Source organism: Elgaria multicarinata, chromosome 6, assembly GCF_023053635.1.
Source record: "Elgaria multicarinata webbii isolate HBS135686 ecotype San Diego chromosome 6, rElgMul1.1.pri, whole genome shotgun sequence".
NCBI lineage: Eukaryota > Metazoa > Chordata > Lepidosauria > Squamata > Anguidae > Elgaria > Elgaria multicarinata.
Genome location: NC_086176.1, coordinates 89549843 through 89694021, shown reverse-complemented (window position 1 = coordinate 89694021; position 144179 = coordinate 89549843). Strand labels below are relative to the sequence as shown.

At 41.1% G+C, this 144179-nt stretch overlaps 2 protein-coding genes across 5 annotated transcripts; one reads left to right on the top strand and one right to left on the bottom strand.

The window, feature by feature from the left end:
- The first annotated feature begins 74342 nt into the window (after positions 1–74342).
- Positions 74343–131168, top strand: KIF2A (kinesin family member 2A). Of its 4 annotated transcripts, none has more exons than XM_063128028.1 (21): positions 74343–74489; positions 90222–90316; positions 91491–91607; positions 93155–93209; positions 97590–97655; positions 99273–99373; positions 102092–102187; positions 103213–103267; positions 108363–108525; positions 110997–111087; positions 111553–111616; positions 112709–112800; positions 112991–113133; positions 113888–114092; positions 120422–120532; positions 122542–122609; positions 124279–124392; positions 124952–125102; positions 127401–127502; positions 128027–128162; positions 129381–131168. In XM_063128028.1, exons 1-21 carry the CDS (start codon positions 74426–74428, stop codon positions 129464–129466), a joined length of 2175 nt encoding a protein of 724 aa, XP_062984098.1. In that variant the 5' UTR covers positions 74343–74425; the 3' UTR covers positions 129467–131168. The 4 variants fall into 4 exon arrangements, with proteins under 4 accessions (XP_062984098.1, XP_062984097.1, XP_062984099.1 ...); XM_063128027.1 differs by having other exon boundaries at positions 97590–97712; XM_063128029.1 differs by lacking the exon at positions 124279–124392 and having other exon boundaries at positions 74344–74489; positions 97590–97712; positions 129381–131167.
- Positions 131169–131902: 734 nt separating this feature from the next.
- DIMT1 (DIM1 rRNA methyltransferase and ribosome maturation factor) lies at positions 131903–143491 on the bottom strand. The gene is made up of 12 exons (XM_063128026.1): positions 143365–143491; positions 141625–141698; positions 141045–141131; positions 139506–139567; positions 139319–139412; positions 139167–139216; positions 137504–137627; positions 137286–137378; positions 136757–136821; positions 135909–135972; positions 135661–135767; positions 131903–134326 (listed from the first exon to the last, which is right to left on the bottom strand). Exons 1-12 carry the CDS (start codon positions 143429–143431, stop codon positions 134284–134286), a joined length of 930 nt encoding a protein of 309 aa, XP_062984096.1. The 5' UTR covers positions 143432–143491; the 3' UTR covers positions 131903–134283.
- Between the last annotated feature and the right edge of the window lie 688 nt (positions 143492–144179).

The window sequence follows — 144179 nt, the reverse complement described above, 5'->3', positions numbered from 1 at the left end:
TATATTTGAAGTTGAGAGAGAGAGAGAGAGAGAGAGAGAGAGAGAGAGAGAAACTTGTGGTCTATACAATTTTTACATTACTATATTTTATAGCCTGGTGTATTCCTTTGTAATTGGGATTTTCTTCTCATTAAATATAGAATAAGACATAGTCTCCTATTGAACCCAAGGATGCATTCCAAGCAAATAGTTTTCGCAGTGCTATAACCTCAAAAAACCCACACAGTGTGAAAAGTTTATGAACGGCAGCAGAGAGCTGAGGTAAAACTACTGTCTTGGGATTTCATAAGACCGTGTAATGTTATTGGGACAATTGTGCCCAGGAATAATTGTTTCAATCATATTCAGCAAGAGTATGGCTTTTGAAATTAAATAATTTATAATGTATATTAAGTTAAATAATCTAGACAGTCAACCCAATGCATTCCAATTGGAGGAACGCATATATTAACCTCAGGGGAACAACTGCATTTCCTACTTAACTATCGAGGGTTGCTATGAATGCATTTAATGTACATTATTGCTGCCGTAAATTGAAAAACAAGATAAGAATTCCTAACGTTACTGCTGACCATGATGGACTTGGGATGGGACTCGATGTAACGGCACAGAATAGGCAGTGCCTAGTTTCTTAAAAAGAGGATCTGGAGCAGCCTTCCCCAACCTGGTGCCTTCCGGGCATCTTGGACTGCAACTACCATCAGCCTCAGGCACCCTGAGTTGGATATGATGGGGGTTGTAGTCCAAGACATCTGGATTCTAGGGCAAGGGGTATTGAACCACTTTCAGCCCAAGGGTTGAATTAAATTTCGAAGTTCTCAGGGGCTGCGTTCTAGTGAGGGGGGACAAGTCAAAGCAAAGGGCAGAGGCCCCAATACCCAAAATACCAGCATACTCTTACTTACTAATTATTATTATTATTATTATTTATTTATATAGCACCATCAATGTACATGGTGCTGTACAGAGTAAAACAGTAAATAGCAAGACTCTGCCGCATAGGCTTACAATCTAATAAAATCATAGTAAAACAATAAGGAGGGGAAGAGAATGCCAACAGGTACAGGGAAGGGTAAGCAGGCACAGGGTAGGGAAAAACTAACAGTAGAAAGTAACAGTACTAAGCCTTAGGGGAGGCATTTCAACCTTTTGGCATGGGAAAAAAACGTGCAAAAACAGGAAACAATTGGCAGTCAGGGGAAAGGGGTGTGGTGAGAGGAAGAGGCGTGGCCATCTGGAGAACCCTTTAGGACTGGATCAGGATGTGAGGCAGGCTGGATTTGTCCCACAGGCCTGAGGTTCTCCACCCCTATGCTAGAGCTCGAGGCTGTATGGAAGTCTGAAAACACTTTCCCCATGCAAGACATCTCTACATTGCCTTACCAGGGTTTGTGCTTCCTGCTTCTTTTTCACAATTGTAATGGGCTGCATCACACTGGCAGAGAAGGGCGACCGCATGGTTTATAATTGAAAACTTCTCCTCTTCTTGGTGCTCATATACTGTGCTGCCAGAGGTGGACTTCTCTGCCCCCCACCTTTTTCCAACACCAGCCTCTCCAGCCCTCTAAAAATACTACACGGAGTCCCTCTTACCTCTAGATGGCACCTATTAATCCAATCAAAGATCCAATGAAGCATCAGGGAAATGGAGACTCATCTAGTGTTTTTATTGTAATGACTAAACCCAGAACAAGAAACAAAAACAGAACTAGACACCTCTGAAATTTTAGGCATCTTTTCCCCCCAAGGAATCCTCTTCTTCTTTTTTGGATTTTAACAATTTTATTGTTTTCTACAAAGAAATAGAAAAAAAGACAAGCAACAAAAGAAAATATAACAAAACATCACACACTTAACTAACAATACAATACAATACATCTAATAAAAACACATATGCAAAACATATAAGGCCATATTCCATTTGAGGCAATCTTCATGTCAGACATCTAGGCTATCAGTAACTTCACTTTAGCCAGCCCAGTGTTACGTATTAAGACCACAGACTATATGTAAAAACCACAGACAAATACATCATTCTTTTGCAACTCTTGTGTATATACTCTATCAGAGGTTTCCAGTCCAATATGAATGAGGTTGTTGATTTTTCTCTTACTAGTGCTGTAAGTTTTCCCCAAGGAATTCTCATTGAGATGCTACCATCTTGTGAGTGTCTTGTGATTCAATTTGTGATTCAGCTCATAGTTGCCCCCTAGCTGGCTAAGAACCCCACAGATCTTGGGATTCTCCCATGCCCAAATTCTAAGGTCGATGAGTGATGACAACTAAGAGAAAGGATGCTGGAGAGGAACACTGAAGATTGTGCACAGGGCAGTCCTGTCCCTCTGCAACCAAATCCGGTGCTGAAAACTTGATCGTCCTGTATTTTAGCACCATCACTCCTCCCCCTTTGCTCCTCCCTCTGTTTTGAGGAAGGCCCCCTCAATGTATTGGCAGCAAACACACACTGCAGTTGCCCTTGATTGTGAAGGACCAATAACTAAGGCTAATTTTTAGTATAGTGACATTTTGCTGTCTGCTTTTTGGTTTGGAGAGTGACAAGAAAGGATTGCAAGGGGATATTAATGATCCTCCTCCTTGCATGGCGGAAAGCAATCTATGGGTTACTCACATGTTTCAGCTCTGGTTTTATTCCACGGGGTTTGAAAGCATGGAGGTAACAAACAGTGTGGGGGGGGGAGGGGGCAGGATACCACTGCTAGGCTATAAGAACCACAGCAGTAAGTCCTCTCAGACTGCTGCTTTCTCAGCAGGTTTATGTGAAAGAACAGAACTCGTTTTGCCCTAGTATGGAAGCTAATATCTTCATTTTTCTTTCGAGAGAGAGAGAGGGGGGAACCAACAACTCTAAACCTCAGGAAGATAATTACATCACAAATCTTAGTGCCGAGTCCTATCTGTTTCTAGTCGCACAGTAACAAATACGGAAGGTTTACAAGGGAATTTAGTATGTATTCAGAATGGATGCAAAGAGAAAATCATTGCAAACACAAATGTTGCATTCCACCCCTCTCTGTTTCGCCTTGTATGCAAATCATTGCCTTGGTTATACATAGCTTTATGATAATGGCTCTTTTCTTTCTTTTCTTATTGCACCACAGTTTGTTTTAAAGTGGATGGCATTTTTCCAGGGATGTGCATCTGAAGAGTGGAAAACAGTATTTCACTTTCCCATCATGCAAGGGAAACATATTCACCTTCTCCCTCTATTGCTTGTGGGTATGGAGTCTCCAGTGTGATGGCATGTGTCATACATGGGGCTTCCTGCCTGCAAAGTCTACACAAATACATTAATTTCATTATGGAGGAAACAGCTCCGTCAGCATTTCTTTGCAAAAATGTGCCTGTATCCCCCTTCCTGTAAGATGAATTGGGCACCCTCCACATGAAGAAAGTCTGTGGGCACATCTGAGTTTAACATGGAGGTTTGTATCCAGGTATGAGTTCATTGCATTTCCAAAGATTTAGCTACTCACATTCTGAAAATATTATATAATGATGGGCAAAATAAGACGAGACAGCCAAAGATCTGTAATTGGTTATTGGATCTCCCATATTTTTATTTTTATTTTAGCAAAGGGAAATGGGGACTTGAACCAGTATGAAACCATCCCAGTCCAACATTCTAACTACTGCACCACACTAGATCTCAGAGTATTTTTTTAAAAATCCTGTAAATTGGGGGTAGATTTAGTGTCTCTTGGTAGTACAGAAAACTGTAAGCCTTCTGGAAACACCTGGCTTCAATCTAAGCAGTAGTATATATTTAGGCAACTTGAATCCCACTGACTCTGCAGGATTGCCGCTTTTTTCAGCTGATAAAGGTTTCAGTGCTTTCCAAGGATATAAAACTGTTGTATCATGCAGATGCAGAAATGGCATTTTTCAAGCTGAAGCTATAATTGTGCAATCCTCCCACACAATGAGGCCTGTTTGACCGAGTATTCAGGACTGTACTGATACAAGACTGAGCGTATTCTATAAATGTAAACATAGTGATTACTCCATAAAAATTATATGTGCACTCTAAAATAATACATGGTTCTTTATTGTATGCTAGGTTGTTCAGCATTTATAGAGGTCATCATGATGATATATGAATGGCAGCACAGCCAAGACTTAAAGGCAATTAAGAGGGTTTTATTATATAAAATATTACATCCCGCTCAGAAAATGCTTCTATTTAATTATTTTGCACAATCTCTCTTTTTCTTCTTTCCTCCTCCTCCTGGCTACATTACACACTGGAGGAGGTTATTCTGCTTCCATGGGTTTTAGCTTAATTAATTGGATAATCTCTAAAAAAAACACTTTTTGTATATATAATTTTTATGCACAATATCTTAATTAACAGCAAAAATGGAAACCAAGCCATTTGCCATCTCTTGCAATTACATTTGACCCATGACATTGCCATTAGCATTTTTGAACTAAAGTACATTTTGCATTTGATTTCAGGGTCATGTAGAATACTCTTCATAGAGTTACATAATCTGCATAATAATGCTGCGTAGATTCATGCACTAAATGTCCAAGAACTCCTTCTGCCTGAATTAAGTGAGCACTGTGTTCTCCATGTTAACCTCCTTCATGTGCAAGCTGTAGTGATTTCTAGAGCTGAACCAAATATTCATTTAATGTTTTAAAGAACGTTTAAAGCATGGAAGTAGTGCTTAAGGAGGGCAAAACTTCTCCCTCCATCTTTTCACCCCTACTCTGTTGTTTTTGTTTTTGTTTGCATGAGTTTACTGTCTAACTGGCAGCTGTTTCCGTATCTTTAAATTACAAATTTCAATTCCATTTGACAGTGCAGCTGAGTGTTTGTCCTATTTACTACTGAGTAGACATGCAGATGCATGGTATTTGGGATGCTATTTGAAAGTGCTGTTGAGTATTTCGGTCCTTCTTACTTTTGAGTAGATATGCAGAGACTTGTCCTGCTTGCTTCTGAGTAGACTTAAAATCAGTAAGAATCACATTTTGGTACAGCCCACTCTGCCAGATTGGAATTTGGGCCTTAGGTTGAAAAAAGTTCCCCATCCCTGTTTTTAAAAAACACTTATAACACCATGAGTTCTTTCCTCTGGAAAGTGGCTCCAACCAGTCAGGGACCACATAGCTAGTTCCTCAGCAGATGCATGGGGTGGGTGGGTCAGCAAGCAAATTGCTCCATTCTGTGTTTATGTGTTTGTGTAAAAAAATATCTGAACTCTTCGTTAGGCTAATGGTACAGACAGATTTCTCAGACTATCTTTTTTTCCTGAGAAAACCACTTTAGAAAAAGGAGGCTACTTTGCAGAATTGCTTCTGAATATTCTCCGTCAACAGCAGGTCCAGGCCATTGTGGAGGATGCAAAAAATAGTTGTTGCTGATATGGCTCACTTGCAGAAACAGCAAAAAAGGAAAACCTACGGGTGGGGGAGAAGTTATACTACTGGTATTAGTGGGAGAACCCCACTTGCAAACACAGTTGGAGAATTTCGCTTTTCCCTTGGAGAGTTTGGATGAAATGGTCTCCTCAGTTTCTCTGCCCACAAATATGGTAGGGAAATTCAAGTGTCCATTTGTGCACAGCTCTACTACTCTCCCACTCTTCTCTTACTCACCTCCCTGTCTGCTTTTCTGAAATCTCTGGTTGGATGTCATCTCATTTATTTAAATTTAATCCTGTTATACTTTAACTTAATCCTTTTAAATTCTTGAATTGCCCAGAACTCTTCTTTGGGCTTAGGGGAGATACAGTTATCTATAACTGATCCTGCCTCTCTCACTTTGATCACTGTTGGATTTAAACAACGTTGCACCTGGAGCAAAAAGAAGTCAAAATAGCATCACTCTCTCCTACCCGTTTTTTGAAGAAATGACACAGGGGGATAAATGCTGGAAACAAAAAACAAAAAAATGGCATCCAGATTAGCTTCACCTTGCTCCAAGATAAGGCCTGCTTTGAAATGGATAGAGCAGAGAATTAAGAACATAAGACAAGCCATGCTGGATCAGACCATGCCTGCCTGTCTAGTATCCTCTTCACACAGTTGCCAACCAGCCGTCTATGGGAAACTCAGGAGGAGGACATGAATGCAATAGCATCGTCCTGCCCATCTCCCCCAGCAATTGGTGTACAGAGGCATACTGCCTCTGATACTGGAGGAAGTATATATAGGATGACCTTATGAAAAGGAGGACAGGGCTCCTGTATCTTTAACAGTTGTATAGAAAAGTGAATTTCAGCTGGTGTCATTTGTATGCACGCAGCACCTGGTGAAATTCCCTCTTCATGACAACAGTGAAAGCTGCAGGAGCCCTGCCCTCTTTTGTATCTGCTCACAAGTGTGAAATTTGCCCATGCCCAAGTATGAAAGCTGTTCTTGCGCAAAGCTTTGAAAGCCTTGCAAATTTTATCCAATTCTGAAAAGAAACAATGCTTTTTTAAAATCAGTTTCCTTAAAAAAGAGCAAAATGTGAAGGTGTGAAACCCTCAAAAAACCTATTTGTCTGATATTTGGCAGGCATAATCCCCTCATAAGAACCCACTATGCCAGTAAATGTTAGACGTGTGCAAAGTGGGTCTTCTCTGCCTCGAAATTCAATCTGGAACTCTGTAGAAGTGTTTCTCTGCCTCGATTTCTGGGGTGGGTCCCTCTCTGTCCCTCTTCGAATTCCCGTCAAAGAACCATTTAGTTTTCCGGTAGCTGGTATTAACAGAAACGCTTACAGCTCCCTCATTTTTAAAGATAAAGTGATAAAATTTGGCACAGTGATAGTTCTTAAGGAGGGCTTTAGCCCTGCCAAGTTTGAATCAGATCAGTTCATGCTTTGATTTTTAAGAATGTTTAAAATGGAAATTAACAAAAATGCTTACATCTGCATACTTTTTATAGATAAAGAGATGAAACATGGCAAGGTGATAGCTTAAGGAAGACTTTAGCCATGCCAAGCGTGAATCAGATCCATTCATGCCTTGATTTTTTAGGAATTTGTTTTTTAAAATCCCCCACTCCAGCCTTCTCCAACCTGGTGCCCTCCAGATCTATTGGATGGACACCCCGCCTCCTGCACTGGTAGCCCAGCCACTGAAATAAAGAGCCTGCTGACTCAGGTGTAGAAGCTTTCTCACTCTCCATGCCAGCCAGCCAGCCCAGCAGCAATCTCACACTGGAAATGTGGATGGTTGTCTTCTATGAGTCCAAGCAGAAACACACTCCCTCTCTCCCTCCCCGCCCCCACAGCCAGAATCAGCAGCCAATTAGTGTTTCCCACACCCCTGAACACTGCAATTGGAGAACATGGTCACAGACAGTGCTGTGGCAATTCCTAATTGGTTAGCAACAGAAGTCAGTATCAAAGCTACTCTTCACCCCACTCAGCATCTTCCAAATATGGAGATAATCAATTTACACACACACACACACACACACACACACACAGAGCAGCATAATTTTGGAGACTTTAGAAGCTCCGATTGGGCATACCTCCACTCTGACATTAATCAGTGGGTTTGGAAGCAGCCAATCTCTCCTCTCGAAGATTGAATGCTCCACGGATGTTTGCAGTTATCAGATAATTCTGGGGCAGAGAGCACACCCCTAGTAAACATCATCCAATCGTGACAAATAGGAAAGAAGTTATAGCCATTTGTTTATTTCCACAATGTTAAATAGGAGGCTTGAAAATTTGATTGACCAAACCAAGATCTGAAGTAAGGTCTGAGCCCCAATACACTAAACAACTCCTTTGAATGCACTTTTTTTCCAGCACCAACAGAACCCTATTTCACAGAAACTCCAGCTGCTGATAAGAAAATGTGATAATAAAATAAAAGTGGGAGGGGGTAGGGCATCTTGATGGGTGCCAAGAAAGATGCATGGGAGCACATGGGTGCCCATAGACACCACGTTGTCTACCCATGGTATAGATGATACATTTTCAGCCCTTTCAAAAATAAAACATTTATTTCCATTTATCTCCCACCTTTCTTCCATTGTGAAACTCAAGAAGACTACATGTGGTTCCCAGGTGGTCTCTCCTCCAAGCACTGACCAGGCTCAGACCTGCTTAGTTTCAGCAAGGTGGCTGCCTCATGTACCTTCAGACCATGCCCTGGGTACCCTATCTTGGTACAGGTTCATATAGTTCTGTTTGCGCACGGCTGTCCATGCTCAGATAGAGGAGGCAGGCTAGTGTCAACAGTTATATTAGACCGGCCGGGGCTTTATTGGCTAACGAGGTCACTCGATCCTTGCTGTACTGAAATGAGTTAGCAGATCCCTGTGCTTGCAAGCTTGCATAGGCAGTAATGCAGAGAATAAGCTGTGCGGCCGATCCTGCCAGAATCCTCCATTTGAGGCCCCTGATGAAATCCAACTTTTACATGGGATTCAGAAAGTGGGAGAAGATTTTCCTTCCGCTGATTGAAAGGGTTTCCCTCACCTAGCTTCAGTTGATATTAGTGCACTGTTTCAGCACACAGTAGACCGATATTAATTTCCATGTATCTCTAAAAGTGGTGCCTTTATTTATTTATTTATTTATTTATTTATTTTTGAACTAATCTCTCACTAAGGCCATTTGCCCACGTGCAGGTCAGGGCAGTGCTAATCTACTATGTATTAATATAATACGAGTCCAGTCAGTGCTTCTGTGCTGCAGCATTTCTATTGCCAACTCCTAGGAAATGTAATAGGTTTCCCGCACTTTTCAAGTTGCACTTTTGACCTTGGTCTCTGGGGGAGATTCTCAGAGGCCAGTCATCCGTGTACGGAAAGAAATTAGTATTTCTGCTCTGGGATGAGCTGCTGTAGCTGGGATGTGTCTGGGGATTGTATGGGGAGGGCGGGGATGCAACGTATTCTGAGAGCTAATATAGCAAGGGAAGATTGATTTGCATGGCGTTGTTTGAAGGACTCAGAAAGGAAAGAATAATTGCAGTTTGCTGTCCGAAAGACGTGAAGCATGGAGGGATGTAGGATACATTTTTCATCAGCGGCAGCTCCAGGGCTGATTAATAAAAAGATCCACTCTTCCAATTTATTATTTTTGGGGGTGGGGGTACCATTTTTTCAGCCACACCCCGGTTTGGAAGAGGTCACACACTGAGCCCCACGAGCGGCAGTGTTCATATTGCAGATGTTTCGGCAACCCCTTTTTCACCAGCATTCTTGTATTATTCATATGGGTGCCAAAGCTTGAGTGGCTTGTAAAGAGGGCCGTCCCAAGACGTTTTGCTGCCTGAGGTAGAGCAGCAAATGACACCTTCCACCCACTCATAGTTTGGTAGAAAAGCACCTGCTTTGCATGCAGAAAGTCACAGGTTTGATCCCTGCCATCTCCAGGTACAGCTAGGAAAGAATCCTGCCTGAAACCTGAGACAGCCACTACCAGTCAGTGTTGACCATAATGGGCTAGATGGACCAAGGGTTTGACTCTTTATAAGGTAGGTTCCTATGTTCCGTCCAAGTCATGGTGCATAGTATCCAGAGCCAGCCAAGGGATGTTGGCACAGGGGCCAGCAAAGCCAGCCCTATCATTAAGCAGAGTGAGGCAGCTGCCTTAGGCAGCAAGTGCTGGGAGGTGACTAATCCTTTAAATTAGTCTGCTCTGTGCCCCATAATCTACCCAGCTCCACTCAGGTACAGCAGAGATTGTTGTTGCATCATCAGTTTTGAAGTAAGATTCAAGCAGATTCTGTACATGGAACAGGGAGGGGAGCGTCTTGTCCTTTGCCTCAGGCAGCAAAATGTCTTGGACTAGGCCTGTGAGGCAGACAATCCCTCAAGTATCTTTCCCCATCCCTGCCAGTCAAAAATACAATAATAACAAATGAAATAACTAACAATTTGCTCCACCTTTCATGACACCCAAAAATGCTTATGCTCAACAGTAGGGCTGGCCCTGACTGTAGAGTTACCTTCTAGATCCAACACTGTCCATTTTTAACTGGTTTTTTGATATCCTCAAAAAATATATCAAAGCAGAAACAAGAGAAGCAGTAATGGTGGAGACATTGGTGGGTGGGAGTCAGGGCATCCATGAAGGTCTACATCTAAAACCTTGGGTAGGTACATTCATAGCACTACCTGCACAAAAGAGGGGAACAGAACAGGCCAACCGAAATCCCAAAGTTTGCAGTAGTACTGTAATAAAAAAAGAATGAAAGAAAACAATAAATATCATTTTGTAAAATCTGTCATGTATGCATTTCACAGATTGTCAGCTGCCTTTCATGCCATTGTTTGCTCATTGGCAAAATCAGATTTCTTTTCAATTTCCCAAATTTGTGCAAATTCACACAAATGTCTATTGGACAACACAACTTCTCTTTAATAAGGGATTATCTAATTCAGCTAACTGCTAGCAGTGCAATACAGCTAATGCCTCTTTTAAACATATGTTTTGGCAATGTCCAGTAGTTGATTTTTTTGGGGGTGGAGTTTATTATACAGATAAATTTTGTACTAGAACAGTTTTCAATGTTCACTGATGTACATGCTGTTTTAAATTACTTACCTGCTTCATAGAAATTAACAAAAGGTCAGTGTAAATGAACTCTTGGCACCCTTTTGACAGCTAAAAGACTAATAACTTAACTCTGGAAGGATAAACACTCACCTCCTATAATGCAACAGATTGAAGACCTTATAATTCTTTCAATATTTGAACTAATGGTATATAGATGCCACCTTCAAATGGATACTTATTTGGATATTTGCCCCACTTTTGTTGAAGCCTATGTATAATTATTAGGAAGTTGTATGCATTTTATACAAATCCATATATGTGTATTTAAATGAAAAAAATAAAATCTTAAAAAATTCGGGGAACGCTTCTTGGATGCTATTGGAGGTGCCTGTGGGTGTTATCATGCCCTTTTATATTATGATTTTATACTGTTGTTTTATACTTTGAATGTTTTTAATTTTTGTGAACCGCCCAGAGAGCTCCGGCTATTGGGCGGTATAGAAATGTAATAAATAAATAAATAAATAAATAAATAAAATGGGCACCTCATTGGACACCCCAGGCATGATGCCTTTTGACTGGTTGTGCTAGGAGCTGCCCATCTGGAAGCACCTAAAGTTTCTTGTCTGGGAGCCACAGAAACTTAATATTCACTTGGCTTCCATACCCCAGGAATTTGGCCACCCATTGTACTTAAGATGATAAATCCCCGATGACAGCTGCCTGTGTTTTAGAAATAACTGCCAAATGGGCTCTATTTTAACTCAGGATGGCATTCATTTTAAACCATTTCCCTTTATTCCAGGACATCACAACCCTCTTCAGCATAAATGGATATCCCATGCTGGCTGTGAACAGTGGGACTTCCAGTCCAGCTTTGGAAAGGCTGATTTATGCATACTGTTCTAAATGACATCCTGCCTTCACATATTATTGTTGTAAAAAAATATATAATGAAATGCATAATAAAATATGCAAATTTGTACCTGTGTATATTGATATAACATTAATCTTTTGCCCTATTACTCGCTGGCTCCTATTTGTTCGACTAAAATTGATATAGAAATAATATTTCAGCTAATTTAGTATCTCTCAATTTTACATTTCATAATATAATCTATTAAGCCAAAGACATTTACAGGGAATTGGCTTAAATCCTTATGTGGCTGTAAGTGGCATCTGTGGGATTAATGGCTTAAAGTTAATTGTTTTTGCTAATATTTTATGTGAAATGTCCTGCTCAGCAGAGGTAATGTGACATTTTGCTCACTAGGGATGTCGAGCCAAATTCACTGAAAGCACAGGCCACTGAATTCATTAGATCTTCATGTGCTGATGTCAGCAGTGAATTTTGTATATTGCTGGTTTCAGGAAAAGGGGGAAATGTAAAGTTTGGAGCTATGGAATTTCACCAGAAAGGTGAAAAGCTAGGGGAAAAGTAAGTACCAGGAACCTAGATAATCTCAAGGGTGTTTTCCTTTAAATGGTTTTAAATGCAGACAAGACAGCTGTCAATGGTAGATGCCTCTATCAATGTCTATTAGCTATTATGGCAAATGAGACCTATCACAAATCCTACTGCTGTTCACGATTCCAGCCAGACAACTTCCCTTTTAGGATACTCCATTCCATCTGCTCCTCCACCCCACCCCACCTGCTGGCAATGGTCAGTTAGCATTCCATGTGCACTGATGATGTTTAGATCTCATTGAGCTGTTTTAGGGGGGTATTTCCCCCCTGGGGATATTGGCGAAATCCACAATGGAATCAAATGAGTTTGAATTTCTATGAATCTGACTCACTGGTTCTGCAACAGACTGGCTTTTCCCAAGTCTCACGGATTCTGTGGACTTGCAGACCAGTTATTATTATTTTTTACTTCCCAGAATTTTACACAAATTTAGTTGTAGAAAAATAAGTTAAAATAAACAGTGACTGAAAATGTGCATTTCCCCTATAAGCTAAGGCATGAAAATGCCCATTGGGGGTGGGATTTGGGGGAAGAAATCTTTGCATTTGTCTCTGACCCAGACAACTGAAGTTTTGAGAAGAAGGAGATGCCACTGCCTGTTTTCTCACTGGCTCTCTCTGCCTATCAAGCCAGCAAGTGGCAGCAAGGAGGAGGAGGAAGAGGAGGAGGAGGAGTGGTGACAAGGTTGGTAAGAAGGTTGACTAAGGGGGGGAAGGGGCCCGCTGAGGGGGTGTCTTAACCAAGCAGCCCTCAAAAACCTGGAGCCAGCACTGTTTGCAAATGCTTCTCACAGTTGCACATCACATTTTAGGTGTACGCACAAGAATAGCAAAAATAATGAGGTGCCAAATGGCCCTGACCCATTGCTGGCCTAGAACACTGGGAAGTAAGGCAAATCCTTCAGACAACTTGGGTGTCGTTCACTCTGTCTCGGTTGTACCACTTTTCAAAACCAAACTATTCTTATCTCCAAGGATCTCAGTAAAAGGCTTATTATGAGTTCTAAATTCATATATATGAAATTATCCCTCCCAAACTAATTTCCCTGCTGTGGATGAAACCATCTTTCTTAATATAGCGAGCAATTAAAAAGCTTTGTAATAGCATCAAAGTAAAAGCACTTTACACAGAGAGAATGCAAATGCTACAAGTCATAGCTCCCCCCCTTTCCTTTTGCCAGCTCCCAGCGAGTGGCCATTTAGCTTTAATCGTTCCTAACAGTGTAGGCCAATTAAGAATGACACCAGCAGAGTAAGGATTATTTGTTAATGTGTAAAAGGTATATCAGACAGCTCCTCTTTTGCCTGTATATTTATTTATTTATTTAGCAAGGTGGGAGAAGGAAAGGGAATGCGGCAGGGTCTTGCTATTTACTGTTTTACTCTGTACAGCACCATGTACACTGATGGTGCTATATAAATAAATAATAATAATAATAATAATAACCATCTGGAATGCTAAAATAAATAAATAAAACTATGAATATTAGCAAGCTAAGTGATAAGCAAGATAAATGGACAAAGGTAATGTAACAGAGCCACACTTACAAAGCATGTATTTGTTTCAGGGAAGACCTAAATAATGTTATACAAAATGATAATCACAAGACAACCCAAATGCATCCAAGCATGAATTTGGATGCGTTTGTTAGGATAAGACACGGGCTCCCTGGTTTGGTCTCATATTCTGAATCAGGATCAAAGCCTGAACTAGAAGAAGCCCAGCCATGACAGGGAGTGGGAAAGAAAATTTCCCAAGTCTCTCCAGGCGTCATGGAGGAATCTTCTCAGGAGTTTATTGAACAGGAAGCCCAGTTTCAGAGATTATTTCCCCCTTCCCCAAGAACTCAGTCTTTGTTGGAGGGGGAGGGAACACTGGAATTGAGAGATCTCAGAGTCCGCTGTATGGTCAAGCGGGAATAGCTGAGAAGAGGTGAGAGGCAGTTCACCAGACTAACAACACATTAGTAGATGCAGCATAAGAACCCGCCATGATGGAGGAGTCCAGTAAAAGCCTGTCGGGCACAGCAGGAAACTGTCCATTTAGTTGATAGCCAACTTCCTTGCTTTGTTTAGCTAATTAAGCTTAGGGGATAGCTTCTAGTATTCATACTCCCTTCAGGTGTGAAGATGTGTGTTTTCCTGGATGAAAATTTTGTGGATTGCACCATGAACCTCTTTGTTATCTCACAGCTCAGTGGGAGGGCTTGGAATCATGACAGCATTATACACAGTGCCAGTGCCAGGTTATTGAAGGATCTTGGGTAAGACACCCTCAATGGCCCCCCTTCCTCAGTGAGTCTATGTTCTTACTGCCACTGTCACTGGTTACTATTGCTCCTCATCTTCTTTCTCATCATTGCTACCACTTCCTTACCTGACAGGCAAAGAGCCAATGAGCAAGTAAGTAGCAGCATCTACTGCTCTTCCTTCTCACCACTACCGTTATCTGGGCCACAGCAAGAGGCACATGAACAAGCAGGTTGCAATGATGAAGAGGAGGAGCAAGTACAAGGAGCTCTTGTCAGTGGTCCTCTACTAGGGCAGTGGGCCCTTTGCAGATGTCTGGCCATGCCTACCCTTAACACTGGCCCTGATAACAGGTATTAGGAGTGGGGAGCATGTGGTCTTCTAGATGTTGATGGACTGCTACTTTCATCAATCCTAGTGAACATAACAAGCAATGAGGAATGATGGGAGTCCAACAACATCTAGAGGATCACATGTTCTCTATTCTTGATGTATATGAAGAGACCTTTACGATAAGGAAGCTGCCTTGAACAATGGCCAGATCTACACCTGATGTCCCATGGATATGATCCCATCATGGTGACGCTCTATCCCTCTTGCCCAATTATACTTGTACCACACAAAGTGACATCTATTGTGGTATGTTGGATAATAGAGAATAAAAAAGCAAGAACAGTGGAGGCTGGTAGCTCTGATTTCAGTGAGGCTGAAAATCCACTCTGAGTTTCAGTCAGAACCAGCCAGAATGCTAAAAGGGCTATCCAAGGTGCTGGAGCCATTTTGGAGATAGGGTTCAGCACATTGGATATCTCCTTTAGAGTTGTGGGTGGTTCTGATTAATGCTGAGAATGGAGGTTCAGTATAGATAAAAGGCAGTACTTCTTCACAGAGTGCACAGTTAAACTATGAACTTCGCCACCCAAGATGTAGTGATGGCCATTGGCCACCAATTTGGATGGCTTTAAAAAGGGGTTGGATAAATTCCTGGAGGAGAAGGCTATCTGTGGCTATTAGTCCTGATGGCTTTGTGCTGCCTCCATTAACAGAGACAGTAACCCCAAATCCACCAGTTGCAGGGGAACATGGGCAGGAGGGTGGTGTTGCACCCAAGTCCTGCTTGTGGGTTCCTGGTTGACAGAGCTGGTTGGCCACTGTGTGAACAGTGTGCTAGACTAGATGGATCCTTGGTCTTATCCAGCATAGTTCTCATGTTCTTAATCACAGTGCTACTGAAATTGGAGCCACCTGCCTCCAGTGAGCAGGAAATAATGCTAGAAAAGTGGTATATGGAATGCCTAATGTTATCAATACACTTCAATACTGATTAAAAAAAATCAAAGTAAATGAGGGGTGCTATAAAAACATTCTACTGTTCATGTAACTCAAATAAGAATGGGAACAATTTCTTTTTCTTAATTTATTTTGTTTGAATACTTGACCATTATTGTATTTGTTGACTTTAAGCTCATTGCACCATGCAAAATAATTGAATAAAAACAAGTTTAAAAAAGGGTAGATCTAGTTCAGGTCATACTTTTTGTTCACCGAACCAAATATTGTCTAGCCATACTTGCAACAGCTCTCAAGGTTTGCTGGCTCACTTTTCCCCCACATCAACTGCTTCCTGACCTTTAAAAAACAAAAAACAACCCCGGAGATGCTAGGGATTAAATCTGGCATTTTTGCATGCAAGGCATGTGCCCTGGTATTGAGCTATATTCCCTCTGTGCAAGCTGCCCCATTTAAGAACTGTGCTGGGATTCCCAAATGACTCTTAACAGCAGCAGGAATTCCATCGCTTTGGGTATCCCTTTCACAGTGGACTCCTTGGGCATCCTGTTTTCTTTCCTCTGTCGCTTTTCCACACCGATACAAAGAGCGATATTTCTGCTGGTGGTGACGAAAAGCTACTTTGCGGCCTGTCTCCCCTCAAGTGGAGGCCTGCCAGAGCTGATCATTGTTACAAAGACCAACTCATCTCAGCTGTCCATGAAATCTGAAATCTTCCTTGGGGTTTTATGCTGTGCTACAGACAATCAATCTGAAGATGTTGAGCTCTAGAAGTTGAAAGCCGTCCCGGCTCCTGTTCTTGACCCGACAAGTGGCGCTGGGATTTAACCGGAGTCTTCAAGTCCTGCGTGTGGAGCAGGCTAGCCCAGCTGTGAGAATCACAGTGCCAGTAATAATAGATCACATGGCTTCGATGAGGAACGAATTAAGGTTAGGCTGTGACCAAAGGATGGGAAGCAATGTCTAAAAAGCCTCTGAGAGACATCATGTCAGAATGATTGTAAATCATTGCAGTGCTGAAAACCTATCATTGACATGCGTTTTATTTATACTTTCTATATATCTGATTGCAGATGGTCCCAGTTCGTTTTTCTGAGAGCATGGATATAGTGAACATCCCAGTATTCTTAGCTCAAAGATTTAATGCTGATCTGAAAGTGCAAGAAACACCTTTTTTTAAAAAAAAAAAAAAAAATACCTTTCATGGATTTTTCATGCCAAGCATCTTGCAAACTGCATAGCCGGTGTACTGCTCATCATATGCTGATTCCAGAGATGCTCTGGGATCACCAAAGAAAAGGAAATGTAATGTTGAAAATGAGGATGAAAAAAGGGCAGAGATCTGCATAAAAATATGCTCATTCCAGTTTCTGGGTTGTAGTGGTGCTGCTTCACCAGAACAAGGGAACCACTAATCGAACAGATTTCCCCACCCCCTGCACCCTCCAGAGACCCTCCAGAGCAAATTTGGGACATGCTCAAGGAGCATGGGGGAGGAGAGGATGGGTAAGTCCCATTGGTCGTGCAGAAGTCCTGCTAAACACGCAGAAGTCCCATTGCATGAGGAGTGTTCTGCTCATGCAAGGGTCAGATCCTACCAGGACTGGCCCATGGTATTTTGCTGTCTCAGGCAAAGGACAAGATGGCACCTCCTTCCATTCCAGGTACAGAAACCAACTGGACTGGCACTTGAAACTTACTTCAACACTTCTATCAGACCTGAGGGAAGTAAGCTAGTTTAGGAGATGTAGGCTTTGAGGCACACAAAGCTTTGTCCTCCTAAGAGAGTAGAATGGCTGTGGGACTACCACTACTGCCTCAGGTGGTTGACTCACTCTGCCTCACCCAGAATGTATACAGGCACATTTCTATAATTTAAATAGAAATGCAATACATCTCACCATAATGGGGAACACTGTGACCAGGTGACTGGATGTGGGCTGGACTGCCCTTCAAATGGAGGGCACCTTCAAATGGAAGATTGTCATCTGTAAAGCCAGATATATGGCAACCTTCTTCTGCTCTGTGGGTCATGTGGGCAAACAGGGAACCAATGAAATATGAGTACTTTGGAATAGGCCTACCTCCAGGCCTGCTGCATCATAATGACTAAAAAAACAGCTGATGCAGCAATATTCAAGACCTTGGAGTGAGAGACTGGCCCCATGGTAGCATGGGTACCTTACAGAAGTATAACTTGCCAAGGCCAAGTGTAATTTATCCAGGTCTCTCTTGCTTTCCACTGCTCCATAGCCCCTGGAACTGTTGTCAGTTGTGTGCATTGCAATTCAGTCAACAGTGAAATTACTTCCTGTTGGGAAGGCGGCTATTTTTGTTTGCAGTTGTCAATGCTGAGCTGGCTGCTTTCAGTGATGGAGTCATGGAGAAACTTGTTTCTTCCGCCTGTAATATCCTTGTAATCTAAATAGAGAGTAAAATTTCTACAATTTGTCAAAATGTAAAAGTGTATATTAAGCGGACAAAGGTCAAACCTTCCCCATCCCCAGCAGTATTATTGTATTCTTCATCCACAACTAGAAACATTGGGGGGGTGTGAATGGTGCAAATTAAAGGCTATTCATAAACCCTTGTTTGCATTATGCCTTCTCTTTCCATTTGAAATCTTTTAGCCCTTTCTTTCCTTTCATTTAAAAATGAAAGACAGCTCCAGCTAGGGAATATGCACTAGGAATGTGCACTGCCTTGGGCCAAGGCCCCGAATCTGAGGCAGTTCTGGTTCAGCCCAAGGTGCCCCAAAGCCAATCAGCTCTGAAGCTTCAGGGCACCTCGGGCTGGTTCGGAGCAGCACTGGGCGGTCCTTGCCTGCTGCCATCATCACCGCAGCCGCCACCTCCTCGCTCCTGCAGGCTTCCGGCACGTGAAAATAACCAGGCTGAGTGCAATTTTAAGATATCGCAGGGGCTCTGAGTGATTAGTACCTCCATGACCACCATAGTTTGTGGCCATAGAGGTATTAATCACTTGGATCCCCCACAATATCTTAAAATCACATGCAGCCTGGTTATTTTCACATGTGCTGGAAGCCTGCAGGAGGAAGGAGGCAGCAATGGCGATGATGACAGCAGGTAATGGGGAGAGCAGGGATAGGAAGACCTTTCTGGGTGCCAGCTGCACATCCAGCACCTAGAAAAGTCCGAGTTGCCTCGGAGAGTCCGAATCTTGCCTCGGCTTCAGCACCAAGGCGAGTCAGGCAACCCCCGAAGCACCCCCAAGGCAAATCAGGTCTGCTTCGGAGGCTCCAAACCAGCCCCCAAGGTGGATTGGGGAGGTCCCTGTACAGTCCTAATGTGCACACAGAAGGAGGTTGTCAGGCAGTTATTGGATTGGAAACTCAGAGCAATGGATGCTACACATGTGGTTCCATACTACATCCAGCACTTGGGTTCTGAACATAGTTACTGTGATTGGACTGGGAACTGAAAGCACGGACCTGATTTTGATGGGTGGAGCTATCAATTCTGATCACTTGTTCAGGGGCAGAGAGGAGCCAAATCTTGTTCCAGTGCTGAGCAGATTATCAGCATTGGAATTGCTGAAAGCAGTGACGTCTCGATCAGGATGTAGGCGTGCACTGCTAAAACAAGCATAGCTAGGTCTGTGTGTAACTGGATTCTGGGCTGGAAACTGTGCAGGACTTCAGGGCTAAGATACAGTGCTAAACCATATCAGTTGGGGGAATGGAATTAATAGGAAACCCAGGAGATGAGTTACTTTCATCAGGACCACAGTTTTCAGGACAAGTTTAATCCTTTCTTCCCCCACTGCAATCCCAATGAAAATCTCTCCCTCCACCGTCCCTCCACCCCACACATGGACACATCCTCTATTAGCCCAGGGAGGGGGGTTCCCATTAGCACCAATGGAAGTTTTCCTCCCAGGGCTAATTGCAGATGTGTGGGCTGATTTCTTAGGGACCCTAGTAAGTAAAGAAATGGTTAAGCTTCATCTCCTCACATTCCATAGTCCTGATGAAAGTCACCCCCCCCCCCACATGTCTGCTATTAAGTTTTCTTTTTCAGGGGATGTGGTTGCTAGTGATGTATTTAGCATCGTGTCTGGTTTGACCTTAGGACCACAGTTGCTTGTGATAACTTTAAATTGTTAGAGTTAGAGTTTGGTGCAACTGATAGAAGCTGAAAAAATCTGAAATGTTTTCAGTTGATGATAGTTCCACTGAAATCAGCAGGATTTAGTTCCAAGTGAAGTAAGCCTGTAGTAGTCTTGTTGTGCATTTTCTTTGCTTAAAGGCAAAAGAGAGGATCACAATTTGTATAATTTGATGAGCTACAAAACAGTTTTCTTTGTGCTGAGCAGCTTCACCATTAAGCTTGGCACAACCCTACTAGGTATCTAGATGTTTCACATCAAGCCTGAAGAACTGATATATGGACTGGATCCTACGCTACAAAACAGACAGACCTCATTGCACTAAAGAGTAGTCTAAAAAATAGTCTGATAGTATGTTGTTGCACACTTAATAAATGAACACTACATATACAAAGAGAAATACGGTACATCTGGACTCATTGCTCAGACATTTTCACTGTGAGATCCATAAGCTGGGGGTGGACAGAATGTAGATCTCCAGAAGTTTAGGACATCAACTCCCAGAAGTCCCTGGGAGATCTGCCGTCTGCTCACCAGTTGCACTAAGACATGTAATAATTCCCCCTGGCCTGCACTGGCATTCTATATGTTATTGGGTTAAACACAATGTTGTGCAAGTGGACTTCCACCCACACAAGTGGTCCATCCCGTGTTCTCTTCCCCACTGCAGCCTCCCATGCACACACACCCAAAACAAATCTGGTTTGCAGGGTTCCCCAACCCTCAGGAGCAAATCTGGGAGGCATACAGGAGGCTGTTCCACCAGTGGATACTTTTCCACTGGCAGGTGGCCAGGGTTGGAGACAACTCACCATTTACTTTGACTGTATGTGCGCAAATGTCATGTGTTTGAGCTCACAGTTGGGCAGAATAGGGGGCCCACTACAGCCCACAAGCCCAGGACCCTTCATGGCCTTGATATGTCGCTGGTACGCCATACAAGGCATGGATTGTGTTTTGTATGTAGCAAATGCCACTTTCAGCAAGATAATCTTAGCATTTTTTGTGTGTGCTTTGATTATTGTAATGTGCTTGGTGGCTTGTAAGAATATGAAAGACTCCCTACACACACACACACACACACACACACACACACTTAAATAAATAAGCATATGTTGTGTATGATACATGCATTTGAAAGTTCTTTTTGTGACTGTGGTGTTTAGAGACGACTGCATAATGTTTCTTTGCCATATCTTACTCCCTACAAGGATTAGTTTTAAAAGCCATGGTGTAACTACTCAAAAAAGTCAGCCTTACACTAGCATATCTCCTAACCTTTGAAGAGATCAGCATGACCTTAAAGGATGGAAATTACGTCTGACTGCCATTAAACAGACTTCCATAAAAAGGCTTGTTTGATAAGGGCAAGCTACAAGGAAATGTTTGATTCCATAAGCACAAAAGCAACATAAAACATGAAAGAAAATGTTAAAAAGTCAAATCGTTGAATACCATAATACTGTCAGAAGACAGGGGGAGAAGCAGTATCAGCTTAGCCACTCACCAGTAATCAATATTTATTTAGAAGAGTGTGGGTGGGAGAGACAAAATTAAAGGAACTCAAATTTAGGCAGTACCGTGTTTCCATTTGTTGGAAAGACATGTAAAAGGTGAATATTTTCCCCCAAGAATTATAAGGGAAAACATTATTCATATTGTTCAAAGGTTTACCAAAACAATTTCCAGTGGTAGTGGAACTCAAAATTGATCCACCCACTTATCAAAAGAATTGGGAAAGGGATTGTGGGAGAATAATTCCCAAGGAAGATTGGATAAAATCCTGGTTAGGTGATTCATGATGCCAATTTTAAACAGAATGTACGCAGATAAAGGAATCCTTTTTGGAGATGTGGAGATCCTGGAGCAGATATCTAGCATATTTGGGCTGGTGGCAAGGATTCTCTGACATTATAAACATTTAGAGATTAATATTGGACCTAGGATGATCATATGGAAAGGAGGTCAGGGCTTCTGTATCTTTAACAGTTGTATAGAAAAGAGATTTTCAGCCGTAGTCATTTGTATGCCTGCACCTCTTCATCACCACAGTTAAAACTGCAGGAGCCTTGCCCACGTGGCCAGATACAAAAGAGGGCAGGGCTCCTGCAGCTTTAACTGTGGTGATGAAGAGGGAATTTCACCAGGTTCTGCATGTATACAAATGACCCCTGCTGAATTTCCCTTTGCTATACAACTGTTAAAGATACAGGAGCCCTGTCCTCCTTTCCATATGCTCACTCTAATTTTGGAGCATAAGATCCACTGATAAATCTTTTTATTATTATTATTATTTAATATCCATAAAGTTTTCTCTGATGGCTGCTCATTTGAAAACACCAACAAGAATAGCAGTAAGTTATAAATGGAGGAGCTGGCGGGAAATCCTCTATTAAGCCTATGCGGCAGGGTTTTGCTTTTTATTGTTTTACTCTGTACAGCACCATGTACACTGATGGTGCTAAATCAATCAATCAATCAATCAATCAATAATGGAAAATGATTGATTACTAAGGGCCAAACTAGATACAGTGGGCCTGTTCAGACAACACGCTAAGCCATGGTTAGGTGACTAACTCTTTTGCAGCAAATGGTTAGTGAGTGTGTTTAATCCATGGTTACGTAGCCACCATGGTTAGGAATGGTTCACATGACATGTTAAGCCATAATATTTAGATCAAAAAGCTTAACTACCATGGCTTAGTGGGTCACACAATTACCAGTTGCATAAATAGCTTTTTAAAAGTATACACTGCAGCCATGTGGGAGCCTGATATGGATTGGCACCTTGCCATTAGGGGTGTGCACGGACCCCCCACTCCGCTTCACTTTAAGATCCGCCATTTTCGGATAGGCCCGCTCCGCCCCGCCCCCACTCTGCCTGTGCCCACTCCGCTCCGCTCGGAGCTCCGGATCTGGATCGGAGCTCCGGTCCCCCCCCATGGGGGGGTTACCGGGCCCTGCCGCCATCGCCGCCCATGCGGCCACGGCGGCAGAGCCCGGTAAGGAGGAGGGGGGCCTTACCTGCCTCCGTCCGTGGTCCGTCGCCGTCTTCAATTGAGCCCATGGTTCCACCAGGAAGTCTGGGCCGCAAGTGCGGCCCAGACTTCCTGCTGGGACCACGGGCTCAATTGGAGACGCTGACGGACCGCGGACGGAGGCAGGTAAGGGAGAGGAGGGCGGGGGGCGTTACCGGGCCCTGCTGCTGTCGCCACATGGGTGACAGCGACAGCGGCAGGGCCCGCTAAACCCCACTTACCTTTCCGGCGGAGCTCCGGATCGAGGCGAAGGATCCGCCTTCACCTCGATCCTCTCCGCCACGCTCCGCCGGCCCCCCAATCCTCTTCGCCTCCGCCTTAAGGGCAGGCGAAGCCCCCCGCTCTGTTACTGCTTCTCCGGTCCGATTAGAAGCGGAGCACATCCCTACTTGCCATTAACCCTTTCTCCCCTGTGATCCAGATCAGGAACCTTATTTGTATTGTGTGAGGGGAGCTCCCATTCACTCCAATATGAGTTTCCCCAAAAAAACTGGATTAGGACTGCAGCAGGGAATGGCAAAGAATTAAAGACACCTCTAGCTCACCATTCTAGGGCCCAATCCAGATCAGGCACCCCATGCCTGGAATTTACTATTGAAAAGCCTTTTTTTCTATGGATAATTGTGTGAATGGCACCTTGTCTACTTTGGCCCTAAAGATTTGCAAACCATTTAGATGCTCAAATTAACCACTATCATTGGAGTCAGAGAAGGCAAAGAGGTGGGTGATATTTTTATTGAAAAGTGAAGAATCTTTATTACATATTGGAATGACAAGGTCAAACATAACATACAATCTTGTACATTAGGAGCTATATAACGTACCACTAATGCCTTGATAGTCACAATATTTCTATGATTATGTTGCAATATTAATATCCATTTGACATTGCTCTATTCTATTGTGTTGTTATTAATGTATTGCCAATTTGTTTTTGTTTTTCTTGCTGGGATGGAGTATTTTATTTTATTTGTAACGTTTGTGTAGTCCTCCATGGACTGCACAATAGCCCTGTGAGGTAGGGTAGACTGAGTCATGCAACTTGCCCAAGGCAATCGAATAAACTTCATAACTAAGTAGAGATTTGCACCTGTGTTTCCCACGTACAGCATGAGAATTAAACCTAAACATCTTTGGAAATCAAGTTTGGAGGCTCTTCATTTGGTTAGCATTTCATTCCTAGTCCAAATTGGCTTTGTTGTAGCATTTTACAGCTGTGGGTAGCAAAATAAATGGCAGGAGTCGATGTACTAAAAATTCAACGCGTTCCCTGAGCAACAAAGGGACACAAGGCAAATGTTACAGTATTACTGACAACACCAGTAATGCCTATGTAAGCATTTGCTTCAATAAATCAGAAAATGTAACATTAAAACAAAGTTTGGGGGGGGGGAATCTCTGAAGCAGGTTTCCTTATTCTTTGAATTGCATTTTTCACTCTCTTGTTTTCCCCAACCATATTTAAATACATAGGCTCACATATTTTGTAGCTTTCCATTTGTGATGCACACTAATATTATTTTTCTTTAAAGGTTTCTTCTCTGTGATGTGTTTCCTTTGTTTCTTAATTATCTTCCCCCCACTAATAGCAAACTCTGTGCTCACATGCTGACAGAACTGGAGCCAAAAATGGAGCCACTAAGCAAGCACTACAAACTCAGGTGAAAATCAAGGTAGGCAGGTGTACAAACAGTGGAGGCTGATATCAGAGGGGTGGTGAGTGCATTCTGGGTTTCAGTCAGAACCAACCAGAACTTTAAAGGAGCTCTCCGAGGTCCTGAACCCAACCTCCAAAATATGTTCAGCATCTTGGATAGCTCCTGTACAGTTCTGACTGCTTCTGGCTGAAACCCAGCACGGATTCACTGCCCCACTGACTTTGGAGCCACCAGCCTCCACTGCCAAACAAGAGCCACTAAGGAAGCACTGAAAGTTCAAGGTAGACAGAAGTACAAACCCTTTTTAAAAAGAAAAGAAAAGAAAGAAAGACTCCCCTGCAAGAAATAAACTTAAAATAATAACAATCCTCAGCCCAATGAGGACTAAACCTACTGAAGGGCCATGAAATGTTGAGTGTTAGATGGAAAAGAAAACTGGAGCAGGGAAGAGTGGAATGGGCTATTTGAGACCCTCACAAGTTATACTATCCTGGAGGAAAGTATGGTTGACTGTCTGGAACCCTAAACAGGGACACTGCAGTTAAGGGGTGAGGATATACTACAACATTTTGTTGCAGGTCCCTCTGGATATTTACAATTCCTTGCACGCTACTCTCAGCCCTGTTATTTGTAGTGTACTTGCCAGTGACTGATATATCCTCCAAAACTATTTGTATATAGTTCAGTTTTATTGTTTATAAACTTAGATCATCACAATGGAAACAGGAAACTTAGTCAATAAATGTTGCAAATTAAATAGAAGGTAAACAAAGTTAAACATAAATCAGTGAAAATGATTAATACATCCAAGACTGCCAGATTCAATGTAAATATGAAATTCTGTGATACTGGTTTCCAATCTCAGTATTTTTAAAAAATATATAAATGAAATATTAATGGCTGTTAACCAAACCAATGATTAAACATATGAAGAAAAAACTCAATTGTATTAACTGCCACAGTTCTCCAGTATCATCTTTTATATTTGCCTCATTAAAATCTGGCATGCTACTTGGCGAGTGCTATTACGGAAGTAGCACCTTGTCTCAAAATCTTGTTAAAAAGCAAAAAATAAAATAAAAATACAAACAAAAACCACTATCTTCTGGCAAACTGTTCAGTTAGTTGTATTTTTAAGCATATCAACAAGGTATCTTAGTTTGTATCCAAACATTTTGGAGTTGAGGAGCATTATTCTATCACCAGATTGGCTATTAATTGAGTTGACACTACGGTACCCTGGAAAACTGGAAGCAAGGCCGACTGGGAGTCCATTGGACTCCGACTACCCGCCTCACTTTCCCCGCAACACCCCCTCTCCCCCCCCCAGCCCAGAGCTGCTGCTACCTAGATTTACCTGCAAACGTGTGTTCCTTCTGAGAGCAGCCACAATTTGAAGTAAGCACGAGGGCTCTCTGCTTTTAGTGTATCTATGGCAGAGACTATGTCAGCCATAAAGGGCCATTTCTCCTTTACAGCTGTGTAAATAACACTGGGTGAGTTCGCACGCCACACTAAGCCACCCTAAGAATTAAGTACCATGGGATGGTTGTTCACTTGTTAACCCAACAGACAATCAGGTGTTCTGTGACTTTCCATGGCTTATTTCCCCCCTCAGTCCTCCTGCCACTCCTGGCATGTATCCCAGGTGCTTTTGCAACAGAATTCCTTGTTTCCTCAGTACTTATGTCAATACCCTTTCTGCAATTGGTCTACTGAAGTTGCTGGCTACCATGAGAAACCCCTTCCTCACATCAGATCATCCAATGAAATTAATTTTGTGAGTGGTTACACATTTGCATACTTTATTTTTCAGGGTTTTCAGGGTCTTGTACAGGAGCGCATGACCACCAGACTGCCTGTCTGCTATTTAGCCCAGCTTATCAATATCCCCCTCTTGTCAATGTTCTTGTCAATTTCATCCTACACTTCAGTGTTTGCCTTGCTAGTGAACACCTTTTATTTTTAAAGGCTGCTTCATGTACTACCAAAGTAATTATACCCGGCAGCTGGCAGCTGCTTCTGGCTCCTCCCATCCTTTCTGTTTCTTGAGGGAATCCACACGTCGTACCGAGACCGCTTCTAAGCGACCCCAGTGCGACCCCAAACTGATCGTCTAGCTTACCTTTGGAAGAGACGAAGAAGAGGCGTCCTTGCCGCCGCCGCCACCCACCGACGGTGAGGAGGTCGGTGGGTGACGGCGACGGCGACGGCGGAGGCAAGGACGCCTCTTCTTCGTCTCTTCCAAAGGTAAGCTAGACGATCGGTTTGGGGTCGCACAGGGGTCGCTTAGAAGCGGTCTCGGTACGACGTGTGGAAAGGCCCTTGCTTCCTTACACTGGTCTCCATTGTTAGCTGTCAGATATACATCTGGGTTGGAAAGCAGTGACAGGGCTTGGTGAAGATACACAAATTTCAATGCAGAGCAGGGAGTAAGGAGGATTGGTAAAGTAATGCATCATTAAGGTAAAGAGAAGATATGCACATTTCAAGGCAGAGCAGGGAGTGGGATCAGAAAATATTCACAAATTATGTGGCAGCACTGCAAAGCAGAGAGAGAGATTACAGGAATTTCATAGACATGGACTTCTGAATGTGTGCACTTGCATCAGAACTAGGGCTGTGTACAGCCTCCCAGACTCACCTCAGAGGCCATTTTAGAGCCTCTAAAACAGCCCTGATTTGACTCTGGGTGCTTTGGGGCTTGGCTTCCTCACTTCAGGATCGAAGCTGAAGCTAGATTCGACACCCCCGCCCCCGAAGCAGTACGGCCTTCTGGGTTTCTGGTTGCTGGCTGTGTGACTGGTGCCCAGGAAAGCTGGGTGCAAGGCCGACTGGGAGTCCACTGGACTCCCTGCTCAAACTCTCCCTCCCTACCAAACCCGGAACCGCCACTGCTGGCAGGATTTACCTTCCCGTGCTTCCTCCTCCCTGAGAGCCGAGGGAGACTCTTTTTTTAATAGCTCTATGTCTCAAATTAGGGGAAATGGCCCTTTATGGCTACTGTAGTTTGCGGCAATAGTTCTATTAAAAAAAGAGAGCACTCATGATCTTACCTTTAAATCGTGGCTCCGCTCTCAAGGAAGAGGATGCGTGGGAACATAAGTCCTAGTAGTGAGAGTGGAGGGAGGTGACTGGGGAGGGAGAGGTACATGAGTCCAACCAGTCCAATAGACTTACATGGACTCACAGCCAGCCTTGCGCCAGCATTCCCACACCACCCTGAATTCCCTCAAAGCACCCTGAGGGCTTCATTACTGATCTGCTAAGGCCTCAGGGTGCCTTGGCTGACCTGGTACTGCCTCATATTCAGGCCGAAGCATGATGAACTCGCCTGCTTCAACTTGGAATTGGGGCTTCGGCCCGCGATGGTGCACAGCCCTAATAAGAACCCTCCATGAAAAAAAAAAACCCACCAAGGTTGCAAACATATTTGAGACACTCTCCAATGTCCATTCTTCTCAATTTTTAAGAGCGCAGGGTGGGTGGCACTGAGATGGGATGAAGGAAGATGGTGGCAGCACTAGCAAGATTGCTGTCACCAAGCAGCTCTCCAGCTGTTCCCAACAAGCCACACTGAAAACAAGCCACCCTGAATAACCCAACAACAAACCATGGGTTCTCAAGGTAGCCATCCTGCAGAAATTGTGCCAGGTTCAGATGTCACAACAATTCACCATGGGTGATTACCCATGGTGGGTTGCATCATGCAAACTAGGTTACTGAATTAAATGAACCAATGGTTTGACTCCGGGGCTGTTCATTCAACAAGCTAAGGAACACTCAGTGTGGGTGTTGTTGTTGTTTTTGAACCACGGATTGTGTTTTGAACCATGGATTATCATGTTGCCTGAATGCAGCCAGTGTGAGTTTTTAACTAGACCACGTGGCTTCTTTTCTTGAATAAGCCACCTTGAGAACCCATTGTTTATTGCTGTGTTGTTCGGGGAGGTTAACAGGCCGCATTGAATGGTTAACAAGCCACCCTGGCTGCATCCGTACAACACGATAACCCACCCTGAAGAAAAGTTTGCTGCATTCAGACAACACACTAACCCACATTTCAACAAACAACCCATGGTTCAAAACAACCCACACTCAATCACTGAGTGGAGGGTTAGTGTGTTGTGTGAACAGCCTCTCTGTATCAAGCTGACTTGCTGGGAGCTGCTATTGCATGCCACAGACCAAACTCACCCTTTGTGGTGAGTGCGGAAGAATTATGGGAGTCAGTTGCCTCACAAGTCTTCTGCCAAGTGGGGAATGCAGCCCTGCATCTTTTTTATGTTAAGATACTTGTGAGATATTCTCCCCAATTTCCTTGTATTTTCTTCTGTATTGTTTTTTAACCTTGTAAGCCACCTTGAACACTCCTTGTTGCAATGGAAAGCTGGGTTGACGGTTTTGCAAATGCATAAAAAGTTTTATAGCAATGTGGGGAAATGTCTTCATATCGAACACTAATCTAGAACATTTTGCTAGAGCAGCCCCCCCCCCCCCGCTGATTTGATGCCCTCCAGATATGTTGAACTACAACTCTCCAAACACAGTCAACGGCCATGCTGGCTGGGGATGATAGAAGATGTAGTCCAATACATCTGAGGTTGGGGGAGGCTATGCTAGAGGAAGTTGGGAACGTGCTCCGCTGCCCCCGATCCAGAAGTTATTATCACCTGCCTTTTATTTTAAAAGATTTCAAAAGGAAATCCTACTATTTTCAGTGTGTCCATGAAACATACTGGATGTGTAGAGGATGCACCTCTGAAAGAATTCTTATTTGGGTATGTTGTTTCGGTGTGTTGTCTTGGATTCTTCCTGCTCAGAATTCCCAGCAGAATCTGGCAACAGGCATGAAATCCTAAAATACTGACTCATTTAAACCCTCCTCCCAAAAGAGAAAGAGAGAACAGGTTTCTGACTTCATTGTAGCAAAGATAAATGGTTGTGAATGGCTTCAGTGTTCAGGAGGCAAGGATGTGTCTTGCATAACTAGATTGCCCTTTCTTGTGATTTCTAGTCATTTTTCTTCTAATCATATACAGCCTGGTAACACCAACACCCTTGTTCCTGAAATTGGTGTGAAACTGACACTCTTAGGTAACACACTGGATTTCAGACTCAGAACTCATGTTTTAAGGTTGCTGTACCAATAAGCATAACACAAAGCTGTAGAAGGCTTACATTGTTAAGAGATCCTTGAATAAACCAAGGCAAAAGAAATAAACCTTAAACAAAAATAAAGAGCTTATTCTGTTTATTGCAGAGCAGAAAAGAACTTCATGCCAGGGTGCTAGGAAGATAAACACAAAGCATCATACCAGCTAATTACATTATCCCAGTATGCAGTGCAATCCAATGTGTGTCTACTCAGAAGTACATCCCACTGAGTTTGAGGGGACCTACTCTCAGGTAAGTCTGTATAGGACTGTAGCCTCAGATATCATCTACAACTCATCGTGCAGGGCTCCAAGCCCAGCAGTGGGCCTAATAGTGCCACCATGTCCATTTTGGCCAGAGTATCATAGAATCATAGAATAGTAGAATTGGAAAGGCCATCGAGTCCAACCCCCTGCTCAATGCCAAGAAGATAGTCTCATCATCTTCTTGGCTACTGAACAAAATGGACATGGCAAACCAAGAGAATTCCCAGTCTGCATGCACCAACTCTTCCAGGCGAGGGGTGGGCACTCAAGGTGTCATGACCAAGGGCCCTCAAAACCCTGAAGGCAACCCAGCAACTTAGCTATTGTGGCTAATTCCTGGTCAGACTCAAGAAAGCAAACAATGCCACAACACAAACACAATCGTGCACATACAGTCGTTTAGGTAGAAGGCAATTCTATATTGACCTCAAGTTAGGGTGATAGATCATGCAAAGGAATTTAAAAAATATCCACTCTGGCAATCTCTGATATCTCATGGGGGGGAAATGGAAAGGAAACTCCAACTCAAAATCTAAGGTGGAGGAAAAAAATCCTTGCTTGCTACTGGAAGTCTCTGCTGAGGCAGCTGATTAGACTTTCTCCCTCTGAGCTGCTTACAGGAGCCTGTGAGTGAAAGTCAGTTCCTTTTTTTCCTAGCCGTCTAAGCCCACTTAACGCCAGTGAATTTACCCAAAGGTAAGTCAAGAGCAGCACTGTGAACGATTTGAAATGACAACTGAAAGAATTGGTAGTTACAAAGTAGCTGTGGTGCTAATCCCCAAACTGTCAACACTTTTTTATTTTATTTTATTTTATTTTATTTTTTAAAAAAAGCAAGACTAATTTTTTCCCATGTGAGCCATTAAATTTCATAATCAAGAGAAAGCTGCGGTGGCAGCTAGACATCCATCGGTGGTGACTGAGTACCTGCCTCCTGCCACCACTGGGAATAATTAGAGTGAAATGAAACTGCAAACATCAATAGCTAAGAGGGGAGGGGGGGAAATGTGAAGAATTCCAGTTAGAAATCCTGAGATTTGTTCTAGCTTGTTACTGTGAAATATAGATTTTAATGCCCTAAAGACTTTAAAACCACAATGCCCATTTCAAAAGGTCTGAAACAGACAAGAAACGAAAGCTTCGGCTTTCAAACCTAAGAAAATGAGATAAAGTATATATATATATATATATATCCTCTAGCATAAACAGATGCATTAATGAGCCTGTGTGTGCATTGCTGAGGCTTATGGGAAGAAAGGGTGTGGAAAGAGAATGGATCCCTCATATTTCCCCCCATCGGTCTGAGCTAGCGTACACAGCTGAGGGCAATGGGCAGTGGAATGAGAGCTTAGAGCATGAGAGGGAGGGGAGAGGGGGAGGTGATATTCTAGTTTTCCCAGAAGCCCAAGCAGAAAGTGATGGGAGGGGGATTAAAAGAAAAGTGATGGAAAAGCTGATAATGTGGTAATAGGCAGAAAGAGTGGGGAAAGCAAACCCTCGTGTTTTGAAATAGGACTTCTGTGCATCTTTATTACTGAAGAAGTAAGTAAGTGCTATTTCAGTGGGCTTATTTATTTATTTATTTATTTATTTATTTATTTATTTTTAATGTTAGGAAACACTAAATCAGTGATTTGCTTGGACTTGACTAAAGATGTCTTCTTCCTTCAAAATAAGCACAAAGAAATGTGGATTTGATTCTTAATATAGTACAGCCTCATTTACACAGATAGCCAGGGGAACATCCAGAACGTTTAGATAATCAGGGATTTGATAGATGGGAGTGCTGGAAGCACAAGATTAGATCAGCAAAGAGCTAAATGGGGGATGCGCAGTGAATTAAGCTAATGAGGAATTTCGAATGACTAAGTTTCAGTCCTAAGCACACTTCCTAGGAAGCAGGTAAAGTGGGGCGCTGTGGGAATGACTTCCAAATGAACACACATAGGATTGCGCTATTAGATCCTTTGAGCTCAATGGGACATAATGTTTGTAAGATTGCTTGAGTTGTACTGTATCCAAATAAGTCTGCACTGTTTTCTATGGTGTGACCAACAGCAAAATGCATATGATTACTTCTTCTACCCAAATTGCAATGCTCACTTAAATTGGCGGTCATAAGTACAAGCAATTTTGACACATCACAGCAAAACTCCCAGACATGAGTTGAGATGTGGTGGGGAAATTGCCAGTTTCTTCTCATGATGAACAAGCCATTTGTTATTAATATGTTGTAGGGCTGAGCTGAAACAGGGGACACTTTTCATGAAATGTTTATTGCGTGAAAAGCATCCCTCTCCTCTGTGATTGCTACCTTTTCAAGACAATTTGGGAGGAGGAGGCTGAAGGGTGAAGGTACCCCCAGCACACATTCAAGCTGCATAACTTGGAATTCAGGTGACAGCATCTTTTTGAACTACTTTGCAGCTCCACTCAACTGCACCTTCAGTGCCATTTTTTTTGCTTCAGAACACCCTTCTTCACAATATTGGCAATGTCATCAGGTAGCCAATCATATATGGCTGTGGCTATGTGCCAATATCACTGGAGGCAAACAAAGCTAATTCAGAGTGAGGGCAATATCTGAATTAGCTTTGTTTGCCCTCAGTGGTGTTGGTACATAGCCACAACTGACTGCATATGTGATGGTGTCCGAGTTACTCAGAAAAAAGAGTGAAGCAAACAGTCAATAGCAATATCTGATACCTTCTTTGCTTTGTTTGCTGCAAACAGTGAAAGTTCTTGAGATCAAGGATAGTTTCCCCACCCCCCAAAGAGAATTGAAGGTGGTTTGAAGTAGGAATCATTGTTTATAATATGAACATTCATCCTATTTTTGCTCCTGATAAATAGCTTTTGGGTGTCCTGTATTATCTGAAAAGCCTGCAAACAAAAAGCAACAGTGCAATGTAAGAAATGTGTGTGTCTGCTAGGGATGTGCTCCGCTTCTAATCGGACCAGCAAATTAGAAGCGGAGCGGGGGGCTTCGCCTGCCCTTAAGGTGGAGGCGAAGAGGATTGGGGGGCCGGCGGAGCGTGGCGAAGAGGATCGAGGTGAAGGCGGATCCTTCGCCTCGATCCGGAGCTCCTCCGGAAAGGTAAGTGGGGTTACGTCGGCATCTTCAATTGAGCCCGCGGTTCAACCAGGAAGTCTGGTTGAACCGCGGTTGAACCGCGGGCTCAATTGAAGACGCCGACGGACCGTGGATGGAGGCAGGTAAGGCCCCCCTCTCCCTTGGTCCCTTACCGGGCTCTGCCGCCGTCGCCGCACGGGCAGCGATGGCGGCAGGGCCCGGTAAACCTCCCGCCCTCCTCTCCCGGCCTTACCTTGCGCCACTCCCCTTCACTGCGGAGCTCAGATTCGGAGCCGGAGCTCTGCGGCGAAGAGGAGCGGAGTATGGGTGGAGCGGCGCGGAGTGGGCCGATCCGAATTTTCGGATCGGCCCGCGGGGCGGAGCAGGGGGTCCGTGCACACCCCTAGTGTCTGCCCTTGGAAGTGATGGTTTTTTCAAGCCACTTTGTTTCCTTAAAAACTATTGATCTCCAGCCTTTGTAACAGGTTTAAACCAGTTCTCTCTCTGGAACTCTGTTTGTGCTCAGAAACAAACACACATCACGCAGGTCTTACACAGCAGAGCTGGTTTATTTCCTTCAGGCTTCTGTGCAGTTCAATTCAGATCAGTTCAGATCAGCACACTGAGGCATACACAGAGAGCAGTGATCATAGAGCAGTGATCAGTAAGCAGTGATCAGTTCCATTTTACACAAGTGAGAAACTATATACAGATCTACACAATTCTTATCTACATTACATACAGCTGTGATGAGGCTAACTTAGAATCTTGGCAAGGTTCCCAGAACAGCCTCTATCTCAAGGTAATTGCCCACAGATAGACTTTCTCTGTTTAACCCTGAGATAGCCATACACACACAATTTTAATGACTAAGCAAGTATTTCTTTCATATACTTAACAGTCCTCCTCTTGCGCATGTTGTTTAAATTGTGTTACAATCTGAGACCCAGCTTTAAAAGCATCTCTTTGTGTTTTTCCATTGATACTGGTTTTGTGAATAAATCAGCCAACATCATTTCAGATGGACAATATTCAAGCTTAATCCAGCCCTTCTGAATTATATCTTTCACATGAGAATAATGAACATCCACATGTTTAGTTCTTGGTTTACACTTTTCAGATGTAGCCATACTAATACATGCCTGATTATCCTCAAATGAAGTAGGTTCATAGGCTATTAGTAAAGCTCTATGAGAAACCTGTTTGCTTTGGTATTCATCTGAATAACGAATTGGAGCTTTGCGTTCCCTTTCTGATCGTCTTGGCATAGTTACAGGCATAGTTTCCTCCTCTACAGTTTCTTCCCCCTCCCTCTCTTGCTGAGATTTTTCAGGAATTTCTTCTGTTTCTACAGCTTTCTGTTCTACAGGCAAACTTACATACTGTTTTGTTTCCTGCATTTGTTCATGAAAAACTACATCTCTGCTCACAATTACACTTTTGTGATATGGAGACCACAAACGATAGCCTTTTGTTTGTGTATCATATCCCAACAGTTTACATTCCAAACCTCTTTGAGCTAGCTTTCCTGGTCTGTTTTCTTTCTGAATATGAGCAAAACATTTACTTCCAAAAACCCTTATATGTGACACTCTAGGTTTTCTTTTGTAAAACATTTCATATGGGGTTTTTTCATGTACAGAGTGGTAAAGCCTGTTTAACAAATAATTTGAGGTGGACAAAGCTTCTGCCCAGAACAGATTAGACAATCCTGACTCTTTCAATAGAGCTCTTAACATGTTCTGCAAGGTTCTGTTTTTCCTTTCTGCGACTCCATTTTGAAATGGTGAATATGGAGCAGTAAGGTCATGTTGTATACCCTCATCACTGAGGAATTTTTTAAATTGGTTGCTGAGAAATTCACCTCCCCGGTCCGTTCTTAGATTAGCTATAGGTTCTTTAAATCTATTTTTACTCCACTTAACAAACGCTTTGAACTTTCCAAAAGTTTCACTCTTCTGTTTTAACACATACACAAATCCAAATCTACTGTAATCATCAACAATAGACAAGAAAAATCTGTTTCCTCCTTGACTTGTCTCAAAAGGACCTGCAAGATCTGCATGAATTAATTCAAAAATTCTTTTTGTTGTTCTCTCACTATGTTTTGGAATGTTTGACTTATGACACTTGGTTTCACTGCATACATTACATTCTACATAGTTAGAACATGGTTTGATTTTCACCCCTTCACACAATTCTGGAATCTTAGAAATTGTTCTATAGTTAGCATGACCAAACCTTTTATGAGTTAAATGGATACACTCTTGGTGTGGTTTGCAATTGGCTATTGTTTTTGTTGTGACTTTGCTGGCTACAACTTCATTTTCTGTACAAGTATTAATCACATACAAAGATTCTTTCATTATTCCCTGCACACACACCTTGTTTCCATGTTTTATAGTACAATTTTCTTCAGTAAAACAAACCTCATACCCCATTTCTGTTAACTGAAACACACTTAGAAGGTTTGTTTCCAATTCTGGTACATATAAAACACTTTGTAGTTCAACTCCCAGACAATCAAAATATACATTACCCACACCACAAATTTGGATTTTTGTTCCATTTGCAAGGGTAACACACTTTTGCTCTGAAGTAGAAGTTTCCAAGGTTACAAATGAAAGTTTGTCTTTTGCCATACTTATTGAAGCCCCAGAGTCCAAAAACCAAGGATTCATTGTCTCTTTGACTCTTGCTAGAAGACACTTCTTTGTTGATTCAGCTTCATTAATTTTGTTTTCTTCTCTCCACTTTGCTGTCGGCTGCTTTTTCTTCTTGTTGTTGTTGCAATCCCGCCGTAAATGTTCTGTGGAACCACAATTAAAGCATTTCCTTGCCTTTAATGCAGCCACCACATCAGAAGATTTATGGCTTTGTTGAAATTCAGCCACAGGATGTTTAAAGCTCTGTTGTTTTGAAGCTTGTCTTCTTTCATAGGTTTCCAGTAGTTTTCCAGCTACATACTCGAGGGTTAAATTTTTCTCCTCTTGACTTTCCATCATGGTGACAACCGCGTCGTACGATGAATCAAGACTTGACAAAATCACATAGACTTGGTGTATAGTTGTAAACTCCATCCCTCGTGCCCTGAGTTGATTGAAGATTTCTCTCATGCTTTTCAAATGGTTTGACATAGACTCCCCTGGTTTCAGCTTCATTCCATACAGCTTCCGGGTTAGAATTACTTTACTGCCCGCTGTTTCTCTTTGATATACAGCTTGTAGCGCATTCCAGCACTCTTTTGATGTATTCAAAAACTGAATGAAGGAAATTTGAGAGTCTTCCACAGCTAATGCAATAACTGCCATTGCTTTTGCATCGTCCTTAAACCATTTAGCATTCTGTGGATCTGCTCTATCTGGTGGATCCTCTGTGACTACATACCACAGTTCAGCCTGAATCAGATACATTTGCATTTTGTAAGACCATAATGCATAGTTAGAGTCATTCAGCTTTTCTAACAATTGATGCAAACCAGACATATTAGCTCCTGCCATTTCCTCTGCTTTAGGAATTGGTATCTCACCGTCCTCCTGCTCAGAGTCCTCCTCAGAGTCAGCCGACTGAGATTTTTCCTCACTTTGCAGCACTGGCTTTAGCTTGATGTCTTCCTCCATCAACAGTTTTCTGTTTTTAGCAGACTCCTGGTTCTGATTCTGCACCGTTCCCACCAAGTTCTGGTTCTTCTGCCTGGGTTAGGCTGGCGTAGGCTTCCTGGACTGGACTGGGCTAGACTGGGCTGCCTGGACTGGGCCCATAACCTTTGTTGGGTTATTGTGCCAGAACTTTTCTCTCTCTGGAACTCTGTTTGTGCTCAGAAACAAACACACATCACGCAGGTCTTACACAGCAGAGCTGGTTTATTTCCTTCAGGCTTCTGTGCAGTTCAATTCAGATCAGTTCAGATCAGCACACTGAGGCATACACAGAGAGCAGTGATCATAGAGCAGTGATCAGTAAGCAGTGATCAGTTCCATTTTACACAAGTGAGAAACTATATACAGATCTACACAATTCTTATCTACATTACATACAGCTGTGATGAGGCTAACTTAGAATCTTGGCAAGGTTCCCAGAACAGCCTCTATCTCAAGGTAATTGCCCACAGATAGACTTTCTCTGTTTAACCCTGAGATAGCCATACACACACAATTTTAATGACTAAGCAAGTATTTCTTTCATATACTTAACACGATATGCATTTCAACATCCTTCACCCATCTTATGCCCAGCTAGGCATTATCTTAAAGTAAACATCTGGATCATTTGTGTAAGGGCTTTTGCCTTGTTTTTTCATAGTAAAATCACCCCTGGAGATATTCATTCAATAATAATGAAGAGAGTGGTTCTGGATACATTTTGTTTGATAGACTGGGATGTCTCACTTCCAATCCATTAACATGTATAGTTCAGTCCAAAGTAGTAGCCCAGGGAGATCTAAATCCAGTTCTGGCAATAGCAGAAATTACTGTGCCATCATTGCCAGGGGGTTCATTGGTAACTTGTGTTATGAGCACAGAAGCTTCTGGTACGGAGTTCTCAGGATTAGAGGAGAGGAAAACGCATGAGGGTTAGGCTAGGAGAGTGCAAGTATTGTTCTCAAACACTTCGGCCATGAATAGAAACACACACACACACACACACACACACAAGTTTGCCCTGGGACTCACCTCATCGGCTTGGATAGGGTCTGCCTCAGCTGAAATCCTCAGAATAACATTGTGCTTTGACATGGAGCCGACATGGAGCCTCACCTTATTTCCCAAAGCACCCCCCATTCTGTGTGTGTGCATGTGCGGGTTTTAGAAATATCTTCAGCCTCCGAAATATTTCACATTGCAAGATTCTGGGGGAACAGAAGCTTCACAGCATAATATTGTTAGGATCAATATGCTTTCCTGCTTAATGGTTTTGCCACTCACAAAGGATGCTAGTTAATGGGCAGTCAAGGTCAGGTAGGACTGCAGGTCGTATCTACCTGTAAGTGTGTGTGGGGGGTGGTAGCTGAGTGTTCTGTCTAAAAGGAGAGGGGAGCTGTCAGGAGAGAGGAAAAACGAAGCTGTTTCGAAGGCAGCCAGTAAAAGAAATAGCCGTATCCATTCATTTATTTTTAGAAAAAGCTGCCAAGCAGAACCTGGGGGAAGTCTGTTGTGCAGACTTTATACTGTTAGTTTTACCCTACCCTGTGCCTGCTTACCCTACCCTGTACCTGTTTGCATTCTCTTCCCCTCCTTATTGTTTTACTAGGATTTTATTCGATTGTAAGCCTATGCGGCAGAGTCTTGCTATTTACTGTCTTACTCTGTACAGCACCATGTACATTGATGGTGCTATATAAATAAATAAATAAATAAATAAATAATAATAATAATAATAATAATAATAATAAGGGGTGCAAGGGATGCTGGTGTTTTGGGGAAACTTGATACTGCTTTAAAAACTATTCTCTAGTGATGGATGAATCTGTCAATGTTGGTCTTGCTCCGTTTCTAATTTATTTCAACCTAAGATTCGTTTCATCCCATTTCCACATCAGTTTGCAATGTTTTGGAAAAGTCATCATGAACACCTGTATACACTTTTTGTGTGGATGTCTCCTAATATACCGTTGTTTTGTTCACATGTTTTCTTAACATCAGCGTTTCTGTGTGCCCTTTTTCCTAGTACACATTTTTGCAAGCCGTTATTGCATTCTTTTGCGTTATTTTCACCAACATACACAATTTTCCCATTGGAGAATTGCAATGCAAAATTGAGAGACGTGCAAGTATCGAAGTATAACTCCATTTCGATTTGCATATTGGTTCCAGACGTGTAAATTAGGTAAGTTCGCATTAAAATGCAAACCGAACTCATTTCTCCCCCCATCCCTAGTATTATCTGTGTAGGTGCCTTTATACTCCCTACTGTTCAAGTTGTATATTTATAAATAAAACATGGTATTTCTCTAGCACTCACTCCTCACAAGGAAACCAACTCAGTGTAGTGGCTGCCCACCCCCCCAGAATGTCCCATCTCCAGGGAAGTAGGGAATACAAACCAATATTATTCAGTTCCCGGTAGACTAGGGTTAGCTTGCTGGATTCCGAGTCAAAGTAAGCAGTCGTATTCCTAGATGAACTATTCTTTTTAATAGTTATACTGCCTGAAGTATTATATTTCTACTTAATTATAAATATGGTAAAGCTGTTATTTCCGGCAACATTTTTTTTTTTAAAAAAAAAGAGCAATTGGGGAGGGGTGGTGGTGAATGCCTATGGTAATCGTTGTGACAATATTTTTCTTAATAAACTAAATCAACATCAAATGAGATGGTCTTAGTTTAACTAGATCATTACTTACTGTTAAACCCATTCATTTACGCTAATGATTGGAAACCTATTGGGACTTACTGACTTATTTTTTAAAATTCACAAGTAGGTGGATCAGCAGTAAGAAATGGAGAACCTTACAGAGGGAGGCATTTTTTCCCATAGATAGATAGATAGAAAGATAGATAGATAGATAGTTTGGTTATTCTAAATTTGGGGTGGGCAACACATGGTCCCTGCTGTAGTCCCTGCAGCCTTCCCCCCACCCCAACATTTGTGCTGGCAAAAGAATCACCAATTTGCTGCTGAAAATCGGTAGCCAACGCTATAGAGCACAAGAATGGCCATATTTAGCTTATTTTCAAGTTAATGTCATTGTAGTGTTCCATAGCAGTTTGCCACTGAATATCGGCAGCAGATTGGCTGCTTCGAACTCTAGTATTCTATGATTCTATGATTTTTTTTCACCACAAGCGCAAGCAGCAGGAGTGTGACCCATGGGGTGGGCGTGGTCCATGGAACAAAAACCGTCCCTGGACCTCCTGAAGTTGTTCACCCTGTTCTAAAGGCTAAGAATGTTTCCTAAAGTTTCAATAATTTGTTTGTTTACTTTGGTTTAGAGTCCATCTCATTTTGAAGAATTAGTGCAATTCTACGTCCACTTACTTCAGAGTATTATTTATTAATTTTATTGCATTTCTATACTGCCCAATAGCCAAAGCTCTCTGGGCGGTTCACAAAGTTGAACTCAATGTGACTCTGTTCCTGAGTAAACATATATGGGATTGCACAGTTAGGGTAAGTAATAGTCAAAGCCTTCCCACACAATCATGGTGTTTTTGTTTTGTTTCTGGCACCATGAGGGCTTACTCATTAGTCATTGGTAGCACACAGTCCTCACGTTTTTTCTTGGGGCAATACTTCCACTGTGGGGGTATTCAGTAACTGCCAAGAATGCCAAAGCCCCCATGGGAATTGAGATATTTCCTCCAAAGATCCCAAAAAGAGAGGCCTGTGGTCTATAGCCCATTTGATAAGGTACATGATTATTCTTGGGCAGAAATTTTTGCTCACTCATGCATAGAGGTAAACAAATGTAAGGAGTGGGACCCGAATATCATGAAATGCAAGAGGGGCAGCCTAAGATGTTTCCATGCAAAGCTCAAATACATACAAGATGAGCATGGCGACCATTCATGATAGCAGTAATTGATGGTAAAACAACTGTGCCAAGAAAAAGCATAGGCAGCTAGATTGGTCCATCAGGGTGGTGGTGGCAGTAGTGGAAGAATCCAAAATCCACAGGAGGGCCATAATGGTCCAATCAGGGCCAACATTGCTGGGCAGGTCCACACTTCATCAGTGGTCTGCTATCAGCAGACCATCAATGCCCCTGGCCCTGTTCTTGCTTCTCTTGCTGTTCCCACGTGCTCAGTGGCTCTATCTCTCTGGGAATGCCAGCAAGCAATGGGTGTGAGCTGAAAAAACGCCAGCTGCCACTAGCTACTTCTATGTCTGCCTTTCTCTCTGTGCGGTGGTGAAGGTTGTGGCTAGAGGGAGAACAAGTGGGCAATTGGAGGGGAAAGCAGAGGGGCTTATTGTGAGCATCTCGCCAAAGCCCCCCCCCTCCAACCCTGAAAGTATGGATGTACAGATTTTATTAAATCCACTTTGTCTGTGTTTCATGGATTGTCTTTCGTCCCATCATCTGCGCAATGACACAACCTGGTTGCTTTGTTTTAAAGAGATGTATGAGAATTTCGTTCCTGTTTGTAAATGTGCATGTGCAAACGCATTAAACATATGTGTGTTTGCACAAATCCCCCCCCCAAGTCAAACAAAACTACCAGTCTGCAAGTCCACGGAAACTGTGCAACTTGGGGAAAGCCGAACTGCTGAGGAATATGCAGGTTGTATTCATAAGATATCCAAACTCATTTGAATACATAGCGAATTTCTCCAACATCCCTACCTGGAACCATACAGCTTGTTCATTGTGTTATGACATATGGTTCAAGAGAGCCCAGGCTATGGGAGCGGTATATAAGTGCAATAAATAAATAAATAAAATAAAATGAAGGAAGGTACCATCTACCTAGCTTTGCTATATTCTTTTCAAGTGCCACAAGACTCCTTTTTTGTTATTTGCTGAGATGGAGTCACAGGCCTACCCTCTGGAATTTCGTCCCGATAGCACATCCATTGCTCTTGTGTTTGCTGTGTGGACTGTGATTGTGGAAGAGTCATGAGCTCCTGTTGGCTCTACCCTGTGTTTCAATTAGTGATGAACACTTACCTGCAGCCAATCTCCACCAGTTCCCATCATGCCTAGCCAGCATGGCCATTGGCCACTGGGAGTTGGGTCTAATACAGATGGAGGGACACAGGTTGGAGAAGGCTACTCTACTTCCTGGCAAGTGTCCTTTTTATGATAGTTCCTGTTAGCTACGTGTGATTAGGCGTATTGGAGAAATCCACAACAAAATCAAGTGAGTTTCAATTTCTATGAATCCAACCAACAGATTTTGCAGCACAGCTGCTTTTCCCGAGTCCCATGGATGCCGCGGAGTTGCAGAGTGATTTTAAAAAAAACTTTCCCGAATTTTATGAAAATTTAGTCATAGAAAAACACATACATACATAAATAAATAAAAACACAGTCCGAAAATGCACATTCCCCCCTCCCCATAGGCTAAAGCATGAAAACATGAATTTTAGGGATGCTTGCACTTCTTGGGGGATGAGATTTGAACATTTTCACAAGTATGAATTTGCACAAATTTAGGAAATTGGGGGGGGGGATGAAAGCACCCTGGATAGTTCCTCCAGAGTTTTAACTGGTTCTGACTGAAACCCGGAGCAGATTCACTGCTCCACTGACATTGGAGCCACCACCTTCCACTGGTCAGACTAGTAATAGCTTTCCAAGGTCTTCAGTAGAGGCCTTCCTCAGCCCTACAGGTTAGAGCCTTTGGCTAGGAAAGGTGAGGGAGAAAACCTGGGACCTGATGCACACAAAGTGCAACCTATACTGCTCAACTATGGTCCACCTCCAGCAACAGTGTTCACTTCAGATGTGAGACACTGCAGGACAGAGGCTTACACATGTATCTGTCACACTTACGCTTTACATTCAGATGTATACAATTTTACAGCTGTATCTAAAATCACAATGGGCCAAGTATTCTTTGCTCACCTACTTGCAGTTGCCTTAAGAGTCAGATTCAACATGAGCTACTAAAAATGTTCCCCATTCTGGAAAGCCCAAAGCAGAAGTTGCCAGCACCTGGGTCTCTCTCTCCCCACACTCTCATCCACCCACCCACCGACATGTCTACAGCATCACTCCTTCTAATGCTGGTTGTGGGCTCTCCCACACTAGAGGCATTCAAGAGGCAGCTGGACAACCATCTGTCAGGTATGCTTTAAGGTGGAGTCCTGCATTGAGCAGGGGGTTGGACTTGATGGCCTTATAGGCCCTTTCCAACTCTACTATTCTATGCTTCTATGAATTTAGGTGGACCATATCAACAGTTTTGTTGGCCAAACAGCCCCATTGAGACAGCAAGGGAGAGGTATCTTTCTATTTGGTTACATAGGAAGCTGTTTTATACTAAGTCAGACCATTGGTCCATCCTGCCCAGTACTCTTGATTCTGACTGGCAGCAGCTCTCCAGGGTTTAAGGCAAGATTCTTTCCTAGCCGTAGCTGGAGCTACTGGGGATTCAGCCCAGAGCCTTCTGCATACAAAACAGGTGTTCTGCTACTGAGCTATGACCCCTCCCCTAAAGGTTTGCATCAGTTTAAAAAAGAAAAAACCACACCTTAATAACTACAGAACACCCACCCACTCAAACAACCCCTGGCCTGGGAACCTCTGTGGGGAAAGGGGGGGGGGAGAATCGGGGAGCAAGTACAGAAATAAGGGGGGCAGTCAGCCAAACCATCTGTTCAGAACACAAGCTGCATTTAGACCTTTGTAGGCAAATTACAGTGCTGGCTCATGGTTAGCTGTGCAGGGAGGAGGAGGAGGAAAAATGTAGGTGGAATAATAATAATAATAATAATAATAATAATAATAATAATAATTTTATTTGTTACCCGCCTCTCCCTCCAGATCGAGGCGGGGCACAGCATAAATGCAACATCATACAACTAATTAAAACATATAAAATCAATACATCACTAAAAGCAGCACATCATTAAAAGGCAAATTTAAAATTCAAATGGGTAGGCCTGCCGGAAGAGATCAGTCTTTATGGCTTTCTTAAATTCCCAAAGACTATTAAGTTGACGAAGAAAACAGGAAGAAGAGTGTGATATAGGGGGGAAGCAATTGAGGACAGATTTTTACAGCTCATCCAATCAAACTGAACAAAATGGACTGATTAAGTTGGCCTTTTATGTCAGGAGGCATTGTGCTGTATTACCAGTAGGATGCCTTTGAATAATGTAATCTCATTCTTTCACATAATTAAAACTAAGTTCTGAAGTTAACACCTTCTTTCCATGGAGACAGTCATAAAAATGTCAAGTGTGGCTGCTAGAGGAACCAAACGCCATCCCAAAGTGCAAGCAAATGCATCATCCAATGTTCTTGCAAGCAGTAAAATTTTGCCTCCCTTTTTGTCACTTGCTTTTCACATTGAGCAAACAGTGCATGAAATTGTAGCATATGAAATAATAAAGAATTTCTGTTCAAAGAAAGACCTGGTGCAATGAAAACAGCTTGATGAAGTAAGCAGCATCAGAAATAAGAACTATTTGTCCTTTTCTTTTCCTAATGATTCCTTTTTAGTGCTAAGCCAAACCTTTAAATATTTACTTATTGATGGCCAAAAATGAAATTCACAAAAACGTTTTCTTTCCCAAGGTGGTAATAATCTGTTTTCCTGCAAAGAAAAGGATTACAGTGCCACCATCTGGATAGATGGAAAACTAAAGTCAGCAGATTTATCTTCTTGTTTTGGAAAACATACGTTTACTTTGCATCTCAGTAAACATTTGGTTAAAAGTTGTCAAAATTGTACGTATCTTTAAGCTAGTTGGTAGCAGAGCAACAGGTGGCATTTAGGTAGGAGAGATGTGCAAGTTGCAGCTTTGCACATGAAAAGAAAGAAACGAAATAATTCTGACCGATAGTTATGTGTTCTACATTACGGAGGGCAGTCCTCTATTTGAAAGTCTGTCAGAGGACTGTCCTATATTTAAAGGTGACCTATATTTGAAGGGCTGTCCAGTACAAATCCAGTTTAAAGAGAAAGAACCATATGAAAGGAGAGCAGAGGGATGCATTTCCTCTGTTTTGGGGGGAGATGCATAAGGGACCACCCTACCCTATACATAACCTTTGATGCAGGTAGCTGCCATCAACTACATTTGGCTAAGGTAAGAAAAGCCAGGAGCAAAAGGAAAGGCAAAGGTACACCAAGGTAAGGGATAAACAACCTCTTTTGCAGATGCTGGAAAGGGAGACCTGTCTCCCCTTTGCTTTAGAAGTTGCTGTCAGAGGGTATGGTGTGTACATGTGCTTGCTATGAAAAGTTGCAGCTACAGCAGATTTGGATGTCAGAGGGTAAAGTAAAGAGAAGGATCACTGCCTTGGCCCAAGGGAGTTAAAGCACATGCTTAACTCTTTCCCACTGAAATCAATGGGGTTTGAAAGGGCTTGCCTTTTGTTGGGTGATGGCCCCTGTAAGTAAATTCAGAGAAATTTGAGGGTAGCCATAGTGCAATGACTATGCTGCACACATTTGCATGGGATTAAGAGGAAGGGCAGCAAAGCACACGCTGCATGCAGAAGGTCCCAAGTTCCATCAGTGGCTTGTTGAGATAGGGCTGAGCAAGAATCCTCCCTGAAACCTTGGGGAGCTGCTGCCTGTCAGTGCAGACAATATTGATCTAGATACACTAATGGTGTGATTTGGTCTAAGGCAGCTATCTATGTTCCTGGTGAACACTATTGGACTCAGTGGGACTGAGTAAGCTTGCATAGCATTGCTACTAAATTCATGGAATACAATCATGCACCAGCAAAGGAAATTTGCTCTGGTATTGTAATGCCTATTGGCTCCTGTACTTCCTCCATCCCATTCCCAAGCAACTCGAAACGTGCAGGTCACTCAACAACCATGGATACAGACTGTCTTCTCTCTACTGGGATGTAGGGAACCTGTGTGATACCCAACAACTATCCTTTGCCTAGTATGATGGTGTTACAAAGTAGCTCTCTTGTGAGAGAACGGCACTGACTCCATTTTGAGGCAACCAAAAAGCCAAAGCATCTTCATTCCTCACCTTCAGCGAAGATAAGCGAAAGGCACAGGAACAGAGTTGAGAGCAATCATGTAAGACTAGATGAAGCAATTCAGTTTCTCATAGAAATGGTAAGAAAGGTCCAGTAGAACGTTTGTTTCCAGCAAGTAGAGCCATCATTTATTCATTTTATATTTATTTATTACATTTTTATATCGCCCAATAGACGAAGCTCTCTGGGTGGTTCACAAAAATTAAAACCATAATAAAACAACCAACAGTCTAAAAACACAAATACAAAATACAGTATAAAAAGCTTCAAATCTTCTTGGTAGATGAGCAGCCTGATTCATTGCCAAACAAACTTCAGAGCCCAGTCTTGCACACAGCATTTTATTCTCCCTGCGGCTTGAGCTTCTCCTTATCTTTCATTTCTCATACAATATGCTTGGAAAAAGCAGTGGTCATCCCCAAGCACTTTCTTTTGTTATATGGGATGAAAAGCCAGCTCAGTCTTTATCCCATAGCAAGTAGCATCCTTTCCAGTGCTTATGAGCAACGATGTCACTGCTTTTCTCTAAACTGTATAAGTATCCCTCAGTTTAGGAGAGTCCAGAGTCCCTCTCTACCCAGAGGCATGGGGCCATGCTGCTGAAATCACTAGGTGCCTTACCCCCCAGGGGTAAGGTCCCACCCTGCTGCTGAAATCATTGAGTCTCTCCTCCCAGAGGGAAAGCTCCTACTGAAATTACTACGCTTCTTGCTTGCCAGAGCAAGGGGCCACTGGTGGGTGCCTTGTCTCTTCTAGTCAAGGCTCCATTTTTCTTCATCTTCACAGAGACCAGGGCAAGATCTACAGCAAGCAGGATATAACACTTTGAAAGTGGTTTGTGTCATGGGCCCCAACAGTTGTCAATACTATTATAAACCATCATAAAGTAGTAGTGCAGGAGCTGCAACACTAGGCTGCCCAGACCCTCTGGAGAATTCCGGAAACCTCTGGGGAGATCTGGGGGTCCAGAGGAACCGGAGTTAGGGCCCAAAATACCGGGGTTGTGGTTACTGGGCCCGCGGCAACCGCAACCCCAACTTACCAGGCCTAAATTTCCCCGGCGGGTGGCAGAGGCCATCTTGAATCTTGCCAGAACTCACGCGAGATCTCGGCAGCTGGCTCGGAACTCTCGCAAGACCCAGCCAACAGCCGAGATCTCGCGTGAGTTTGGGTGAGATTCAAGATGGCTGCCGCGAGGGGTGGGTGGCGAGAGATCGGTGGTGGCAGCCTGGGCGGCACCAGCACGGGCCCCCGGCAGCCAACCTCTGGGAGTGGGGGGTGCAGGCCGGGTGCAGCCATGCTGGGCACTGGGAGGAAGCCTGGGCCCTCGGCTGCCTCCAGGCCCGCCCATTGCCTCGCGTCGCACAAGCCTTGGAGAGATGTGAGGCTAGTGGATGGGGTTTGTGTGCAGGAACTTCCAGCAACACAGCTTCCAGCACCCCACCCCCCAGCGCTGAAGAAGAAGGACGAAGAAGAAGCAAGAAGAAGCAGCAAGAAGCAAAAAGAAGCAAGCAGCAGGAGGAGGAGGAGAAGAAAGAGAAGCAGCAAGTAGGAGGTAAGACTGAGGTGTGTGTGTGTGTGTGAGTGAGAGAGTGAGAGAGAGAGAGAGAGAAAATGTATGGGTGAATGGGGTGCATGGGGTCTTTGAATGAATGCATGTGTGCATGCATGTTTTTGGAGTGAGTGATGCTGTGTGTGTGTGTGTGTGTGTGTGTGTGTGTGTGTGTGCGTGCGCGCACATATGCCGGCAGTGTATGAGTGTGTTGATGTCTGAATGGGATGCCTGGTTGTTTTACTATGAATGGATGCATGTGCATGTTTGCAGTGTGTGCGGGGCAGGGGAGGGCTGTAGTTTTCTGTGTGTGAGTTGTGGGGGATGATTTGGAGGTGATATTCTTATTAAATACTGCATTTTAGACCCATAGACCTTCCTTTCCAATTTGTTTGCTATAATTGGCATGACGTATATTTTGTAACAATGGGTGATAATTGTACATCCTTCTTAAAAACCTTTTAAAAAATTAACAGGGATGCTATCATCATCATCATCATCATCATCATCATCTATCTCTTTTTTCTTGCTTGTGGTGGTTTTTCTAGATGAACATGATGGGCTTTGCCAAGTCGTGCTGTCTTTTACTGATTCAGAAATGTCCTGACTATTGAACATGTTTTAAGTATGACTGCTTTCTGGATGTTGGCATGCATGTATTTTGGTAGGCCTAATTTCTGAAGGTTTTCTGTAAAATAGAACCAACAATGTCATGCTGGTGACTGATGTGACTAACAAATAATTATAAGTTTTTCCTGTTGCCATAGTTCTTTAACTTCCATAGCCAGTGGTGTATATTTCTCTCTTTTCCTCTTCCTTTTCTGTAACATTTTTATCATTAGGCATTGCAATTTCAATGAAGTAGGTGTGTATTTCTCAGTTGTTTTTGACTGTTATGTCTGGTTGAAGTTGAAACAAGCTAAGAAGTGGTATAGCCTTTAGTCCATTTTGTTCCATGGCTAACGTTTGCAGGCTAATAGTAGTTTATACTCTTTCTGAATACTTGGTTGTTTGGTTGTTGTATACTTGTCAACTGCTTCATTTGTTCAGTGGTAGCAGTATGGGGAAACAGTGTTAAATGTTAGGAAAGGTTAGACTATGGTCATCCAGTGAAGGATTTGCAGTCAGAAAAGATATTTGAGGGAAGGGAAGACTGTATCACACACAGGGCTCATCTACACCAAGCAGGATATTCCACTTTGAAAGTGGTATAGAAAAGCCAGGAGCCACACTACTGCTTTATAGCAATATTGAAGTGTACTGACAACTGTTGGGGCCCATACCATATACCACTTTCATACCACTTTCATAGTGTTATATCCTGCTTGGTGTAGATGTGTCATGGGCCCCAACAGTTGTCAGTGCACTTCAGTACCACTATAAAGCAGTAGTGTAGATCCTGCAGTGCAGTTCAATATCTCTATAAAGTAATAGTGTGGTTCCTGCCTTTTATATACCGCTTTCATAGTGGAATACCCTGCTTGGTGTAGCTGAGTACACAGTATAGCAAAAGCTTCAATGTAGAGCAAAAGCTACAGAAGCAGAAATGAGTGAAGTTAATTTCAGATACATTGAATGCCTCACTTATACTTTATTCCAGTGATTTTAACATTAAGATGTTATGTAGAACAGGTTTGTCTTAATTGTGTGCTGTGAAATTAGACCTATGACCAAGGCCATGTTTTGGTGGGCACGCCCCTTTGGGGGCTGGACATGCTGGTGAGCATACCCCCTTGGGGGCTGGATGTGTTGGTGGGCACACACCCATGGGGCGGCCATGTTGTCCTCCTTTTTGGTTTCCAAAATATGGTCACCCTATGCAACACACACTATTTGCTGTCTACAGGAAAGGGCTTCAGCCCAGGGAAAGATACATTGTTTTTAGGGGTTGCATCTCATCTTTCTCCTCTGCGTGTGAATGTGAGTGTGTGTGCGCACACTCGCTTTAAGTCTCAGGAAGACTCCTTCTCACAGTCTTGAGACTACTTTTAGGCCTTCATTTGCTCAGCTAATTCCCCCATTTGAATCCATATAAACATCAATAAATGTGCCATTGTGGTGCTCCTCTTCAATGGTGTGGATTTCTTTGGGTGAGAACTGCCTACTGAGCCATAGACGTTCTTTTGCCAATGTCTAAAGATTCGGGACGGTGTAAAAGCCGGAACGGAACGGAACAGGCCGGAACAGCCCCATTATATTAAAAAACCATACCAAAAACAGTGGCATGTGTTAGCAACACTTGAGAACAATATTTTAGGACTAAAACCATACCAATATTATATCACTATTAACCCCCAAACTCCCAAAACGACGTCCGGAACAGAATGGGATGGCCGGAACAGCCACTAGGGAACGAGCGATACCAACCAAACTCACCAGTCATGCATAACTAAATGGCAGGGATGCAATAAGCCACAAAAGTTGCCCCGAAACCACGTTCAGATACCCGTTCCGGGCAAAAACACATATTGCGCAAAATGGGCCGTAACGGCAGCTTCCCAATGAGGAAAGTCAACCAAAATTACCAGATGCACATAACTAGGTGGGACAAATATAGAAAGCGCCAAAAGTTGCCCCAAAACCACGTTCAGATACCCGTTCCGGGCAAAAACGTATATTGTGCAAAACGGGCCGTAACGGCAGCTTCCCAATGAGGTAAGTGAACCAAACTCACCAGATGCACATGACAAGGTGGGACAAATATAGAAAGCTCCAAAAGTTGCCCCGAAACCACGTTCAGATACCCGTTCCGGGCAAAAAAGCGTATTACGCAAAATGGGCCGTAACGGCAGCTTCCCAATGAAGTAAGTGAACCAAACTCACCAGATTCACATAACTAGGTGGGGCAAATATAGAAAGCTCCAAAAGTTGCCTCAAAACCACGTTCAGATACCCGTTCCGGGCAAAAAAGTGTATTGCGCAAAAAGGGCCGTAACGGCAGCTTCCCAATGAGGTAAGTCAACCAAACTCACCAGATGCACATGACAAGGTGGGACAAATATAGAAAGCTCCAAAAGTTGCCCCAAAACCACGTTCAGATACCCGTTCCAGGCAAAAACCCATATTGCTCAAAACGGGCCGTAACGGCAGCTTTCCAATGAGGTAAGTCAACCAAACTCACCAGATGCGCATTACTAGGTGGGACAGATATAATAACCTCTGAAATTTCCATGAAAGTCAGGTTCTGTTACCCATTCCGGGCCATTGTTCATATTCCCAAAATTAGCTGGAAAAGAAAATTATGGGTGAGGAAAATGAGGCACTATCTATTGTCGGGAAATTGCCTCGAAAGGCAACTTCTATGTGTGTGAATGCAATCAAATAAACTACTTTCATTGTACTAACTGGAACATTTAATAAACTTTCTCAGAATCCAGAGTGAAGTTCTGCAAAGATGGTTTCCTACAGAAGCCCATAGTTGTCATGTGGTTTGATAGTGTGCTTAAAATATCAGTCTATGATGGCATTGTTGGAGTTGGCCTGTCTCATTCCATCATGAAGCTTACAATGACCTGTGGCTATTCACATCTTTCAACCTAACTTATCCCACAGGGTTATTACAAAATTGGGAAAGGCCATTGTAGTTCACCATGCGTTTCTGGGTGGCGGGTGGGATATAAATGTTCTGTCAAAAAAGCCCAGGTCTTTTGAGGATTGCCATGGGAGTACTGGAGGCTGCATTCCAGGAAGTCCAAAAACGTGGCCCCCAACCCCTTCCAGGGCTGATGGAGGCCTTCCCCCTCAGCCCTTTCCCCCAGGAAATTGGGTGCCAGTCCCGGTTGCCCTGGAGATCTCCATTTTTCCAGAGGTCCCCTGGGTTTTTATTTATTTTATTTATTTATCATACTTATACCCCGCTCCTCAGCCAAAAAAGGCTCTCAGAGCGGCTTACACTTAGGAAAAAAGACAGTTTTCCGGGTCATCTGGTCACCCTTATCACACCAGGAGACAAAGCGTTAATGCCCACATTCCACAATCTTGACAGGTACCCCTCCCCTCCCCAAACATGGAATTTATTTTTAAAAGCCAATCACACAATTTTTAATTGTATGTTAGGCGTTTTGAATAGGTTAGCCCCATGTGAATAAGGAGATAGGTTGACCATTTGTTTGATTCAGTATAACCCATTGTCATTGGCTGTGATGTTCTGAAGCTTTATTAACATATACGCTTCTTTAGTCATATTCTTTATGAAAACATGAATACAAGAAAAATAACCACAAACAGTAAGAACAAAAACAATGTACATAATATCTATCTATATATACTCTTTCTCACTCTCTCTCTCTCTCTCTCTCTCTCTGTTTGTGTGTGTGTGTATGTGTGTGTAAATGTAAATGCTAACATATAGCACCTGTTAACATAAATTTTTGCCTACAGTGTAGATTATTCATTTCTCACAACACTTTGGACATTTGAATATACCACGAGAAGCTTGATTTATCTCAAGGCAAGAGAGATGGTACCAGTCCTGACATGCTCCCTCGCACAGAACCATGGTGTCCTTCTTGGGTTTCTTGCACTGATCACCCATTAAGCACAAAGACCAAGATGAAGTGTAATACTGTTGTATTGCTGAAGACAAGAACTGGATTGTAGAGAATGCTCCTTTCGGTGATTTTCTAGAAACAGGACTATTGAATTGCTGTCCCACCTATTAATGTGCGTATGGTGAGTTTGGTTGACTTACCTCATTGGGAAGCTGCCATTACGGCCGTTTTTGCGCAATACGCGTTTTTGCCCGGAACGGGTATCTGAACGTGGTTTCGGGGCAACTTTTGGAGCTTTCTATATTTGTCCCACCTAGTCATGTGCATCTGGTGAATTTGGTTGACTTACCTCATTGGGAAGCTGCCGTTACGGCCCGTTTTGCGCAATACGCGTTTTTGCCCGGAACGGGTATCTGAACGTGGTTTCGGGGCAACTTTTGGAGCTTTCTATATTTGTCCCACCTAGTCATGTGCATCTGGTGAATTTGGTTGACTTACCTCATTGGGAAGCTGCCGTTACGGCCCGTTTTGCGCAATATGCGTTTTTGCCCGGAACGGGTATCTGAACGTGGTTTCGGGGCAACTTTTGGAGCTTTCTATATTTGCCCCACCTTGTCATGTGAATCTGGTGAGTTTGGTTGACTTATCTCATTGGGAAGCTGCCGTTACGGCCCTTTTTGCGCAATATGCGTTTTTGCCCGGAACGGGTATCTGAACGTGGTTTCGGGGCAACTTTTGGAGCTTTCTATATTTGCCCCACCTTGTCATGTGAATCTGGTGAGTTTGGTTGACTTATCTCATTGGGAAGCTGCCGTTACGGCCCTTTTTGCGCAATACACTTTTTTGCCCGGAACGGGTATCTGAACGTGGTTTCGGGGCAACTTTTGGAGCTTTCTATATTTGCCCCACCTTGTCATGTGCATCTGGTGAGTTTGGTTCACTTACCTCATTGGGAAGCTGCCGTTACGGCCGTTTTTGTGCAATACACGTTTTTGCCCGGAACGGGTATCTGAACGTGGTTTCGGGGCAACTTTTGGAGCTTTCTATATTTGTCCCACCTTGTCATGTGCATCTGGTGAGTTTGGTTCACTTATCTCATTGGGAAGCTGCCGTTACGGCCCATTTTGCGCAATATGTGTTTTTGCCCGGAACGGGTATCTGAACGTGGTTTTGGGGCAACTTTTGGAGCTTTCTATATTTGTCCCACCTAGTTATGTGCATCTGGTGAGTTTGGTTGACTTTCCTCATTGGGAAGCTGCTGTTACGGCCCATTTTGCGCAATATGTGTTTTTGCCCGGAACGGGTATCTGAACGTGGTTTCGGGGCAACTTTTGTGGCTTATTGCATCCCTGCCATTTAGTTATGCATGACTGGTGAGTTTGGTTGGTATCGCTCGTTCCCTAGTGGCCGTTCCGGCCATCCCATTCTGTTCCGGACGTCGTTTTGGGAGTTTGGGGGTTATATTGGTATGGTTTTAGTCCTAAAATATTGTTCTCAAGTGTTGCTAACACATGCCACTGTTTTTGGTATGGTTTTTTTAATATAATGGGGCTGTTCCGGCCTGTTCCGTTCCGTTCCGGCTTTTACACCGTCCCTAAAGATTCCTTATAAGTGGGTGTGTTTCCCAAAAAGAGGATACAGGCTATGCATGTAGTTTGCTGAAAGGGAGTCCCTGGCCTTAGCTATTTTTATTTATTTATTTTATTTTTATTTATTTATCATACTTATACCCCGCTCCTCAGCCAAAAAAGGCTCTCAGAGCGGCTTACACTTAGCAAAAAAGACAGTCCCTGCCCTCAGGCTTACAGTCTAATAAAGACATGACACACAAGGAACAGGAGTTCAGGAGGGAGGGAGGGAGGGGGGAGGAGAGAGAGAGAGTCCAACAGGAGCAGGCCATGATGTTTCTTCTGCCTGCTCCTGTCCCCTTGCTCTTTCTTCTTCCCCACAGGGCCAAGATGACAGTTTGCCCTGTGGGGGTGGGGGAAGAGTCCAACAGGAGCAGGCCATGATGTTTCTTCTGCCTGCTCCTGTCCCCTTGCTCTTTCTTCTTCCCCACATAGTATAGATAGCTATACCTAAGGACTGTCCCAGACAAATGGAGGGGTCGTCCCTGCCTGCTCCCAGAATCCTCTGTGTGTCATTTGGATGCACAGGGATGATCCCGGGACAATCCCGAGATATAGGCCTGGTCTAGCCATGGCCTCTGTTAAATACAGGTAAGCTTCCACTATGCCTTGAGGAAGGCAATGGAGAGCAGAGCCATCTTTGTGCCATTCCACTGCAGTTACTGGTACTTGTAATCAAACCCTTTTGACTCATCCTTATGGGATTAGATCCCAGCACATGGGAGCTGAACAAACATTAACTGGAGACAATGTTCTAGTGCAGCACTATACACTAGCCTGGTGAGTATAGTCTTTATTTATATCATCATCTCCTCCAGCAGGTAAAAACCCAATCATAGATTTCAGAGGGACTAGTAGGTGAGTGCACACCCAGCGAGAGTAGGGTCCTGGGTTGGAGCATGTGGAATTGCAAAGCATCCAGGTAGAGTATCCTTTCTCAATTATGTGTTCAATGAACACTGAGTCGAAGGTACATAAGAAGAGCCATGCTGCATCAGAGCAAGGGTCCATCTAGTCCAACACTCTGTTCACACAGTGGCCAACCAGGAACCCACAAGCAAGATGTGAGTACAACCACCACGTCCCACCCATGTTCCCCAGCAATTGATGTACATAGGTTTACTGCCTCTGATAGTAGAAGGTAGCATATAGCCATCAGGAGTAGTAGCCATTGATGGCCTTCTCCTCCAGGAAGTTATCTACCCCCTTCCTTTAAAGACATCCAATTTGTTGGCCATCACTACATCTATGCACTGTCTATTGCAGCTGCTTCTGTCCACGATGCCTCACTATTCTTATATTTCTTCAGAGGTAACCAGCCAGCCATCTGATACAGTCCAGAGGCAAGAATGACATTCCCCATTCTATGCTACAATGGAACCACAAGTGAGACCTGCAGCAGCCATGGTTACCAGTGGGAAAACACAACTGTTCCTGTGTGTGGTCGTGTCTGTTCCCCTCTCCAAACTCCCATCCTTTCAAAAGCGTGAGACAGAGGGAAATGTGACAGATGCAACTAAATTGAATATAAAAGTGCTGTGTGTGTGTGTGTGTGTCCAGTTGCAGCTAACAGCCCAAAGCAGGTTGAAGGAAGAAAAGATGGTAACCTTAATAGAGACAAACAGACGCTCTTAATCCCACCCCCCAGTTAGTAGAAAGACACAAAGTAAAGAGGATAAACATTTTTCAAGGGATCTAACATAACAGATTTCTTTGCATCATCTACTATTTCTCTGATCTTTTCATGCTAAATTTTGGGTCCTTGCATAGTATCAAAACAGACAGCTGGAAACAAGTAGCAGTAATTTAATAAGCCTTTCGCTTTTCCAAGTAAGTGGCATTGCAATGTTTAAACCAGCATCTCTGTTATCTGATAATACCATCGTTTATAACTACCATTATTATCTTTCAAGATCAAGCTAAAAAGCCTCTTGGAGTTGACTTTGCATAAGTGTTCAGTTAAAAGGGCTTCAATGTTTTCATTATGATTTATTTTAGGGTGATCATACAGAAGCTTGTAGATAGAGAAAACGCTTCAAAAACACATTACTATTCCATAAAATAAAATCTGATCGGGAGGGTTAGATAAACAATAAGGCAATTTATTCCAGAGTACTAGAGTCTTTCGTGCAATTATAGCATTTATACAGCCTTCTACATATCCTGCTAATTATAACTATAATTACTTAATACAATTTCCAAGGCACCATTTGTCAATGCAGAATGCTATTGACAACATATCTGAGAGATAGGTGAACTGACCCCTTTTTAATTTGTCATTTGTTTGCTGAGTTACATATCCAACATTATAAACTCAGATTAAAGTTCTGTTATTATGAGATTTTGTAGTATCTGAATTTCTGCACATGTGCATCACCGGGGTGCATCTTTTGAATGTGGTGTGTGTAACACAGCATTGTTTCTCAACCATGGCCATAGGTAGATGAGAGCTTATCCCAGGGATTGCCCCGGGATTATCCCTGTGTGTCCAGATGACGCACAGGGGATCCCAGGAACAGGGAGGGATGATCCCTCCATTTCCCCGGGGATTTTGCCCTACCCTTGATCCCGAGACTACGGAACGTGTGGCTGGGTGTCACAGTTTGTCCCGCGAGCTGAGCATGGGGCACAGAGCTCCTCATGAGCTCTGTACCCATCAGGGGTGGGGTGGGGGGAGTGGGAGAAGTTTAAAAAAACAAACACCACTTACCTTCTGCACATGAGCACTCGGTGTTCTTTAAAAGAAAAAAACGGTGGCCTCGATGTCACACGCCGTGTGTAGACGAGGACAACGATCTCGCGATCATAAAATCGTGAGATCGCCTCCCTCCAACCCCCTTGTCTAGCTGAGGCCCATGTGTTTTGTTTACAATAGTAGAACCACAGGCTGAGGCAGCCCCCTGCCCACCTACGCGCAGCACCATTCAGTCCTGTGACTCGCTCGTGATCATGAGTTAAATATGCAAGCTAAATATGGATATTCAGTAAGTGGTTGAACACTTCACCTTTCCATTATCCTTGTCATTGCTATCCAAAATAATAATTAAAAAATCTATTTACCGAAAAGGAAAAGGAAAAAAGAATCACAAATGGAAAGATAAAAAATTAAAATTAAACAAATCTATATGGTGGTTCCTTCAAAAATGATTGGCTTCAGATCCAAACTTTTAACTCCGGTGGTCAGGTGGCATATAAATATAAATAAATAAATAAATAAATAAATGGGCTACGGGTAACTAGAAGGTTAAATTCAAATCATTCTGCACACACGTGGATTGCAAATGGGAATTTTAAAAAACTTCCTTTGGAAAGTAAAGCATTACAGCAACCAACATCTGAGTATGCGTACAGAGCGCTTGGCTTCTTAATCATGCAGACTAGACAAATGTAGAAAATATAAATGAACTCATAATCAATTTTGGTTTGAATTATACAAGTATAAAAGTACTTAGTTGAATTTAATGTTAAAATATTAAAATAATTTTAAAATGGATTGAAAGAACTTGTTATACATTTGAGAATTAATGCATTAGATTCAAGTTATAAACAAACTAACCAGGTTTTGGTGGCATTACAACATATCTTCAGTTGTCTTTTTGGTATAACAGATATTATATGCCACTGAACTCAGAACAGACCTAAAAGGGAGACTGCATATGCCCTTTTGCTATTGAAACCATTTGATTTTTTTAAAACAATAGTTCATTTGATCAGCCATAAGAGATGGGCAGTGTTTTGTAAAGTATGTTTTTTCAGATCTTTTGATATTCTCTAGCTTTATCCAATTTATATCTGGCTAATAGATCATCCACAAAGAAGGATAAAATAAGCCAAGAGAATCAGTATTTGGAAGAAATGCCTTCAAACAATGGAAGATATCACCACGAGAGTCTGCATGGGGGCACTGAGAGTGCAAAATAGGGTTTCTGCAGAGTTGTTGAGGTTTTCTACTGTGGGCAAATGTCCCACAACCCTTGTAGATAAAGTAACAAGGGATTAGAACCCCTCTCCCGGTGTCCCCCCAAAACAGCCATGGCTGTACAGACTAACATGTACACTGCCCTCATGATGCTTGCCATTTATTTCCCACCATCCCAGTGCAAGCCATTGTGGTAGCCAAGTCTGAAGTGGAGGCTCTCACATCCCACCCTTCAGCAACAGAGTCATATTGGTAGAGTCGGGGCATAGGCAGCTGTCTGGAGAGTTAGGAGCTGGGAAATGGAAGCTAAGCCTGATGGCAACACAGAAGGCAGGCCTAGAGAACAATTTATTTATTACATTTTTATACCACCCAATAGCCAAAGCTGTCTGGGCGGTTCACAGAAATTAAAACCATAATAAAACAACCAGTAGTCTAAAAACACAAATACAAAATACAGTCTAAAAAGCACAACCAGGATAAAACCACACAGCAGAAACTGATATAAGATTAAAATCCAGAATTAGAACAGTAAAATTTAAATTTAAGTTAAAATTAAGTGTTAAAATACTGAGAGAATAAAAAGGTCTTCAGCTGGCGACGAAAGGAGTACAGTGTAGGCACCAGGCGGACCTCTCTGGGGAGCTCATTCCACAGCTGGGGTGCCACAGCGGAGAAATCCCTCCTCCTAGTAGCCACCTGCCTCACTTCCTTTGGCAGGGGCCCATGGAGAAAGGCCCCTGTGGATGATCTTAAGGTCTGGGCAGGTACATATGGGAGGAGGCGTTCCTTCAAATAACCTGGCACCAAGCCGTTTAGGGCTTTGTATGTTAGTACCAACACTTTGAATCGGGCCCGGACCTGGACTGGCAGCCAATGAAGTTGTAAAAGGACAAGCCAGGATCAAAACCAGTAATACAAGACACACTAGAACTCGGTTTTGTTTGAACAGGTGTCAGCTGGGAAAGGAATCCCTTCATTTACCTTCCTACTCAAGATAAGTCAATGCCAGCCTGCGTGGGTGGAACTAGGTAAGATCTGATAAGTTCTTCCCTAAAGGGCTGAAGTTAGATGGTTCTCCACATGGGGCAGTGGTCACACAATCCTGACATGTATGGATGGCCAGGCCAGACTAGTTTGAGAATGTGAGCACGCCCTGGTTGCAACTCTGAATGCAATCGGAGCACAACTCTGCTGAAAATGTTCGTAAATTGCCGAACGTGTGCTTGCATTCGATTTGCAAAACTTTGTTTGATTTGCGCAAATTTTCTAATTTGCATAATTTCCCCCAGAAGACTGAATCAGCCCTGGTTTAGTCTGTCTATGGAGAAGATCTGCATAAATTTCACAATTGACCACTGCTCAATTTGAGAAAAGATTAAATGCCTACTCCGTCCCCCAACTTGAAGAAGGCATTTCCCTTTAAAAAGGATGCATGCAACCCTTCATGATTAAGAGCCCTGAAATTATGGAAGAAAGCTGCCAAACCAGGGACCCTGGCAAAAGCAGGTAGCTCAGTCAACTGTGGAATCATAGTGGTGGTGAAGGAAGCCTCATCCAGGCTCAATAAATGCAGGCCCACAAATTCTCCAACATTGAGCGGTGGCTTGCATGTCTTTTTTGCACTTGTTTGAAAGCAGACACAAAATTAAACAAAAAATCTGTATCGGATTTGCATTAGCTACCTGGCTATTGTACAATAATTTATATTCTATGTGAGGTGCTGGATGAGGGAGATAAACACTCATGAGTTTGTGGGTGGAAGCAGAGAAGAAATTAGAGATAAAAGGAGGAAAGAGGAATAGAGATGACCAATACTGCCATCTAGTGCCAAGATTGTCATTGTGTGCAATTATTAAATAAAACTAGAATTTGCAATATTATCAACCTTTTCTTTTCTGCCTTATATATAGTTACCTTAAAACATGTGATTAGACTTCTTTTACTATTTTTATATGGTGGTTTTCTTATAACATAGGGATATTTATTTATTTCCTATTTATTCAAGGCATTTCTATCCTGTTCCTTAGTCAAAATACTCCCAGAGCGGCTTAAAAAAAATCAGCCATTATTAATATTATTATTATTTATTAATTATTATTATTATTATTATTATTATTATCTGACAGCCCCTGCCCTCAGGCTCACAAACTAAAAAGGTAAGAGACACAAGGAAAGGGATTGGGAGAAAGGAGGACCCACTATGGCCAGCCAGGCTTCTTCAGGGAAGCCATTAACAGGTACGAAAGCAATAGCTTTCTGCGAAGAAACCTTATTACCTGAGGTAAAAGTTACATATGTTCCTGTGTCATGTTTGGGACAGAGACAGATGTGTGAAGGGTTAACTGTAAAGAGAGGTAAAACTGTGTCTTTTACTTTGGTTAAGGCCAGAGAATTGAAATAGATAGCTGGAAACTGCTATTTGGTTGCTCGCTGTTACCAAGATGGTGGCTGGCTATGTTAGGTGGGGTCCCATCTAGAAGGAAGATAAAGGCAGGTTCAGCACTGGTAGTCACACTGGAGCTAGTCAACCAGCTGGAAGCAGCCACAATTAGGAGTTGAAAGAAGACTGAAGAACCACTCTGCGGCTGAAATCACTTGAGGCAAGAGCTGGAGGAGATATCTGAGAGAGGAGTGGGAGACTCTTTGGGTAGCGTTCAGAAAGGAAATGGAGCTAAAGCGACCGTGGCATGGGGTGCAGTGAACAGGAGATAACAATGGTTGCTGGACCAAATGGAAGACTGCAGGTAAGATCTTGAGAAAGGCTTGAAAGTATCTGAGTGCAGAGAACCCATGCCAGAGGGGGAAACTGCAAACTAAGCCCTAGGTGAAGCCTGAGTTACTTGGGGTGGACCTTAGTAGGATAATTGGCTTAAGGTTGGATAGGAAGTGAAACTAGTTTAGAGCTAACGCTAAGCCATCTTCTCCAATAGTAACACCATCTTTTGAAATTTACAATTATTTTAAAGTTGCCTTTAAGGGTGAAATCCTCTCAAGTCGGTGTACAAGATAACAACCACAAAGTGAGTATGATAAAAATCAAAGTCCATATTCATTAAAAAAAAATCCATTGTTTTTGAGTGAGCTGATAAAAAACATACACACTCTAACATATGGTAACAAGCAGTAATGTTAAGCTTTATAACACACCTTATATTTAAGTAATCTTATTCTGCTATAGTTGTTTATATCAAACTACTTGCAAATTATGTAACCTAAAAATGAGTAACTAGAATTTCGTCCTGCAAACCTGGGGCGTGAGGAGGCATAGCCTCTAACATCTTCAAAAGTATCTCCAAATTGGCAGTGACATGCAATAAACCTTGCTACAGATAAGCAGAGACTCATTAGTGACTCTGGGTTTCAGCCTAGGATTTTAGAGGGATTTTGTATAACATGCACATGACTAAAATGCGAAAATGAAGCAGCTATAAAATGGAAAGACCCCAGCTTCCAATAAGCAGAAGCTCGTGCTTTTACTGCTGTTGTAAATTGTTTTTAAAATCATCAAATTATTGTTTTAGTGTACTGTTGTTAGTTGTCTTGAGCTGATTAATGAAAGACAAAGGGCCTTGCTAGACGAGGCCTTAGCGTGCTGTGAGGCCCGGTTTCCCTGCTGTGCATCCAGATGACGCACAGGGGAATCTGGGGTCAGGCCGCGCTGAAACCTCCCCTAACGCGCCATAAGCGAAGTCGCTTATGACGCGCCTTTCCTGCAGCCCCGGCCTGAGGCCGGGGCTGCGGAACGTCTAGCAAGGTCCGTGGCTTTTTGTGGCTACTCGCTTATTCGCGAGGAGCCAGGAAAAGCCACGGACTGGGCACAGCGCTCATACGAGCGCTGTGCCCATCGGGCTGGGGGGATCCGGGGGGGGAGATGGGGGGGAAGGCTGGACCGGCAGGAGAGGGGGATGGCGGAGGGCGACACAGGAGACGGGGAGGGAGGGTGGAGGGCGGCACAGATTGGGGACGGGGAGGGAGGGCGGAGAAAGAGTGGGCAGGAGGCATGGGAGGGGATCAAGAGCAGATGGGGGGCTTAAGTAAAAAAAACCACTTACCTTCTCCGGAGTCTTCGGGGTGCACGTGGCCCCTTTAACAACAACAACAAAAATATGGCCGACGCTGCAGGGCTTTCAGAGTCCCTGTGCGTCGTGCGTGTAGGAGGTGGGGCGGCACGCGCTAAAGTTAGCGCGCTGTCGCCCCGCCTCCCTGCTGTCTTATCCGGCATCGTCTAGCAAGGCCCAAAGTATACATGTTTAAACAAAATTAATAACTGAGTTGTGTTGTTGTGTTTTACACAGTCTAACTTCCAGTCTTGGAAGAATTATTAATATTATTTTACTATTTTGGCTGTGTTTACAGTGGAGTAAGTTAACTCTGAAGGACCCTGAAAAGATCCTTCCCCTATCCTCCTATTAAGGGGATGGCGAAGAATGTCTCTTCGTCTATGTCTTGTACCACTGTGCCTGCCTTGCAGGACCAGTTTGTGTTTTTTCTGCTTTGACGCTGTGCATGAGCTGAGTATTGAACCGTCATGGAATGTTAGTTGCAGCTGCCATAATGAGAGAACGTTCTGCTAGAACCTTTTCAGAGTCAGGCAGGCTTTTTATTTTGTTTTTATTATTATTATGTCATGATGATGATATTGTGGAGGTGTTTTTTCCTGTAACCACACCAGTCATATATTAGGCACAGCCAAGCCAGCTTGCATTTGTTATGACTGCAACGCAACAGACTAGCTATTATATTATTATTATTATTATTGTGAGTTGTTGTGGGTAATGAGGACCTCCCTCACCACATTTAGTAGTCACAGCCAAGCCAGCTTGCATTTGCATCCCACTACATCTATGTTTCACTCAAACGTGCCTGCCTTGCAGGGCCGGTTTGTGCGCTTCTTGCTTTGACTCAGGGCATGAGTCATTCACTGTCATTGAACTCAGCTGCATTTTGGAAGTGCTGCTGCAATCATGAGTGACTGCACTTCTACAACTTTTCAATCTGTCTTTACAGTTAGGCTCTTTTTAAAAATTATTATTACTGGCTGAGCTGTGCTTACACAGTGCAGTCAGTGAACTGTGTGAGGGACCCTCAACGAATCCTCCTCCTAGCCTCTTATTACAGGGATGGCGAAGCATCTCTCACTGTCTATGTCTCACTCTTCTGTGCCTGCCTAACAGGGCCGGTTTGTTTGCTTTCTGCTGGCCTCTCTGTGCCTACCCACATAGCTGCCTGCCTGTCTCTGCCCACGTGGTGACGTTGTGGTGTCAACCCCCATGGGTCTATTGCTTACTTGCTCAACTCACGCCCACCCAGCACTTCTTAGCTAAAAACTGGAGATTCCCTTGATGTCAAGGGCTGAAACAGCTCAAGGTGCAAAAACCCAAAGAGGAGGTTTGACAACTTCAGTTTGAAGGGTATGGCTCCAACGGTTGTTTAAAAAAAAAAAAGTTAAAACCTCAAACTTAAAGGCCCTCCCCCACGGTAAAAATCAGTGAATGATGTTTCAAATTTGGCATGGCTAAAGCCCTACTTAAGAGCTATGATGGTGCCAAGTTTAATCTCTTTTATCTTAAAAAATGAGTTTTTCTAAAAATAATAATTTTAAAGCCTCAATTTTTAAAAAAAAATCAATGGATGAACGGCATGGCTAAAGCCCTACTTAAGAGCTATCACGGTGCCAAGCATTTTTAATATATAAAAACATTATTTGTAATATCTAAACTACAGTCTGAAGTTGTACAATCTGTGAACATTTACCATTAGATCAAATGTGTAATATGGTAGGCCTTACTTAAAAATATTTATTGTATTTGTATCCCACCATTCTGCCAAAAAACGACACTTAAAATTCGGTTTAGGATTGCAGCCCTGTTAAAGTGGTGGTAACAGTGGGATATTCGGCCCAGGTTTAGTTTATACTGCCCTACTCATGCTTTGAGAACCACAACAGCCAACATCTGGATCTCCCATCACTGTCTAGGATAAGAGGTGGAGGTTCTGGTTGAAAATGTTCTCACCCGTTTTCTCCTGCTGACACCAAGACTCCTTGCCTGGTCATTCCTTACCTATCTATATAGCACTACACACTTTGTATTTTCCCCATTCCATGCTGTTCTATTTTAACTCTTGTAAAATTATATTTATGTTTTAATTGTACATGTTTTAATCTTGTAAACCACCTTGAGTCCCAGTACTGGGAAAAAGGTGAAAATAATAATAATAATAATAATAATAATAATAATAATAATAATAATAATAATATTTATTTCCTGAAAAGCAGAAACATGGGCATCAAGTTGGAGTGGGAAAAGGTACCTTTGTCTGATGCTGAACCAAAGTGCAAATGTTAAAAAGATCCTAAGGCAGGGATGGCTCCCATTCCCCTCCCAATTTTTAAAAAAGTTATATCAAAAAATAGCATCTGTAGAAGCTACAGTGTGCCAAAAAGGGCTAAATTTAGCTCTTGTGGTATTCCGTAATGGTTATGGAGCACCAAAAGATTTAAATTTAGCTTGGAAACAAGCTATATTTAACCTCTGTAGTGCTCTGTAGTATTACAGAATGGTTTGCTGCAGAATTTTGGTGGCAAGCTGGAATTCTTTCTTAAAGAAAATGCCCCCCCCCCCAAACTACGGTCCCTCAGGGAGGGCAAAATGCCTGCAACCTCTTGTGTTTCCCCACCCCTACCCTAAAAAAAAACTTGTAGCAAAGTTGCTGTCACTCACTTCTGCTACGTAAACCAACACCAATGTCCAATGCTGCCAATCAAGCCTGCTTTTGTGACATTTTAACCTCGGGTTTAGGCATCCTCTTTAATTGAGCTTGATCCAGAAGCATTACTAGGGTGCTTGGGAGAGTGTGCCCTAACAAGATTAAATCTCAGCCCTGGGGACATGGATGCTGACTTTCATAAAGCCTAAAAGTGCATTTGGGTGAGAGATAGAATAATGAAGGGTAGATAGGTTGCCTAGAGCTGACCACACCCTCCCACCAACAGATTGGAGAAGCCTACAAACCATCTGCTATGCACAGCTCGTAATACAGTCTGTTGGGATTCTAAACTGTGTTAGTGCATCCTGGCCAGCCAAAAGATTCTGGTAATTGCTGCATTTTCAGAAGATGTTCGAGAAATCTCATTGCATCGAAACTCAGACTGGGTGAAGGATGAACTCATATAATAAGGGCCTATGACTACTGAAATGGTGAGAATTTGTGGACCTCAAAAATGCACAGAAGCTAACCAACAATAAAAGGTCATCAAGAGTTGAGGATGATTTATTTATTTATTGCATTTATATACCACCCCATAGCTGAAGCTCTCTGATTGGCTCCCCTATCTGCAGGGATTTTTCATCAACAGTGTTAGTAATCTGTCCCATATCTACTTGTCCTGTGCAGGGATAAACATTCATCTTCGGAGAGTCTGTAGCAAAAAGGATAACTAGGTGGTATCCCTTCAACTGTCTCGCTGGACACTGACTCTTGCTCATAGCTGATCCAGGATCTGTCTTCTGTAGATGGTAGGGATCTGTCCATAAAAGGTGCCTCTGTCCATTTTCAGGAGTCCAACTGCACCACAGCTTGCCCCACTCAGCAGGGTCCCCTGGGCCTCTCTCTGGCATTTTCAGCAGCCCAGTTGCTTGTGCTTAAACCCTTTGAATCCTTAAGTTAAAATGTACTCATTATGTCCCAGCAGAAGTTACAAAAATCACATTCTATAAAGTTTTTGTAATTGACTACAAAGGTCTGGCCCTTAGAACTAATCAACTTGCCTTCTATATTTTGCTTACAAATGAGAACTATAGGCTTCAGCAAAATCACCTGCTTCAAATATGTTATTTTTCAAAAGTTACTTCATTTCTGTCTTTAGGCAGATGTATTTGCAGAGGATAAACCTACCTAATGCAAAAATCACCCAAACAGCAACCCGCAGAACACTTGCTTTCCCCCTCTATTAATATTTCAGTGGCAGCTACATCATAGGATTGGCACTAGTGAAGGGACTTGCAGGATCAGAATTTTAGGGTACATTCTGGAAATCAAATCATACTCTTAAAACATAGATTTAAGCACCTTTATTTGTGAAAAATATTAAGGGGGTTGATTTGACTTTATAAAAATTGGTGATCCACCTTCTGTGTTTACCATGGGCTAGATGATAACCTTAGTAAATATCTTAAAACTAAAAATTAGTAGTAGGAGTGCCAACTTAGTGCCTCCGCTCCTGTGTCTCTAAAAGCCACTTGATCTGCAAATATTTGAACGAGATAATGCTTATATCCATGCTGCAAGAAACTTCACACTGATAAAGCTACTGATAGTAACAAGAACAGGCCTGGTCAGTTGGCAACCGTACTGATCATTCCTCCTTTTATATTCGACCCTTTTAATATAGGCCAAATCTCTACAAAGGGGCTTTCTCTTTAAAACACATATAATTATTCTGATAACATAATATCCGCAAATTTCCTAATAATGAACAGGCTAAATAACATTTTAAGGAAAGCAAAATGTTGTGACCTACAAAAAAATTCATTCTTGCCTTTCAAGGTTTGTCTCCTAAAATATTAAAAATAAATGAGCTTTATTTCAACAGAAATAGATTCCAGGAATAAAACAAGCTTATTGAGCTGTATACTGAAGATATGTCACATCTGTCTAATCATCAGCTATGATCTTGCTTTACACTCAAACATCAAAGCAGCCTTTTGTGGCTTGTCTTCCAAATGTGCCAGAATCCAGATTCTTATTCTATTCTACAAAAGTGCTTCTGATTGCAGAATGATAAGAGAAGCCCTAAATTCTTTGTTGGTATAATGGACATTTTGTTGTAATAAAGTCAATACTCTCTGTCCAGCTTATATTACTACAACAGTCTTCCTTATTCTTCTTTGTAGGGAAATTTCTTCCAGAAAAGCTGTAACAGCTTGAAACAGTGTAATGCCACACTTCAAAGATTTAAGAGCATTAAGCTTGGTACCATCAGTGTCCATCCTTATTAGCTTTTCAGTTAAGGAAGAGCTAGATTCTTGGCCACCTTTGCTCAATTAACAGTCTGCCAACACGGCACTGCAAAATCAGATTACACATACAACATTGTAATTCCTCTAAATCTAGTTTTGCGTTGGTAAGACATAAAACACGGAATTGTCAACATTTCTTCCTGTGTATATTTAAGAGAACAACTTCTAGATTAGGGTTGCCACATTATTTTTTAATGGTCCAGTTGCTGTTTTAAAGGCAGAGTGACATACAGAAATTTAGGAAGTGAATCTTACATCATCACCTACCTCTATTCAGAGAAAGCTTCTATATGGTAGGCTGCTGTTAAAGAGACAGAGGCACAGTTAAAAAAGAGAGAGGCAACAATCTTATCGTATCTAACAAGGAACGTTATCCTTATTTTGCGTCAGATGTATGGACTGCAAAATATGACAGCTGGGGTCATGATAAAATATAATGGCTAAGTTCATAACTGTAAAGGAAAGCATTTACCGCACAATACCAGTACCCTATCAATAACTGCATGCAAGGCTGGTAGCATTTTTCACCAAATTCCTCCTCCCACATACCTACATATTAAGACAAATTTTGTAAATCTATTGTTTTCTTAGGGCACTGTTTTACTTCTTTAAAACTGTTGAAGCTAGAACAGTAAGTAAGCCAAGGAATTGTTGCCATATTGCACTAATATTGCAATTATGACTTATTGTGATATAACACGGGGGTGGGCAACTTGCAGCCCTCCGGATGGCCTCTCAGCCTTAGCCAGCAATGTCAATGGTGAGGGATAGTGGGAGTCACAGGCCAAAACACCTAGAGGGCCACAAGTTGCCCACCCTTGATATAAAGACTGTTAAAAATGGTGATTCCATAGTGGATAATATGTTTATTCAAGAAGAAAAAGTATTCTGAGATTTTAATAACGTAAGAACTCAAATGATGCACTCAGAAGAACAAAGAATTCAGCATAATGTGCTAATTTTGACTATTTTTAATGTACATTATTTTTGTGCTTTGTTCTGAACTTAATTTTGCAAAAATGTGAAACCATTCTCACTATTTCTGAAGTTCAGGCATGGGTGCTGATGCCTATGTAGTCAAAACAATGCCACCCTTTTACAAGAGGGAGGAATCAACAGGCCTTTAGGGAACCCCAAGGTTAACAGAATTACCTTTTTTTTAGGAAACACCCCATAAGGGGGAAACCCAAAACAGCAGGCAAAGTGGGGTAAGGGAGAAGGAGGAGGGAATGCAATATTCTGTGAGAAGATAAGGCCAGCTGGCTTGAAAACTGAACAGGATCATTCCACATTGCAACATTTTATGGAAGACCCACTTGTAGTACTATACTGTTTCTTTTGTGCAAAGGGCAGAAGACAGCTGTGGAAGTAAGAACAAATGAATGGTGAACAAGAGACAGAAAGTCTAAAAGGCAGCATATAGTCCACAGAGCACAGTTCCTAGATAGTGGAGCCTTAAGCACATGTACTGTAGGTCTTGAATCTATAGATATGCTGTCATTTTTAATTTTATTTTAAAGATGTTCTTGCCACCATTAAAGTAAAAACCCTCTAATGGTGGTTTTCATAGTAAAATACAAAAAAACATTTTGTATATCTGTATATCTATCTATCTATCCATCCACACAGACCCTTTAAAGAACTGGGTCATACATTGGCAGGAGAAATAACTCAGTGGTAGAGCATATGCTTCACATGCAGAAGGTGCAAGGGTCAAACCGTGTCATCTCCAGTTAAACAGATATTAGGGCGGGGAAGGCTTTTTACTAGAGGTATGTACTGACCATAGGATTCAACTCAGACCCTGACTTGGCATTTTGGAAAATAGCCTGGTCCTGTTCAGACTTATTTGGAGGTCATCTGCTTCAACTTGGGTACTGAAGTCTAGATTTAGAAATTCAATATATTGTGCCTCCCACTGATTATGATGGGAACTTTTAAAAGTATTTTTTCCTATTTGTCAGAAGTGGATGGAAGTATAGTATCACCTGAAGGCAGGATTACACCTGCCAAATTTCAGAAAAATAGGTGCAGCATTTTTGTGCCACACACCTTGATAATGATTTAAGGAACTGCTGATAACTTTTTTTTTAATTTATTGGCAGAATTAATGAAAAGTGCAGGGATAGTTTCCCCTTCTGAGGAGATCAAGCCTGCCATGTTTCAAATGAATAGATGCAGGGATATTTGTGTAAAATCAGCCTTCACATTTTAAGAGTCTCCAAAAAAAGGATGTACTTATCCCATGTTTCTTGTGGAGCATTCTTCTGAGAATAGAGGTGGCCTAAGTAACAAAACTACAACTTTTCAGAAACATACATTGAACCAGTTTATATGGAAGGGAAGTCCTCTTTTCTTTTTCTTTTTTGTGAAAAAGTGATACCCTTCTCTTCCCCCTCCCTCTGACAGATATATATATATATATATATATATATATATATATATATGAATGAAATATGTATGCAAATAGCACATACCATAAAGGTGTCTCCAGGGAAGAAACCTGCAAAGTTTCAGAAGGACAGGAGCAGAGGCTAAGGAGTTATAACTGAAAACTAGAGCTTCTTCACACGAGCGTTTTATAGCATGGTCGTGACTAGCCACTCATGGATGTTCACAGGTAATTTGATGAAGCCGTCAGCCTCCTGCACATCTCCTATTCCATTCCCTGGTTTTAGTGGTAAAAAAATAAACCTCATAAAACCTGACACTTCTAAGATATATTGTTATTTGCTGGGTTTTCGGACTGTGTACAGATGAAGTGGCGTTGTCCCATTGAATTGTATGGGCTGTGTGGTCTCATGGTGAAATATCCTCTTCATCACAACAGTTAAAGCTGTAGGAGCCCTGTCTTATACAAAAACATGTGCTCAAATAATTTTTTTAAAAAATCCATTCCTTTAGCTCTAAGTATGTACAGCCATATGGAAAAGAAATTTTGTGCTATCACAAAGATGGAAAAAGAAGTCACTAAATACTTATGACAAAATTCTGAGTCTTTTTTGTATTTTTTTCATGCCATGAAAGGCAATTTTTATTCCAGAGCTACAAGAATAAATATTTAAAGCCACACATCTCTGTAGATGTAGCAGCTCTTGTATTTGCATTACTTTGTGGCCTTGTTCCCTAATGCTATTATTCATGAAGTGTTATACTCAGCTGGGGGTGGCTTTAAAAAGCCACACCATAAGGTGAAAGAGATTCTTAAGTGGGGGTTGAGTAGGAGGGAGGAGACTGCAAGCGAGCTCAGCTGCTATTGCTACTTCAATGCAGCCACAATACTGGGCAAACAAATTGTCCATTTTTAGCTGACAGTTGGGGTATCCAACTGTTATGAAATCATGAGTTTTCGATTACGTATTTGTCACTTTCCAAATGCATGTTTATATCTAATGTTAATTAATTTTTTAGGTAGTGCACACAATAACAGTGACTGGAATGGAATTGGTACTCACCTGTGATTGTTTAGTGCATGATTGTACAATAAAAGATTATTTTGATATTCCCATGTGAATATGCTGCATGTATCCTTATTGTCATATGTGAACAAGGTCTGAACTGGAACAATTAGGAGATAAAAATGAGCTGGTGAATATACACTGTTACAGTATTTTAGTCAATTAGCAAAAATGGCTGTTCTTAAATAAGGTTAAATTGTTCAGGCAGGAATGGACATTAATACAAGCTGTTAGTTTTATTGAGATGATTTTATTACAGTTTCCAGAAAGGGAGGGAGCTTAAGTACAGTTTTGAGCAGGCTAGCCTTACGTAGACAAAGAGATTAAAAAAGAGAGGAGGACAAATATAGCCCATGGTAAAATGCTCACATTTTTGTTCAACTAACATTTATTAAGTTTGGGTAAAAAAACAAGTGAATTCCTTAAAATATTGTAGATATTGCCAATATCCTAATAGGCTTTCTAAATTAAAAATAATAATTAAAAAACCTGCACTTCTCAGGTGAAGCACAAGGCAGGGGTGGGCAGACTTCAGAGTGTTTTTTTTTTTTTTTTACTAAATCATTGTGATCCACCACATGAAGCAAAGTGCTTGCATAGAGCAGGGGTGGGGAACCTCTTTTGGTTTGAGGGCCAAATTTCAATCAGGGAAAGGCACAGCTGGATTAACCACAGAGTTAAAGGGGTTGCAGCCTCCAGCCCAACATCTCAGGGGATGGGGGCACTATTTAGCCCAGATTCTCAGCTTTTCAATAAAAAAAAAAGAGCAGGAAAATGCTTCTAGGCTGCCACTCTCACTGCTGCATTATAGGGCTGATTTTCACCAGGACTAGATCTATTAGTTTTTGCAACTCTCCAGAATATTCCCATAAGAGATTTTTTTTGGAGCAGACTTTAAGGGCCTGTATTCCTTCATGTACTGCCCCTACTTTTCCTATTATGGTTCACTAGTACAGTTTGATTGTCCTTGTTGTTTGGGACATTCAGATAAAAAATAAATAAAAGCACTGAAGAATCAGATAAGAGAGGGGTTCCATTGTTTAGGTGAAGTAGGGTGAACATATGAAAAGGAGGACAGGGCTCCTGTATCTTTAACAGTTGTATTGAAAAGGAAATTTCTGCAGGTGTCATTTGTATATATGGATAACCTGGTGAAATTTCCTCTTCATCACAACAGTTGAAGCTGCAGGTGCCCTGCCCTCTTTTAAAATGGTCACTCTAGTATAGCTCCTGCAGCTTTAACTGTTGTGATGAAGAGGGAATTTCACCAGGTTCCCCATTTATACAAATGACACCTGCTGAAATTCCCCTTTCTATGCAACTGTTAAAGATACAGGAGCCCTGTCCTCCTTTTCATATGGTCACCCTAGGTGAAGGGATGTTTACAGCCCTTGATATCAACTAGTTTTGATAAGGGAGTGTGGCAGGCCATAGCCCTGCAATGGCCTGATGCCATTTCATTACCACAGATGCTACCCCTCCACCCCATTCTCTTGCTTCTGGGGATGACAAGTGGGGAGCCAGATGGCACGACTACACAGGCTTGATTTGGCACAGGGAGGAAACAGCATTTTTGACCCATGCTCTACAGTTACAAAAGAATTAAGGCAAACAAAATGGATTGTATCCAAGAACATTTAACTGGGATTAGTTACCACTTACCTAGCATATCATACTCATGAGTAGGGAGAAGTAAACCATGCATTTACCCCATGCTTTCAATGAGTACTTATGAATAATGTGGGTATGTAGGGATTCCAACCCATGTTAGTTGTTATCATGAGTATTTATCAAGAAAAATAGTTAATTTTAATTAATGCCTCTCTACGAGAGGGAGTGGTCCCAGACTGAAAGAGGCGGTAGTGAGACCACTCCTGAAGAAAACTTCCTTGGACCCGGAAAATCTTAGTAACTACAGGCCGGTAGCAAATGTTCCATTCCTGGGCAAGGTCCTTGAGCGGGTGGTGGCGGGCCAGCTCCAGACACTCTTGGATGAGACTGATTATCTGGATCCATTTCAGTCGGGTTTCAGGCCCGGCTTTGGCACGGAAACAGCCTTGGTCGCCCTGTATGATGACCTATGTCGGGAGAAGGACAGGGGGAGTGTGACTCTGTTGATTCTCCTTGATCTCTCAGCGGCTTTCGATACCATCGACCATGGTATCCTTCTGGAACGTCTGGCTGAGTTGGGAGTGGGGGGCACTGCATTGCAGTGGTTCCGCTCCTACTTAACAGGACGGCTCCAGAAGGTGGTGCTTGGGGGACATTGCTCGGCCCCGTGGACTCTTCAGTATGGAGTTCCGCAGGGATCGGTCTTGTCCCCCATGCTGTTTAACATGTACATGAAACCGTTGGGTGCGGTCATCCGGAGTTTTGGAGTGCGCTGTCATCAGTACGCTGACGACACACAGCTCTACTGCTCCTTTTCATCCTCATCAGGTGTGGCTGTGGATGTGCTGAACCGGTGCTTGGCTGCGACAATGGACTGGATGAGGGCTAATAAACTGAGGCTCAATCCAGACAAGACTGAGATGCTGCTGGTGGGTGGTTCCTCTGATCGGATGGGGGGTGTTCAACCGGTTCTGGATGGGGTTGCACTCCCCCTGAAGGAGCAGGTTCGTAGCTTGGGGGTTCTCCTAGAACCATCTTTGTCACTTGAGGCTCAGGTGGCCTCGGTGGCGCGGAGTGCTTTCTACCAACTTCGGTTGGTGGCCCAGCTACGCCCCTATCTGGACAGGGATAACCTAGCTTCAGTTGTCCATACTCTGGTAACTTCCAAATTAGATTGCTGCAATGCCCTCTACATGGGGCTGCCTTTGAAGACGGTCTGGAAGCTGCAGCTTGTGCAAAATGTGGCGGCCAGATTGATAGCTGGAACAGGGAGGTTTGAGCATGTAACACCGATTCTGGCCCGCTTGCATTGGCTGCCTATATGTTTCCGAGCCCAATTCAAGGTGCTGGTCTTAACCTATAAAGCCCTACATGGCTTGGGACCACAATACCTGATGGAACGCCTCTCCCGACATGAACCTACCCGTACACTGCGCTCAACATCTAAGGTCCTCCTCCGAGTGCCTACTCCAAGGGAAGCTCGGAGGATGGCAACAAGGGAGAGGGCCTTTTCAGTGGTGGCCCCCCGACTGTGGAATGATCTCCCCGATGAGGCTCGCCTGGCGCCAACATTGTTATCTTTTCGGCGCCAGGTCAAGACTTTTCTCTTCTCCCAGGCATTTTTAACAGCTTTTTAACAGCATTTAACAACGTTAAGTTTGTTTTTAATGGACCCCACAATTGTTGTTTTTAAATGGATACTGTTGTTTTTATACTGTTTTTATGTGTGTGTGTGTGTTTTTAAATTGTATACTTTTAATGTTTACTATTTTTAAATGTTGTAAACCGCCCAGAGAGCTTCGGCTGTGGGGCGGTATATAAATGTAATTAAATAAATAAATAAATAATTTAAACAAAACTAGTTATGGTAAAGCACTATGTGATCTTGCATATGGGATACAGGAGTAAGGATTTAATGGGACTGTTTTGAGTGATTGCAGAGCTACAGGCCACTTGACTAGGTTTTTTGAACTTAAAGTCTGATTTTATACTCCAGAGAAGCAATAAAGCAGCCTTCCTCAACCTCCTGCCCTTCAGATGTTTTGGGCTTCAACTCCCATTAACCAGCATGGCCAATGTTCAGGAATGCTGGGAACTGTAGTCCAGAACATTTGTTGGGTATGGCTGAAATAAATAATGTCAATTATGAATGCACAAGGTAGTTAAAGGATGTTGAGATCCATTGTCATATAACTGCTAGTAGATTTGGACTGAGAAAACCTTGATTTGGGTTCCAGCTAGGGCCACAAAGCCCTTGAGTCGGTCACCTTCTTCCAGTCTAATATACCTCACAGGGCTTGTTATGAAGATAAATGGAGCAGCCGCTTTGACCTTTATGGCAAAAGGTAGGATATAGGTATTTTAAATAAATAATAATCAGCCTCAGCTATCGACCACCTTGACCTTCATAGAGAAAAGAACAATAGTAACAATAAATTGAGAAGTAACCAATTCACATTAGGTAATATTTAGTGAGCGAGTGCAGTGGACAGAGAGCTAGAGGCAAACCTCCGTACAAATCACAGTTCTATCACAGAGAAGCCTCCATTGCCTTTTCTGTAAAATGGGAATAGCAGTAATATAACCAATCTGCCAGCCATTCGGCGGAGGGGAGGACGAAGACAGCCTGTGGCTGAGTTTGGACGATACGCTAATCAACTGCGGGTGGGGGGCGTGTTAATAGGAACAGAATGGGAAAGAACCGTTGATTAGCGTGTCGTCCGAACTCTGCCAATGTGTACATTATAATGCAGCACGCATAACCTTGAGCATGCAGCCTGTGAGGAAAGACGGAAGCGGGTGGTGGAGCCCCGGAGAGCGCGTCGCCCACCTTTCGGCCCAAGCGCGGCAGAGGAGACGGAGCAGAGAGGGAAGCGTTAACGGACCCTGGAAGCTGAGGCGCAAAGTGGCAAACCCCGCCTGTGGGGACGAGGAGCAGGAGGTGGTGGTGGCGGCGGCGGCCGCCTCGACGTCGCCTCACGCCAAACTCTGGAGACACGCCGCCTGCTCCTGCGGCCGCTCCTTTTGCTGCTGCTGCTGCTGCTCCTCCCACCCCTTCAGCCGGTCCTGCCGTGACGCCTCCATTGTGTGCGCAGCCGCAGCGGCTCCCGGCGACTGTTGTATCCGGCCGGCGCCTTTTTCTCCTCCTCCCTTTCCCCCTCCCCCTTCCCCGTAGAAACTGCCGTTGCTGCCGCCGCCGCCGCCACCGCTCTTGGCTCCCCCCCTCCTCTCCTTCTCCTCCTTCAGCCGGCTGCGCCCGGAACAGAGTCTCTTCTTCTCCCCCCCTCCCCTCCACGCCTTTTCACTCTATGACGCGATGGCAACGGCCAACTTCGGCAAGATCCAGATAGGGATCTATGTGGAGATCAAGCGCAGCGATGGTGAGCCGGGGGGGGGGGAGGGGTGGCGAGGTGGAGGGGAAGAGATGGACAGAAGGATGGGAAGGGCTGCCGGCGGGAGGGATGGCAGCCGCCTCCCACCCTCACCATTCCCGCTCTCTTCCTTCCTCTTCCTCCTGCTCTGAGAGGGGGGAGGGGCCGCGCTGCTGGGGCCCATTGTGCGCGCGGGGCCCGTGGAGGATACAAGTGGAGCTGGCGCGGCGGGGGCAGGGGCAGGGGGAGCGCTGGAGGTGGGCCTGTGGCGTCGGCTGCTGTCGTTAAGGAGCTTTTTTTGTGTCGCCTCCTGTGGTGGTGCTTGAAGGCGGTGAGGGACACGGGGAGGCAGACATGCACCGTCGCCGCTGGAGACGGCAGTAGGGTGGGAGGTTGCTGCAGTGCTATGGGGAAGGGAGGGCGAGGAGGGATGGAAAGGGTGTGTGTGTCGGTCTGTGAGGAGAGTGGTGGGGAAGGCAGAAGGAGTCGTGGGGCGAGGGGTGGCTGCCTCTAGGGTTGAGGGAGTGACAGGGGAAGGGCGTGACCCGCGGGCTTCGGAGGCCGGAGGCGGGGTGGGGGGATTCCTTGGGGCTGATGGAAACGTGTGTGTGTGTGTTGTGGTCATGGCAGAAGTAGTAGCTGTGGGAATGCGGGACGGGTTTGTGTGGGGTGGGTGAGACGTCCATAGTTCGAGCAAAGGATGGGGATGGTGAGATAACAGCGCTGTTTGGGAGCTGAGGCAAAGAAAGGTGAACGGAGGAAGCTCTGATGTGGAGAGGAGAGTGGTTGGCTACATCGCTTGTAAAAGGAAGAGGAGAGTAGGCTTCCCCTCCCCTTTCTTCCCTCAACAAATGCATGAAGAAAATTTCGCGCTCCCTCTCCAACATAAGTATGTTTTCTGGAACACAAATTGTTGTTATCCCCATTTACAATAAATGGCCGAATGCAGTGACACCCAAGTAAACCTTAGCTCTGGCCCATCCCTAGTTACTTAACAAAATCTTGATATGGTGAGTGTCAAACTAAATAGAATCCCCCCCTCCCGCCTTTGGCGCCCGGATGTTTGTGTCGCCCTCCCCCCACCCACCACCTTTATTCCAGCAAGGATGAAGTTCCTGTGTTGATTCAGTGTTTCTACCCTGTGTTTCCTGGCAGCAGCATGTGCGATGCTTTCTATAGATGCAGATGAAGTTCGTAGGCGTGTGAGGCTTTGGAGTGATTACCCTTGGATAGCGGGAATACAGTGTATTGGAGGTTGCAAACGGAGTGAATCAATGGGCCCATCTCTGTTGCTGGGTAATAATGAAGGAGATGTCATTGGCTATTTGTAGCTGGCTTTGGTGATGGGGGGTGGGGGTGAGGTTGGGATTCTTTCTGAAAACCCACCCATCCTTCCAGTAGCGCTGAATACTCCGTGAAATGCAGGGGGATATCAGATGTTCAGGTGTGGCCAAAGGATTTAATGCTGATATACTAAAAGGAAGAAGAAGCACATAGTATTGTTAACTGTGCTTTCCGTTTCAGCTCTTGTAATTGTGGTTTAAGGACTTATTTTTATTGTGGCATTACAGCTGCAAGTACATGTATTATAGTGAAATTGAATATTGAGATGAGGCTCAGTTGAACTGCACAACTGACTCAGTGGTCAGTTGCGTAGTTTAACCAGGGGTAGACATTTTGGCTCTTGTTCCAGCTTCAAACTGATCCAAGGGGTGGGTGTGTATTCCTCCCTGCCACATAGGATAGAGGTGGAAGAATCAAACAGGCAGGAGAATGGTGTCTTCTGACCAAGTAGAAATAGTTACTGCCTTGGAACTGTTGCATTGTGTTCTTCTGACTCCCAGCTCCAGTGGTGGAGGAAGGCGAGTCCTTGAATACCAAATTCCTACTTGGAGAGGCTCCTTGCTATTCCTAAGTAGTTTAAGGTCTAGATCATAAAATTATGTAGATTAAATATAAAATAGTTTAAGATCTTCGTTCTAAGATTTAAATGTAGTATTTTTTTAATTTGTATTTTGAGGGGGTGACTTGTGGGTAGTCACCTGCTACTACTTTTGAAGTTCTCTGTTTCAAAAGTAGTTTGATAGGATGGCTGCTGTTGGAAGAAAACAAGTCTGAAACCTGCTTTGGCTCACAGAAATAACTAAATGGTTCCTTAGATTCTGGCCAAATAGGTTTCTTTCCCTCCCTCCAATTCTATAACAAAATATAAATTGGAATAATAATAAAAATCTTCAAAATCAAGCAAAATCTATAATCCCAATGGGGTAATATTTTTACCAGTTGTATAAACAGTGTAGGGATACTATGTGTGTGAAAACTGGTTCTTTTTCCTAGCTGATACTTAAAATTGCTATAATCACTGGGCTGATTCATGCATAATGACAACCCAGAATATGGGTTGAGTAGCGTCACTATAGGTTGTTGTTACATGACAACCCTGCACTATGGTTTAACTCAGGGTTGTTAACCACAAACAACCAGGAAGAGAACTGTGGTTTGTTGCCTTGTGAACTCTGAGTTATTCATGGTTAACATCTCAGAATTAAACCATAGTGGAGGGTTTGTATATAACAACAACCCCTGATTTAGTGACAAGCCATATTCAACCCATACTCTGGGTTGTCATTACATGTGAATCAGGTCAAAGAGACTTCCTGGACAGACTTCTATTCAGACTCTGCTCTGATCCATTTCTTTTTTTTTATCTAGTGTTTCCTGGTGGAATGATTTGCTGTGGATTGTCATTGATGTCAGTGGGTTTAGTATAAAACTGTACTTTTGTGATATAGGAGAGTTGATTAGCTTAACTGTTAGAGAGGAAATTATAGTTGCATTGCTGTTGGAACTGTGACTTGCAACTTTTCAGCCCTTTGGCATTTTTATTAGATGTTTGTGTAATACAGCTATATAGTGCATATACTTACAACATTCACAGTCTTGTTATAACTTCCAAATAAAACACAGAACATAAAATATCTTAAAATAAAAACCAACTTGTAAGAGTGCAGAACGTATAGGGTACAGGTGTTGTGAGAGCTAGTTGCTGTAATAATGGTATATAGATAGAGGGTACGTACAGGAGGTACATTGGGTAAAATCTGAAAAGCGCTGAAATTAACCTTTACATAAGAAAATATGCTTTTCCTTGTAACTGTATGATATAGCACTGTGGGCAAGAATGAAGACTGGCCAGCATTTATATATTAAACTATTTATATGCTACTTTTCAGTTTACAGAATGAATACAACACATCAAAAGAATAAATCAGAATGCTACAGTCAGTTAAATCTTTAAAACCCATCCATTAGCCCATCTTAAGTGACATGCTTGAAGCTCTATGTAAATTAAAAGGTATTTACCTAGTATGACCCTGTTCAGATAACATGCTAACCAAAAAAGGAAGAGATAGTCTCTAGTGTTAAAAAGTAGAAAAGTTTTAATCTCTTTGTACAGATGTCTCAAACGTTTAAAAATGTATTGTTACAAGACTTTTTGAATAAAAGCTCGACGTTTCGGATCTGCCGATCCTTCTTCAGGAGCTGATATAACGGAATAACATGAACTACCAAAAAGTCCAAATGAAGCAGTCAAAAGACTTCCTTGCGTTCTTTTTGCCTGTTGTATCTGCAGCAAACGTTTTTGCCTGTTGTATCTGCAGAGAAACGTTTGCTGCAGATACAACTGGCAAAAAAAATGCAAGGAAGTCTTTTGACTGTTTCATTTGGACTTTTTGGTAGTTCTTGTTATTCTGTTATATCAGCTCCTGAAGACGGATCGGCAGATCCAAAACGTCGAGCTTTTATTCAAAAAGTCTTGTAACGACAATACATTTTAAAATGTTTGAGACATCTGTACAAAGAGATTAAAACTTTTCTACTTTTTAACACCAGAGACTATCTCTTCCTTTTTTTGATTTCACGTAGTGTTTTGCCCCTCATCATTTTGACAGATGACATGCTAAGCCACAGTGGTTAAGCATTTTGAGCTAAAAATTATGACTTCATGTGTTTTGTGAACCATGACTTAGCATGTCATGTATTCCTAACCATCGTGGCTACATAACCACAGTTTAAACATGCTCACTAACCATTTGCTGCAAAAGGGTTAGCGTCCTAACCATGGCTTAGAATGTTGTCTGAACAGGCCCTATCAAAAACATGTTTAGTGCCAGATGAGCCTTCTACCTGCAGGACACCACTCACCTAATATCAGAAGGTGAAGAGACTCTGTGAGGGCCTCTGAAGAATATTCAAGAATTACAGGAATATAAGTTGCCGTTCTTTTTTTTTTCCCCACGTGGGTGGATAGCAGGTGTCACCCCCTTAGCTCCTGAGAGCCTCCAAAAGAGCATATTGCACCTCAGGGAAACACAGCAGTCACTTTCTGTGCTTTCCAGTGTTCTGGTCTTAAGACAATGGAGACACAGGTCAAAATATACATTACATGCAGATGTGTGTAATCTTGACCCAGAGGGTTGCTTGAGATCATGGGAGTGGGGCATGACCTACTGTTTCCTTGCTTCAGATTGCCCACAAGTGGCTTTCCCTCCTTCTCCAGTACATGTACTTTTGCCCACATTTGGAACTCAGGGAGAAGTCACTTGGAAAGATTTTGTAGTGGAGAACTGTTGGGCAGGGAAAGGGTTAAAGTCTAATTTTCTCTCTTCCCGCCCCCCCCTTCTTCAGTCCTGATAACAATCTGGAAGTGCTTTTCCTGTTGAAAAGGGGGCCATAGAAATATGGCACACATCTGTTTGCAATGTCTAGTTGGCTCTGATAGATGGAGTGTGCAATGGGCATAAATGACATATGGATTGTTTTCTGTATTTCTCTTACTCCAGCCTTGGGATTTCTTCAGCTTTTCAATAATCATGACAAGTTCTGTTTGATACCTGGGTACTTAAGTATTGGGGGCAATGAGCTGGCTCACTGAGCTGCCAAGATGGGAACCCACCTTCCTTTTAAACATCCAAAAGTACCCTCAAATGACTTTACCCCATCTTTAAGTCCAAACTGAATGACCAGCAATGATAAACCAGCAATGAGTTTCTTGAATAGGAACCAGTACATTGATTGTGGTCAAATAAGTCACTTAAGAACTGGTGGAAGTAAGGCCTTAGCTAGACTTAAGCTTATCCCAGGATCGTCCAGAGGTCGTCCCCGCCTGCTCCCGGGATCCCCTGTGTGTCATTTAGATGCACAGGGATGACCCTGGGACGATCCCGGGATAAACCTTAGGTCTAGCTAAGGCCCAAGTTGCTCAGTTAAGGATCAGGGATGGAGTCCCTGTCCATCAGTACCTATTGAGAAGGGAGGCCTCATCCATGTGTATACCTTATAGTGTTCCCCTCACTTGTAAAACGTGTCTTGCTAGAGATCCATGATTCCCAAGTATGTGGCAGGCCTTTTTGCATACTCAGTTAGCCTCAGTTCTGGGTTTCTTTGTTAATCTACAGGTTTTATTCAGGTTCCTGAGCTCTCTTGAGTGGCTCTCATCTTTTGAAGACTTTGGATTATTGGTAATAAATTACTGCTGAAAGAATTCTCTTGTATTTCCAACAAGACTAATATATGACACAATATGGCCTAGATGCCACTGTGCCATAAACGTCAGGATATTTATTTATCTCCTGGCAAGGTTACCTCAGTCACCCAGAGCTATAGGAACTGCTAGTGCCTGATTTGCATCACAACATTGTTTTCTATTGCTGTGCTGCTCCAGGTAGCTAGTGAAATGAGAAAAAGTATCTGCCCATGTGCTAGGGACTGCATTTGTAGAAAAACAAAAATCTAATATGTTCACTTATTTATTTCCTTTTTAGAATAATCCTATTTTGTAGTTCGGTGCACTGAGTAGGAAGACATTGAAAAAGAATGTGTACGGTGATTATTATTTTCTCGCTCTGTGTGTTTGTGTGTGTGTATGTATGTGTGTGTGCCACATTGCACTAGCAAATGGATCCAGCTTTGCACGGGGTGGAATAACCCTTAGATTGATACAGCAAAGCTTTCACACAAAACTATGCAACTGTCAGAGTTGGATAAATTGTGGCTGTCTTGTCTAACTAAAGCTCCCTTCATATCTGAATTGTATGGAGGGAGAAGCATCACATGATGGCAGGGGTCATGCTGCTGCCAGTGCAGTTTGCTACTTACAACTAGCCTTTCCTATGTAGACAGTATATACCAATGCATGGATGTCTGAGGGTGGAGCCAGCAGTGTGGCACCACTCCCAATAATTGTGTGATGCCCCCTTCATACAATTTATGCATGAAGGGGCTGTTGAAATCAATGGGACAAGTTAAGTTGCATTCATTTCATTGAAATGCGGGGGTGCATAGATAAAACATTACTGTGCTGAAAACATTTTGTTCAAATGTGTCAATTTTTTTCTCTGCAAGTTAATGTGCAATAAAAAGATAGGGATGGTAGGAACTGACAAATCTTTGTATATCTGGTCCGTGTAGTTTGTGCATATTCAATCATAAGTCCAATCTGTCCAGTTTTGCATCTGTTTGAAAATTTCAGCAAATGTACAAAAATCATATTTTTGTACAAAACACAACTTTCCATAATGTATGCATTTTTGTACATAATTTTGAGCTGACACTTGCATTGGAAATTTCAGCCGAATGTTCAGTCTGAAGGATAAGTGTGTAGTCCACAAAGTATGAAATAGATGGGTTTGCTTAAAAGTGAGATCTAAATGAAATTCTTCTCAATCCCTAATGAGCATTGTACTTGATATTTGTAAGCAGAATCTATTTTGTTTGTTGAATTTATACCCTCTTCATTTCCATGTCTCTCGTTTTCTTGTCTGCTTCCTTTGAGTTGAAAGCTAAGCTTTATTTATTATTTTATACTTTGTAAAATTGCCCAGTTCTGTGAACTTGCCAGAACTGTCTTGATTGTATCTTTGAAATCAATGAAACATGACTGTGTCAATGGCAAAAATGTTTATTAAAACAGTCATAGACTGCAATCCTATACCTTCTTAGGAATAAGTCTCATTGAACTAAGTGTGGCAGGGACCTCTTGAGAAGATGACGTAGAGCAAATCTAATCCTTGGGGCAGGCAGTGATACAGGTTTCCTAAACATTTTAATCTCCTTAAATAACAGAGTCCTGATCTAGCATGTTTATTTGACTTACATTTAGCAAACAAAACTTTAAAAGCATGTATTGTTTATTTTACATCCTGTATGAATATCTGGATTTCCCCCCAATAGCCTAAAGTATTGAAAACTGAAATATTTGATCAGAGGGAAAATCAGTGTATTGTACTTAGTGTGGTTTAAATGCCATATTCAAACAAATTCCAAGCTTGAAGCTGGTCAATAGAAAGAATGGAAAAGAACTGTTCACATAGGTGTGACAAGAATAATAAGGTGTGCAGGTGTGAAATTGCAGGAAGGAATAATTGAATAAACTGTAAGGAAACATTCTGTAGATAAAAACATCTGAGTGTATGAAAGCAGTCATTTGAAACCTCATTATTGGAGTACAGGTAAAAATAGGCTTGCTAAATATTCAGGATTCACACTCAGGCATTTCTGAATATAATGGATAGCATGTCTACCTTTTACCAATGTAACTTATACAAAGCTGTGTGATAGTGTATGTGTGTGATTATATATTCTCCTGTAACTTCGGTGAAATGTAAGGACAATATTCATAGATAGAAATAGTTTGAAATCTGCATTTTGATTTCACTTGAGCTGAAATACCTTGTTGTATAAAATAAACAATTAAGAAAAGCTGTGGTGGATCAGACCAAATGTCCATCTCGTTCTGCATCCATTTCCAACAGTGTCCAACCTGATGCCTCTAAAGAGCTCAGAGTGGCATGCATTCATCCCTCTCCTCTAAAAAACCCAACATTGTGAGGCAGGTTAGGTTGAGAAATAACCGCTGACTCATGAAGACCCATTGAGGTTCATGGCTCAATGGGGATTTAAACTCTAGTATCTCCAGCCATAATGTGACACTCTAACCATTATAGAACATTGGCTTTCTTGGCAACATCTCCTTTCCATTCAGTAGTATATGCCACTTGCAAGGTGGGGAGGATGACTTTTTTCAACAGATGTCATGTTCGTTGAGCTATAAAAGATGTATTGTTACTGGCTGTACAGTTCTTTTTATTACTGCATGTGATAATGCTGAGTTAAGGCTACCATGCTGATGAGTGAGAGCAAGAATTGCTCAGTAATGTACTTTTTTCTTTAGGGCATTTGAATTGTCCTAAATTTTAACAATTTGACAAGTAGAGGTCATTTGCCGTTGAATGTTCTTTATCAATGAATTCACAATTGTATCCATATTATGATGGTTGGGAGGGATAGTTGGTTAGGAGGCTGAGGCATAATCAAGTTTACTAATGGAATAAACTTAATTGTATATCTGCTTGCATCTATATTCCATACATGTTAAAACTAGTATACGTCACAGATATCTGAAAAACAGTAAAGCCCCAATAAAGAGCTGCCTTTGTAACAAACTTAGTGGCCAGTAGAAAGGTTGACGGGGAATATTTTCCTATGAATTCTTCTTTGCCTCTTGGCGGCTTTTGATATAGTAGATCATGATAGTTTATCAATAGAAGTTGCAAGACTGAGGGATTTGCCTTCCTGGATAACTCCTGCAGTAATTGAATAGTCAGATTGGAGGATGACTGTTCAGATTCGAAGGAATTAACCTTTGTGTGTTATTATGTATTTTAATTCTGTTGAAACTGCAGAGGGAGATCATCTGAAGGATGAGTGAATGGCCATCAATATCAATGGCCAGGTTTCTTTTGCTGTTACATCAGTCCAGGAAAAATACTTTTGGTTCTTTGCTAGTCTGTAGTAGATACTATTGTTATTAGGTTGTAGTAGGGGGAAAATACACAACACAGCTAAGTCAACAGAAGATGAGCATTTATTCATTGGGAACCTGAACTTTATGGAGATGTTTCAATCCTTTATTTCATCTGACATCTGAGATCTGTCTTGTTCTTATAGAGACAGGGCTCTTCCTGTCCTGGAATTGTTGGTAGACATCCTTCTGTTTGTTTATTTATTTCAATATGTATGATACTACCAAGTAAAAGAGAAAGGCTCCCTGGTTCAAAGAGTTTACAATCTAAAATTTCACATAAGGTTGCACCAAGAAAGAGGAAGGAAATTGTAGTAGAGGTAAACAGGAAGAGTATTCATTTCTTTCAGTTACATGTATTTAGACTTAGTTATAGGTATGGGGACTAAGGTTGTACCAAAGACTTCACAGAAAATGTGGCCTTTGAGGGATTTGAAGTAAGAGAGGTTGCATTACACAGGTGTTCTGGGAAGCAGTTCCAGACATAAAGGGCAAGCGAGAAGAAAGGATAGTCAATGATGATCAGTTCTGTTGTTGTTGTGTTTAATTGTAGTATAATATTTAAAGTTTTGTATATTACGTTTTAATACCAGAATGAAGTTCCAAATGAATGAAGAATGAATGGAAGTAATTATGTGTCTGAAACACTGTCACATCAGTAAAAGTGGATTAATGTTTTTCTCCTGAAGAATTTGTGAGAGAATTTTCTGTCTTTTATATCAAGTAGATTTGTCATCCAACTAATTACTTGCAATTAAATAAACAGTATTTTAAATACAAACATCCAGGCATGTAGTCCAAAATAGGTGGCATTTTTCAACTGGTCTCAGGAGAGTCATTTGACATTTATATATTTGAAATTGAATGTTTTATGCTTGACAAGGTTTGTGTGACCTTATCTCACTTCTCATATAAAAAGCATAATGGAATATATTTTGCAGAGCATGAGTTATAAAGATGTCAAACTGTATTTTAGGGGCAGTATCCAATATTGCTGCTGTGCCTCTGCCCATTCTGTTGCTCCAGCAGGACCCATCACTAGCACAACAGGAAGCTAAAGCAACCCCAGAAACAAGCTGAAACATTAGTTTCTGGAATGGGACAGGTCTGGAGCCCTGCTGCAAGCTCTGCTACCTCATTCTGGAAATAGGGTTTTGTTTTGTTTTTGAGTACTTCAGGAACTGCTAGTTCCCTGCTGTGCTGGTTATGGGTCCAGGTATTGTGTGGGTAGCATTGGATACTGCCTCAGGAAAAGTGAGCAGAGTATTTGAATATATAGTTTTCTCTAATTACAGTGAGATCTTTGGGGGCAGGACAGCAAATACTTTTATTTTGGTGATGGTGTTTTTAATTCCTAGAAGACCAATTCTGAAATGTTCTGATTCCTGTGGGGAATGTGTATCTCCATCTAGTGTGCAACAAGACCATGATTAGGACCATAGTTCTGTTATATTCCTCTAGTCAAGAAGTATTTATAGCCAGGGTGATAGACAGCACCTCTTTTAGTTTGATTTTACTGCCTTGATCTGTTCCGTTCTCCAGAATTCCCATAGAAACCCAAAACTATCTTTAAAAACTATATTGAACTCAAAAAGCAATTCTGATATTGGGAGGGGAACTGCCACATGTATAACATTTTTCTCTGGATTTCTTTAATCTGGGGGTTATCTACACCTAAGGGTATAGAGGGAAGGAGGGGGGAGGATTGTGGACTTACCTGCTTCCGTGATCCTCCCCCAGCGACTTGATGGACGTGCAACGTCCCGGAAAGAAAGATGGACGTCACGGCTGCCATTTCCCCCCCTCTTCAGTGAAGACGGAGTGCAGTTGTGCTCCACCGCAACAGTAAGTTGCGCACAAACTTCCCCCACCCCCCGTGGGCATGGAGCTTCCCTGTACAGCTATGTGCCCATTTTCAGAGGCCCCATTACTTGTGGGGAGGAAGAGGGATGCTCCCGGGACTGTGGAAAACATCGGGTTTTCCGCGGTTCTTGATATCCCACAGAAAGCCCATGGCCTTGCCCCAGGGACCAGCCTGGATTTAATGGCTGGTGTAGACATGCCCCTACTCTTACTACCAAATTATTTTTTGAGCTCTCTCTAAATTATGTAAATGTACCATGCACATGCTCTTTTGGTTTGCGTCTCCCTTCACCTCTCCTTCCCCCCAGGATATCAGGTCTGGCCCTAGAAGCAAAACTGGTATTCTTTTAGATCCATTTGCTTTGGCCCTTAGAACATATTTTTACCCTTGGATCCAGGTATGCGAAGACAGCATTATGGCTCTCATGGTATGGGACTCAATGCATCGTTTTGGATTGGCTGTCTTGCTTCTCTCATGGCAGAAATAATTTATTTTATTTAAGAGATTTCTTGGCTGTCTTTCAGGGCAAAACCCCTCCCAAGGCAGCTTATAATAATAAAATACATAAAAACTGCTATAATATTTAAAGCAATAAGAACATAATATTTAATAGTTAGAATAAAATTGCCAGTTGTTGTGTCTGAAAGCATTTATCTTGCAACCTCCTTGACGCCCGTCTTTTGCTGTCCTCTCCAGTGTCTTTTTTTATTTATTTATCCCAAAGTAGGTCACTATCTGGAAAGAGTAGCTTCCCACCATTTCAGCATGGTGTGCTAAATTCTGTTATTGTATTATTGGCAGGAGATAACTTTGTCTCTGATCAGACTCTATCTGAGCAGTTGAAGAAGCTGCATTAATTAGTTCCACATTCGTGCAGAGGAGCACAAGCTGCATAAAAACACACTTTGTTCAAATATTCATCCAAATGGAGACTATTGACAGAGGCACAGCAAAGCAGAGAAAGGAACAGAGACAAGGAAAGTAACCTGGCTTCCTCAGCTCTTTTTCTAGATAAATTTACAACCCCCCAGAGTGGGGAAACACCCAACAAGAGAGGGAATTGCTTACATTGTAAATAGGAGATTAATGCTGATTGCCTGCTTTGGGTGTTGCCTTGATGTATTGTACCATCTAAAGAAAGTTGGGTGTGATCAGTCAGTACCTGAAATAAAGGGGGGGGGGGGAGGACAGAGATTAATAACACTTTTTGTACCTAAAGTACAACTCATATTGTTAGTAGTTCTGTAACAGAAATTTCTCACGGTATCTTCTTTGACAAGGGTAGATCCTACAAAAAGGTAGACACTCTTTGCAAACTGTTAGCCAGTTTGCATTGTAAATGAGCAAAATAATTTTATTATATCAATGTTCATTAGGTGCTGAGACACTTAAAAGTGCTACACCTGGTCAAGTCAACTGATAACTGGTTGTACTGGATAATTAGATGTTCAGAATTCATATATGTATCACACAAGGTGAGAAGATTAGTTTTTCTGATAATTCCTCCCCCCCCCCTTCCAAAACCATTCCTTCAGTAACATTCCTCTTTTGGTTTTCTCCTGTCATCTCTTTCTCCCACCATCTTTTGAAAAAAGATTTCAAACTTAAAACATTGAACCTGAGCCAAGAACCCCAATGCATTTGGATAGGTTAGCAAATTGCCACCTGCATAGCTGCTAGTGGCGAGCAAGCACTGCCTTCAAACAAGCAGTCAAGGAAGCTTTTGTAAATTGGAAAAGAGTTGTGTGTCGTCCACCCTCATTCTTTTAGGTCATTGATATTATCATAAATGATTAGCATACTTCTGTGAGGGAGGTGGCAAATAAGTTTCATGGGCTTGTTTGCACGGCTGTCCTTATTGGCTATAATCCAAAGGGTGGATTTGTGAGAGGGCAAAAGCCAGAGCTTTCTTTGTAGTTTCACAGCTGCATCTCCCAAAAGGCAAGCTGTTTTTCAGACTCAGTAGCAGTTCATCTCATCTCTGGGAGTTGCAGTTGTGGAAATGACAAAGAAAACTCCAGATGTGGTTCCTCGACATACAGATCAAACAATTACCATGGATCACCAGAATGTCTGTGGTATTATCCGTTGACACAAAAAGCAAAGATAGCTGTGTTGGCCATATGGAAAAAATAATCCAAAATACTTATTCAGGTAATACCTTTATTAGGCCAATTCAGAGGTCACCAAAGAATGTATCAGCTTTTGAGTTCTCCAGAAATTTTTGTCAGGTTAGGTTGTAAACAAAATAAAAAGTAGGGCCAGGGAGCAGGCAGAAAGTGACTGATGTTTAAGCCAGGGAATCTGCATTTAGTCAGTCTTCAAACAGAATGTGGGAGGAGGTTGCAGACATTCAAATTAGACTCTGCAGGTGATGTGATGATTTCAGATAGCATTAAGGACTCTTGGGATGAAGAAACAATGGCTAGTCTTCAAATTTTAAAAATATAAAATCCAGATATTACTTGGAACTATCGTCCTTAGTTGAAACACACATGATCCTTGGAAAAAAGAAATAGAGAGAAACTAGACAGTTCCTATGTTAACAAAGCTAGAGATCATGTTAGATGATCTAGGTGTTTAGGGAGTCTTGCATCTGCATTGTTTGCATACAGGTGCCCCTAGCATTGATGTCGCTATGGAATATGATTAATTCCAGGTCTCAGCGTGTATATAGGAGTACGTTTTCTTGAGAGAGTGTCACTTGAGTTACTAAAATTGATAGCGTTCTCCTTACATTTAGGAAACAAATGATGGTAGTGGTGAGGAATTATGAGTCCTATCAAAAAGTATTTTGGAATATTAGAAATGCAATTCAAGCTACAGTTTTATATGCACTTACTTGGGAGTACACCTCACTAAAATAATGGGGTCTGCTTCTGAGTAGATGTGCAGAGGATTGCACTGTCAGTGGTGTAAGAATAGTAGTGTTCGTAATTATTATTATTTGCAAACAAACTAATGCAGATACAAAAAGCAGTTTTGGGAAATTCTACAAATTTTTGAAGGAATGCTTATGTCAGTTCCCTTAGAACTGCAGGGTGAAGGGAAGCACACTCTGGTCTCCGCCAGGGGATCTAGGGCCACTGGGAGGTTGAAGCCCCTGCCTTTCAAGAAGATCATAATGGCAAAGGGGAGACCCTTCCCCCGCCCTGGCCCCATCCATAGACTAAGGAAGGAGCAGCTGTAGGGTGCTTGCTCCCTCACCCCACCACAACAGAAAGAACACTCAGCTTCAACTAGCTATTGCTCTAGAATCAGAGGGGGCAAAAGAAACATGTTCTGTCCCTGTCTACCTGCCAGGGGATGAAGGGCTGCTGGATTGTGTGGTTTTGTAGATGTGGTGTACGTGTGTATGTTAAATCCATAACATTGGCCACATTCGGACATCACAATAGCCCATGATGGGTTAATAAACTACGAATAGTAGCTTATTTTTGTAATAGTCCGTGATCTCCTGCCACCCAAACGGGCTAATAAGCTACTGTGAATAGCTTATTAAGCCATTTGTGTAATTTGACTTGCCCCCTGTCTTGCTGTAGTCCACCCACTTGAGCAGTGGCACTATTTCACCTGTAAAGCACTGGATGTTTGCAGTTGGGAGGCACCCGATCCAACAACAAAACCCTGTGTGACTACTCATGAAGGAGCAAAAATTCCAATCACTCGAAAGGGGATGATGGCTATAAAATCTTGGGGCTTTGCACAAATTCACATTTCTGAAAATTTGTACCTGTGCAATTGTGTACTTTAGGCTATGGTGAAATGCACATTTTTGGCTGTTTTCTTTATTTTTGCTTATTTTCCGAAAAGTTTATTCATGTCACACCCGGTGCACTTGGGACTTTCCTTCCCATGGGTGAAATTGCATAGGATTTTGAATATGGATCAGGTGCATCCTGACTAGGGCAGGCTGCCTATGAATTGTGGTCCCAATCCTGTAAAGGATTTATAGAGCAGCAGCATCTATATGATCCTATCTTGCCTCATGACTCTATAGGTGAGCAAATTAACCCACACTGCCTAACAGACAACATGATAACCCACGATGGGTTAAATAACCCTTACTGCAGAACGTGGGTTATCAGAGTGGGTTATTTTGGGCAAAATATATTATTGTGAGTTAAAAAATTCCCGACAGATAATATGATAACGCATGATGGGTTATTTAACCATCGTGGGTTATTGTGTCGTCCAAACCCAGTCATGGTGGTGGTAAAATCTTGTGTAAGTTTCCTTTTTTAAAAAAGAACAACCAAAAACCAAACCAGCTTTAGTTTGAAAGCCTTTATAGTGTTAAAATGTGCAACTTGGAGAAAACTAAACATGTTTTCAATGTATCACCAAAATTCTAATTCTTGTGAAGTACAAGAAATAACGGTTTCAAATGCTACAAGCATGAACTGCTTCTTCATTTTTAAGATAAGTAAACCATGAGGGAAAAAGTAAGCAAGGAGGCCTACTGAAGTCAGATTTGATTTTTTTTTTAATAAAAAAACACCCTCAAATTTTGGTCGTTGAAGTCTGCATGTTGTACCTTGATATTTTCTTTTGTTTGTTTTAAATATAAGCACTTCTTTCCCATTCCACTGCTCTATACCAAGGCTGTCTTAAAAATCCTAGACCCTTAAGTCACCCTCAGTATATTTACAGCAATCATAGCAGTATGAAATTAATGGTAGTTTGCTTTTGCTTTTAATATTATCCTATAACTGAATAAATAAATACACAAGCCCAAGTCCATCAATCAGCTGAACTTATGATGATTCAGGAGCAGCTAAATGTGTAACCAAGGATGCTGTTTTTTTCATTGAATGGGGTTGATCCATCTCTCCTGTTTTCAGATGCCTTGGCAGCAGGAGCACTGGGAGTAGTAGTAGTAATGGAAGGAGGAACAATAGTATCCAGGTTGAATGCAGAGGCTTGTTCCACACTTACAGTAGCGCAAGGATTAGTAAGTCTCTTCTAAGTCTCCTTGAGTATCATTTGATCTTAATAAATGTTTCCTTTCTAGGCCGAATACATGAAGCTATGGTAACATCTCTAAATGAGGATAATGAAAGTGTTACTGTTGAATGGATTGAAAATGGTGACACTAAAGGAAAAGAGGTACAACTTTTTCATTTTTATTTTCTAAAAAATGTTATGTTTTAAAAAAAAATTTTAAGTTCTAATAGGTAATATACTTAATATTTTAATATTTTATATTGTATTTTATGGTTTATGCTTGTATGCCACTGAGATAACACTGTTATTGGGTAGTCATATAAATGTCATAAATAAATGAATAAAATATAGGCATTTAAAATGTAATATGAAGCTCTGGGGCTGAAGATTTTGAAAACCCACGGTGAAGCAAAGGCCAGTAAATTGGGATACCACACCATGTGGGACAGGATCTCAAATACTCATTTCAAGTCTAGAGATTGTTCTGTGTACTTGTTTCCGATCTCTTCAAGTCATAGCTTTTAAGAATCATGAATTCTCTTTAGGGAATGGTACAGCAGTACTTCACAGAAATGTTACAAATTAGTACATAGAAATTACATAATGTGAAGGAACTTCCTCAAATCAAGTCAAAATCAGTGATCTCCACCATTTTTCAAGTGGGAACCACTGTAGTAAAATAAAACAAACAAAACAAAAAATTCAGTATGAGAGCCACATTAACTTATTACTAAAATTTACACAGTTGAAGGCTGTCCCAGAGCAAAGGGTTAGAGAGAAATGAGAAGTGACACTGCAGCAAGCCAGAGGAAAGGTGTGTTGCGATGCATTGGTGTTTAGGGGAAAATGAGGGCTTTAAGAGGTGGAAGTTGGAAAGCTGGCAAAAGAGAAACGGGAAGAAAATGACACCTTTCCTTCCTTACGTTCTTTCCAAAAACACAGGGAGGGGAAGTGAGGATACTTAGGGCCAGGGTGAACCTGAAAATGCAGCAGAAAGAGCAGGCTTTCTTCAGCCATGGCAAGGCTTTACCAGGGAGAAAGATTAGGCTTTACTGAGTCCAAAGGATCCCAGGCCAGAGGAACACTCCATTTTCCATTTCAATAGAAGGTGTCTGTGGGAATTGCAGATACATGTTGTCCTAAGTTGTTAGACCTTACCAGTTAATTTTTTCAGACAAAATGGAGACTTTTGACCCAAGGTCATAATGTGGGGACCCAAAATGGAGATGAGTTCGTGCTCTCTGGCAACAAAACCATGTGGGGCTGTTTGTTTAAAATAAAAATGCAGGAAATATTTACTTGTTTGCTATGAACAATCTGTTTTTCTTGTATGCAGATTGACTTGGAGAGTATATTTTCACTTAACCCAGACCTTGCTCCTGAAGATGATGATCCCAGTCCAGAGACACCACCCCCTCCAACACCTTCTGCTAAAGTAAACAAAATTGTGAAGGTTGGTGATACATATACAGTGCCATTTGATTGAAGTTGCCATTCATTTTGCCAGTTGGTATGAGATCTTCTTTATTTTATAATTGTAGGTTTAGCAGGTTTAACGTTTTTCTGACTTTTTTTTTAAGTGGTAAATATCATGGGCAATGCACAGAGGATGAGTTCTTTATTGACTGTTACTGACAAGGCCTTTGATAGAGTGAAATGGGATAATTGCAACCCTTGATAAATTTTAATTATGGAGAGTCATTCATTTTTTATCATAAATCTATAAGTGTGCAATCTTTTGCATGTTTAGACAGGAAAAAGCCTACAACTCCCAGCACGCTGCATCCAAAGTGCACATGATTGCATCCTAAGTCAGAAACAGCAGCTAAACTTTCATCAAATGGTTAAGTATCAGAAGGGATACTCTTGATGGGGGTAACCTGACGAAGTTGTCTCTCCTTCCCCTTGCTGAATTACTGCTTTAGTGAGACCGTAGGAACCTCATTTTTTAGAGAGTGACAATATTGTTGGTGTCAAAGATGGACAATAGCAAGTAAACTTTTCTCTCTACGCAACCAATGCTACAATGTCAGGAGATTCAGTTGTTTTGTAGTAAATGTAAAGATTAAACTATATGTAAAACTAAATGCCACCTAATGTTACCTGAAACTTTTAGAAATGCTAACCATGGCCATTGGGGCCTGATCAAGCTCGGGAACAAGGAGAGGGAGAGTTCAGCCCTCCTCCTAGTAGTCCTCACAACGACTGGCACTTCCCTTATGAAGCTGGTTGTCAGGACTGCAAGAGGGGGGCAGGATTAAACTATTCCACAATCCTGACCTGATTTATTTAAAACATTTATATCCCGCCCTATATCATTAAGATCTCAGGGAAGCGTACAGATAAAAGCATATGTAAAACAGTAAATATACACAGCTAAAAACAGATTAAACCCCTGCAACTGCTATTTGCGTTTCTAAAAAGAATCACGCATCTTTAAAAGATGGTTTTATTGCTCCTAATGCAGGCCAAAGTTAACTTCTTCATTAAATCTAGCATAACTTCTGTTTTGCATCTGTCAGTATTCCAAATGCAGCCGCACCATAGATTCGTAAGGCTGTGATATTATACTGGCTGTTTTAGCTTCAGTCTCTCTTCTAATAACCCTTGGCATGGAATTTGCCCTTTTCTCTTCTGCTGCACACCATATTGCTGTTAGATTGACAACTTGATTCTCATAAACTGATGGGGTTACGATTTTTTGTGCCATTGTGTTTCAATTTTACATTTACTTACATTGAACTTCATTTGTCATTTTGTTACCCATTTGTTCAGTTTGAAGGGATTCTCTTGCAGGCAAGCTATATATATTTAGAAAATATAATATAGACTTGCTGTTTTTCATGGGGAAGGGTATAGAGGCCTTCTAAAATGTTGAATTTTGCTTACTTCCTGTTCCTCCTTAACTGTTGAAGGGCCACTGATCTCCAGACTAGTTTGTCTTTCTGAAAAAGGACAGCAGAGGGGATAACAAATTATAGTATGTCTCTCTTTCTCTAGAATCGGAGGACTGTGGCTCCTTCTAAAGTCGAAGCTCCTGCTAGAGACAACAGAGGTAAGTTAGTCAGTTAACTTTCCATTTGGAAGTGCAAAAGTAAGATGTTCTTGACTTCATGCTAGAGTGTTATCGGAAGAAGGACCATTCTTTGTCTCCTGTGCAATCTCACAATTGGATGCTGTGCTTGTGTAGTGAGCCCTTCAAACATTAGAGTTCTTGACTAGAGATGGAAGCACGTCTACCCCTTCCAACAACCAGAGGAGCAACCTATCTATACTGTTTCTGTGAGCGGAGCAAACGTTTTCTTTCTCAGTTATCTTCTGACTACTACAATAACAGCATTGTTGAGAAGTCTTGAGATCTTCTTTTGAGTGACTTTTTTTCTTATAGCCTAAGAATCTTATGTTACTCTGTCTTATCTTCATGTCGAGATAGTTTTTCACTGATTGTTGACATGTCTGCAGTGAAGTGTTGCACCTGTGACGGAAAGGTCCTTACTTATGGTAGACATGGCTGTTATTTATTTCATCATGGAGAGGAGCATAATGTAGATAATTGCTCATGCCATACATTTACCACACCTAGTGCATAGGAATCATCTGTCTAGGTTGACTGCTTTGCTCTCAGAGAAGGCCTTACAAGCACCTTTCCCCTCAATTAAATAACGGGAGGCTTCTTCATGCTTAATAAGCCAAGTTTGGTTCCATTATCTACTTTATCTGCTCCGAACCAGAGAAGTGGGGGTGGAAATTTTTCCAGTTCTCAATTTTTACACAGAAGAAGTTTTCATTAGTTACAATTAATGGATGCCAATTGCAAATATAGTATTGGGTAAGCTTGGCAGTTTCGAAGTTGTAATTAATGTTTTTCAGGTGATATTCTGAAAAAATGCATATATGTCAGTGAAATACATATATGTCTCAATGTGAAATGGTACTAGTAAATAGTGACAGTGAAATTCAGGGTTCTCCAATAACCTAATGGGACAGAGATGAACTCTGTTGAAACTGATGAGTGGTTATCAGCATACCATGTACAGTTCTTTGGGTTGACAAAATTAATAAATTGTTTTCAGTACTTTTGTTTTCCCCCCTTAAATTTAAACAATGTCATGGATACACATGCTAGTTTCTTTATATTTTGACAAGTATTGTAATAAACTTTTCTACAGAATATAACATTTAAATTACATTAAGTGCAGTTTAATTTCCCCCTTAAGTATTTGAGATCAAATACTTGTGGCGTATTGGGACTAAAAATTAACGTGGGGTACATTTATGTAACTTTGTTTACTAAATACAAGTAAAATAAGCATGCTAAATTTAATCACTCTCCCAAAATGTTGCATCTGAAAATTTTCCAATTCAAATGATCCTATGCAAATCAAACTAATTTGCAAAGGAAGTTTTCCCCCTTCTCTTTTGGAAGTTTTCCAACGCTTCTCCCAGCATTGGTGCCATGACTTTTGATGCTTTTACCCTGCCTGTGAAAGCCAACCATGTCATCAAGTTGAGTCCGAAGTGGCCTCAAAAACAAGCTCAAGGATTGGACCACTTTTCTTCACCCCCTGCTTTCAGATGAGTTGGAAAGAAGAAAAGAAAAAGCATGTTGAAGGGTGATCATGGCTGCGTTATTTGTTACTCTAACGTGGGCAATGGTGTTGGATTATATGGAGGTGTATCCTGCTGGCCACCACAGCAGTTGCCCAAATGTCAAGTGAAAAAGTGGTGCTCCACACCTAAACCATACTTAAGTGGTTACACAGCATTTTACACTGACCCTGTATTGTGTCACCAGCCTTCAGCTTTGCTTAGGGTATACAAGTTCTTAGATTTATCTTGGAAGGGGAGATGCTGTCAAAGGGTATTCTCATTCTACCCACATTGGTATCCTGATATTCCTCCGCCATACAATCTGCACTTGCAACACAGAGACTATTTTTCTCACATGGCTTGGGCAGGTACTACAAACTGGATATTTCTGTGTTTATGGAAAGATAGCTAATCGCTTATTCCACCAAGACCATGCTACTATGACAGAGGGATTTGGTGGGGGCAAACACATCTTATGATAGAGAATGGGACAATTTTTGGGCAACAATTGCCTTTAGATTTCCTTGCAGGGTCAATAAACAATCTCTAAGCCTCCTCTGCCCCATCCTATGTAGTAACTTAGTATACATCTCACTGTATTCCAATTGTAATGCAGTTTTGGATACTTGTGCAAGTGATTCCTTGTGTTTCTTCTGTACTTCCGGCTTGGCTATCCTCAAAACCAACTTTGATACTCATTTCAACTCTGATGTTGCCTTTCTCAGCTTCCCCAGATAGTAGTTTTGGTGATAGAAGTAGGAACAAGTTCTACCAACTTATAAGTCAGCCCCCACCTGGTAGAGTTTACTGCAACTCTCTCCCCCGCTCCTCCGATGCTTCATTTGCTATTATTGTTACAACACAACCTATTATTAGTGCATTTAGTATCAGATGCATCTCCATTTGATACCTGCTCTTCTGCAGACTTCAGAGGATGACTTTCCTTAACAGGCAATGATAGAGTTTTAGAGTCTTTACCACATTATGCTGTAGGTGTTGGAGATGCATAGTGAAAGCAAATGTTATATAAAACATAATCACTTAGGCAAGAAACTCAACAATCAACACTTCCAATTAAGACCCTCTGCAAGCATCCCAACATTTTTCTTTTAGTATCAGTGTTCCTTTTGCCTTCCTGATGTTCCCAACATTGATACATGTGGTCAAGGATTCCTAGTACAAACCCTTGACTGTCCCTTCCCCAGCCTGTAGACTGGATAACATGTACGTGAGGGAGAACTTCTCATTTTTCTGGAAGCACCCCAATCCATTTTTCTTGGCGGTGGACACTTGCAGGTCAAGAAACATCCCCATTTACTGTTTACTGATAAAGAAGTAGGTAGCTTGATGTAATGTCTGGGAAATTCTATTGTTCAGCTGCCCTTGCCTTGCACACTTCAAGCTACCAAATTTGAATAGTGATATACTAGTATTTCCTATGGGAGAAGATTCACTATTTGAGTACAAGTCCTATTTTGTATCTATGCAATGTCAATACCTTCACTCACCCCCTTTGGGAAGATGTTTCTTATTGACATTTTCCTGCTCTTCGATGACTTCCCATTACTTGCTTCAGCTTTTGGTTCAGTGGATCAATAAAGAGGCCAATTTTCATATAAAGTTTGTCCATTGTGTCCTAGCTTCCTCTGTTTTGCTTTCAGGGATCACTGTCCTCAATACCAAGTTCTCCACTATGTATTTTGTGTCACTAAGAGTTTTGACAAAGTGTGAACACTGGAATGATCATCTGTACAGTCAAACATATTGTCCTCTTTCCCCAGTGCCAAGTTCAATTCTCTACTTAGTATTTTAATCTTTAACCTTTGCAGTTGGGCAGATGGAACTGAGCAGGAATGTGTTCATCCTACCCAGAGGAGCAGGTGCTGAGAGGCTGTTTTCCTGCTTAATGAGAGGGATGAAAATGTCCCTTTCTAACTGAGCTCTCTAAAAGGTTCAGAGGATGCTCTGTTGAGGTGCAGAACCTCATTGTGTGACTGCACAGAAGACCATTCGAAGAACAACAGTTACAGATAAGCATCCTCTGATTTCATCTCTTCTGAATTAGTTTTGCTTCTCATTTGCAGACGTGCAGTCCAGTTGTTTGGACTGGCTGTCACAGGGAATGGCCCAAGACAGCTAAACATGTTATCATCTTTGATCAGTTTGAGCAGCACAAGGGGCTTTGAGGGAGAGATCTGCTATAGACTTTGGACAGAAATTTCTATGCAGTGCATCTTTGCTCCTGACTCCTTCACTGCTTTCTCACACCAATCAGAGGATTTGGTAAAATGTTCCTTTTCTCCACTTCTTTGGCTTGATCAGCCCCTGTATCAGTATAAATATTTATATTGGAATAGGGTGTGGAACTCCTTCTGTAATCTACATGAATGTGTAATACCTGTGCTGATGTGCAGGTAATGGGGCTCAACTAGTTTATCAGAGAAGCTAATGGAATATGTGAGTAACCTCCCACCAACCCTTCCCAGTGACAATCAGCCATTGTTCTCTGGTGCAACCTGTTTTGGTGGTTTGGACTTTCACAAAGGAAGACTCATTTGAATAGTTCAGCTGCTCTTGAAACTAAGTTTATTTGTATTGTTTTGCCAGCCATATTGAGGCAAGAATTCTAATAACACTTTATCTAGCTGCAATTCTCATACCAGTTTGACTCATAGCGTATATTTGTCTCCAAAAATTGCTTTTCTAGTTTTTCTTAACTGTGAATTGTCTCCATTTCAGACAATATTGTGGAAATTAACAAAGCATTATGTTGAGAAACAATAATAGTTCCTTCTTTTCTGTTTAAGCAAGGTTTCTTAGTAATTTTTTGTTTTGTTTTTTGCAGTGGTTGGTTCTGCGCGTGCACGGCCTACTCAGCTTCCTGAACAGTCTTCCTCTACACAACAGAATGGTAGTGTTTCAGATATATCTCCAGTTCAAGCTGCAAAAAAGGAATTTGGACCCCCTTGTATGTAAATCATGTATCAAGGATTCATTCATTTTAGGCATTACATGTACACTCTCTTGGACAATTATATAATTCATAAGTAGTGCTTTGTCTGTACCAATGTTATGTCTCCTTCAAGAAATCACAGTGTGATTGTTCTTCCATAGTCTTGTTGGTAAGAGAATATTAACAATTTAGTTCTTCTAAATTAATAGACCTAGATTGAAAATTGGCCAGAACTTTTATTAGGTCAAACCAAGAGAATAACATGTAGAAGTCAGTGCCTGTTCTACGTTGTCACTTTTCATTGTCCATATCCTTGAAGTTGTGCCTGCAGTATGAAGCAGTATGGCTTAGGAGAGCAAGAGTCACACTGAGACACTAGCTGGGTTAAAGCTAGCTACTACCGTTTTGGCTGCAGCTTACAAAAAGTTCAGAATGGCATACAACAAGGATCCAGCTTTTCAGAGCCCAGCTGCTGTCAGACCCAATATCCAGCCCTGGAAAATATTAAGGGGTTGGAGGCACGCTCATGCCAGCTGTGATATGGACTGATACCATGGCTATTCCTGCTAACTTGCCTGCCCTGAACTGGACCTTGGAAGTGCTGCCCCAAAACACTTTTAGGGGGTCCTGCAGTGGGAGGTGGGGAGTCCTCTGCCAAAGTTAGCCAGAGCAGTTGTGATGAAAACTGAGAACATCACCATAGTTAAGCAACTAAAAATATTGCTATGGGCAGGCAAAACCTCTGCTTTCCTAAGCCAGTTGTGATTGCATTTAACAATCCTTCCCAGTTCTGTTGTCTCACAGCTAATGTGTCCATGGTAAGGTAACTGATGAGCACTGTAAGAGGAAGGAGGGCAAAGAAGCCACTAGATAGGGTCCGATTTGATCTCTTGACTTATAGCCTAAGATCTGACAAGAAGGAAGAGATTCTCCCTCCTGCCTGGGCCAAAGTCCTGCTGGGAGACAGTCGAGCATAGCTAATTGGTCACCAGGTAGATCATGGACCATGATGCGGCTGAACAGCAGCCAGATTGCATTCCGCCTGGCCATGCCAGCAACACATCACTAAGCTCTCCAGTAGCACAAAATGAGCCCCCCAGTAACTGGGGACCCAGGCTCTGGCTGGTTTGTACAATCACAGGTGATTAATAAGCTACAGTGGCTTGTTAACTACCCTATGTCTGTCAGTCATGTGCTGGCTGATTTGCATGATTACCCTCACTGGGCATAGCTTCTCATATTGTCCAAACTTTGCTAGAGTGGCTTGTTGGGATGACTAACAAACTAACCGGAATCCATGGCCTGTTGTAAGGTTGTAGGATGGTTTGTTAACTAACCCAACAAGTCACCCTCGCCATGTTCCATTGATGTGAGAAGCCACGACAATGACTTGAAGTAGCAACCTGGTGGCTGTGGTGATCACGCAAACTAGGTCACGCTGTGAGTTTACAGTCCAATTGTAGCAATTTAAGTCCTGTTTATGTTCAACTACTTGGGGAGTTAATGTAGATAACTATCAGTTTTACTGATAAAATGTTTTAAAATTTGAAATATGCATATTACTTCTTTTCTTAGCACGTAGAAAATCAAATTGTGTAAAAGAAGTTGAAAAATTGCAAGAAAAACGTGAGAAACGAAGATTACAACAGCAGGAACTGAGAGAAAAGCGAGCTCAGGTTTGTTTGTTTTTAATTGACATTTGTATTTTTATTTATATATATATTTTCTTTCCTGGTAGTTTACTTCAATGAATGTTGAATGTCCCAACTTGGAGAAACTGATTGGTTCTTAGGATGGCAGAGATAAAAACACCACCTTATTTATGTAATAAGGATGTCATGTTTGAGAATGTGGGTTTTACAGTGCAATCCTATACATATCTACTTGGAAGTAAATATCATGGAGCTCAATGGGACTCACTCCCAGGGAAGTCAATTTAGAATTGTAGTCTTAAGAAGTCCTATTTAAATAACTTTGCAAGCATCTTGGTGAAGTTGGGAGAAGTGATCATGTTGCTAGTCTTTATTGGGGGGGGGGAATAAGTTGCTAATCTTTTAAGTAAATCCATTAATATTAATGAATCTTGTCGCAAAGCAGAAGCCTTAGAAAAACCAGTAATATAATCCTGTTGGCATACTTGCATGTTATATTCTCAAATATTGCTGTGAGACTTTTAGTCTTTTACTGATGTAAGAAGCAATATTGGTACTCGAGCAACTTGATGTTGTGCTGATGATCCTAAGCTGTTAAAGTCTGCGAAGATTTTTATTTCCGTACTTGTCAGGAATTAGCAAGGGACAAATGTTATTTTTTTCTTGTAAAGAGCTTAATACATAGGCTGTACGTCAAAAGGCTGTGTGTGCTCTGATGCATAGTGGGCTTTCCCATGAGTTGTGGTGTCAGAGGCAGCTAAATGTATGGAAAATGTGTTACACCCGACAATATTATTGGTGTTGCACTAGAGGCTGCTTATGCTAGTGCAGTGTAATTTACCTTGGTGCTAATTTTGATGGGTATTGCCCATAACAATTGGATGTAATGTGTCTGAGCCAGTGTGGTGTAGTGGCTAAAGTGTTGGACTGTGAGTCAGGAGATCCGGGTTCTAGTTCCCACTCAGCCATGGAAACCCACTGGGTGACTTTGGGCCAGTCACAGACTCAGCCCAGCCTACCTCACAGGGTTGTTGTTGTGAGGATAAAGTGGAGAGGAAGAGGATTATGTACGCCGCCTTGGGTTCTTTGGAGGAAAAAAGGCAGGGTATAAATGCAATAAATAAAATAAATAATCAAATATGTGTATGAAAGATCTTCTAATGAAACCATATTTTAGATTTGATATACAGCAGAGGACATTTTGGATATTAAATTAACTAACCAGTCCACAATCCATATTACTCAGGAGAGGTTTTCAGTTTGTATGTCCAGGTGATGCAGAAAGTAAACAGGATGAAAATTATTTTGTCTAGGAAGGTCTGCAAAAGAGGATAGGAAATGAATTATGCATGTCAATATTAGCACGTTTTTTGGGGTATGTGTGTGTTAAATGTCAACCTTTACAAATTTCTCAGTGCAGTCCTGTGCATGTCTACTCAGACGTTAGTCCCTCTGAGTTCAGTATATGTGTAAATGTATGTAGGATTGCTTATATATTGTTGAAATGCAGGAATTGTGGGAAGCCTTTGTTCAAATCTTGTTCACTGGGTAGATTTAGGCAAGTTACTGGCACATTTCAGATGCTTATCTGAAGTCCCAGCTGTGTGATGGAGGGCAGTCATGCTGCCATCCCATCCCACCACCTGATGCTTGTACGTGTCCAGAGAGCTGAATTATGATTTTACACCCCCCCACACACACACCTACACACACACATTTTGTGAAGGGGAAGAACCTTGCATCTGTGTGGTGTGTTCACAATACGTGTGTTTTATTTGTGAACTTTGGCTATTGGGCGGTATAAAAATGCAATAAATAATAATAATTTTAATCAGCATCACAACTACAAAGACCCTATAAAATATAAATAGTACCTGTATTATACTACGGTATGCAGTCATAAACATGTGACTGTCTAGACACATACAATTCTTAAATTACAGTTTTTACAATGGATACTGTCAACCACAAAGAATTGATACTATCAACCACAAAACATTGATAAAAGCTTGTTTCAGGATACAATCTTTTTCAATTTGATGTAAAAATAATTCCTTGCATTGGGTAAACTATCAAATTCTAACTTGTATTGGTGGTTTTAATTATTGTAAGGAGACTCTCAGTGTGTGTTTTTTATTTTATTTTAGACATTTATTTATTGTCTTGAAATAAAAAAAACAAGGGGACTTACAATAATGTTAAAATAACAATACAACTATAGCATTATAATTAATAAACAAAGGCTGAACAAAGTGGCAAACACATTAAAAAAAGAATTAAAACAGGAGCAATGAAACAATATTATAGTACATTGAAAAGCCTGGAAAATTAAAAAAACAAGAAGTTTTAACCTGGCGTCTGTAAACAAAGTGGATGCAAAGTGAGCATCCTTATAGGTTGGGTAGAGGCGGTGTGCTTCACAGGAACAGATGCTTCAACAAAGATGTTGTGAGCCTAAAATATGCTTGTTGAAGGAAGCCTGGGATATAAAATGTGAATGGAATCTAAATGCAACAAGTAACAAAGCACTGGCTAGAGGTAGGTTTCCCTTACGTGGGTGTAAATGACTCATTTGAAGTGATCTTTCTATAGTTTGTCATAAATGTGCTCGCTAAAATTGGACACTTTGCAAATATAAATTAATATCCTTAATTCAGGCTTCTTTCATGGTGTCTGACAATAATGTTTGAATGTTCAGGGCAACTATATGTTGTAATATTAGCGGGTTTTTTTTTCTTTTAGGAAGTTGATGCTACAAATCCAAATTATGAAATTATGTGTATGATCAGAGATTTCAGGGGAAGTCTGGATTATAGACCACTGACAACAGCAGATCCTGTAAGCTTTGTTGTAATATTATCACAATGTAAGAATTTGAGGAAGTTTAAAATAAATTGTGGGTAACAATGGTGTGGCCCAATAGTAAATATGTGGTGAGGTTTATGAAATATCTTGAACCAGCTGCACTTGCACAAGCCTACCAATTTTAGTGAGCTCTCTGCTGACAAAGCTGTCTGAGAACTGAATCCTAAGTGAGGAACATAACACCCACCCACACTCCACCCATGTGGTTTTTCTATCTGGCAGTCTACCTTGTCTGAGGAAAACATAATCAGAATTCACTATTTGCCTGTAATCTTGATACTAACTTGACAATGTTGTATTCTGATAAATATATATTAATTATTTTACTTCGGGGAGTTTATTCTAGTCATCGCATTTTAAATAGCAGTGCAATCCTATGCATGTTTACTCAGAAGTAAGTCCAATCATGTTCAGTGGAGCTTTTCCTCTAGAAAGTGTGCATAGGATTGCAGCCTATGAGTCAGTTGAGAAGTTATTTGGGCTGCTCTTGTCTCTCATGGGTATAATTTCTGAGCTGGAAATTGGCGGATCTCAGTCAGGACAACTTGTGATCTCAGAAGCTCCTAAATGTGCTTTTGAGATTAGAATAGCTGTGTCTAGAGATTATAAGATCCTAGCTCTATCAAATTTACTTCCGTTGGTGATAAAAATGATCCAAAGCCTGATCCAACCTTAATGTTGCTAGCTTTGTAGCTGCAGCTGATCAAGCAATATAAATATGTGTGAACTTGTTGGATGGGATATTCAAAATGGCCAAAATAATTAGTGTAGTCCCCAGTGACTGTGAAAGCTGTATGGAATGTGTACACACTTGAAGCCATTTACTCTATGTAGGGCTACAAGTGTCTGTGGTAGTGAACTCAAGATCACATGTGAGGTTTGGATTTTTTTAATATACAGCAGTATAATTGCTGAAATACTCTGCCAGTTAGGTTTAAATTACACTTATGGTTTAGAGTTAGTGATTTTGATGGTGCATCTTCCTTTTTCCCCCTAAGATTGATGAGCACAGGATATGTGTATGTGTTCGAAAACGGCCACTCAATAAAAAAGGTATGACTCTTTTTTACTCTATTGACTTTTATCTGCATTGTCTGGAAAGTGGGTAATAGCATTATTTTATATTTGTGAAAGTCTTTAGGCCACATGCACAGTTGAATGTTCTTTCAGTGTAGGTAAGTGTTCTGTAGCTATATATCAGCCCTATCAGTTTACAATATAAATAGTCAAAAGTGGTGAAGTTTGGGGATGAGGTAATGTTCAAAATATCACAAAATCAAAAATGATGCTACTTCTGGACATCCATCATAACAGTTATTGTTAATCCATTGTTTGTGTGTATTCTGAAACTGTAGAATATGTGATGATATGACTAGATCTGCAGAAATTCACTTGACTGTTGTTAGTTTTTTCTCTCCAAGTTGATGAAAGGACATTGTTGAAATCTGAGCACTCTCCTAACTCTCTCACCCTACTAAAATGAGGGAGGACATATCTTATATCAGCTCAGAGGCAAGACATGTGATACCTCAAGCCCCCAATCTCTAGAGTAGAAGAGCACAAAATTATTGCACTAGAAAATGAAGCTGTTATTTTCTTGTCATTTTTGTTTCAGCTGTGGGATAAGGCAACAGATGCCCTGGAAAGATGAGGAGAAACTTGAATAAGGGAGGGGTAATAACCTTTCCCATAGCCTTGCAAGAAAAGTGCTTTGTTAACTGGTAGAAGTTAATGTTTTTCAAAAGCAGCCACCAACCTAGATGAAACACCCAAATGACATTTAAATGAGCTTTTGGAGCTCATTGAAGATAATAGATTACCTTGCAGAATCCTGGTGTGTACACTACAGTCCTTGTTTTTCTAGCTGTGCTTTTATGGGCTGCTGGATTAGACCTAGGTACCTTCTTAATTGGGCATATTTAGAAACGTTGTCTCCTCTTACAATTATTCTGGACATATGAACATCACTAAATTTGTAAAATAGGTTATGTCTTTATATCTTTAAAACACTTCAACCTCCCTTTTCAAAGCTCAAAGCAAATTATATATTTTAAAACATACACACACAAATGATTAAAAATCAGAATGCAACCATTTATTTGGAAAAACAAAACAAAAACTCAGGAGAAAAGCAGACCTTGATGGTCAGAAGACTTTGAGAATATATGAGTTTTACATTCTCTCTGAAATGACATTGTAGAAGTAATCCCAGAAGATTTGAGTTTTCTAAGTTTAACTTTTGTTCCAAAATATCTTAACAGAGCAATCCGATAGCTTTTCAGATAGCATCTGAGGAGCCATAGGATGGTGTGGATCCTCCCTGGAGGCCGTAGATGGGAATCTTCCTGGAGGGTGGGAATCTGAATGGATTTTTCCACGCATGCCCCGCACCATGGCAGATTCTCTTCTGAGGATGCAATAGGTCACAGAAGGTGAAAGGAAGCTTTCTGGAGGACAGGGAGAAAGGGAGGCCTGGATCCCTCTATCCAAGAGCCTCTCTGTCACCATCACTGCCAACTGTCTGGTAAGCTGAGCGGTCCATCTAGCTGGATATTTTTTAAAAACAGAGGAATAGAAGGTTGTAAAAGCCTCTGTTCCCCTCCAGCAATGCCTGTCTCTTGCCAGCAGGACTTTAGATAGACTGGGCTCCCCGAGATCAGAGCCTTCTGTCTATTAAACATCAATCCCTTAGGACTGTGCTTTAAACGTTGTAACACTTTTAACATCAGTCAAATTCTGTTTATTTAAACCAAAATGTCTAGTACTATATAAATAACACTTCTCATTGAACAAACATCTGATTATTCATGCTATTTGGCTAAATGAGGTATTAGTATATCAGAGACAAATGTTGAAGTTGTAATGGAATTTTTGGAAAGGAGGGGATTACTTGGGAATTATGTAATGGAATGGTTACATAATGTCCCATTTGAGTGCCTTGTGAAGAGCAGTGATGTGTGAAGTATTATGACACTAACAGCTAGCTCTGTAGGGTGAATTTAACTATAACTTAACTTTGAGACATATTTGGCCTTCCTCTTGGAATGTTTTGCTTAGATGCTCATTTTAAAAATTAGTATATATGCTCTGTACATGCAACAACTATGCAAAATCCTTGTTTTTGATGTATTTATAAGAAAGTTACTAATTCATACAATCTGTAACTTTCCTTCCTATATTAGTCTGCTTTAACTTTTAAAAATTTATTTGTGTTTTTATAACATTCATTATTTTGATTATGATTATTTGTTACTTTTATAAGCCATTTTGAGTGTTTTTTATCAGAAAAGTGGGATGAAAAATGAACAGTAGTAATAATAGTGATGCAATATTGTATAAGAACATAAGAAGAGCCATGCTGGATCAGACCCAGGGTCCATCTAGTCCAGCACTCTGTTCACTCAGTGGCCAACCAGCCATCGGCCAGGGATGAACAAGCAGGACATGGTGCAACAGCACCCTCTCAAACCCATGTTCCCCAGCAACTGGTGCACACAGGAGGCTTACTGCCTTGAATACTGGAGATGGCACACAACTCACGTCTTACATGCATTTTTGTATAGCAGAGTTGAGCTAATTAATTTCTGTCAGCTCTCACCTTGGAAAAAGCCACGTAGAAGTGACAAAGTGCTACTAGTGCTGTCAGAGTGGTTGGCGGGGTGAGGGGGAGTCTTCTTTGCTCCTTCCTTGGCGGTTTCCCCTCCTGCTCAGGTTGCTTCTCTGCCTTTTTCCCCTTTATCCCTCATCCACTATCTCTCAGTCGATAGGTTTTAATGTAACGTTTATCAGACGTGTATGGTGTTTTTATATCTATATGCAGTGATGTGTGGTGGATTTTTTTTCAGTGATTTATTTTTCTGTGGAAAACGTTTCCATTTCATAAATTCATTAGTAACAATGAATGGATGCCAATTTCAAATACAATATTAGGCAAGCAGGGCAGTTAAAAAACTGTAGGTGAGTGGTTGTCAGATATCATGCACAATTCTTTGGCTTGCTAAAATGTATTCGTGTGCCAGGAGTTTTCATTACCTTTGTTTTGAATTTAAACAATGTATATGGCCTCAAAATAAAAAGGGTAAGAAATAGCAGTACAACCTTAAAACTGTTTCTCAAAAGCTAATTCTGTACATTCAGCTTTTCTACCGATTCAATTATTTCCATTTCTGCAAGGGAGATTATATAAACAGTAGTTCTCCAAAGCTAGTTGAAAGAAGCATCATTTTAATTGAACAGCAGCTATATTGTCAACAGTGATGACATTATCCTGGTTTACCATTTCTCAAGTCTGGGTTTTTGTATTTCCAGTTGGTCCTCAGAGAGGATTTTGCTTTCCCAGTGCCTCCACATTTGATTATTGGAACAACTATTTCAAGGCAATATATAGATTGCATTTAATGCCATGGTGAAGCTTTATTTCATCAACCTTTTCAGAATTCATATGTGATTCTTCTTAATCTATTGGGCAAAGTATGATACACTGTGTCTACAAGTCTTTCATTCTCTCACCTTAAAAATATTTACTCCACATTTGTAGGATCTGAAATTCTAAGTTTATTCTAAAATGTTGAGTGGCACAATGAGAATTGTTTTAGGATACTTAGATTTTCAAGGTATTGTCAATACAATACTTATAATAATTAATTGAACTTATTGTAATTTTAAATTAAAGTTGCAGCCAATCCTGCTTCTATAACAGATATTAGTTAAATAAAACCAATTTACATTGTAATCCTATACATGCTGATTCAGAAATAAGCCCCATTAAGTCCAGTGGAATGCATTCCCAGATAAATGTGTATAGGATTGCAGCCTTCTGTATGTTTCCCTAGTGAGTTTTGGCATGCTATATAAAATGTTTAAAAGGGTTATGAGTACATGCATTGGAAGAGTGACATTGTTTAAGATAAACTTTAAAACAAAACCAAGAACAAAAACCCCAGAGGCTTGTAACAATTTAAAGTCTGAGTCAAGTGGAGCAAAGTCAGCCTCAAGAACTATATCCTCAGATATTTCTTTCCAGCAATATTCATATGTCTTTCACTTGCAAATATAGGATAGAAGTAGCCATTTTATTTTTCAGTTATACAGTCACAAAACTGAGTACGTACACATCATTTGAAGTTAAACTTTGGTTGCTTCCTTGTAAGTCAAAAATTAAAGAAAATATCATATTGGAACACTTCGTTTAAGATAGGTCACTTTTTATGAACGAAACTTCAATATTCATTTTTATGGCTAGAGGGACTTTTCCCTCACAGAAATAGGACACGTGAATGTATTTGACTGAACATACAAAGTACCTTTTGTTTGTGTGTGCCTTGAAACATTGGACTTTGTGTAGGTTGCTGCTGATTCAGACATTTCTTTCAGACATTTCATACAATTAACAATAGCTAATATTAATTAATGCACAAATTGATGTAATCAAGTTGGATATCTTTTGTTCCCTTGAAATTGCTAATGATCTTTAGTGTTCTTACATCAAGCTATTTAGGCATGCTTGTCAAGAATAACACACTTCAGAAAAATCTGATTTAAACTCAACTATCGGAGATACATGGTTTTCATAAATTAAGTTACAGTTAAGCAAAGGGCATATTGAAATGTAAATGACATATGTAGACGGAATTTTTACCAGTTAATTTTACTAGAATGCAAATATACAACTTTAGTACTATTGAGGGGAAGCTCTGATTAAACTCTTCAAAGCTAGATGTAGACGAATGGTAATAGGTATATGCTAAACTAAAATCTTTTAAAAATGTGTAAATGTCTTTGCATAAAAAATAGGAAGCTGAAACTTATCTACCAGGTGGAGTAATGCCCAAGTGTGGAACTTCATATTTTATATAAAGTAATTTGGTATAGTTTTACTTTATAAAATAGTTCCATATTTAGGAACAGGCCAGCAACCAGATACTTAAATAGTTTTCAATAAATGTCCATGGAACTACCGTAGAGTAGGAAGTCACAATTTCTTATCTCCTTATGCCTGGCATTTTAAGCACTTCACTATAATAATGGCAGATTCTTTCCCTCATAAAGTGATTCAAACAATTTCAGTATTTTGGCCATTTGAATAATGGCTCAGATTATTGAAATTCATATATCCTGAAAATTAATGCACATTTCATTTACTTTTTAGAAAATGTAATGAAAGATCTTGATGTAATAACAATCCCTAGCAAAGATGTTGTGATGGTACATGAGCCCAAACAAAAGGTGGATTTAACAAGGTACTTAGAAAACCAAACTTTCCGCTTTGACTATGCCTTCGATGACAGCACTCCTAATGAAATGGTCTACAGGTATGTGTGGCTAGTGCCCATTTTGAAGTTTGCTGCTGTTGTCTTCCATCAGTAAATTTGTGCTTCTCTCTAACATGGATTCCTGAGTCTGTGCATTGTCAGTGCTATTACTGTATGTTTATCTCCTTTTCCATTTTGCCAGAAGGGGGGAACCATTTTTAGACCCAGGGCCAGATTGCCACCCCAGAAAGCTTCTGGGGTCCCACATGCCATCAGCAAGTGTAGTCAGAGCCCAAGGTGGATTCTATTCATACAGACACACATCCACCCCATCTCAGCTGGTTCATGCAAATCAGCTGAGGAGGTGTGTGTGTGTGTGTGTGATATTTCTCAGCTTGCTTATCACTGAGCAAGAAAAATCTCTTATCTCCAATCAGCAACTGATTGCAGATACAAGGTTTTCTCTGCTGTGTGTTGAAAAAGGCTCCCTTTCACCTCTCAGCAAGGAAAATCTCTTAACTCTGATTAGCTGCTATAATTGGAAGTAAGATTTCCCCCTCCCTGAGGAAGAAGCTGGTGGGCAGGATGTAGAATCCCCACAGGCCAGAGGTTCCCCATGGCTGCATTTTCTTTGGAGCTGGACAGGTGGGTAAAATTTAAAAGTTTGGACAGAGGAGGTGCTTTCCCTATTTTTTTGGAGTGGGTAGCAATTACTGTTGGTGTTTTCTTGGAAAGTTGCTGGCATTTTTGTAATGGCAGTTTCGGGAGGCGAGGTGAGTTATACGTTCTTCCCTCAATCTCACTAATGCTTAGCCAACTTGGAAGGAAGGATCCTGGATACTGGTACAAATACCAGTTCAAACTCCTGGGAACTTCATGATTTGTTATTATCTATTCCCATCTTAGATATAACTTGAAAATGTGTTTGTGTTAGGATTGGACGCCTCTTCCCAAACAATCTCTGCCATCTGTCTTGGTGTGGGGTTCTCATTCTGCCAGATTCCAGTCATCAATCAGATTTTTTTTGATTACCAAGATGAAACAAGCTACTTGTGCAAAAAGATTACGATTTATTGATAGAAAATGGATGCAGAATGTATACATGCAAAGGAAGTTCAGACCTCTTTTCAGCTAATCAAGCTCTAGTAACTGGATATCTGTTGGGGCTCCCATGATAGGCAGAAGTCGTTCCTTCAGGACCATGAGATTCTCAAGGCTAGCTTATTCGCCCCTGCATGCTTATTTGCCCTTGGATCATCAGCTCTCTCCAAGGGGGAATAAGCATGCTACCGGCCTTGAGAAACTCATGATCCTATGGGAATAGCTTCCGCCTGTTGTGCCCTCCCCCCTCCATAGAATCCAGTTATGAGAGCTTGATTAGCTGGAAGGAGGTGTGAACTTCCTTTGCATGCATATATTCTGCATCCATTTTCTATCAATAAACTCTCATCTTTTTGCACAAATAGCTTGTTCCATCTTGATATTCAGAAGAATCTGATTGATTACTAGGATCTGACAGAATCTGAACCCCAGAGCAAGACACTATCCTTCCCCATTTGTGCACATACAATACTGCTCTTTCCTCTTTTAAACCTCTTTTTATGTTTTAAGTTACTTATGAAGATTTAAGTCCTTAGTGCAGGGATATTTATTTAATTATTTATTACCCACCTCTCCCTCTGGATCGAGATGGGGAACAACATTGAATACAAAAATACTATAAAATACATAAAACGGATTAAAAACATATAAACTAACACATTATTAAAATAACAGAAATCGTAACATTCGACTGGGTAGGTCTGCACAACCTTTTTCTCCCGGAAGGTCACATGTGATGCTGCTTCAGCAGGGGGTGGGTCAGAGCCCATGCACAAACCCATGTGCCAAACACAAACACATAAATCCCACTGATCCTGAAACAACACACTATCTTCGCTGCTAGCAGCAAGATATCTATATGAAAATTGCTGGGGGAAGGAGTGGAGAGCCCTCTCTCCATCCCCCCCCCCCAAAAAAAACCTTTATACAGATTGCTTTTTCCAGTGAGAAACTAGCAGTCTGTTTCAGGATAGTTGGAGGAGAAAATTTGGCAGTGGCAGGTAAGTCAGAGCCAACCTTGGGGTTGCAATTAAGGCCATGGGGGCGGCAGTTGTGCACCCATGGTTTTGTGTTTGTTGGGAAGGCATTGGCTAATGTCTCGCTGTTGTAGCTCTGCCAAGTCTCTTAGCTGTGAAAGCTGAATTCAATTGTAGAAAACCTATTAGGGGATGAAAGACCTAAAAGCTCCTTTTGGACTTAAATACTAAGGCATGGTTTAAAAGGCGAAAAATATGATCTGACTGCTGAATCCAGAGCTAAACATAATTATTTTGCTACAGGTTGCTTTTGTTTGTTTGCTTTTTGCCTACCTGCAGCAGACAGTGTCAGAGATTGCTTTGATATTTTTGTGAGCTGGATTTTTACTGGCTTTGAGTTAAAATGTAGCATGTAACGTTTTTTTCTCCCTTTTTCCTTTGTTTTGTTTAAAGGTTTACCGCAAGGCCACTAGTGGAAACCATATTTGAAAGAGGAATGGCTACATGTTTTGCATATGGACAAACCGGCAGTGGGAAAACTCATGTAAGTGTTTCTTTGAAGGTTCACATCCTACAGATGTTCTTTTATGCTACCCTAATCAACTACAAGAGATTTTAACATGTTACCACCATTCTTCTCTCTAATAGCGAACTCCTCTTGGGGCCTGGAGAGCCACATTTTGTTGCAGGCCCCACTTGAGTACAGATGTTAATAGACTTAAAGGCTGTTTGCTCCACATTGCAGGAGTGTTTTTAAAAATTCATTTAGAATTTGGATTTCATTTCATTTTTATGTTTGAGAATGTTTACTGGCACTGAATTACTGAAGGGATATCAGCATCATAAGGGAGCAAATCCAGTTGTTGTTTTGGTACATGCCCACTGATTTTGGCTAGTCTTGTTCAGTGAAAAATGTTATTCTAACATGTCCCTTCATAATGTGCATGTTGCTATCTTCATGCTAATCATTTTATGATTTTGTTGTTGTTGTTTTGTTTTTTGCCTTTAGACTATGGGTGGTGACTTTTCAGGAAAGAATCAAGACTGTTCAAAAGGAATTTATGCACTAGCAGGTAACTAATATTTGTTTTGGGGCTTTGTGCTAAATAATCTGCATCCTGAACATATAACTGCACACTTTTATGGCATATGATGGTGATTGCTAGTTTGCATGTGGCTTGCAGAGAGTGAAAGGTCTAATACTACTTAGTGAACCCATGATTAAGATGAAATTTCTTGAACCTGTGCTTCTGAAATGGGGCAGGATGGAATGTGAGGCTGCTGGGGAAATTGCTGAAAGGATGAGGCATCTTACCTGAGCAGATCTCATCTTACACGAGATGCCTTTACCCTATTTTCATTGTGTTTCGTCCCCCACAAGTGTTGTTGTTTTTTATGAGGCATAGAGGACTGCAGTAGGGATGAGGGGAAGGAGAAGTCCCATTCTGTGAGCCTTCATTTGCTCATAGGATTGAATCCACTAGATTTCATTCAGGGGATTTCATTACATTTTATCAGCTTCACTGCAAAAGGAATGCTAAATATTATATATAAGAGCTATTTTACAGGATTCTTGTACATATTACAAAAAGATGGAGGGGCAACACATAACACTAAGCCATGGTTTAATGCTATTTGCACAAGAAAGGAGCCCAAGCAAAAAGGAGCCCCTCCACCTTTTGTGTGGCTGGGAGGAGAAATAAATCAGCTTGACGTTATGCATGATTCAGGCATTATGATTTAAAATAAACTCTAGTCAATGGCTCAACAAGCTGCCTCAGTAATCTAGGATTTATAGTTGCCTTGTTCCTGAGTCATATATAACATCAAAACAGGACTTGGGCAAAGTGAAACTGAATGCTGGTTTATTCCTCCTTCTGGCTGCATGGGAGGATGAGAGAGGGAAGGAGGGAATTCTGATCCCTGTGCTTTGTGTGTGTACCTTTCTGCTCTGCTTGTGCATGTTGCACTATACTATGTTTTAACATTGCTTGAAAGGCAGCCGATGTATGTGAAGCACTCTGAATACTCAAAAATACTATACAAGTGCTAATGTTCATTATTAACTGATTAGCCGCATAGGACAAACACGTCTCTGTGTCAACCATTGTGCATTTAAAGGTTTTTTCTCTCCCTCATTTCTCATAATTTTAATCTATTCACAGCTAGAGATGTCTTTTTAATGTTGAAGAAACCAAACTATAAGAAACTAGAACTTCAAGTATATGCAACATTTTTTGAAATTTATAGTGGAAAGGTATGTGATTTTTTTAAAATGTAAGCCTTTTAGGCTTTATTTGTCTGGAGTTCTTAAGTTTTTATCTTTATCTTTATTTTTTGTTCTGCTTGGTTAATTTGTTATATCAGACAGAAGACTAAAATTAAATTCCGAATATTCCTGACACACACATCTCTTCTCTCTCTCTTCCCCCTGCTCTTCCCATAAGGTTTTCGACTTACTGAACAGAAAGACCAAATTAAGAGTTTTAGAAGATGGTAAACAGCAAGTCCAGGTGGTGGGATTACAAGAGCGAGAGGTTAAATGTGTTGAAGATGTACTAAAACTTATTGAAATAGGCAACAGTTGCAGGTATTACTTTTTTGCCTTCTTCAGTGTCAGTTCTAGCAAATGAGAATAATTCTAAATATTTTGAAATATATGTTTTCTGGAAGGTGAACAGTAGGGAAATTTGAGGAATTCACTACTGTGAAATTCCCAAATACCTTTGTTCAGTGATGTCTACTGAGGAAAAGCAAAAGAAAAGGAAAAGCTTTTGTTCTATGTTGCCAACTGAGAGAAATAGAATGATTATTTTTCTTTGTGTTGGAAGCAGTGTTCATTTGTGCTATCAGTTTACTGTCTAAATGTGTGGTTAATTCCTTGAAGGATTATCACACTTTAAGTTGAAAAGCAAGTGGTAATAATGTTTAACATTCAAGTTTGTACTCAAAAATAATTTATGACCTGGTTTGCATGTAACAACAGCCCATGGTTTAAACAACCCATGGGCTGTCGTGCACAAGTGGGAGAGAGAGAGAGCACTGCTTCCCGCAAGTCCCCCTTTTCTGCTTTTACTCAACAACCTATGATCAGCCCATTGGTAGGTTTTTGAACGTGATGTGTGAACTCTGTGTGCCAGGTTGTTTAGCCCCTAAGTAACCCAGTGGTTACTCAGTGCTCCACGTTTGAAGGCCACCTTCAACAACCTACAAACAGACTGATTGTGGTTGTTGATTAAAAGAAGTGGCTGGTGTGATGCATGTTGACTAACACTATCCTTGGTGTTAATGTGGGGCTCAGTGGCATTTCATCATGTTCTCTTCCCCCCACTCCTTTGTTAAAGAACATCTGGTCAGACATCTGCAAATGCACACTCATCTCGGAGCCATGCAGTGTTTCAGATCATCCTCAGGAGAAAAGGGAAACTGCATGGTAAATTTTCATTGATTGACTTGGCTGGAAATGAAAGAGGAGCTGACACTTCCAGTGCAGATAGACAAACACGACTGGAAGGTGCTGAAATTAACAAGAGCCTTTTAGCACTCAAGGTAAATTAAGTGCTTTTCATTGTATTTTCTCTAATGAAACCTTGCTGGCTTTCCATATTACAACAAATGCAAATATATTTGAAGATGGAATTTGCATTCCTGACTTAGTTTAGATACTCTTATTTCCTGTTAAATTCCTATGTATAATAGTTAATATGGAATACATTATTTCAAGTCGTATGGAGAATGTAAATAATGTATGGTATGTGTTTTGTTACATTTGTATCCTGCCTTTCTTTCAAAGAGTTCAGAGCAATTTTTTAGCTTCATGATTATTCTGTAAGTTAGGATCAGCTGCAGGAGAATGATTTACTCAAAGCCATACAACTAGTTTACTACATAGCTTAGCAGGGACTTAAATCTTGGTCTCCTGCATCCAAGCTGTTGAACTGTGTTGATGCTGAAACTTCCCCTGCATAGGTTGAGTAGTTATGAAAGGCTATTAATGAATCACAGTAAATGGGAGTTGAGTCCTCTAACTAGTTGTCAGGGATAATCTGAAATTGTAGTGTTGCACATAGATGAGTAGGTCTTGCCCAGCAGTGGCAGGAAGCCAGAACCATTAAGCTGATTTCATGTAGACCAGGTTCTGAATGCAAGGCACCAACACTGGTCCACCAACAACTGAGGATTAATATCCAAGATGCTGTCTTTTTAAAGGAACAACAGTTTCAGAGCTCCCAAACTCTGTAGGATATTACCTGTCCAGTGTTTCTGGTAAAAAGAGTTCTGGTTTATTCAACAGGTAATTGACTCTTCACATAAATATATTTGCTTGAGCTTGCACTAATATGTGGAAGTGATATGGGAATTCTCTATTACACATACTTCCCCCCTCCCCTAAACCTGCAATTCATTTTATTTATTTCTGAAAATTTTATGTTGTCATTAAATAGCCAGTCAGCATGCTACAAACTCATCTGACTCCCCACCCCCCGGTTATTGTAAATACATTTTCTTCGACATGGTCTCTGTGCATCACACTTATGGGCTCTGTACCTACTTCCAATAGCTGAGGTAATGTTTTGGTGGGAACCCCTCCCTGTGTCTACTGTGCATGTCCTAACTGGTTCCTGCCTAACACCTCAGTTCTTCATTGACCGCCATTATGGCACCATTCGTCATTTGTTGATGCTTTCTGTAGCCAAAAAGATATCTAAGAAAGTTCATCTGACTCCCCCCACACCCGGTTATTGTAAATACATTTTCTGCATATTATAGACCAGTTGGAACTTCCTCTTTCCCTAGGAAAGTCAGAATATATGTAGGGGAGCTATAGTTTACCTCAAGTTAAGTATTTGCCACTGACACACTGTGTCATTCTCACAGCCCTCTAGAACTGGTGAGCTATCACTATAGTGTGGAAGGAGGCAGGCAGGCAAACAGATACTGCTGTGCTGTGAGTTTACTGGGCATTAGGGCAAGTCCAAGGCAAATATCCCCAAGTTAAGACTTTTGGACCACTTCAGATTTGAGATGACTTGTTTCTGAGGCTAGTTGGGCTGGGTCTGAGGCTTTGGATCCACCTTGATGATTTGGGAGTGTTTCTTTGTTTACTTTTTAACCAAATGTGATACGTTTTGACCCTCCTCCAAGCTCTGCATAAATGGAAAATGGCAGGCTGATAGGCAGAGGAGGGGGATTGTAGTTTTGTGATTCATGACTCAGAGAATGTCTTTACCACAGCTCTCTTTTTACTTCCAGTTACAGTGGTTTGGGGGAGAGACATAGAACAGATCAGCTGCTTCAGTGATTATCTGCTCTTTACTAGCGTAGTTGACAGTTGTGTTAGCAAACACTCAGGTTTCTGTGGCTTCCAAGAATGGTTTGAGAACCTGCCACGGCCCTGTTCAGTAGGTGACTGACACCAAACTTCCCAACCCTGGCCATCACATAAATGGCTCTCTTTTGCTCAGACAATCTCTTGAGCATCAGATATGTGGAATTCCACCATATTCCCACATCCAGAATCAGGTTGTGCTGTGGAATGCCCACCTTTGTCTACTTGTCCAATAGCAGCTTGCTGCCCTTTGCGTTTCTAGTGGAAATACTCCTATGCTTACCTGCTTCTGCTCTTGCCTACAGTGAAGGGTGACTGATTTGGGGAGGTGGGAGAAGAACTACTCTTGCCAACTCTGCCTCTACCCCTCACATAAACAACTGCTCTTAAAATAAATCCACGGTGGTAAGCTGGGCTGCGTGGCTCTGAAGCAAAGAGTGTGAATGACCCAAACCTCCTCTCTGTCTGTAAGAACAGGGAGATTGGGCTCTGATGGGTTTTCAAGATGAGAAGATTTTACAGTAGTGCATGGTGCACACTATAACAGTGTGTGTGTGTGTGTGTGTGTGTGTGTTATCTATGAGATAGTCAGCAACATACAAAACCCCCACAGACAGAGTATTTCCCACCAACTGGTGTTCTAAGTGAATGAGTGTTTTTAATGTCCCATGCTTACATCCACCTCCAACAGCTTTGCACTTTCTGTGACTTTGGTGCAAATTGAGCAGAAAATAAATCATTTTAATAATAATAATAATAATAATAAGAAGAAGAAGAAGAAGAAGAAGAAGTATTATTAATAATAATAACTCCCTAACCCCCACACCTATGTATCTGACATTTGACAGGCTTCATCACTTCAGAAAAGAGTACTGTGCCTGGAAATTTCATCCAGTTCTGCCAAAAATAAAATTTAAAAAGTTGTAGGTGTAGTCAGTGGAGAAGACATTTGAGGCTTTTGATATACGAGTCAAAGCCATTCTCTGCTTCAATGTTATTCCAAGCTGAGGCCCCAATTCCAAGCCAACAAGTTGGGTTCTGAGGTGACTATTTTTTTCTCTCTGCACAGCCGTACTAGATATAGAGGTCCTACGTTTATGGTTATTTAGGTAATTAAATAGAATTGTCCATGAGAGACCAGGAAGACTTCATCCCTATTTCAGTTTAATGTGTATATTATGTTGCTTTACAACAAATGCAGATATGTATTATATAGAAAATAATAATACAGCTGCTTTCAGAGCTGCCTAAATATCTGATTTACCAAGGAATAAAACAAATACTAAACTGACTTCATAATTTCACTAGAAAACCTTTTTTTAAAAGATGTAGCATCTGCCATAGCAGCTTATAACCATACTTAAGATCAACACAAAATATAATCTTCATATGCCTACTTGGAGACACATCAGCAAGGTTATGTTGCTTTTAATACTTCCAAAGTATAATTTATCAAATTTATTCATTGATTCCAGTTCCAAAATGTTAGTCACATACATTTTCTCCTTAGGAAAGGAAAAAAACCCTACAGTGTAGTTCTTTGGCTAGCACGAACTTCTGCTGTTTGTGTAACTTGCTAACATAATAAATCCCATGATAAATATACATAATGTATGTATTTTGTATTTGGATGTATATCCATTGCTAGTTCAGTCCATGGAAAGCATTAATTCAAGATTTGGTGTTTATTTGTACTTAACTGCAGTGAACTGTTTTGCTGTTATTCTGCTTTGTTTGTCATCTTCTAAATGTCATTAATTATATAGGGGATTAAGAATAAGTTAGCTGCTACAGATGTTGCTAATTACTGTTGTTAGGAATGAATTGAACATTTCTAACTGAACTACTTAATTGTCATTCTTCATTCTCTGACAGTCTTTTTATCATGATAAAAAGAAGAGATTGAAGTTCAGTTAATTAGAAATCTTGCAGTTCATTTGTCAAAGCATTAAAAACATTTTGAAATATGAGTTTCTTCCCATTTGAAATGGCCTAAAATAGGTTTCCCATTTTTAAAATATAAAATCTGTTGTTTTAATTAGTAAGGGCTGCATGGTCAAGTAAGTGTTAGGTGTACTGGATTGGCACAAGACCAAACAGATGACCTATTGTGATTTTGCTTGGTGTTTGTACTTGCCTAATTTCTTCAAGTTCTTAGGAGGCTCCAATTACATAGTTTCTGGAACCATTTCCAGAGGCAAACACAAATGTCTGTGTGATTTTGAAACATAACAAATTAGCAAAGGAAGGATTCTTTGAACAATTTCAGTACTGTCTTCACTAGAATTGAATGAAATTCAGATTTATATTTAAGCTCTAGTTTCATGTACATATTAAAGCACTCTTGTGCCTAGATGTGTTACTTTTTACAAGCATGCTCGTAGTTTTAAGCATGTTGTCAAAGCATAAATTTTACAAAACAAAAGTCAAACTAAGATACTATTCTGCAGTATTAGCTGTAATTAGCCATGTAAAATCATTAGGAGAAAAAATCCAAGTTAAAAAAAAGACCTGTATTAAGACCAGTTAAAAATCATAAACCAGTGCTCTAGCTTTTTGAGTTTTATAGAATTTATGCTCCAGTTTATTTATCTTAATTGAGGTGAGATGTAAGATGTGGAATGGAAAAATATATTGTTGGTAGACTGCTGACTGAAGCCCAGGTAGTAATATGTTGATACTCAAATGGTAATTCTAGAAGGTTTTTGCAGATTAATTAGGTTAGCAACTATATCCAGTACCAAAGATCACAGATTGCACCAAGATACACTGAACAAAAGAAGCAGTGCCTGTTCTCCCTTTGTAAATATAAAAGCCAGCAGTTATTCAAATCTATGTCTAGCACTAATGGGAAAACATTATGCAAGTCCCTTGTACAATTTGTATTAGGAGAAAGCAGTTCTCATAATGAAAGGGGATTGCAGGAAGTTGTGTATAGATTGAGGCATGTCTGCAGTGTCTTAAATACACTTGCAAGCCCAGTAGATACACAATATTAGGCTGCAGCCTTCCTGCCTTGTTGACTGAGTGTTGAGGGTAGTGAATACCTTGGGGTGCTGATGCTGGGAATTACATAACAATGTAGTCTCTTGCATAGTTTGTTAGATTCAGTGGCAGCCTTGCCCATCCCCTCACTTACTGACAGGCATGGGGATGGTTCACTTGTTCCCCATGGCTGTCAGGACTCAAATTCTAGTATCTATGTTTTGCTTTATTTTTATGACAGAGTTTATGAGCATGTTATATGAGGTGTCCTAAAACACACACCAAAACATAGTAGCTGCATAGTAGGAGCCCTCAGCTGCTGGTAAGAGCAGAAAAATATATATGAGTATAGTGGCAGAGAAAGACAGAAGCTTGATAAGATGGTTGAGAGGGCTTGTTGGGTGAGGTATAGCTGCCTTTTGAATAGGGATCTATAGGATGAAAGGGGTATTATACCCAGGTCAGGTGTTGCGGGGTGAAAGCAAGTCTTGACTAAAACCAAAATCCCATTGTTGATATCCCTTGGTAAAACATTTATTATTATTATTATTATTATTATTATTATTATTATTATTATTATTATTTATTTATATAGCACCATCAATGTACATGGTGCTGTACAGAGTAAAACAGTAAATAGCAAGGCCCTGCCGCATAGGCTTACAATCTAATAAAATCATAGTAAAACAATAAGGAGGGGAAGAGAATGCCAACAGGCACAGGGTAGGGTAAGCAGGCACAGGGTAGGGTAAAACCATGATGCAAGCTACTCTGAACCATGGTGCAAGCTACTCTGATGTCTTTGATATTTATGCAATTTTATGTTTCATTTTTTTTTCAAATTGTATTTGAAATATTCAAAGCCACTTACAGTAAAATAACCAAAAATATAAATTATGATCTATGAATAAAATATTCTCCATTTCATGGTTTGTTTCAATATTAGCCTTGTAGAATTGGAGTAGTGCCCATAACAACCTAATTTACAAAGAAAAGCTTTTTGAGGGACAGTGGATGTTAATTTCCCTTGGCTTATGTTTTATACACAAAGAGGGACGGGGGGGGGGGGGGGGACAATTAGCCTGGAGGATTTTTCAGCTTTCTTTTTTTAAGTTAAGTGCTCAAGCTAACCTAAAGATGCTTTTTAAAGAATAGTTAACAGTGCCTGCAATAAATGTCATGTTAAGTGCTCCCTTCCTAAGTCTCTGGGTCAAGTCATGTGTGCTGCTGGATAGGGGTGGGATCTGATTGTGAGGAATAGTAGCAATTAAAAGCATTGCTCCATTGCTCCATGCTTGCACCAGAATTTAATGCTAATATTCAGCTTGGACTTAAAATTTGAGCTCAAGCACTATGTAATCAGAGTGATATGTTAGCCTTGAGGTTTAATATCAGATCTGTATTTTCTTAATTGGAAATCATGGCTTCCACTGGCTAATATTAGCTTAGAAGAAAGCACAATGTCATCCAGCGTCTGTTCATCTGGCTTGTGACTTGCATGTTGTATTAAAATATATTTGCTTCTCTCCTGAGGAAAAAACCATAAACATGTTTACTCTTACAGGAGTGCATCAGAGCCTTAGGCCGAAATAAACCTCACACTCCATTCAGAGCGAGTAAACTTACTCAGGTCCTAAGAGATTCATTCATAGGAGAAAACTCTCGCACCTGTATGGTAAGTTCATTAAATGTGCTGCAGTGCTTGCACTGTGTAAAACAGTCTATTAGGGATCTTTGCTACATGTTAATAGATCATGTTAAATATTTATTTATTTGATTGGTTGATTGATTGATTGATTGATTTGAACCCCGCCTTTCTGTCAAGAAAAATGGCACTCAGATATCCTGATAGACCACATGCAAAAGGATGGCAGGCAGCTTCTGTATTCTCAGGTACCAGCCCATTTTTTTAAACCAAGAGTAGACAACCTGGTGCCCTCTAAGTGTTTTGGACTCCTCTCCTCCTAAGCCCCAACTAAATATGCCCAATGAACAGGGATTATCGGAGTTGTTGTTCAAAACATCTGGAGGGCACTGTGTTGCCTTTCCCCGCTTTAAGGCAGTGATCTGAGGCTTAAAGTCAATATTGCTTCACAACCAAATCCCTTTATTGGTTCTCTCCTGGTTAATTCCTTGGTCTTTAGCTATCAGCTGCAAGGCTTGGATTTAAAAACAAAATAAGAAATATATATCCCCCTCTGTGATCTTTACCTTTGGAACAATTTGAAGATGGCTTCTTGATATCCTATGTGGAAGTTTCAGCATGGTTATGAAAACTACTAAATAGAATTAAGTTCCCTTTATGGAAAGCATTTATCTTTCTTAGGTTTCAGCAGATGCCATCTGCTGATTTAGGAGGGTGCTATTTGAATATCCCTTTGAATCAGTGGCCTGGTTTGTATGTCAGTGCAATTCCTGAGTTGTTTAATCCAGGAATTGCAGTGATGATCCGAGTTTGTGATCTGCATGCTCATCCTTTCTGCTTCTAATTAACAACTGAGTTCCTGGGTTGTTTCATGATGTTAACCTACCAACAAACTGTGGGCAATTGTTGGGTTAACTCTGGTTTGTTTAACCTATAAACAAATCAGAATTTCCACATTCACACGTCACAAAACAACCTAGGAATGGGGCATTCCTGGATTGTTAATTAAAAGTGGAAATAGCTCATCACTGGAATTCCTGAGTTGTTTGTGAAAAAGCTATTGAGGAAGTCATCCTACCCTACATACTCCTGTCCTATGTCTAAAGATGCTTTGTACAAATTTATGTCCTGGTTATTTCTTAGAGGAGTTAATACTGTTCCAGCCAGTCACAAGATGCATATTTGCTTGTGAATAAGATGGTTGGGTTTTGTGAAAGAGTAGCTTTTTATGTTTTGCAGCAGTGAGACTGCCAAGTTATTGTGAAAATCAAGTGTTAGACACTAACTTGAATAACTAAATGTTAATTTTTTAAACATATTTTATATCCAACATTCATTGTTTTGTCTGTGGTATTGAATGTCATGTTGAGACTTGGCTCTGTGTTTTATTTGAATAACTGTAAGGGTTTATGATTGTATTTACTTTGGACCTGTTTATGATGGCATTGTAGAGCCTCTGTTTAAAAAGAAAGTTTAAAAAAGAGAGTAAAAATTGGTGCCCTTGCTCAGTTCTCCCTACCATCCTCTTATTCTGATTCAGATGGAAGATATAAAGATATTATCATAAATTCTAAATGATAACTCCTAGAGCTGATACAGCAGGGGTACCTTCATTCTCAAAAGAATTGCCAAATGTAAACTGCTGTAATAGCTGGGGAAAAATCAAGAGGCAGCAATTAAAATGGAGACAAGGATTCATGTTCAATGTTGATAACAATTCTTGCTTTAAAGCACCACTTTTCTCTAATGAAATAGTGGGCACATTGGAAGTATAATGGGCTAGAATGTTACTGTAGAGGAGGTGCTCTAAAATGTGGATACATTTTAAACGGAACCTAAGTGTTGATACAGTAAGCACATAATATGCATCACTTGGATATCAAGTGCTTACTGATATGCAATACTTCGTTTTAAAAAAAGTATACATATTTTTATAAATACTATTTTTTTAATACTAATCCAGGTTTATATGTATGTTGTTTACTGTTGTTGTCCTTGATGAAAATAACTTCTTGGCTTCTGGTATCCTTTCCTCCCAGATTGCTACTATTTCTCCAGGGATGGCATCTTGTGAAAACACTCTAAACACGCTACGATACGCAAACAGGTATGAGAAGGGTTTGCTTAGATTCAGTTCTTAGGATTGCTATGAAGTCTTTTGTTGTATACTGGTGCTCTGTGGCTTACTTGATATCTAGCCTGCTTATATGCCATTAGAAAACCCAGACTTAAAGGCTGGTCTAAATGCTTTCTCTTACACTTGATTGCACTTTCAGTGAAAAATCCTAAATTAATCACCTCATGTAGTGTAGATACTTAGTTGTGTCTTTCCCAGCAGCATTCAAAGCCCTCTTTCAGACTGCATTTTCCTCATACTTGCTGAATTGCTATGATGAACTGTGTTGTCTGGGTCAGAGATTGAGGGTTATGCGCTTATACAGAAGGTCTGAAATGGAATTGAAAAAGGCTCCCCCATCCCCTGGTTTCCAAATCACAACTGCGTACAATATCCGTTTGGAAACAAGGGTATACCAATAATATACATTTACCATAACTTTCTATAAGGGAGCAGGAAACACTTGACCCTCAAATACAGGTTGTTTTTTTAATCGTCACTTCTTCCAAAAGATGAGTTCTTTACCTCTACATCAGTCATTAGATGATGTATCTTACTTAACCCTTTTTGCGGTTAAGGTGGCCAGTTTAAGGGAAATGGAGAAGGAAACACATGTTTTAAATGAGCCATGTAACAGCTTTTAAATCTGGTGGGGCCTCAATAGGAGCATGTACTTTTATCATTTTAAATATTGTATTACCTTAATTTTAGACTTTTTAATAGTAATTTTTTAAGATTTGTGTATTTATTGTTTGTTTTTCACACATGTTTATTGTGTGTGCAATGGTCTGAAGACTTATTCAATAAATGTTTGATTTTTGGCAAGTATTAGCTGTTGTATAGCAGGGTGGTAGCAGCAGGTAGACCACTATTACATATTTGCCAAATATATTGTTCTTGAGGCTTCACCAAATTACTGAAGTATATTTGAGTATTGGCTCCTTTGGCATGGCATGTGAGCATCTGTTGCTAACATTCTTGGACTCTCCTTATCCATCATAGTACTCAGTGGTATCCAGGTCCTTGTTTCCACTGTGCCACCTTCTAAGGATTTATAATGAATATAATACTGGTAGGCTTCTACGAATGCATGACCACATATTTTGTAACGCGGCCTCCCCCAACCTGGTGCCCTCCAGATGTGTTGGGCTATAATTCCCATCATCCCTAGACAGCAGTCTCATGATGGCTGGGGAAGATGGGAATTGCATTTCAACAGATCTAAAGGATAACCACATTGGGGGTGGTTGTAATGTATAATTAAAATAGTACTAAGACCTGGGCCACATAGGTCATTAAAGCTACAATTGTTTGTTTCAATTTCTGAAGTTGTACAAAACAGTGGTATGTCCTGAGATACACCTGTAGGGCCAGTTACTGGGAATAACGGGGAGAATCTCCTTCCATTCCAACCCAGCCATTGACTTGTAGGATGACCTTGTTCAAGTCACCATCCTTTGATCTCAGTTGCCCAGCTCCTGGTAATGACTTTTTGTCTCGGATGGTTGCCAAGTGGGTTATTGAGGGATGGCTTGTGAAGCACTTCGTGCGGTAGCCAAAGTGTTGTGTAAATGACTAAATAAAATAATGGCGGCTGTGATTTTCATTGACTTTACAAGAACACTTTCTTTTAATTTGCTGCTGTATCTTGCTGCTGCAGAGTAAAGGAATTTGGAATTAGTCCTTCGGACATTCCCTTCTCACAGGGTAGTGGCAGTCGCTCTGATCTCTCTCCTTCCTATGAGTATGACGACTTTTCTCCTTCAATCACCAGGTCTACTTCATTCTTTACATGGAATCTTTATTTTTGTGTTTTTCTTTCCTTTTTAGCTGTGTATTTCTTCAGACAAACCTTCACTTACTCTCCCTGTTTTGAGTTATCACCTCCTTTTGTTTTCATTTTGTTTGACAGGTGGTGATACTGCATGGCCTGAAAATCATCTTCCCAATTATACTTCATCTTTTCTTTTTCAAACATTTCATGCCCAGGCTTGTTATTTCCCCTCATGTGTTAGAGTGGTGATGTCATCTTTGTAATACTGATACTTTGGCCTCTGAATAATTAAAGTAGGATATTGATTCATTTTTAAATGGGTATTAAATAATAATACAAAGTAATATGATTAAAACTCTTGCATGACTGCAAGTTTAAGCTTGTAACCAAGTATATTGCAATTGACAACTTATATTAAGGGTATGTACACATATTTGTGAAGCTGACATCACTATCTTTTATGTAAATTGCCTGTGAATTGATGAAGTGTTTTGTTGTGTTTTCTTCCCCAAGTGAAATGTTATTCATTTTAAAATGAACACCTATTTTACAACCATAGAGTAAAAGAACTGACAGTTGATCCTAGCGCTGCCGGTGATATCCGTCCAATCATGCATCATACTCCAAATCAGATTGATGACTTGGAGGCACAGTGGGGTGTTGGGAGCTCACCTCAGAGAGATGACCTTAAACTGCTCTGTGAACAAAATGTGAGTATCATTCAAAATCACAGTGGTTCTTAGTGGAGTAGAAATGCAAACTCTGCCCAGTTTTTATATATATCATGCTACTTGCTGTGATTTAAGGATATCCTAAATTCTTTATGTACTAAATTAAAATTAAAGTTCATCATATTGATGGCCATCAAAATGTCATCAATAAGCTGATGGCATGCAGCTCTATTTCCCTGTGACAACTGAATCAGGTGAGGCTCTGCAGGTCCTGGACCAGTGTCTAGACTCGGTAATGGGCTGGATGAGGGCCAATAAACTGAAACTAAATCCTGGCAAGGTGGAAGTCCTTTGGGTGAGTGGTTCCCGTGTCCAGTCGTTGCCTGTTCTGGATGGGGTTGCACTCCTTCTGAAATATCAGGTTTGTACTTTGGGGGTATTCTTAGATCCATATCTGTTGCTGGAGTCTCAAGTGGCCGCTGTGGCTCGGAGTGTCTTTTACCAGCTTCACCGTCTATGGCCTCTCCTGGACAGGAAGAGCTTGGCCACTGTGGTGCAGGCATTAGTAACCTCAAGGCTGGATTACTGCAGTGAGCTCTATGTGAGGCTGCCCTTAAAGCTGTTCCAGAAACTGGAGCTAGTGCAGAATGCTGCAGCTCGGCTTTTCAGCATGTAACTCCTCTGCTGAAGGAACTGCACTGGCTGCCTGTACGCTACCAGGCCAGGTTTAAGGTTTTTGTACTAGTGTACAAAGCCCTAAACAACTTGGGACCAGGATACTTGAGGGAGCGCCTCTCCCCTATCAACCTGCCCGGTCACTGAAGTCATCCGAGGGTGGTTCCATATAGACCTATATTCCGATTGGTGTCCACCAAGGGAAGAGCCTTCAGTGTGGTGGCCCCCCTCTTATGAAATTCCCTGCCTCTGGAGGTCAGGCAGGTGCCAACTTTGTATTTCTTTCGGTGCCTCCTGAAAAAGTCATTGTTCCAGAAAGCCTTTCCTTAATGAGCAGCCATGGTTTATTTTATTTATTTATTTAGAATATTTATATACCGCTCCCCATTGAAAAATTTTGGAGCGGTGTACAAAATTTAAAAGAAGCAATAACAGTAATCCAAGGCTGCATGTTAAAGAAAGGCTTCTTGGAATAAAGATGTTTTCATTTTGCACTTTGTTTCTTTTAAAAATGTACTTTTATTGTTTTTTTCCCTGTTTTTAATCTATTTTATTTTGTCCACCACTTCAAAATTCTGAATAGGAAGCGCTATATATACGTTGCATGCATTATTCCTTGTGCTTGTGAAACAACTGCCAATCAATTTCATTGGAAATATTTTTTCTATACTTTTATTTTAAATATTTTTTTACTCTAAATTTTATGTTTTCTTTGGGGTGGTAGTGGTGAAATGTAATTCCTTCCAAACATGGCTCCAAACATCCTTCAGTTGGTTAACAATATAAAATAGGAAATTAATATAAAGCAGTATGAAACGGCCATTCTCCAGAGCTCCACGGAGGGCATTCCTTCACTTTGGAATGGCACCTCCCTCTGGACCATGTACACCGAGTTGATTTGTCACTTCTTCAGAGGGAGGAGCCACCCTGACCTCCCAGACCAGCTCTGTCTAAAGATCTGTGTGGTTGAGTAGAGTTGGGAAATGCTCATTTCTGGAACAGGACAGGTCAGTGGAGCTCCCTTCTGTGAAATCCACCAACCTGCCCCATTCTGGAAACGAATGTTTCTGCTCATTAGTTTGTTTCAGGATCTGCTGGCTTCCTGTTGCACTAGCAGTGAACCCCACTAGCATGTGGGTATCATTGGATACTGTCCAGTGTGCTGCTGTATTCCCCCCCCCCCGAGTGTTATTCTCAAATAAATTGCTTTTGTTTTTCTCAACTGATGTATATCTCAAAACAGGACTGGGTTGCTTGCATTGGAAGGGATACATTTGAATAGTGTTGCCTAATAGAAACATAAGCATGCCACAAAGGTCCGTCTAAAGAAGCATTTGCTCTCCAACAGTGACCAGCCTGGTACCTCTGGGAACCTTACAAACAGGGTCAGATGGACATCGCCATCTCCTATTTCCTTTCCTGGGGCTGTTAAACTGTGCTGCCTATAAACAAAGGTGTATTGACTCTGAACTGGGCCTTTCTATTTTGCACCATTACGGCTAGTAGCTGTAGATCTAATCGGGTATGTCTCAGTTGATAACAGGCAAGCTGTTTCAGAATGTTCTCTGTCATTTCTTTCTTCAAAATACTGCTTTCCTTTATTTTCTGTTTCAAAAAGTGTTTGGCTTGTAGAATTATAGTATATTTCATTGTTTTTAAAAGGAGGAGGAAGTTTCACCACAGTTGTTCACTTTCCACGAAGCTGTGTCACAGATGGTAGAAATGGAAGAGCAAGTAGTAGAAGACCACAGAGCTGTTTTTCAGGTAAATGTAATGTCGAACATTGGGGTAATACAAAGGCAAGGATTCAAAGAACTTCATAAAACAATGGGGGGCTTGTGCTTCTAGCTCCCCCCTTCCAGTTTGGGTTTAACAAAAACTTCTAACAGCTGTTAAGTACCTTGTGGTATAGTGGAAAACTTGGAACGGCAAGGCATAACTGAACAGAAAGAGGTTTTGAGGCCTTGTTTAGGGCATGTTAACCTAGTAAAACATATGATAACTTAGATCACATCTTTCCTTTTCCACCTACATATGCTTCAAATTTATATCAAAAGATTGGTGCTACCACTTTTGTTCTTTCCTGATACACATTGAAATAAGCTTTAAAAATGATACAACTTCGGAATCTTTTAAAAACTATTTTACTGTCTCAATACAATTTGTACTGCTTTAACTGTCCTCTCTCTGAAACAACAATGATTTTGAGAGCAGCAAAGCTTCAGCTTCAGACCCATTACTTCGTCTTCCTTAAAACTGATTGTAGTATTTTTCTTTGATCTTATTAGGAATCTATTAGGTGGCTAGAAGATGAAAAAGCTCTCCTGGAAATGACAGAAGAAGTAGACTATGATGTGGATTCATACGCTACACAACTTGAAGCAATCCTAGAACAAAAAATTTACATTTTGACTGAACTTCGAGGTAGGCTTTTATACCTGTTTAGAAAAGCTTTTGTGTTACACTTAAGAATTTGACAAGATTCAAATTGGCAACTGGTTTGTTTTTAAAATTTAGTGGGAAATAGCTAAAAGCTGCTGTATTTTCTTCTCCCCTTTTCCTATCTTTCAGCATGATAATAATAAAAAAGACCATAGTTTTCGTAGGGGAAGACGATAATATTAAGATTGAGAAACGTAAAGTGGTATGTAAACTAATTCTGGATAGCTACAGTTTTAAGGGTTTTGATTTGTAATACCATAGCATATGATCCCAATTTGATTACTGCTGCAAGATTAAAGGATGGCACCACATATCTAATTTCTTTTAGGTGTGCTACTTGGCAGCCTTTCTTTTGACTGGTTTCAAACACTCTCACCTAGTTCCTTTTTAAATCCCCAGTGAACAAATTCCTTCAGTTTGCATCTAGTGCTACCTCTCGGTATTTATGAATATCTGTCCTTTAGGTGTCAGACTTTTTCTCAGACATCCAGAAGAACAGTTGAAAGGGCATTCCATTCTTTTTCCTCTTTGGTCCAGTTCTTCAAGCTTTTGTTGGTTTCTTTGTATCCTACTCGAAATGGGACACCTGGTTCCCACTGGTTTCTTATTCCAAGTGGCATTGGTGCTATTGCCTTCCATATGTTGCATGATGACATATCTGTATTTCCAATATGTATGTTTATTTATATAGAAATGTATGGACTGCCTTTCTACTTGGCATAGTCAAGGCTACTTACAATATGCAACCTGCTGGCTGCATTAGAATGTCATGCTGAACCATAGTTGTGTGTGATGAAAATGAGCTGCAGCCAGCCTTGGGCTTGTGGACACCACCTTCCCCCTATGGTATAGCTGTTTGCTCAGAAGCTTTCATTTCCGTTTTATGTGGACTAGTTTGCTGTGTCCAAACCTGACAAGCCAACTTCAAACTATGGTGTATGAAGCTGGTTTGTTTCACTAACCATAATTATAATTAAGGATTCAAGCAAAAGCTAAACTATGGTTGATCTAAATCAAAAGCTGAAGCTTCTGATTTCCTTCTTGTGGACATGCTGGAGAAGAGGTGGGGAACACATAAGCCCAAGGCTGAAGGTGCTTGTTCCCATGATGCCTGAATGCAGCCATTGTCTCAAGGCCTGGATATAAAAACCATGCTGAAATTACTTCGTTGGTAACTATTTCCCTTTTTTTGGTTTTAAGATAAAGTGAAATCCTTCCGCACAGCACTACAAGAGGAGGAACAGGCCAGTAAACAAATCAATCCGAAGAGACCACGTGCCCTTTGAGGCAAACTTCTGCTGCTAAAGAATGCCTGAGCCTTCATTGCTGTACGATGCAGTTGGTTGGAAATGAAGCTGTAAGAAGTCAACTACTTGAAAGATCTAAAACTTTTGAAGTGTCTGTGGAAATGTCATGTCCCTTCTTCCCCTGGCCAACATTTCAGTTGGCCAACATTTCACACTCCTAAGATGTCTGCAAAATGCTTCTAGACCAGATAGCACAACCAGGCAGGTTTTGGAGCTGGGAAGCACTTTTGTTTCAAATGTTTTAACTTACTCAAATTGTGAATCTTTTATGTTTTGGAAATATTTGCCAATTTTTTTAAAATAATGAAGTAAAATGGTGGACTGGTAAAAACTTCACAGTATTTTGTTTCCCTTATGTCAAGTTTTGTTGCAAAGAACAGCTGTGCAGTTTTGTATTTGCATGCATGCCCACCTCATAAGTGATTGTATATACCTCCTCTTCTAGACAGCTGTGCTCACCTCTTCCTGATCTGTGCCTTGACCAAGGCGACTTGACCCTAAACGTCCTCTCTAAAGCACAGCCTTAATAAATGACATTCCTTATTTGTCAATGTAAATTACTTTTATTGTGTGTACATTTTAATGTGTGTTGGGTTTTGTGTGTGGTTTTTTGGTTTTTTTCATGACTAGTTCTTCATTTCACATTATGTGCCATATCATTGACCTGGAATTAAAACAATCTGTCAGTGTGGATTGACAGGCGTTCCACTTTCCCCTGTAAAAATTTGGAATCATGATTTATTTCAATACCATAAAGAGTCTAACATCTTCTTTGTAAAGAACAAAACTATAAATTAGTTGGATGTATAATAAAAGGTAATTGATTATGAAGGAGAGTTGTATCTTAGGATAATACAGATATACAGTATGTGTGCTAGTGTGATGTCAGAATAAAGGTGCAATCTGAACTCTACTTATGGGGTAAGAGGTATCCAAGAAATAGGATACCAAAATAACCCTTTCTCGTACTACTAAAATTGGCTTCTGATGCATGACAGTTTACATGTGCATTAACTGTAGTTTGCAGGTAGTTAGTACTATTGCTTTAAAAGAAAGTAGCTAATGCATATTTTCCATTTGTACAGTGCCATCAGCTGAAAAGTGGGGTGGATTTGTACCATTTGAGGATTTGCACAATAAACTCCACAAAACTTGTCTGATGTTGAAGAAATTCCACAATGATGCCTGAAACCTTCACAAATGGCACTGTGTATCCAGCACTTTTTAAGATGGTGGCACTTCAATTATTTTTGCAAATTGATATCCAAAAGAATTTTACCCTTTTATGTGTTTTTTTTTCTTTTTTTTTGTCAGAAGAATTTTAGACCTCTCTAGGAGTTCTCCCTGTTCCCAAAATACATTCCAGGTGCTCATATCAACAGGAGACATTTCTTGGAACTGTTTTCACATTTTGTTTCTGGAACATAAGCCCATCTGTGCTGTGGCTGAGGGAAATAAAGGGAAAACTATGAGAAGAGAGCTTAAATGAGCCAGAGTTTCTCAGTATTCAATACAATTCCCATAGGAAGGGTAGGCTGTATGTCCCTTGCCATATCATGGTGACAAAGCGCCTATCTGTAAACATGAAAACTGAAACAATGTAGATTTTACACAATGTGTTCAATAAATTTATGAAATATAAATTAGAAATGAGAATTTTACTTCTATATACCCCTCTGTAAAACGTGTGGTTTTTTAGCCGCATCCATCTGAACTGAGATGTCTACTGTTAAGTTTTTTGAGAACAGATGTATGGGAGATCTTTATATACCCCATACTATCCCAATTTGTCTTATACCAAGCTACAAGTATTTCAGTGAAAACTGTCTTGGCTTTTAATTTATACATCTTGGGCTGGCATGATTTTTTACAATACTGTTAGTACTTGAATAGTAAAGATGAGAAAGTCTGTATGGAAAAGAATGTGCCTAAAAATATACTACTCCCCGATTGCCTTTAGGCAGCACAAATAATTATTAGGAGAGAGACAATTCCTCCCCCACAATCTCTGTCTAAACATGTAGATCCCCCTAGAAGCAATTCACTGGCCCTAGCTTTGATGTGTGGGTATAAAGGGGAACCCTACTTTGCTCTATAGAAAGAATGATCCATTCGGTTCCCTGTAACAACGTATTCATGAGTTAAATGTGCTTTCCATTAGGGCAATTATTTCTTGCCATGTAGCAGATACTAATATCTAATTTCACATTTTATCATGATGGGGGCAGCATCCCAATGGATAGACAATTCTTGCAATAGGATTGGCTGTTTTACTAATTAGGTGTTTAATTTAAAACAGTTGTAGGTGACTACTAAATGTTGGTGGTGCCATGATCTTCACAAGTGCAACTTTTCCACAAATAAGTACCAAGCCTAAATTTCTTTTATTTCTCAACAAAAGAAAATACAACATATGATCTGTGGTGAGCCACACAAACCTGCCTCATTTCTAAAAGTCACAGGTATAACCCCTTGAGGCTGTATCGGCTTTCACTTAGCTGTGTCCTCAAACTGCATATTAGAAACCTGAACGAACTTGGTTGCATCTTGTTTAGCCTCAGACACCCATATTCTGCCAAACTACTAACGCATTTGACACCAAGTAAGAAACTCCAGTAAAGTAGGCCATTTGTGCACATTGGCTTCAAGAACAAGCTACCAAGGGCCATGTTTCTGCTTGAGAGGGTTGGCGATTAAAACCCAAGTCATAACGATCAGTTTAAACAAATTATCTCTCTAAAGCTTTAAACGGTGGGGTTATCCAGAAATTGCTTGCAGCCCGCTGCTTGTAGATATTGCCAATCCCTTCCAAGACGATCTATCGTTATATCAGTACCTAAGTGTTGCCTCTGGGGGGCAGAATGACTCCAAACTATGGGATTGCGACTGCTCTTTGGCCAGAGGGAGTTCCAATACTATGTTCTCAAAGACTGGAACCATCACAGTCACTCGTCCATTGTGAACCCCACTCCACATTGAGGGTGATACCAATAGATGTAGCTTTGGCAGCTGTTTCTCCTATTAGGGATACTGTTCAGTTTAAGTAACCTGATGATGTAGACCAGCTTTCCCCCAACTTGGTACCCTCCACATATGTTGAACTACAACTCCCATCGCCCCAGCCAACATTCTACTGCAACTGGAGGTTACTAGTCTGGAGAAGGCTGATGTAGACAAGAATTCTTTTAAACGTGATGCTGGCTACTCAACTCCTTTCCTCCCTGGATAACCTTAATTATCACCTTAATTAAGGTGAGCTGGCCTTCCTGTTAAAATGCTTCCTTGAGACAGTATGACAGTGATATTGAAGAAAGCAGTGGTTTGTTTCCAAGCCCAATTCAAAGTGTTCATTATTTAAAAGCCTTATATGACTTGGAACCTTCTCCCACACAATCCTTCTTGCCTGTCCATTGAGGTCTTGAGCAGAAGTGCTGCTGCATGTCCCACTATCAGAGGTCCAGCCACCAGGAATGTGGGATGGAGCCTTCTTCATTGAGCTTGTGGAGCTTTCTGCCACAGGTGATCAGATTTTGAGCTCAGACAAAAATATTACTTTAGCATGTATGGCCCAACTGACTATAGCATTAATTCGTTTTAACTGATTGTACAGTGTTATTTTAACTTCCACCGATTTAAGGCACCTTGAGCTTCTCATGAGTGGAAAGGTGGAATATAAATATATTCAAAGTATATGTTGGCCTTACTATCATTTTTCTTAGGACCAAATACATTTTTTTTCTAAGCAGAGGGATCACCAATTTTCTACGATTACCAGCTCCTGTGCTATTAACAGCAACCAATTATACATAAATGTTTTAAAGGTGGAGGTTTTCCTGGAACCTACTTTCCTTTTTTCATTTAGGCACTAGCTTCTGCTAAAATTCTATGATCTCTTTCACCTTGAAGATGTGATGAGGAACCCAGGTTACCTGCTTGCTACAGGATCATTAATTGAGGGACAGAAATGTTGAATATGACAGCATGAATACAGTCTTTGTACACTTCTGCTCTTTGAAGAGGGGAATGAACATAACTATAGCAGCCTGCCCCAACCTGGTGCCCTGTAGATGTTTTGGACTTCAATTCTAATCAACTTCAGCCAGTATGGCCAATTGTCAGAAATGCTGGGAGTTGTAGTCCAAAACATCAAGGGGGGGGATCGGGGGGGGGGGGAAGGCTTCTGTACATAGTGGGATGAAAGCAGTATGGACCACTATTCATAGCTCTTTCATTTGAAGAATTTTGTAGACAATGGAAACTTGCTCTTATGGCTAGAAATTGTATAGTATAATTGTGGTTATAGAGTATTGATTATTACAAACCATTTGATATAAATTAATTATTGCAATGCACAGTATAAGACCAATACTAAAGATCTGACAATAAAAATATATAAACAATCAGGTTTGACAATTGGGAAAACCTGGTTCCCATCTCAGACTCATTAATTCTTTAAGAGTAACAATGCTAGTACTTATTTGCTTGTATCAGCAAACACGACCCAGATATTCTTGCTTTAGTTGTTGAGAGCCGTTGGTTGCTGTGGAAAATAAAGAGGTGTATTTCATGGGACCCTTAACAATGGCTACTGAGGTTATCCTAAAGAACTAAGAGGAGAAAAAAGATGGATAAAAGTGTGGTGGTGGTGGTGGTTGGCTCCTATGCTCAAGAACCCATTTCACATAATTGCCATAGGCCAGAGTAGCTTACACACATCATGAGTGAAATTCTATTTATGTAGTTCAGTTCATCCTTGTGAAATGATGTTTTTCAAGTTATCTTCCATCTTCTTTCCTTCAGGAAAAGTGGATGCCTTTTGCATTGAAGCCATGCAGAACACTGAAAGACAAAAACATTCAGTTCTCATTATGCTCATATTTTATGTGGCATAATGGATACCATTTCCCAATGGTCCCCAGGATCTTCTATCTTTAGTTTCCAGTGCTGGAGGAACAGGTTCCCACCCTCATGCTTCTGTTTGAGGAAAACAATTCTGAGCAGCTTCGCCCTGCTTTTGATGTCTTGAACCAATATCCCTAAAACCTTCAGTTTCCCTAATACACACTTCCTGCACAGCTACCCTCAGAACTAAATCACTGGGTAACAGCTCCTCTCTTCAAACTGCCGATGTGCAAAAGCTGGTTGTGGGACAATTCAAGTCAGAGATGGGGATTACGTGTGGCCCTCCAGATGTTAGACTGCGACTCACATCATCCCTCATTGGCTATGCTTGCTAGGGCTGATGGGAGTTGCAGTCCATCAACATATGGAGGTCCGCATGTTTCCCAACCCTGGTTTAAGTAGTTGGGAAGATTTAGAATATTGGCTTTTTAAGACTTCAGAAGCAGGAAAGAAACATTCAAGATGTCTGGGAGAGAACGCACGCTGATTCCTTCTTCCATTGAAATAAATGGAGCCCAACTGAGAACAAGATGGCGACCATTCCTACACACCATCAGCAGCCCAAAGTACCAATAATATATATAAACAGGAACATGCACAGTGCCTCCAACAGAATTCTTTGGCAACAGAACTGCACTGCCACCAGGCACAGCACTGGAACTTGACAACAACCCTGCAAACAGTGCAAGTACATCTTGACATCACTAAAGCAGTTGTGCTACTTTCCCATAATGATGCTTCACCACATAACCTCCTGGGCTAGGGTACCATTCCTCCCAAATCACGCTCCTACATCATGGTAGCATCCCTCGGCAGCTTCCTAAGAAGGGTACCACTGTACAGGCATCAACTTCATGACTTAGTAAAACACTAACTATTACATCTCCCCACCTAATAACACACCTTGGTTTATGAGAGGAAAAGATCAGCCTGTCTCTCCTGCAGCTAATGTGCAGAGGAGTAGGCACAATTCTAAAAGCTATCTTTGCACAACATTCTACGTAAAATGTAAGAGTTGGGTTTAGGTGTAACCTGGCCTCAGGAGCATTTCCTCTGACATTATGCATATGGTAAACAGTCTGTCTCGCTAAACTATATGGGGCATAACAGGAACTGATAACACTTTGCAAAGAGGGCAAAATGCAGTAGCATCTAACTTACGATGCATAATCCCCACACCTAGCATCACTTTCATTTTGAAAACAAGGTATCTCTATTTAAAACAGAGCATGCAAAGCACTTAAGCTTGAAAGAAACTTATATAGTTTTACCTGATGAAATCATCGATATCCATTACTCTTGCACGTTTTTCTGAGTAACCCGTGTCTCTTAGGATTCCATGTATGAGATTTCCAATACTGAAATTTTCAGGAATTTCCTGTCAATGTAAAGCACAAAGTAGAAAATTTATGTGGCACATAATAAAATCAGGAGCAAGGCAACAATGATTATATGAAAGTTGTTTTAAAAAACCAACCTCCACCCATCTCATGCCCTAAACAACTACTGAAAGGTTTACCAAGTTATTTTGCGAACAGTGAATTCGATAATTCTGTTCCAGCAGCTGTTTCACGGCATTTGAACTGAAATAAATGAAATTAAGGAAGGTTACGCATGGCTATATGGGCCTCTTCTTTTTTTTGTTTTGGCAAAAGTGTGAATGTGATTTCTTCTCTTTGCAAATGTATTGTTTCCAACCCGAGTTATTATTTTTGTACCTATGGAGAAGTCAATACACATCTAAATAATACTGGCAGCATCCAACCACAAGGGACTGTTTGCAGCCACTGTGTTAATTTTCTACCTGTCCATCGCATGCTTGATTGACATAGCTAAAGATTTTGAAGGATCTAAAACAACAACACAATTCTTTATAATCTCCTTATATAGCAAGGATGTCAAAAACCTGCAGGCAGATGATATTAACCTCCTTAGAACATTTCACTAATTGAGGTCTTGTCCATCACATGTGATTTCAAAGAGGCTGTTGGGGATATTGAGCATACATTATTATATAACTATAATAATATAGTTATTATTATTATTATTATAGATATCCAAAGTTCTTTAGTTAAGAATCAGCTCAGGAGGAGTCAGGACAGAGAGATATGCACAGTATTGTAGTTGCCAGAACGAAAAACTATATTATTATAGATATCCACATTTTCAATTATATCTGTATAGGTGTTGTTCTTTTTCTTTTATATTAAATAATGGCTTTGTAATTTATTTGTTTTGGCTCCTAAGGATTCTTCTCAATCCGAAACGTCGAGCTTTTTCACATCGTTACAAAAATAAAACGTTCATTGTTTATTTAAACATAGCACCACAGCTGTAAACTGAACATTTCCTCTGATATTGACTTACTTAAAAACCGCAGCGAGTGTCTTGTTTTTCCTGACAAAGACTATCCTTAGCAGACCATCCCACTCCTAAATAAATTCACAAGACAATTTATTTCAGCAGTGTTCATTTCCTAGTAACAATTTGCAGAAGAGAATTCACAAGAGCATCTGCTCCCTTCTCCACCATTTGATCACCCCAACCTCAGCCTTTTTCTCGTTTGTCAATCTGAATATGATCCACGTGTTTGCTTTTACCTTCTATGTATTGCTAGAGTACCACTCCATTCAAAAAATATTTATCGTCTAGGAAAGGCCCTTCCATGGAAAGCCACATTCAACTTTTACAATTCCTTCCCCACCCCACCAAATCACCATGAATAGCATTAGCCAAGCTGGTTAGGGATCCTGACAGTTGGGAGTCCAACACACCTGGAGGGCAGCAAGTTGGGAAAGACTGGTTTATACCACCTTAGGAAGGATATACAGAACAAGATCACACTAGTTGTGTAAGCTGTTTTCATGGATTTCATGTTAATATTGATGAGTCTCACCTGAAAGTTGATAGGCGGTGGAGGGTTCTTTGGTTCTATCCTCACAACGCTGGATTCAACTTTGGGCGGTGGTTTGAAATTGTTTTTGCCTACCTGTGAAGCATCATAAAGTTAACTCTCCAACAAAAACATATTTGCATCTTGTTAGGAACATGCTCTCCTCTAGCTTTGATCTGAAATTCCAGAACCCCATTTTAGCTACCTATTGTTTTACTTACTTTCATCAGATGATCAACACGGGCTAATAACTGAGTATTAACTGAGAGCCTGCAGTATAGGGGAGAACCTGGTTTTGCAACCAAGCGGAGAGCAAATTCTCTTTGAAACATGAGTACTGCACACCTAGAAATTAAAAAAGAGAAACAAATATGACATGAACTTTGGAGCACATCCTTTCCGGAAAAGTCAACAACTTGACAACCCAGAGTATAGGCTAAGTAGGGGTTGTTGTCGAATTGTGGGTTGTTGTTACATGCAAACCCTGTACCATGGTTTAACTATGGGTTGTTAACCTAAATAATCCAGGAAAAGAATCTATTTTTGGTATTAGTTAAACCATAGTGCAGGGTTCAAAACTAATAACCCACAATTCAACAACAACTTAGGTATTATATTTTATTTAGTGTTGTTCCCCGCCTCGATCCAGAGGGAGAGGCAGGTAATAAATTTATTATTATTATATTATTATTATTATTATTATTATTATGGTACTCTGGGTTGTCATTATGCGCAAACTAGGTTAATATTTGTTCATCTTTTTTTTAAAAAAATAATTTCTCCCTTACTTTCCCACATGGCTCAAACCAGTGTACTACTAGAGCCCTATGGAGATCTAATAATTTACAATAAATAAATAAGTAAACAAAGATACACTAGTATGCAAATTAAGAGGATGTAGCCAATATTACATGCAATACAATTCTTGTATGCTATTTCAACTCATTTTATTCACGTACTGCCTCCTCACTGTTTGAGGCAGCTCGTGACAATAAAGGACAACACTTAAGAGTAAGTATATGCCGAAGAAAGAGATTTGTTTAGCCGTGTCTCCCAGGTCTTCTGCTTCTTTTGCTGCTATTAGAGATTTACATCTGTTAATTACTAATACAAATATGTACCTTATATGAATACCTAAATTTCTCTTCTGAGAAGCTTGTGCACTACCAGATTCTTGTTCTTATATTTTCCCAAATCAGTATTTAGAGAGACTAAGGCGAACCCCTTAAATGCCTACAAAAATTTGCAGATGAAATTAAATGAAAATTCTGCATGGGGGAAATGCCAGAACTGGAAGTTTTGTCAACTATCTTTGGTATCCAAACATCAGACTTCTCAGGGAAAAGTGTAGTAGCCCCCCTCCTATGAAATTCCCTGCCTCTGGAGGTAAGGCAGGTGCCAACTCTGTATTCCTTTTGGCGCTTCCTGAAAACGTCATTATTCCAGGAAGCCATTCCTTAATGACCAGCCACGGTTCACTGTACATTTTGCTTCTTTTAAAATCTATTTTAAGGTGTTTTATTCTGTTTTTATTTTATTATATCTTGTACACTGCTCTGAAATTTTGAATGGGGAGCAGTATATAAATATTGTAAATAAATAAATAAATAAAATGATAAAACTTGGCCTTTTACATTTCAGGCATAAATTACTCGTTTTTGGAAAGTCTTGCATGATTCAAAAACAGACACACAACTTGATACACAACATATTAATTCTAACTTCCAATTTGAAATATCAAGGAGTTTTCAGCAGGCTAGCTTAACATATGGTTAATCATCTGTTTTCTAGATTAAATATCTGATTATACTAATACAGTACCCCTACTAAGTTATTTGTAAAAGCACCTAAAATACATTAGATACCATACATTCTTCTACACACCTGAAGAAAGGCCGATGCAGCAATAGCTTAAAAACAAAGGGAGAAGAAATCTGAAAAACAAAACAAAATGAAAAGTGTTGATTTCCCCCAAAGCCAAAAGTAACCCAAAAGTTATTTGCTCCAACTTTTCAACAGGTTTGTTTTGCCCTTACTTGATAAGGCAAGTTAGCCACACAAGCGTCAAAGAATGGTAGGTCACTTTTCAATACATCTCCAATCTTTATTTCAAGTTTGTTTGCCAAGGCCCTGAAAAAAACACAACATTATCTCAATATATTTACAAGAGAGATTCTAATCTAAGAACAAAGCAGCATTTCCCCCTCCTTTATGAACACTTACGTGCCCTGGACTCTCTTCTGAAGTTCACCAGCAAGCTTTACATCAAGCTCACAAGCAATAACCTGAAAGACAATCATGAACAAATGACTTTGTATGTGCTTCATATACAATGAACACAAGAATGACTTTATATCAATTTAGAATTATGATCAAACGTCTGCTTCAGTAGGAAGTACCATATGTATCACAGATGTTTTCTTAGCTTTGGGTTTGTTCAATGCTGTTTTCTTAGCTTTGGGTTTGTTCAATGCTGTTATATATCTCCAACCTCCACCATAAATTGGCTAGGGTACATTTAGTCTAGTTAGAAGTTCGCAATCCTATGTCTCCTAGACATCGTGTAGGGGGCATCGGGGTTTTTTTCAGTTTCTGGCTTGAGGTTGGATCCAGGCCCCAGAAACTATGCCCCCGGCCCCCTCTGCCACCCCCTTGTAGCCGGCACGGTTTTGCTGGTTACGTCTCCGCTATTGAAAATGGAGCGCAGAGACGGCAAAAAGGAGGCGGCTCTGTGAGTGGGGAGGGGAGGAGACTGCGGAAGCTGCTTTAAGCAGCTTCCTATGCGTGTCCTGGCCTCCCTCCCCCTCCCCGAAGCTGCAACTAAGATGAAAGTTGGCCATCTAGGGAAAATGCAAGGTGGCTGGAGTACGGAGGTGAGGATCGCCTCTACGCTGTGGCCACCCTGCACTGGATACTTGGCAGCCTCCAACAAGATAGGATTGTGCCCTAAAAGTCAAAGATAAGCAGAGAAATATGATAAACAGTACTATCATATCAGAACAACCAGTGCAGGGTTTAACAGAAGCAACTAATTTCTAATATTTTTGTTAGAAGTATGTGTTTTAGGTCTTTACACAGCTGCTGGCTTTCATTCTGAATTTTACTTTGGTTTTATATATTATGTTGTATTTGGGTTTTTTAAAAAAACTTCTGTGACCCACCCACAGAGCTTTGGCTATTAGGCATTATAGAAATGTAACAAATAAATAAATATGTATGGAACGAATACTGACGGAGATAGGAAAGCTACATACAATTTGCAGGAGTGGGCTTGTGCAATTTAACTTTCCCATCTTCTCATCCCCAACTGCAGCCCTGTGCCTGCCAAGTGTTCTCTGGAGGGGTCAGGCACAGGAAGGCTGTTGCCTTGGTGGAGGCCATCAACATCGCCCAGACTTTGACTTATGTTAAGTATCTAATGTCACCACAATTATTCAGTATTTATCAACAGTATGCCTTCTTGCTGGAAGAACTGTAGTTGAGATGTTGAGTCTATGTGGTAGCACTGTGCTCAGAAATATTGTTTTGGACTGCTAAAAGTTTTGGGCCATAAACTAGAGGAGTTTTCAGGCACAGAAAAGAAATGCATTATTTACTGAGATAGGGGGAATAGAAAGAAGCTGATGCTTTCCTTTAGTCTTCTTCTCCCATATGATCAACAATGTTTGAATGAACTTATTCACCCCTTCCTAGCTCTCCCTGTAGCCAAGTATGAACGAAAACAGAAGAAAATCTTTTTATTACTTCTTAGCAGATTTTTACCTTTTTCACCTTTTCTAACATTTTTACCGTCATGTTACCAGTGCCAGGACCAACTTCTAGAACAACATCTGTAGGGTATAAGGACGCCTAACAATGAATAAAATTGGATTACATAAAAATTGGTTAAAAAAATAAGCTTGCATTTGGCAGATCTAATAAGAGTTGATCTCATATAGTATGTTACGGTGCACAATACATTTCTATCTCCTGGGCATGATCCAACTATAAAATATGTCCAGAGACTGCATGCCACTTCACTTACTATTTCTGATATAGCAGCTCCTAATACCAGACATAAAAATCATTGAGACATTTGAAACTGAATGTTGTATTTCTCTATTTCCATTTACCTTTTACTGATATTGTTAACTTTATCCTCTCATTATCTCATCTAGTAACTGTTAGTGTTTCACAGAACAATCTTGTATATGTCTATTCAGAAGTAAATCAATGTTCAATAGGACTTACTCCCATCTAAGTGGTTATTGGATTGCAGCCTTAGACTTAACCAGTTTTACACTCATCTGTCTTTAAAGACAAAATCTTCCTTATTTTTTACATGATTAGGATTATTACTTACCTTTTCTATAATGCTGTTAACAATAAGGGGATTTTTCAAAATATGTTGACCAAGTCCAGTGTTAAACCTGATACCTATTTGTAAAGGCAAAATAGCAGAAGCACAAAATATGAGTTAATCATATGAAACTACTCTGAAGACTGTCATTGGTGGTCTGATAGAATGGACAGCTCTTCATGTAGGACTTCAGTCACGGGATGATACCTTATCTAATACATCCAAACCAGAACCTGGCACCCTACAAACAATGGGCTATTGTATACTTCTATTATGTGCAGCCTGCATGAGTAGTAACCTAGTGTTACACCAAAAAGGAATGAAACCCACAGCATTCTCAAATCTAAGTCTGTAAACCTCTACACACTTGCAAGGAAATAAGTCCAAGTGAACTCAAGTTCTAAGTAAACATGCACAGGATTGTGCTGTTAACTGAAGCACAAGCTTTTGCAAGGAATAGCCTATTGCACTGGAGGCAAGATGAAATAGGCTCTAACTTGCAAAGTATAAAAGATTAGTCAATGTTAAAGGTGCCAAGTCTCTCTGCACACCCCTTCTCTATTTTGCAAAGTTTGTCAGAGAAAATGTTAGAACTCAGGGCAAACTTTCCCTTCAACATTTGCCTCACAGGTAGGATTGAAATCCAAAGAACCTATTTTTAATAATATGAATGCATCAGGAGAGATTTGCCCTACTGCACACTGACCTGCCCCATTCCTTCATGGGTCCTACCTTCCTCTCCCATCTACTGTGGGCAAAATCAAAGTATTGTTAGAGTAAGCAAATAGGAAATAAGAGTGAGTGATGAGATCTAAAGAGAAACAATACATGGTGGGAAAAGGAATAAAGCAATGACAGAGAATGCATTTTCCAGCATCAATACCTAGAAGCAACTACTAATGATGTTAAGTAAGTAGGCCATTTGCCCAAGTCCTTGGAAAGCCTTTGTCAGAGTAGACTGGGAAAGCAAAAGTGGGCAACTTGTAGTCCTCCAGATGTTTTGGCCTACAACTCCCATCATCCCTCATTATTGGTTATGCTGGCCAGTGCAGATAAGAGTTGTAGGCCAATACATCTGAAGGGCCAGAAGTTCTCCACCTCTGGTCTAGATGGACCAATGATCTGGGTAAATTATTCACTTTTATATGAATGAGATGGAACATGTGGAGGTGGAAACCACTCCAACTACATTGGTACTATCAAATACTGTTGAATTGCTGTCTGTCAAGCAAGCAACACATGATCCCAGGTGGCAACCCTACTTATTTATTATATTTTACTTTACCCTTCCTCAAAAGAGCTTAAGGTGTATGTAGTCCCTCTTTTATCCTCACAACAACACTGTGAAGAAGGCTAGGCTGAAATATCACTGCACTTCATAGAGGAGTGGGGATTTGAACTGGGATTCTTTCCCAGTCCAACACTTAAGCCCTGCACAACACTGGCTCTCTGTTTTTATTCTCTACATTTTTAATACTACCTTTCCTCCAAGGCGGAGGTATTAATACAACAGCTTTGCAAGCTAGACTTGGGAGATGATGTCCCTGGGGCAGGGTCCCTCAGTAAATTTGATAGCTGAGCAGGGATTTGAACCGTGCTCCAAGACTGACACTACTTTTAACCACACCGGCGGCATGTGGCTGGATGAGGAGCCCGGAAGAGCGGAAGTCTGTTCCAGCATCCCCAATGGACTCTTATCTTCCCCAGCCCCGGAATATCCTTACTACACCCGAGATCTCCGACCTGGTCCAGCTCCTTTTCCTTCTCCGCGCTGTTGTCGAGAACGCGGCTGCTTCTTCACTTTGGGCATGGTAACGCTTGGACGACCCGAATCTCACCGCACGCTGCTGCTTGCCTCGCTGCTGCGGGTCGTTCCAAGGAGGAGGAAGAGGAGGCTGCTCGCGCGCGGCCTGCCGGGACAAGTAGTTTTTCTGCTCACTAGTAGAGCGCAGTGAAATATTCCTTGGGACTATAACTCCCGAAAAACCTGAGGCCCTTTAGACATGTGGGACTACAATTCCCAGGATCCTCCTGTCAGCCTACGTCATCCGTCTGGTTGGGAGTGGCAGTCCCACACGTTTGGAGGGCTCTAGGTTGAGGAAGGCTGGCATGCACGGTCTAGCATGCCACGGACTCTAGCAAATTTCTAGGGCGCAATACGATGCATACTAAGACAGCAGGTTTTGACATTCCCCTAGTATGCTGGGTGTGGTAGGGCTCCCCCCGCGCGTGCTACACATGATGGAGAGAGGCATTATTATTATTATTATTATCATCATCATCATCATCATCATCATCATCCCGCCTTTCCCCCAGTGCTGGGACTCAAGGCAGTTTACAAGATTAAAACATCATTAGAGCCAGGGGAGGAAGAGGGAAAAAGGTCGAGTGACACATAGTTTGAAATGCCAGTAAAAATGGAAAGCTGTGTGATGATGGTCCTCTCACAAAAATATTTATAAAAGCCAGAGAGAGAGAGACGTCTGTCTAACGCCGTTTTCTTCTCCTCGAGAACCTGCCACCGCAGACGCTTAAGTTGGCTAGAGAGAAGTAGGAAG

What these genes read in the sequence shown, in the direction of transcription:
- KIF2A (XM_063128027.1), top strand. Translation starts at nt 74,426, where the DNA reads ATGGCAACGGCCAACTTCGGCAAGATCCAGATAGGGATCTATGTGGAG. An exon ending in AGAGCCTTTTAGCACTCAAG is followed by an intron (nt 114,093 to 120,421) that starts GTAAATTAAGTG and finishes TTACTCTTACAG; the next exon opens with GAGTGCATCAGAGCCTTAGG. An exon ending in TTTTCTCCTTCAATCACCAG is followed by an intron (nt 124,393 to 124,951) that starts GTCTACTTCATT and finishes TTACAACCATAG; the next exon opens with AGTAAAAGAACTGACAGTTG.
- DIMT1 (XM_063128026.1), bottom strand. Translation starts at nt 143,431, where the DNA reads ATGCCCAAAGTGAAGAAGCAGCCGCGTTCTCGACAACAGCGCGGAGAA. An exon ending in TGGCTAACTTGCCTTATCAA is followed by an intron (nt 139,217 to 139,318) that starts GTAAGGGCAAAA and finishes TTTGTTTTTCAG; the next exon opens with ATTTCTTCTCCCTTTGTTTT. An exon ending in GTGTTGATCATCTGATGAAA is followed by an intron (nt 137,379 to 137,503) that starts GTAAGTAAAACA and finishes GATGCTTCACAG; the next exon opens with GTAGGCAAAAACAATTTCAA.